This window comes from Aulonocara sp. 'chitande type north' Nkhata Bay, linkage group LG23 (genome assembly GCF_057382095.1).
Source record: "Aulonocara sp. 'chitande type north' Nkhata Bay isolate Kocher_YH1m ecotype deep benthic linkage group LG23, A_spYH_male_GT1.1, whole genome shotgun sequence".
Taxonomy (NCBI): Eukaryota; Metazoa; Chordata; class Actinopteri; order Cichliformes; family Cichlidae; genus Aulonocara; species Aulonocara sp. 'chitande type north' Nkhata Bay.
This window is the reverse complement of record NC_141365.1, coordinates 4,498,443-4,623,396: the sequence shown is the minus strand read 5'-3', so window position 1 is coordinate 4,623,396 and position 124,954 is coordinate 4,498,443. Positions and strand designations below refer to the sequence as shown.

At 40.5% G+C, this 124,954-nt stretch overlaps 10 protein-coding genes and 1 long non-coding RNA gene across 21 annotated transcripts in view; 7 read left to right on the top strand and 4 right to left on the bottom strand.

Annotated features, from left to right (window-relative positions):
* Nucleotides 1–4,495: 4,495 nt before the first annotated feature.
* On the bottom strand, nt 4,496–12,025 carry LOC147300975 (cytochrome P450 2J6-like). 2 transcript variants are annotated; one of them, XM_086284250.1, is made up of 9 exons: nt 11,717–12,025; nt 9,227–9,389; nt 8,982–9,131; nt 8,743–8,903; nt 7,353–7,529; nt 7,089–7,230; nt 6,657–6,844; nt 6,422–6,563; nt 4,496–6,216 (listed from the first exon to the last, which is right to left on the bottom strand). In XM_086284250.1, the coding sequence occupies exons 1-9, from the start codon at nt 11,918–11,920 to the stop codon at nt 6,038–6,040; spliced, it is 1,506 nt and encodes a 501-aa protein (XP_086140376.1). In that variant the 5' UTR covers nt 11,921–12,025; the 3' UTR covers nt 4,496–6,037. The 2 variants fall into 2 exon arrangements, with proteins under 2 accessions (XP_086140376.1, XP_086140377.1); XM_086284251.1 differs by lacking the exon at nt 11,717–12,025 and adding an exon at nt 11,093–11,600.
* Nucleotides 12,026–20,331: 8,306 nt separating this feature from the next.
* On the bottom strand, nt 20,332–24,636 carry LOC147300974 (cytochrome P450 2J6-like). The gene is made up of 9 exons (XM_086283818.1): nt 24,329–24,636; nt 24,079–24,241; nt 23,686–23,835; nt 23,443–23,603; nt 22,284–22,460; nt 22,020–22,161; nt 21,585–21,772; nt 21,350–21,491; nt 20,332–21,151 (listed from the first exon to the last, which is right to left on the bottom strand). Exons 1-9 carry the CDS (start codon nt 24,530–24,532, stop codon nt 20,973–20,975), a joined length of 1,506 nt encoding a protein of 501 aa, XP_086139944.1. The 5' UTR covers nt 24,533–24,636; the 3' UTR covers nt 20,332–20,972.
* Nucleotides 24,637–25,683: 1,047 nt separating this feature from the next.
* On the top strand, nt 25,684–28,789 carry uqcrh (ubiquinol-cytochrome c reductase hinge protein). Its single transcript, XM_086283819.1, has 4 exons — nt 25,684–25,842; nt 26,145–26,171; nt 26,507–26,668; nt 28,562–28,789. The coding sequence occupies exons 1-4, from the start codon at nt 25,801–25,803 to the stop codon at nt 28,592–28,594; spliced, it is 264 nt and encodes an 87-aa protein (XP_086139945.1). The 5' UTR covers nt 25,684–25,800; the 3' UTR covers nt 28,595–28,789.
* A 10,320-nt stretch (nt 28,790–39,109) lies between these two features.
* On the bottom strand, nt 39,110–42,574 carry LOC147300972 (uncharacterized). The gene is made up of 3 exons (XR_015127107.1): nt 42,041–42,574; nt 41,734–41,837; nt 39,110–39,975 (listed from the first exon to the last, which is right to left on the bottom strand). It is a non-coding gene; the product is annotated as an uncharacterized LOC147300972 (long non-coding RNA).
* On the top strand, nt 42,068–53,302 carry LOC147300971 (fatty-acid amide hydrolase 1-like). Of its 2 annotated transcripts, none has more exons than XM_086282221.1 (15): nt 42,068–42,537; nt 44,570–44,683; nt 44,852–44,992; nt 45,167–45,300; nt 45,708–45,914; nt 45,999–46,039; nt 47,889–48,013; nt 48,141–48,266; nt 48,372–48,469; nt 48,642–48,741; nt 48,862–48,905; nt 49,001–49,040; nt 49,116–49,224; nt 49,517–49,662; nt 52,257–53,299. In XM_086282221.1, exons 1-15 carry the CDS (start codon nt 42,289–42,291, stop codon nt 52,377–52,379), a joined length of 1,797 nt encoding a protein of 598 aa, XP_086138347.1. In that variant the 5' UTR covers nt 42,068–42,288; the 3' UTR covers nt 52,380–53,299. The 2 variants fall into 2 exon arrangements, with proteins under 2 accessions (XP_086138347.1, XP_086138348.1); XM_086282222.1 differs by lacking the exon at nt 42,068–42,537 and adding an exon at nt 42,945–43,133 and having other exon boundaries at nt 52,257–53,302.
* Nucleotides 53,303–54,763: 1,461 nt separating this feature from the next.
* Nucleotides 54,764–59,665, top strand: LOC147300970 (uncharacterized). Its single transcript, XM_086282220.1, has 6 exons — nt 54,764–54,956; nt 55,638–56,547; nt 56,816–56,912; nt 57,286–57,396; nt 57,845–58,011; nt 58,344–59,665. The coding sequence occupies exons 2-6, from the start codon at nt 55,640–55,642 to the stop codon at nt 59,389–59,391; spliced, it is 2,331 nt and encodes a 776-aa protein (XP_086138346.1). The 5' UTR covers nt 54,764–54,956; nt 55,638–55,639; the 3' UTR covers nt 59,392–59,665.
* Nucleotides 59,666–60,802: 1,137 nt separating this feature from the next.
* LOC147300969 (uncharacterized) lies at nt 60,803–65,884 on the bottom strand. Of its 8 annotated transcripts, XM_086282228.1 has the most exons (14): nt 65,640–65,884; nt 64,927–64,952; nt 64,532–64,617; nt 64,351–64,383; nt 64,165–64,254; nt 63,682–63,753; nt 63,485–63,573; nt 63,270–63,372; nt 62,903–63,005; nt 62,771–62,823; nt 62,584–62,662; nt 61,890–62,362; nt 61,497–61,690; nt 60,803–61,388 (listed from the first exon to the last, which is right to left on the bottom strand). In XM_086282228.1, exons 2-14 carry the CDS (start codon nt 64,931–64,933, stop codon nt 61,244–61,246), a joined length of 1,527 nt encoding a protein of 508 aa, XP_086138354.1. In that variant the 5' UTR covers nt 64,934–64,952; nt 65,640–65,884; the 3' UTR covers nt 60,803–61,243. The 8 variants fall into 8 exon arrangements, with proteins under 8 accessions (XP_086138354.1, XP_086138358.1, XP_086138353.1 ...); XM_086282232.1 differs by lacking the exon at nt 64,532–64,617; XM_086282227.1 differs by lacking the exon at nt 65,640–65,884 and having other exon boundaries at nt 64,927–65,047.
* A 1,652-nt stretch (nt 65,885–67,536) lies between these two features.
* On the top strand, nt 67,537–76,591 carry LOC147300968 (vitamin D3 hydroxylase-associated protein-like). Its single transcript, XM_086282223.1, has 15 exons — nt 67,537–67,833; nt 69,551–69,664; nt 70,247–70,387; nt 70,718–70,851; nt 70,989–71,195; nt 71,364–71,404; nt 71,517–71,641; nt 72,913–73,038; nt 73,119–73,216; nt 73,444–73,543; nt 73,636–73,679; nt 73,785–73,824; nt 73,900–74,008; nt 74,902–75,035; nt 76,126–76,591. The coding sequence occupies exons 1-15, from the start codon at nt 67,609–67,611 to the stop codon at nt 76,246–76,248; spliced, it is 1,761 nt and encodes a 586-aa protein (XP_086138349.1). The 5' UTR covers nt 67,537–67,608; the 3' UTR covers nt 76,249–76,591.
* A 728-nt stretch (nt 76,592–77,319) lies between these two features.
* Nucleotides 77,320–84,619, top strand: LOC147300967 (vitamin D3 hydroxylase-associated protein-like). The gene is made up of 15 exons (XM_086283827.1): nt 77,320–77,968; nt 79,545–79,658; nt 79,904–80,044; nt 80,188–80,321; nt 80,473–80,679; nt 80,777–80,817; nt 80,943–81,067; nt 81,302–81,427; nt 81,518–81,615; nt 81,850–81,949; nt 82,028–82,071; nt 82,174–82,213; nt 82,289–82,397; nt 83,218–83,363; nt 84,302–84,619. The coding sequence occupies exons 1-15, from the start codon at nt 77,744–77,746 to the stop codon at nt 84,422–84,424; spliced, it is 1,773 nt and encodes a 590-aa protein (XP_086139953.1). The 5' UTR covers nt 77,320–77,743; the 3' UTR covers nt 84,425–84,619.
* Nucleotides 84,620–91,089: 6,470 nt separating this feature from the next.
* LOC147300966 (vitamin D3 hydroxylase-associated protein-like) lies at nt 91,090–111,763 on the top strand. 2 transcript variants are annotated; one of them, XM_086283825.1, is made up of 15 exons: nt 91,090–91,539; nt 91,873–91,986; nt 92,332–92,472; nt 92,812–92,945; nt 93,097–93,303; nt 93,401–93,441; nt 93,567–93,691; nt 93,885–94,010; nt 96,179–96,276; nt 96,511–96,610; nt 96,689–96,732; nt 96,835–96,874; nt 96,950–97,058; nt 97,587–97,732; nt 109,926–111,763. In XM_086283825.1, exons 1-15 carry the CDS (start codon nt 91,360–91,362, stop codon nt 110,958–110,960), a joined length of 2,640 nt encoding a protein of 879 aa, XP_086139951.1. In that variant the 5' UTR covers nt 91,090–91,359; the 3' UTR covers nt 110,961–111,763. The 2 variants fall into 2 exon arrangements, with proteins under 2 accessions (XP_086139951.1, XP_086139952.1); XM_086283826.1 differs by lacking the exon at nt 109,926–111,763 and adding an exon at nt 108,299–108,783 and having other exon boundaries at nt 91,102–91,539.
* A 3,630-nt stretch (nt 111,764–115,393) lies between these two features.
* LOC147300965 (vitamin D3 hydroxylase-associated protein-like) overlaps nt 115,394–124,954 on the top strand; it is a 10,728-nt gene continuing 1,167 nt past the window's right edge. Inside the window, exons 1-15 of the mRNA XM_086281805.1 lie at nt 115,394–115,509; nt 117,690–117,927; nt 118,264–118,377; nt 118,723–118,863; nt 119,008–119,141; nt 119,293–119,499; nt 119,597–119,637; nt 119,763–119,887; nt 120,117–120,242; nt 120,333–120,430; nt 120,665–120,764; nt 120,843–120,886; nt 120,992–121,031; nt 121,107–121,215; nt 121,402–121,547. Coding sequence (XP_086137931.1) covers nt 117,748–117,927; nt 118,264–118,377; nt 118,723–118,863; nt 119,008–119,141; nt 119,293–119,499; nt 119,597–119,637; nt 119,763–119,887; nt 120,117–120,242; nt 120,333–120,430; nt 120,665–120,764; nt 120,843–120,886; nt 120,992–121,031; nt 121,107–121,215; nt 121,402–121,547 — 1,605 coding nt within the window. The 5' untranslated portion in view covers nt 115,394–115,509; nt 117,690–117,747. The remainder of the gene's footprint in view (nt 115,510–117,689; nt 117,928–118,263; nt 118,378–118,722; nt 118,864–119,007; nt 119,142–119,292; nt 119,500–119,596; nt 119,638–119,762; nt 119,888–120,116; nt 120,243–120,332; nt 120,431–120,664; nt 120,765–120,842; nt 120,887–120,991; nt 121,032–121,106; nt 121,216–121,401; nt 121,548–124,954) is intronic.

Genomic DNA, 124,954 nt, shown 5'->3' with positions numbered 1-124,954 from the left:
CAGATTTTTACAGACAGTTTCATTAACTTTATAATTTGCTTTATAATAAGCAATTTCTTGATGCATGTAAATTATGGGTTAGTATTTCCATTCTAAGTAGAATAAATTATCTTTACCAAGTCAATAAACACAATTCATGATGTGAAACTGGAATTTAACATTACAAAAAAACAAAAAAGAATGGTGCATTTTCTCTTTTTTAGCACTTTAATTGGAACTTTAATACCTGATGTTCTTTTTAGATCAGGCCAGTCATCACCACTGTGCCATGTAGACTCATTTTGGTGAGTTTGATCATTTGGCTTAGTTCAGGACAGACTACCTCTTTCCAATCTGCTACACTGATATCTGGAATACCCATTCTCTCTGTTTGGAAGTTAAAATAGCAAGTTCTTAATATAATATGCAGTCATGAGCAACAGACTTGTGAAATCCTGGGAAATATCAGATCCAATCACAGAAAAAAGACTGAAACCATCGTGCAAATACAGTTACGCTAAATGAATACTGAGTTGGGAGAAACGTTTTGTTGCTCGTCCAAGTGACTTCTTCAGTCACTTGGATAAGTGACAAAACTGAAAATGCTTCTTCCAGATAAACAGAATCAACTTTTGGGATTACCTGGATGACTGAGGATGCATCAAGACACGAATACTGAGGTTCTACAGTAAAGCAGAGAAAACAAATTGTGTATGCAGGAGGCAATTTCAGTCTTTGTGGGATCACTTCTTGGAAGTTCCATAATTCCTAAATAAAATGACCTATAATATTTGAAAAATGGATCCTAAAAATATTTATTCCCATTTACAGCAGGAATTATAATTGGTTGTACGGTGTGACTAAAGTAGGATGAAGTGTAAAGTTGCAAAATATAATCATCAGACATATCGTGTATAGTTTCAAACACCATCTTATTACTTCAACTTAAAAGATCTGGCATAACCCATCTTTGTCAGGGTTTTCTTTCTATATGAGATCCTATTGTACATTAGGATCCACAGTCATGATTTTGGTGTGATGATCATGTAAAGAGGCTAGATGCTGTCATGCTGCTACAGCATCTGTTATTTCATAAGTGGACCATAATATCCTTACAGAAAATGGATCGATTAATGTTACTTGAAGGCTTTCTTTCCTCTCTCCACTGGTTTTGGCAAGAGTTTAAATTACCAGCTATCTGACTGATAGTGTTTGTTTGCTTGGGTTTGCTGGTGATCGACATATGGCTCACTCAGTCCCCTGACAAGTACACTTAGGTCAGTAAGTTTTTGGATATTGACACTACAATGTCCTCTGCACATCACCACAGTAGTGCTGGGTGATATGACGATATATATCTTGTGGACGATAGAAAAGTGTCTATCGTGCCATTTGTCTTCTATCGTTTCTAACCTAATTTTATAAATTATGACATAAAATATATCATTAACCCTTTAAAACTGGTCGGAGCAGGCACGCTCCGTTTTGCCTAACTATTTTTAAATCCCTGTAGAACTGGAACCACGTAAGCTAGCGCAATCATTTTTTTTGCATATTAAACCGGAGGAGTTGTACTTACGTCTTATGCCATTAGCTTGTCCTAGGTCACGGGTTACTTGCACATATAGCTTTGCAAAAATTGCATAAAAAAATGCTTGCAGCAACAAAAACATAATATTCCAGAAACACGCTTTGCTGATCCGATCAGCTGTTCATAACACTTCCTACGTTGGAATATAGGTCAGCGCGAACTATCGCATGTCCGCCATTATCTGCCCGAAACCGGAAGTGACGTCGTTTGCGCGGAAAATGTAATTTTTTTACCTTCAGGGCCTTATAAGCCTATGCTGGTGTTTTTAAAAGTTATGTTTGACTTCATGCTTTTCTGTATCGTTTCTGGGATGCTTAGAACTCAAATCACACTGTTGGAAATAGTTTATTTTGATGCACATGCTTTTTCATTGCAGCAAGCTGGGAAAAGTCTTGAGTTTGCATTGAGCCTGGGGGCTTGTGTGTATACAACATGTATACATCAAAAAGGCTCAGCTTCAGCCTTCAAGATTAACCAGTAACAAGATGGCTACACGTTGCACGCAACAAACATACTTAGCTTCAGTTGGAGCAGGTAGATTTACTTAAAGATGAAAATAAACACCACCGATGTCAAACATCAAAGCTATACTACACATGGACTCTTTTTCCTGTGTTCTCAATAAATCTAATACAGTTTTTAAGAAGTGAATTGGAGTCAATTGGAGACAAATAACCTTGAGCATGTTCCTAATTCATTCATTCATAATAAATTAGTACTTACTTTGTATGTTTATAATTATGTTCTGTTTACCAGAACAAATACTAGCGTATTTGTACTACTACTATAATACTACTACTAACTCAGGTGAGTTCAGTTAACTGGTGAGTGTTAAATTGAATGGCATTCATCAGCTTGTGTCTTTCTAGAGCTTTTTCTTATTGACCGCTCTTCCACTAAAAGCAAAATTCCTCCATTGATACTCACATTCATACTGTGCCTTTTACTCTGTGCTGTCTGCTAGCATACTATTAGCAGCAGACAGCTGAGGACACAAAAGCCTCGCGCTCCATGAATTACAGTCTGGTTTTTGATTTAACTAAGAGAGCTTTGAGAATTTGCACTAAAGTGCAGATAACAAAGAAGGTACCAGAATGATGACTTAGTTTTGTCCGATGTATTGAGGACAGTGTGTTTTAGAGAGTTAGTATTTTAATTTACATTGTGTTATAAAATCCAGTTAAATTAGTACAAGCTAAGAAAAAAACAAGCTGAAGTTGGAGGTACAGCAGACGTTTTGTTGTTGTTGTTGATTTTCACGATGCTCAATAGCGGAAAGTAAAAATAACATTGGCTTACGCATAATATTTATGTACTCCTTCACTGTTTTTCTTGTATATCACTTGTACAAGATTACATTTTTGCATTTTAGATGCAAATATTTTATCTTTTTTTTAATCTTTTTTTTCTTTTGATCATTTTTGTTTGATATTTTTGATGGGACTCTTATCTACTCTCATCCAAAGATGGGTGTACCATGAGGAGTAGTGTGTATCAGTTCAGTCCAGCTCCAGGTGCTATAAAAAACTATTATTAATTGCAGTTATATCTTTAATGACCTGGATTTCTTGTTACTGTGTAATATAGATGAAAATCTACCCCCAGTCTTAGACAGGCAAATAAAAAAGTGTACTAATGAATACAACACACCTGCCCCTGATGGAAGAAGTTCAATCTTCACAATGCAAAATATATTCTCCTACAAAGTCCTTCTCCAAGATGATCCTGGAAACAATAACTGCATCCAGCCTACAGTTCTATCAAACCACAATTATTGCTTAACTTCACAATAATTTAACTTTATTGGTCTCTGACCAGTTAATGAGCTCTAAAAGATATGACGCTTTAGGGGCATAGCAAATATTACCAGAGAGCAGGAGAACCAGAGATCTGAAGAGGTATAATGATGACTGCACAGATGACCAGATATCAAGGCAAACTGTCTTTAAAGAAAGGACCATACCATAAACTCCTCTGTATACCAAAGTAAGGAATTCTGCTCAACAGGTAAAGCTTGGCTGAAGCTGGGTTTGAAAACAGGACAGTGATCCTGACCACAGCAGCAAATCTACGACAGAATGTTTGAAAAAGTAAATGCATGAAACGCTGTGTTTATGCACAGGACTTAAGAAACCTGTGCATAAACAAAGGCCTTCCAACTTTAAACACTGTAAATTATATATAAGAAATGATTCCTCAGATAAAATGACTATGTTACTGCTGCTAAAGATGGTTCTACAAGTTCCTGAATGATAGGTTACGCTTAGTTTTTCACAGGTCTGCAGCAAATTCACTGAAAATGTTCTTTTTCACACAACTGTATATATACAAACCGAAATATTTAGAAGAGTAGGGTACAAAAATACATAAACATTATAAACTAGGAAGAACAGTTGTGCAAAGTCTGTGAACATAATGTGCAAAGTACACAGCTCAGTATTATAGTAATATCACACTTTCAAACATTCTGTTCTCATTTCCAGGGGTACTGGTCCTGATGGGCTACAGCTCCTGGTACAGAGGAGTTTATGTCCATGGTGAAAGGTTCATCTCTAGTACTTCTTACCCACCACATGGTCCTGGCGTTGTACAGGTTTTGAATTGTAGGCAGAAGGCAACTAATGACAAGCAAGGTATGCAGAAGAGCATCTGTGAACACACAGCATGGTGAACCTTGAAGTGGATCGGCTACAGTAGTAGTTAAGAACAGAAAACCAAGACTCCAACTTCCATGGGCTCACCAAAATTAAATGCAAGTGTGTGCTGTATGTAGTTTTATGTGTTAGATGTAGTCTGCTATGACAAGGACAACTGTATTAAAGAGCAGCAGACTACTGAAATCCCAGGAAAGACAGGATCTGATTACAGAAAATACTGAATCTATACAACAAATACAGCAAGTCAAAGTAAATACTACATCTCATCTAGGTCAAGTAAGCAGAATTTTATTGGAGGAATAAACAACACTCCTATCACGCAGTGAGTAAAATTTCCATTTTAATATAACTTAGGAACTACAGTATGTACAACAGTAGTGATGCACACAGACTGTTTGACAGAGTCTTGAAAACCTATGGACAATTTAGAATCACCAGTTCACCTAACCCCACTAATTGCATGTTTTTGGACTGTGAGAGGAAGCAGGAGCTCCTGGACAGAACCCACACAAAGACTCTGAGAACATGCAGCTAACCACTGTGCATGCTGCCGTATTTAGCTACCAATTTGGTTCCTATTTAATTTTTATACTTTTTGTTTTCTGGTTTTGCTTTTAGGCCATTAAAGGACACCCAATCTACCCGTTTGTCCTCTCTTTAGCTGCATAATAAAAGTCCATCAAAAAGAAAAAGGTAAAGAAAAAAGGATAGGGATGGGTATCATTTAGGTTTTATCCGATACCAGTACCAAACCGGTACTTTTGAAACGGTGCCGGTGCTTAAACAGTGCTCGAACCAGTGCTTAAAGAATGAAAAACACAAACTTTGTCCAAAAACCTCTCATGTTTAGCTGTTTCCCTCTTTTTCTTTGGTCATTTTAGCCTTTTTGGCCAGGGTGAAGGGAGCATCTGCCATCAAACAAGAAGACAGCCGCATGTAACTACGACGGTGTTTGCTAGTTCACCTTACATGCATTAATGTAATAACGTGGTTAGCCCACTCAATGTAAATTACACACGAACAACATTAAGCTACTCACGCAGAGAAGAACGGCTGCTGCTGCCATCATCATCCGTCATCATTTCTGCTACACTGGCAGGGCGAGGGGCCAGGACTCTCCTCTTCGGGTTCTTGGGGGATGTTGCTAACTCCAGGTCTGATAACAGGCACCACACCCGCAGTAGATGTGCTCGGTGTGAGGGCTTGCAGCAAGCTATCAAATATGGTGCATTTCTTGGCTTTAAAAACCCCCCGCTATGCGTCGCCAGGTGTTTCATCAGATTCGAGGTGTTACCTCCTTTGACAGTATCACAGTATCAGCTTAAAGCACTTGTTGCTGCTGAGTTTGCATCTTTTGCTGTGAAGTACAGCCAGACTTTGACTGCTTCGCCTTGGGCATTTTTAATCTGTAGCTCTGCTCTAAAAGAACGTACGTACCTGGGCCCGCCTACTACGATTGCAAAGGTAAAATGATTGGCTAGAATCCAAAGTGTATGACATCTCAGTAAAAAAAAAAGCACCGGAATAAAGCGCCGAAATGTGCGCTGCTTTTCGGTCTGGTTACTACCGTTTATGCCAGAACCGGTACTCATCCCTAAAAAAGGACTGACATAAAAAAATGGACCAAAACCAAAGACTGTATGGAGACAATGACGTTGATGTAACTAACAAAAACAACTAAAGGAAATAATGCACTTATTATTAAAGAAAGCAGAGAAATTTCACTGGTGCGTAGTGAAATTCAGATCAAAATATGCAATCAACTATTAAACTTGTCATATTCTCTAAACTCTGAACTATATCAGAGTTTCTAATGACGTGGGGTTACGCAGATTTCATAATTCTTCGGTGTCAGAGTGAGCCCAAAGCGGTAGTCCATATCAGGCTTCACCCCGGCAGGCATGGAGAATGTGAAGTGCTGCATGAAGGAGGTGAAGAAGAGGAAAAGCTCCATCTTGGCCAGGTTCTCTCCAAGACACACCCGCTTACCTGAGACAAGACACTGACAGTAGTCCTAGATTTCCTTTGGATGACTGTGCACAGATCAGTTACTGATTCAATAGAATTACTTAGGATCTCTTTTTGTCCTTCACCAGCCATCTCTTAAACAGCACATTTTACAGTGCATGTTTGGAGAGGCTGCTGAAAAATCTTGCACAGACATTAATAAAATATCTACAGAGTCGTTCCTTACCAAGAGAGAAAGGCAGAAAAGCTGCTCGTTTCACAAACTTGCACTCCTCATTCAGAAAGTGATTTGGATTGAAGGTGTGAGGCGTCTCCCACTCTTTCTTGTCAAACAGCACAGATGTCAAATTGGGAATTACTATAACTCCCTGGCAATTGGAATAATGGTAAATAAAACACACAAAATGAAATATGACATAAACCATGTTTGTCTTTTACTGAAAATTGGTTTGAGCAATGACCTTTGGGACTGTGTAGCCCCCCAGCTCGACATCTCTGTTGGTGACATGCGGCACGCCAAGAGGAGCTATGTTTCCAATCCTCTGGATCTCATGGATAACAGCATCAGTGTAAGGCAGGTTTGCACGGTCCTCCATTGAAGGCTGTCTGGACTCTCCAATCTCTCTGTCTATCTCAGCCTGTACCTTTTCTGTGCAAAAGACAAAAGAAAAAAGTATTTCAGCAATGAAATTTACAGCGTAGTGCAACAGCGCTGATTATTAAAGAGATTTGTGCACCATTGCACAATACATTATACATCTAAAAAGCTGAGTATAACCTGGAAATAGTAAAGTTTACACTTAAATTATGACCAGAATGTTCCTTTAGTGCCACACATGTCCAGATTATTTAATAAAAACAGAGAGATTTCCAGGCCTGGTCAATACTCTTACCCTGAATCTCAGGATATTTTGCCATGTAGAGGAAAGCCCAGCGCAGGGTGGTGGATGTGGTTTCAGATCCAGCCACAAAAAGATCCAAAACACAAATAACCAGATTTTCCTCATCAAAAGTGTTGTCGTCCTGCCCCTTATTCTGAAAATACATGCAAACACACATTTTAAAACATTGGAAATGATTTAAAAAAGTGCCTTTATTGGCAGTGTTACCGGAAATATATGGCAAGTTATGATGGCAAATTAAGTCTAATCTCCTACCATTTGAATCTCACTGAGGTAACAATCAATGTAGTCACGTGTTTCTGAGGGATCCCAGGTCTTCTTGTGCTCATTTAGCTCTACCCATATGAAATCCTTCACTTCATTCCACATCTGCTTGACACTCTGATGTGGACCTGGTAAACGTCTCATCAGGACAGGAAATGCATTGTAGAGCTACAAACAGAAACAGATTGGAACAATACATTCACGTTAGTGCAAATGCCATGCCTCAGTCTAAATAAACTGTCTGAAAACCAGACAGACAGAACCAGTCAAAAGTTTGGTTAATACTACAGAAGGAGGCTCAGGGAGGGGCAGCCATCTACCGTAACCGGTTGGGGGTCTAAACTAAAGCAACCTGTTTATGTCCAGTGTTGGGCAAGTTACTTTGAAAAAGTAATTGATTATAGTTACTAGTTACTACTTCAAAAAAGTAACTGAGTTACAAGATTCTAAAAGTAATTAATTACTTGAAAAGCAACTATTGCGTTACTTTAAAAAAAAAAAAGGTTTAACCCTCTGGGGTCCAGGGTATAACTGGCCATTAAACTACTTTTGATTTGACGTCTACATTTCACCTTTAACCTCCTAGGACCTGGTGTCCACCTATGTGGACATCACATTTTGGGTTATTTAGACCAAAATATTCAATTTTGCTCTACAAGAGCCTGATATCTGTAGATTCTGTAGATTCTGTGTAGATTCTGACAGGGTACCAAGTGGAAAATGTGCCCTAAGCTGTTAACTATGAAGCAATTTGGTTTTTGGCAAGTACGATATATATTGGTTTGTTGGCGCAGTGGCATTTTAAATGATATTTACCAAACAAAGTAAAACAGTGCTCAAGGGAAACAGGAGAGAAGTCTGCAGGATTATGAGTTTGATCATTGCTGTCAATGATTTTGCTGAATATAAAGCCCATAAGGTGAAGTTCTGATTGGGAAAATCGTTTGTCTTTGTGTTTTTGTAAATGACTGAAACACTGTTACAACTTATATGTCAAAAACATTCACTCGTACTGTAATATGTGTGTGTAATATGTCTAGAAGATGATCAGAATATCTCCAGACTCTGCCTTTATTTTGATCCCATACGCTCTTGGAAAGCATTGTGACTTCATCGCATGTTTTGTTTTGTTTGTCCAATTGTCCATTAACATAAACCATCTACAGTTACCTCCACACCTCTCTATGGTGACTGGTCTTAATTATGACAGACACTTACATAATCTTCAAGTAGTGAGAGTTCATTATTAATAAACTTTACATACCTGTGTCAAAAAAACATCATTCACTGACCTTACTATAAATTGTATCACAGTAACGAATACATTTCACAGTTGCGGCACATGAATTTAGGATGTGATCAGTATATTTAAATGCTGTACCTGTCCCCAAATGGAGCCTTCAATCTGGAGCGCTTTGTCAAACAGTTGCATCATTTTAATGAACTTCTCTTCACCGTACTCAAAGCGATGGCCGAACACCAGGGAGCAGATGATGTTGGAGACAGCATTGTTGAGAATAAGGTGTGGATCGAATGGCTTACCTCCAGAATAGACAAGAAACTTTTATGTAAACTGTGAATTTGTTCATTATAAAATCTCACTGTGTAATAAGCACGTACCTTTATAGCTTCTGATGTTTTTTGCACAATATGTAAATTCATCCAGGACCACAGATTCAAGTGACTTCTTGCCAAATCCAAACTGTCTAAGGGTCGAAAGTACAAAGCGTCTCTGCTGCTTCCAGAGGTTTCCACTACTGGTAAAGACACCTGACCAGAAATAGAGAGGGGAAAGCAAACAAAAAAGAACCTTAAAACTTTGAACTTTCAAGCTTTGGGTCTGTTTTGATCTATAGTAGTCTTACCTAGTCCATGTGCTATATCAGTCTGTAAAGGAAGGTCCGGGCGGTCCGCCAGGCTGTCTCCCTGCGTCACTAGAGCTTCTTTCAGAATATCAAACCCGTTTAAAACCACCATCCGTTCCTGTCCCATCCGTAGACTGTACACATTTCCATATCTCTCTGCTAACTGGTAAAGGATTTATCAAAGAAGATACACACAAGCAGTGTTGGGAAGGTTACTTTTAAAATGTATTCCATTACAGAATACAGAATACATGCCCCAAAATGTATTCTGTAACGTATTCCGTTACGTTACTCAATGACAGTAACGTATTCTGAATACTTTGGATTACTTAATATATTATCATGCTTTTTACAACAACGTGAATGTAGGGGAGACCGGGGATAGTTGTAACGTGGGTCAGTTGTAACACTTCCAATTTCTCCAATCAGGGCTAAGTTTCAAATGATGCCCAATTCAGTTCTGCTATCACATGTGAAAAATCAGCACATTTTGTCAAACACAGACAATTTAACATGAAAAAAAGTAATTTGTATGCCAAAAAGTAAGTTTTTCTACTTTATTTCAATGTTTAATAGCATTATCTGCTTTGCAGTTAAACTCATCAAATTTAAATTATGTTATTTGTATGTCTATGGGGATATATTCTGCGCAGGTCTTTAGTGCTAATGCTTTAGCCGTTGGCTGTAATGTTAGCTAGTTCATGGCTATAGGAGTCTGGGTCAGTTGTAACAGCAACAGTCTGGGTTAGTTGTAACAATAATGCAGATGTTGCAACTTACCACACTATTACTTTAACTTATATTAAACAAGTTGGGGCAACGACATCAGCAGAGAGAGGTTCACTGGTCGCTTTTGTATATGCGGTTAATGCCATTGGCAACACAATTCCTCCACTGTTTGTGTTCCCACACATACATTATGCAGACCACTGTGTCAGAGATGGACCAGTAGGAAGTACTGGTAGTGGAAATAAATCAGGATGGGTGCAAGAAACAGATTTCCTCATCTTTCTGAAGCACTTTGCAAACCACACCAAGGTAAGCCATGATAAAAAGTAATGGAATTGCGATGCTGGTGAACAACTACATTTTTTCAGCTTCATTGTTATGTTCAAAATTGGTGCAAGAGTTGTAGGTTATAATGCCCACTGAGCCAATGAGGCCAAACTCAAGGAAGACCAATCAAAATTAATGAAATATTCAGTTGCAGAAAATTCCATAATTTGTCTTTTTTGGGGGGTTGGAATATGTTCAAAAGCTAGATGTCTGCATTCTGTCACACACACACAGCTACATAAATGGCTCTAAGTGCATTCATGTGTTGAATAAACAAAGATTACATGTTAATATTTTGTCAGTACCCTTATTTCATTGTGTTACATTTCACCCCGGGATATGTTACAACTAACCCAGACTATGGGGTTAATTGTAACATTTCACTCTTTGTGTTTGAGGCCATACCATGCAATGGGTAATTGTGCTGCAGAGAAAATAGCTGCACTATTTAATAGCAGAGACATGTAAATACTTTGCATTACATTTTGAATCCACTACCTTAAACGAGCTCCAATTTACAGACAGAAATGTCAAAAATGTTACAACTATCCCCGGTCTCCCCTACTATTGCCGTGTGATTTATTACTATTACTGAAGGTCCGCGACTCCGAACTGTAGTAAAGGGACCTCTGACTAATACGGCGGGGTCCCTGTCGGCTCGTAGCCGAAAAATAGCTTTACTTTGTTGTGTGGGTCAACTTTTCTTGCGAAAGACAGAGAGAGGCGTTGAAAGACTGCTCCAACGGAACTTATTGTTTTCGGAGGAAAACACAAACACGGTGTACAGTCGAGTCTTAATAGCTTACTTACAACTGGGCTCGTCAGGCACTCTTCTTGGCTGAAGTGGTTATTATTATATTTACATGCTTCCAGCTCCCGGTTTTGCTCGATGACAACTCGTACCTTTCCACTCCCCTTTTTCTCCCTCCTCGCGCTCACAGACCCATAACGTGTATGGCAGTCCATTCTCCCTGCAGCACGGACTACACTGCCCATGATGCTACATTCTTTAGAGCTATGCTTGTAGCATTCTGCCTGTTAGCTTAGCACAACAACAACAACAACAACAACAACGAAAAGGCGCTCTCTCACCCAGGAAACACACAGTCGCAGAGAGAGAGAGCGTCGCCCTGTAACAACTGTAACGCTGCCGCCTGGAACAACAGAACGTAGCTGTCAAACAAACCCAAACAGTCCTGACCCGCGACAAAATGAAACAGGAAAGTACCGCAGTGTAATCCATTTATTTCAACAAAGTAACTGTTTTCTGAATACCACCTTTTTAAACGGTACCTGTAACGGAATACAGTTACTCATATTTTGTATTTTAAATACGTAACGGCGGTACATGTATTCCGTTACTCCCCAACACTGCACACAAGGCTTGAGATGAAAATATGAGTTAATAAGTAAAATTTTAAGATTCACAGGTACCTGTGTCATACTCTCATGGGCCCTGTTCTGATCTATAGTGAATAGGTTGCCCATAATTGGAAGACCCCGGGGTCCTGGAGGATAGCCTGCTGGCCGACGATTCTTAATATAGTCTGCAGTGATGATGAAAACTGCAGCGAAGAGCAGCAGACTCTTGAGATCCCAGGAAACATAGGTTCCAATTACAGAAATGATTGAATCCATTCTGTAAATACAGTCACTGTACGTGGGTACGATTTCTCCTGTAAGACAGATGACTCAGTCTGAGAGTAGGCAACAAGTGCTATCACTGCAGTGAGGGCAAAGCTCAGTATTACTATCACTTGGCAAAGCAAATAAAGTTTACTCTGAACTCTGGCCTTATTTCATGGAGAAAAAAGGATGTGAAAAACATTTTTAATCTAGGATGCTAAAATCAAGTATTGTTGCTCAACAGTAGAGAATCTTTTTGGCTTGAGGGTGGCTTGATTAGATTTAAGAAATAGAGATGAAAATGAATAAAAAAAAACACTTTTAAACCACTATCTTTGGGGCAACACTAACATACACAGAAAAAAAAAACTGCTCATTAGAATCTTGAAGATGAGTTTGTAGTTTTGCCATTTGACAGAGTGGAAGATGTGAGATTTTTGCTCTAAATCAGAATCAGAAAGGGTTTTATTGCCAAATGTTGAGCAGGTTTACAACATTAGGAAATTGCGGCGGTGCTTCAGTGCAAACATACTGTCATAAATTACGCTAAAATAGACATTAAAATAAAAATAAGAATTAAAAGTGCTAAGTAGATAGATAAGATAAGATAACCTTTATTAGTCCCACACGTGGGAAATTTGTTAGATATATACATGAGTGCAGTTGGTGATCAGTGCCAAACATGGAATGATGCAGTGAACACAGCGTAGGGTCATGTGTTAGTGGTGGGAACAAAAGCGAACAAAAGTAGGACAAGTACAAAAACAGTGGCTTTAAGAACATGGCCAAATTCATTTTCCTTAATGTTGCAACACTTTTCAGCACAAGGTGGTAGCATAGAGTATTAAAAGTAAAGTTCCAAATAGCAATGCATTAACATTTTGATTAATGTTGCAAATGAATCGATTGCACGATCTGTTATGTTAGGATAATATGCAAAATTCGTTGTTGTCCATAAAGAGCGACCCGGACTGATTAAAAGTGAGATAAAGCAATTTTAAACATCAACACAGAGTTTAAACGATGGGTATTAAAATACAGTGTCTTTGTAACGTCGACGTTGCTTTCACGTTAATCTAACTTGAAACTCATAAACACCGTCTGGATAACGAGACGCCGTCCCAACTCGGAAATCCGACCCTCGGGGGGAGTAGAGGATTGACTTCAAAATAAAATACAGGTCGTTTAAATAAAACAGTTGGAGCTTTGATCTGTGAGTCGAAGTGAAATGTTTTGCTTATCGAGCATTTTGTGTCCTGCCTCTGAAGTATAAAAAGGATCCCAAATTGTGTTGCCACCAAATAATCCGCTTGGATTCGAGGTGGCCTCTAAATAATATGTTAAACGTGCACTCTGTTTAAAATTTGCAATACGTATGTTCACCTTTCCCCAGGCAATGAGTCGACAAAGGTAACGAACTGAAGTTTAATTTTGAAAGTAAAGCAACTGGAAGTCTAGTGTGTGCCTTCGCTAGCCTATTGCCCAGTGCCTTTTGATTGCATAACGTCTCCAAAATCTGAGAAGAAGGCTTAGTTAGGTCCTGTTAGATCTCCAGGGGACCAACAGGCAAATGAGTTATTTGGGGCATTTGAGACAAATTGTGTGTTTTCAATAGAAACCTACATAGATAGTGCCACCTTTAATCCACTGAGTCTTTTTTGGGTATTCCAACCTGACATTTTCTGGCAAATAGTTTCTTTCTCTAACCACTACGTACACCTTTTCTTCAAGTCCTTGTTGATGCAAATATCAGTGCATTCAGGGGCACTGACACTGTCAAGATGACATACTGAAGTTCAAACTGTGTATCACAATGGATAGTAAAGGTTATTTAAGTCTATTTTTAGACAATGTTCCAAAAAGAGAAAATATCAACCTTCAAACACAGTAGTAGAGAGGACATGATTTAGCCACTGGACCTGGGCACGTCACAGTCCCTGAGTCTACCAAGAACTCCTCAAACATACCAAAGTAAGGCATTCTGTAAGTAAGACCTATGAAACAGGACAGTGATCCCAACCACAGCAGCAAAACTACAACAGAATGGTTGAAAAAGTAAATGCGTGAAATGCTGTGTTTATGCACAGGACTTAAGAATTCTGTGTATAAACAAATGCCTGCCAACCTCAGTGAACTAAACACTGTAAATGATTTCTCAGATGTTAATTAGTTACTACTGCTAAAGATGGTTCTACAAGTTCCTGAATGATAGGTTACGCTTAGTTTTTCACAGGTCTGCAGCAAATTCACTGAAAATGTTCTTTTTCACACAACTGTATATATACAAACCGAAATATTTAGAAGAGTAGGGTACAAAAATACATAAACATTATAAACTAGGAAGGACAGATGTGCAAAGTCTGTGAACATAATGTGCAAAGTACACAGCTCAGTGCAATGAATCCAGTGAGCAAACTTTTTAAATCTGGAGTAAATACGTTTAAGTGTGTGTTATGGTTATATCACACACACTCACATATTCAGTTCTTATTTCCAGGGGTACTGGTCCTGATGGGCTACAGCTCCTGGTACAGGGGAGTTTATGTCCATGGTGAAAGGTTCATCTCCAGTATTTCTTACCCACCACATGGTCCTGGCGTTGTACAGGTTTTGAATTGTAGGCAGAAGGCAACTAATGACAAGCAAGGTATGCAGAAGAGCATCTGTGAACACACAGCATGGTGAACCTTGAAGTGGATCGGCTACAGTAGTAGAAGACCACACCATGTGCCATTCCACTCAGCTAAGAACAGAAATCCAAGACTCCAACGTCAAGAGCAGCAGACTATTGAAATCCCAGGAAACAAATACAGCTGTGAGACTGAGCTACCAGCTGGGCAGCAGGCTGAAGTGAGGGTGAGATGGCTGTTATGAAGGGTGGAGAGGATGAAAATGTTACAGCCGGCTCAACAAATTCCAGGGGTCCAGAGGCAACTGAGACCTCCAGTTCGGTCTCTGGGGAAGCCCTGGGGAGAACCTCAGTCTCCATGCGGCCAGACTGAGCCAAAAAGTCATTCGGGTCTGTATGCTCGGAACTCCCTAGCTCCCAGCTTACAGTCTCAGAGGGAATATTTTCTGAGTCTTTGGAGGTACAGCAAACAGTTTCTATTTTCATGTTTACAGGAAGGGAATTTATAGCACCGGCAGAGTCCATTTTACTCACTGTGGCGTCCAGAGCCGCTGGTCCTGAGTCTTCGACCAGTACAGGAGTGAGTGTGGATGTAGTTGAACGCTGCTTGCGAGGACGCCTTCTCCTCCGTGAAGGCGGGGCCGGGTGTATGGAAACTGTCTTCTGCTGTTCATCTGGGTTTTGATTTTCAATGACATGATTAATAGACACAAATGAGTCGGGTTTACTCACTGCGGTGATGAGCGCTGTTGGTCCGTTGCCAGCTGACCGGGCTGAAACCGCAGGAGTGGGTTGAGGCGTAATGGGATGATGGTAGAGAGTGCGGCATGCCTTCCGTAACGGTGGATCAAACGATTGTGCCGCGAGCATCGACGGGAAAGCCCTCCGCCGACGCGTGAAAAACCAAGCGGCTAGAGTCTCTAGGAGAGCGGCCAAACTGTCCCTGCTCGGACCACCCAAGCCAAATAGTTCAAAACTCGAGCTCTCCCTTAACCTAGTGACCAGGTGCCTAAGTTTGTTAATGTCCAGAATGTTCGTGGTGAAGGTAGTGGATGTGAGGTGATGGTCAAGGAACACTACCTGTATGTGTCTCCTGTGTGGATCTACGGCCTGGACTACGCTCCGGCAATAATCCCATAGCTGCGCGAGCGATCTCTCCTCCGTGGCAACTCCTGAGTTTGCTGGGTCCATGGTGGTTGGCTGGCAGACCGTGGGGATGTGAGAAATGAGGACCCAAAATGCAGGACTTGACGCTAAAGGCAGTGCGTTTATTTACAGGGATGAAAATCCAAACAACAATAAATCCCCCGTGCGATCCCGACTCCCGTTCCGTGTCTTCTCCCTTATCCCATGCTCTGTCTCCGTTCCCTGTGTACTGTCCGTGTGCTGCCTCCTGGTCGCCACAATTCCTCCTGAGGAAACACGCATACAAAAGGCAACCGTGAGTACAAAACCTAACGGCAGACTTGCACTAACCTAGATTAGATTAGATTAGATAGAACTTTATTAATCCCTCGGGTGGGTTCCTCTGGGAAATTCGATTTCCAAAAAAGCACAGCACCGACAGAAGTTACAGAGTTACAGAATATTATATATATACACACACACACACACACATACACACACACACACACACACACATATATAATACAGAGACAATATAAATAAAATATACGAAGGGGATAAATAGAATAAATAGGAATAAAAAATAAAAATACAAGTGAATTGCACATTTAAAGTATTGAGGTCTATTGCACTGTTGACTATTTACAAAAGTATTACACAAAAGGTATTGCACAGTGAGGTGAAGAGGCACTACAGCTTAGTTGTTTCCCCCTCCTTTGTCCTCCTGTCTCCCCTCCCTCTCCCCTCCAGAGAGGAGTTAAACAGTCTGATGGCGTGTGGGACAAAGGAGTTTTTAAGTCTGTTAGTTCTTGTCTTTGGGAGAAGCAACCTGTCACTGAACAGACTCTTCTGGTTGTTAATGGCCGTGTGCAGAGGATGCCTAGCATTGTCCATAATGTCCATCAGTTTCTTTAATGTCCTTTTCTCTGCCACTGTCACCAGAGTGTCCAGCTTCATGCCGACCACAGAGCTAGCCCTCCTGATCAGTTTCTCCAGCCTGGATGAGTCCTTCTTTGCTGTGCTGCTCCCCCAGCACACCACAGCATAGAAAAGTACTCCAGCAACCACCGACTGGTAAAACATCCTCAGGAGCTTCCTGCAGATGTTAAAAGACCTCAGCCTCCTGAGGAAGTACAGTCGGCTTTGGGCTTTTTTATACAGGTGCTCTGTGTTGCATGACCAGTCCAGTTTATTGTCCACCCACAGCCCGAGGTACTTGTACTTGTTGACCACCTCCACCTCCTCCTCCTCTATCTGAACCGGCAGTGGACCTGCTCTAGACCTCCCGAAGTCCACAACCAGTTCCTTAGTCTTTGAGGTGTTGAGTTGCAGGTGGTTTGTGTGACTCCATGCGACAAAGTTCCTCACCAGACTTGCACAATACCACCTCTGTTCAAAGATGGCCATTCTTAACTTAACAATGTAGTGTATGCTGTAGAGTTTAGCGAGGAATGCTCAGACCTCTACATTGGAGAAACCAAACAGCCACTTCATAAACGCATGGCACAACATAGAAGAGCCACCTCCACAGGACAAGACTCGGCTGTCCATCTGCATCTAAAGGACAAAGGTCACTCTTTCAAGGATGCCACTGTTCACATTTTGGACAGAGAAGATGGTTTGAAAGAGGAGTGAAAGAAGCCATCTAATGATGATGATGTATACTTTATTGGTCCCCCCTGGGGAAATTCCTCTCTGCATTTAACCCATTCACTCAGTGAAGCAGTGGGCAGCCACTGGGCGCCCGGGGAGCAGTATATAAGGTCGGTACCTTGCTCAGAGGTACCTCAGGGTTGCCGTTGAATGGATTTGAACCCTAAACCTTCCGATCATGGGGTCACCACCCTACCTACTGAGATGTCCCTGCCCCCATCTATGTCCACTGTGAGCGACCACCTTTGAACAGAGGCGGTGACTTACGACACCAACTGTCTGCCATCTATAATCCAGTTTTGAGATCCCTGGGGGCATAGCTGGACTGGCCATCAGGCATACCGGGCATTTGCCCGGTATGCCTGATGGTGATTTTTCGTTTTTATGGGCCGACGTTTTTTTGTTTGTTTTTTTGTAACGTTATAAACAATGAAAGGTGGATTGGTCAATTGGTCATGATTGACTCTGGGCTGGAACAATTACAGCCGATAATGTTGAACTTTAAAGTTCCGTATTTAGGTGTAAAGGAACGCAATTTGCCCCAAACTTCAGCTAGAATGAAAAAAAAGACACAAAGCTGGAGTTATTCTGCGTCTTTACACTGCACTGCTGCCTGTTCTTCTCTCATTTTCTCCCCCTCCCTCTCCTGTTGCTACTTCAATCATGAAACTGATCAATGATCAGCTGATTGGCTTTTCTGTAGTAAGTCCCGTCTCTCTTGTTTGTTTATCGCCCACTTTGCACCAGAAAGAAGAAACCAGCGGACGTCGCGCTAAACAACAGCAGCACGTTTAAGCTTGATCAGCTGTTGTTAGAATTTATTTAACATTACTTTCTAGTATCAGCTGATGTTTGCTGGATCCACAGCCGTAAAGGGGCTGGTCATGATATCGGTTTGGTGAGAGGGAAACATGAAGATGAAACCAGGAGATGTCCTTACTGAATCATCAGAGCTGAATAGGTGATGGAGAAACAGGTTTACCTTTTAGGTGACATGAATGAGTTGAAGGGAAGTTATGAACTGTTTCTGAGAGACAAATAACACCAGGATCCTTTTCTACGTAGCTGACAGCTGGTAACTGTACAGGGGCGGGTCTAGCAAAGTTTTGCCAGGGGTGCAGGTAGGGCATTAACAGGGAGAGGGGGGCACAAGGAAATACTTTTCTTTCTTATTATTATTTAAAATCTCTCGCTTTTATTAAATAATTATCTGAATCTTACAACCAAAGTGATCATCTGATGTAAAATGTATAGAAATCCATTATTGTATTTAGTCAACATTAAGTGTCATGGTCTACGGTGGGTGGCTGGAGTTTCCATTAGGCTCCTGAACTGACCTGGGATCCGCCCCTGGGCAGGGCCAACTCCAGCTCCTGCACACCTGGAGCCTATTGCAGGCTATCAAGCCAGAGGGATTTAAACCACACATCGATGTTCACTCACTGCCAGTTCGTCATCAACCCATGTTGGTAACAGGTCTTGTGTCTCAAGTTCTCGCTGTGATTCATCTTACTAACTAAGACTCTTTTGTGCTACAGTCGCTGTACCCACCCTGGCTCACTCCACCTCCGGACTCGGAATATCTAGTGATCATTTTGGAAATCCCTCTGTGCCTCACCTGCCTGCCCTCCTGCCATCACACTCCATCTGGAGCCCCGGATCTCAGGTCAGCCTTTCCACGCCACTCAGCCTCCCCTGGATCTTCATCATCCCCCTCTCAAACACTCCAGGTCCCTAACTGCAAAGTAAGAATTGCTGCTCTTATACTGGCCACTTCTGAGCTGCCTCCACTACCTGCCTAACTTCTATATCCTCTCCCCTCAGTGTGACTGTTCCCCACTCAGCTCCGTTCCACTTCTCAGGCCTCGTTCCCTCGCCCTAGCCACGTTCCCCTGGGCACGCCACACCAAGGCTCCACGTCTCGTCATTTTCTGTCTTTGCCACGTTTCCCTTTGTTTTGTTCCCCTTGCACTTAACCGTAATAAACTATTAAATCATCTACCGTCTCCGCTCTGGGTTCCTGCACCTGGGTCCTATTCAGTACCGGCCATCCGTCGCCGTGACAGTAAGTCTAATATACCCTAGTAAGCTATAGTACTTTTTCCTTTGAGGAGGTACCATGTGTGCAGTCTGCAATTCTGTTGAAGAAAGATGTTGAATCTATTTAATTACTGTAGAAAAATAATTGGTTTCTGTGCATTTGTTTTACCCTGGCAAAAGATGAAAGTTGATTACGTCGATTAAGCATCATGAGGCGGAGGATTGGGGGTGGTTCCCTATTTTTTTGCTGGGAGTTGGCAACCCTGCTAGTTAGGTATATGTAATTATTGATCAGGTTGTTTGATATTTCCGGTAGGTACTGTTTAAAATACCAGAATTGGGAGGATGGTGTAGGTTTAAGTTTTTTAGATACATATACACCAACAAGATAGTGTACAACACTGTCACACCAGCATTTGTTTTCATAGGCTTTATGGCTTTTCCTATAATACCTGGTGGGCTGGTCTATCGTCAAAATGCCCAGGCTGATTTTTTTGTCCCAGTCCAGTCCTGCCTGGGGGGCCACTCCTACAGGGGTTAAATCTGGGACTCTCCACCATTTGATCCTAGAGTTGAAGAAGCTTCTCAGATGAGAGGTGAAACATCTTCAAGCAACTTAACGAAGTCCAGACGCTTTTCTTTCCAAGCTCCTTAGACCATTCATGAAAGACAAAAACTCTCCATTCATGTCCCACTTAAAATAGTGTTTGAGCTGAAGTCTAGGTGTTTATTTTGCAATAGGAATTTTACTGTCTCTGACTGTTCGAGTGGTTAATTTGATTGATAGATTTGTCCTTCAGATGTAACTAACAGTAATAACTAAAGGTAATAATGCACTTATTGTTAAAGAGGCAAGAGAAATTTCACTGGTGTGTAGTGAAATTCAAATCAAAACATGTGATCAACTATTTGTCACGGCGGGGTGCGCCGATGTGTGTGGAAACAGGACCCAAAAGCAGATGACGACGAGGAGTAGTAAGGTTTTAACGGAAAAGTGATCCTTTAATGATAACGGCAAGGAAAAACCAGGAAACCAAAGCAAACTGTCAAAACACTAAGAAACAAAACACTAAGAGGTACTAAGACCAAAAACTATAACTATAACTGTGGTGGAAACTAACAGGCTAAGGCTAAGGCTATAACTGTAACTCTGGTGAGATAAACAGACGACCCGACAATGGCATGCAGAAAACAAAGGGCTTAAATACATACAAGAGGTGATCAGGGGAAGTGGAGACACACGGGGGAACAGCTGACTGACATAAACCTAATGACAGGACCAGGAGAGGAAAGCTAAATACAATGAACAAAGAACACATGACACTGTCAGAATAAAACAGGAAAAACTAAAACTAAACATGACAACACAAACAGACCTAATACGTGATGAATAATACAAAACCCCAAAACATAGAAAACCCAGGAACAATAACCAATAACTGCCCAAACTAAAGGCAAATAGGAAATAACACAAAACCTAATCACATATCAAAAATGAGAAAAATACAAAAAGAACTCAGAGCGCTGGGTCGGAGACCCAGCCTGTGATACTATTAATCTTGTCATTTTTTTCCTTAAACCTTGAACTGGTAATAAGATCACAAGTGCTGGCAGTTTCTAATGACGTGGGGTTACGCAGATTTCATAATTCTTCGGTGTCAGAGTGAGCCCAAAGCGGTAGTCCATATCAGGCTTCACCCCGGCAGGCATGGAGAATGTGAAGTGCTGCATGAAGGAGGTGAAGAAGAGGAAAAGCTCCATCTTGGCCAGGTTCTCTCCAAGACACACCCGCTTACCTGAGACAAGACACTGACATTAGTCCTAGATTTCCTTTGGATGACTGTGCACAGATTAGTTGCCGATTTTATAGAAGGACCTACGATCCCTTTTTGTCCTTCACTAATCATCTCTTCAACAGCACAGTGTATACTTAAAGAGGCTGCTGAAAAATCTTGCACAGACATTAATAAAATATCTACAGAGTCGTTCCTTACCAAGAGAGAAAGGCAGAAAAGCTGCTCGTTTCACAAACTTGCACTCCTCATTCAGAAAGTGATTTGGATTGAAGGTGTGAGGCGTCTCCCACTCTTTCTTGTCAAACAGCACAGATGTCAAATTGGGAATTACTATAACTCCCTGGCAATTGGAATAATGGTAAATAAAACACACAAAATGAAATATGACATAAACCATGTTTGTCTTTTACTGAAAATTGGTTTGAGCAATGACCTTTGGGACTGTGTAGCCCCCCAGCTCGACATCTCTGTTGGTGACATGCGGCACGCCAAGAGGAGCTATGTTTCCAATCCTCTGGATCTCATGGATAACAGCATCAGTGTAAGGCAGGTTTGCACGGTCCTCCATTGAAGGCTGTCTGGACTCTCCAATCTCTCTGTCTATCTCAGCCTGTACCTTTTCTGTGCAAAAGACAAAAGAAAACAGTATTTCAGCAATGAAATTTACAGCGTAGTGCAACAGCGCTGATTATTAAAGAGATTTGTGCACCATTGCACAATACATTATACATCTAAAAAGCTGAGTATAACCTGGAAATAGTAAAGTTTACACTTAAGAAATTATGACCAGAATGTTCCTTTAGTGCCACACATGTCCAGATTATTTAATAAAAACAGAGAGCTTTCCAGGCCTGGTCAATACTCTTACCCTGAATCTCAGGATATTTTGCCATGTAGAGGAAAGCCCAGCGCAGGGTGGTGGATGTGGTTTCAGATCCAGCCACAAAAAGATCCAAAACACAAATAACCAGATTTTCCTCATCAAAAGTGTTGTCGTCCTGCCCCTTATTCTGAAAATACATGCAAACACACATTTTAAAACATTGGAAATGATTTAAAAAAGTGCCTTTATTGGCAGTGTTACCTGAATTACATGGCAATTTATAATGGCAAATTAAGCCTAATCTCCTACCATTTGAATCTCACTGAGGTAACAATCAATGTAGTCACGTGTTTCTGAGGGATCCCAGGTCTTCTTGTGCTCATTTAGCTCTACTCGTATGAAATCCTTCACTTCATTCCACATCTGCCCGACACTCTGATGTGGACCTGGTAAACGTCTCATCAGTACAGGAAATGCATTGTAGATCTACAAACGGAAACAGATTGGAACAATACATTCACGTTAGTGCAAATGCCATGCCTCAGTCTAAATAAACTACTGGAAAGTACAGCACCAGTCAAAAGTTTGGTTAATAATACAGAACCAGACTCAGGGAGGGGCAGCCAAAAAAGTGGACATATTATAAGAGTTTTATTAAGTCATATTTCCACTTTGTGATCCAAAGGTCCCAAAATTTTGTATGCTATACATTTTTCTTATGAATTGAATATTAACTGCAAACTCAAACTCAATCATTTTATAGGTTTCTGAATAAAATACATGTTTTTTCTTAAAGTTCTGATGGTGGAGAGACATGCTGGGAAAAAGATTACTTGTTCTTTCTAACCTTTTGTTGAAAATGTGTGCTAAGCTGTTAACCAAGCAACAATTTGGTTTTTGGCAACAGTGTTGCGGGATTTCTAATCATGCTTACCAAGCAAAATAAAACAGTGGTGGTCAAAAGAAAGAGGAAGAGACAAGACTCCAGGATGAATATAGCATCATGACTTTGGATTTGAGCATTGCTGTCAGTGATTTTGCTGAGTACAAAACCTAAAAGATAAAGTTCTGATTGGGGGAATCGTTTGTCTTTGTGTGTGTGTGTGTTTTTTTAAAGTGTTTTTCTTTATTGCTAGTGTAAAAATGTGTCCATCAATATAAAACCTCTATAGCTTCATCTATACAGTTTGGATATTCTCTCCTACTCTGCATGTCACTGCTCAGTGTTAATTTCCTGTTTGTTATCACCTCTTTTCTCGCCTAAAAGGTGACTATTTTTCTTTTACTGCGTCAGACACTTCAGTACGTATGCTTCTAGTAGTGAGGAGACTTAATATTAATAAACTTTACATACCTGTGTTGAAAAAGATCATTCACTGACATTTAAAAAAAACATTCCTGTAAGGAATAAATGGCAGAGCTGTGGCCCGTGAATTTAGGATGTGATCAGTATATTTAAATGCTGTACCTGTCCCCAAATGGAGCCTTCAATCTGGAATCCTTTATCAAACAGTTGCATCATTTTAATGAACTTCTCTTCACTGTACTCAAAGCGATGGCCAAACACCAGGGAGCAGATGATGTTGGAGACAGCATTGTTAAGGATGAGGTGTGGATCGAATGGCTTACCTCCAGAATAGAAGAGAAACTTTTATGTAAATTTATGTGAATCTGTTCATTCTAAAAGTCTTACCGTGAAATAAGCACGTACCTTTATAGCTTCTGATGTTTTTTGCACAATATGTAAATTCATCCAGGACCACAGATTCAAGTGACTTCTTGCCAAATCCAAACTGTCTAAGGGTCGAAAGTGCAAAGCGTCTCTGCTGCTTCCAGAGGTTTCCACTACTGGCAATGACACCTGATCAGAAAAAGAGCAGGGACAGCAAACTTCTCAACTATAAAAAAGAAGGTTGTGTTTTAGGACTATATAACCACTTCTCTATTCTTATCCCTAACTCCTTTCTTAAAGTTAAATTTGAAGCAACCAAACCGAGAGTCTTTGGGCAAACCAGAATAATACAACTGGTTCTGGGTAAGGCCAAAAACCTTAAAAGTTTAAACTATCAAACTTTGTATCTGTGTTGATCTTTAGTACCCTTACCTAGTCTGTGTGCTCTATCAATCTGTAAAGGAAGGTCCGGGCGGTCCGCCAGGCTGTCTCCCTGCGTCACTAGAGCTTCTTTCAGAATATCAAACCCGTTTAAAACCACCATCCGTTCCTGCCCCATCCGTAGACTGTACACATTTCCATATCTCTCTGCTAACTGGCAAAGGATTTATCAAAGAAGATACACACAAGGCTTGAGATGAAAATATGAGTTAATAAGTAAAATTTTAAGATTCACAGGTACCTGTGTCATACTCTCATGGGCCCTGTTCTGATCTATAGTGAATAGGTTGCCCATAATTGGAAGACCCCGGGGTCCTGGAGGATAGCCTGCTGGCCGACGATTCTTAATATAGTCTGCAGTGATGATGAAAACTGCAGCGAAGAGCAGCAGACTCTTGAGATCCCAGGAAACATAGGTTCCAATTACAGAAATGATTGAATCCATTCTGTAAATACAGTCACTGTACGTGGGTACGATTTCTCCTGTAAGACAGATGACTCAGTCTGAGAGTAGGCAACAAGTGCTATCACTGCAGTGAGGGCGAAGCTCAGTATTACTATCACTTGGTAAAGCAAATAAAGTTTACTCTGAACTCTGGCCTTATTTCATGGAGAAAAAAGGATGTGAAAAACATTTTTAATCTAGGTTGCTAAAATCAAGTATTGTTGCTCAACAGTAGAGAATCTTTTTGGCTTGAGGGTGGCTTGATTAGATTTAAGAAATAGCCAAACTTTAATACTTCAGTTCTTATTTTTACCACTTTAAAACTGCTATCTTTGGGGCAACACTAACATACACAGAAAAAAAAATGCTTATTGGAATCTTGAAAATGAGTTTGTAGTTTTGCCATTTGACAGAGTGGAAGATGTGAGATTTTTAAAGCCTTGCATGATCATAAAACGACATGTTTTCACAACCAACCATGGTCAAATCTGCGTTTCTTCAAGGCTGACTTTTAAATGTACCAAAACTAAAATCCTGTTTCCATTCCATGAGAACTTTGCTTGGTTTGTATTTGCCATTAAGCTTTCATTTCAGAAGAGTTCTGGGAAAGCCAGTGGTGTTCTTCTCACCTTATTTAACAAACTAACTCTATTTCATATTGTTGAAACAGGAAAGCAACTCAGATGACCCATTTGAAGCAAAAAACTCTAAAGGGAACAAAGGAAGAACAAAGTACTCAAAAAAGGGCTTTAAGAACGTGGCCAAATTCATAATGTAGTACCACTTCCTAACACACGATGGTAGTATAGAGTGTAACAATTTTTAAGTCGTCGTGCATTAAAAATTTGGCTCATGTTTCAAATAAATGAATTGCATTATCTGTTATATGGGTTTAAAAACAAATAAGTGGCTTTGTAATGTGCACCTTGCGTTCACATCTTAAAACTGATAAAACTCGGATATCCTACCCTCGGGGGAAGTAGATGATTAACTTCAAAATAAAACATATGTCATTTAAATAAATACTTGGAACTTTCAATGTAAAACGTCTGTGAGTCGAGGCGAAACTTTGGCATGTTTGCGTATCGAGCAAAAAAAAGGATTCCAAGTTCTGTTCCAAGTTCAGGCAATGATCGAAGAGCAGTTTGATTTTGAAAGTTAAGCAACCGGAAGTGTTTGCCTTCGTTAGCTTATTAGCTCGTATGACCTGGTGTGTCCTCCAATATCTGAGATTTGACAGCTAGCTGATTCAAGGATAAGACCAGATCATGGTTTTCGAGGAGAAAAGGATCACGAACGGAGAACCAGAGGTTCTTAGTATTTGTTACAGATACGAATTCGTAAGCTAGTGACGTTTGACGTTCAGCTTATAGGCTAATACACCGAGGCTAACTACGATGCATCCTTAGTTGACATTAGCATTAGCCAACCTCTCTATACATCTCTGTTCAGAATAAGATTAAAGGTTAATTAACGCAGTAGAATCAAATCGCAGTCAGTGATAATAATGACGGACTAACTGGTGAAGATGAATCGATACAAAAGCAATTGATAACAATTTCTCGAGGGTGGTGGTTTATTGGTGTTATTAATTTGGTCTTGTGTATTTCAGGAGGAGGAAGAAGAGGAAGAGATGGTGGTATGTTAATTAAATAACCTTAACAGAATCAAAGTATATATCCCATTATGACTGATGGTTTTATTTTGGTCTTTACTGAACAAAACCAATTTAAAAAAACAAAAAGTGATAATTTACTTTGTCATTTGATATTTGAAAAAAATGTGTGGCAGTTTTCCCGTATATAAAAAGAAAACAAAAACAAACCACCCACTTCATGGATTTTTTTTTTCTTTCCAAATGGACTTTCCTTTTTTCCTCAGCTATATGGCATTGCACTCATTTGGACACTGACACTGGCATATGTGTCTCTTATTGAAAGCCAGTTGCTTTGAGTGTTAAACTTTCTCCTTCAGGATCCTATTGAATCACTGCGGCAGAAGTGTGCGGAGACAGAACACTGCATTCACAACTGGGAACGTCTGGAGCAATGTGAGACCAGAGTTGGCTCCCGGTCTTCAACGGAGGAGGACTGTACCGAGGAGCTGTTTGACTTCCTACATGCTCGAGACCACTGTGTAAGTGTGCCGTTAGGCAGCTGTACCAGACAGAAAGACTAAAAAAAAAACACTGACAAAAGAGCAGGTGTTCTCAGTCCCTCGTTTCTTTATGTTTTGTTTTCAAAGAGTCGATGTCAAGTGGCTTTATTGTCACGTCAACCATGTGCTGTGGTACAGTACACAGTGAAGTGAGACAGCATTCCTCCAAGACCATGGTGCTATGTATAACATATAACAGACAATCAACAGAGGACTACATAAAGTGCAAGTGTACAAAAATTGCAAAATAAAGAAAACAAAACAAAAACGGTGCAATAGAAAAGTGCAACAATGACAGTGGGTTGTGCTAAAAGACTGAGCATTTTACAAACAGTAACTTAAAAAAGGCATGTGTGTATGAGATTTTGCAGATAAGTGCTTGATATAGAGTGTGTGTGTGTGTGTGTGTGTGTGTGTGTGTGTGTGTGTGTGTGTGTGTGTTCTGTTTTCGGTTTTATTTGTCATATGCAAGTTAGCACAGGGTCAACATTGCAATGAAATGTGTTTGATGAGCAGCAGTCACTCAGTAGCATGATACAGTAGGAGAAAATATAATAAAATAAAATAATAAAAAAAATAGTAAGGAGCAAAATATTAGAGAGACATGGTAAAAGAGAAAAGATGACTAAATATATATGTATCTATAAATATATGTACACTAGTGATTAAATAAGAAAATCTTGAAAAGAAATATGACGGGAGGGCAGATGGGATATTGCACAGGAATGAGCAGCAGAAAATTACAGTATTGCACTTTTAAATATAAATATCGATAACAATAAAGTGAAGTGACCAGTGCAGTTTAAACAGAGTACTTGTGAAGCTGCAGGGTAGCTTCTGAGTGCTGTGTTGTGTGTTTAAGTGTTGTGGTTGATGTGTCGTATGGCTTGGTAAAAACTGTTTTTAAGTCTTTTGTGTGTGTGTGTGTGTGTGTGTGTGTGTGTGTGTGTGTGTGTGTGTGTGTGTCAGTCCAGTCACTGAGTGTTCAGGAGTCTGAAAAATCAAAGTGAGGGTGTCAGAATCTTTCAAGTGATTTTGAGCAGTAGTTCTCAAAGCCCTTTCAGTAAGTATTGGGAGTTATTAAAAGTTACTTAAAGAAATTATAGAAAACCTTGCCTAACAGAGTTCAGGCTGTGTTGAATAATAAAGGTGGGCATACCTAAGTTTGACTTTGAAGTTTGTTAGAATTGTAAAAACTGTTCTTTTATCATAATAAATGCTAATAGCTGCTTAGGCTGTCTTATTATTTAATAGAAAATAAATAACAACCCCCAAAGTTGTTGTTACTTTAAGAATGCTCTTGGAGGAATTTTTAAATCTTTAGACAGTGTTTCCACCTCCACTGTCTGTCTCAAGAACTGCTGTTCTCCAGTTTCAAGTTGATCTATAACCAATTGTAGTTGATTGAGCAATCTGGATTGTGATAATAAACTAAACTAATAAATAGACCTGGCCTTTGGTTTTATGACTGAGCTCCATGTTTTGCTCTGTATGAGTGCAAACCTGAAAGTGAGTGGTATTATGATGTGTAAAGTAGGACTGCTTTTACTCTTGAAGACATTTTTGATCTCCTGAAGGCTTAGATAAATGTGACTGAAGGGAGATTTTTATCAGAAATCATAGAGCTAATCATCATTACATTTTTACTCAACATTTGCAAGCAAAGCTGCAGTCCCTCATACATGAAGTTAACTTTAGCTTACCATGGCAATATGACACACCTTTATCTGGCAGTTGCCAACATAAGAGCAACATATACAAGAAACTATCCATTTGTATGGCCTACATGTAAGAGCAGTAACTTAAGTGATATGAAATGTCTGTGTTGTTTGTTTGCACTGATGAATTATTTGTTGTATGTCTTCTCTACAGGTGGCACATAAATTGTTCCATTCTGTCAAATGAAGCTCTCAGTAACTGACCACTGGCTAATGGCTTTCTTCACATATTGTATCGTAAGAAGAACTTGGAGTAAAATACATCCATTTGTGGATCTACTGTATGTTGTAACTTGAAGTGTATACATTATCTGCTCATGTAAAAAAGTATTTAACATGTCTGAGTCAACATTTCATTAAAGATGATGACTTAAACATCTTACCATCTGCCCCATGGTGATTTTTTTTTTTTTTAAATATATATTTTTTTACAATATGATAAAATCTCTGCTTTTCTACAGTCACTGGTAAATACTTGCTGAAATGTTCTTTCAGCAAGCCAGCTCCGCCAACAAGTCAACTACTGATATCCCAACTATGATGGCCACATCAGTTCTGTTTTACACAAACAGTGGTGCCGCTGTTCTGACAAAACGTCCTACTTTGGCAAAACGTCCTGCTGTAAGTAGTTTATGCACATTTCTGCTGTCAGTAGGTATGACGGTTTGCCACTGAACTTTGCCCATCAGAGTATGCTTGTAGCTTATAATTATAAAGCCAGGACGGGTTGCCACTAAATTTTAGCCGTTAAAGTATGCTTGTAGGTCACATTCACAAAGGTAGGATGGTTTGCCACTTAATTTTAGCTGTTAAAGTATGCTTGTACGTCACATTTGAAAAGGTAGGACAGTTTGGCACTTAATTTTACGTTAGTAGCTTATATTTGCATAGGTATGACGGTTCGCCACTGAATTTCGTGTTGTGCGCATGCGTAGAAACAACGGGTAGGATTGTTTGTCAGGTAGGATGGATTCCCAGAACACCGCCGCAGCTCCATGCCATTCATACCACTTTTGAGAGCACAAGTACTTGCTGCTGTATTCTCCACCAGTTAGACAAAATCAAGGAGAAGTCAACCCCAGAAGCAAAGAAATCACTTTTTTTTTTTTTTTTTTTTTTTCTCCAGGTCTCTTTTTTTTTTCTTTTTTTTTCAAACTATTGCAGTAACTTTATCTGCATTGCCTTTGAATGTCTGAGCTTCTGTATTGTTATATCATCAAAATCCTGGTAAAAAATGTAATGAATCTACAGTACAGTAAAGGTTAATGATTAAACCTTCACTTAAAAAGCATCTCTAGACCCAGCAGTCTTAGCTAATTATAGGCCAATCTCCAACCTTCCTTTCATATCAAAAATCCTTGAAAGAGTAGTTGTCAAACAGCTAACAGATCATCTGCAGAGGAATGGTTTATTGGAAGAGTTTCAGTCAGGTTTCAGAGCTCATCACAGCACAGAAACAGCTTTAGTGAAGGTTACAAATGATCTTCTTATGGCCTCTGACAGTGGACTCATCTCTGTGCTTGTCCTGCTAGACCTCAGTGCAGCGTTTGATACTGTTGACTATAATCGATTAGAGCGATTAGAACATGCTGTAGGTATTACAGGTACTGCACTGCAGTGGTTTGTATCATATCTATCTAATAGACTCCAGTTTGTGCATGTAAATGGAGAGTCCTCTTCACACACTGAGGTTAATTATGGAGTTCCACAGGGTTCAGTGCTAGGACCAATTCTGTTTACATTATACATGCTTCCCTTAGGCAGCATCATTAGAAGACATAGCATACATTTACACTGCTATGCAGATGACACCCAGCTCTATCTGTCCATGAAGCCAGATAACACACACCAATTAGTTAAACTGCAGGAATGTCTTAAAGACATAAAGACCTGGATGGCCGCTAACTTTCTGCTTCTTAATTCAGATCAAACTGAGGTTATTGTACTCGGCCATGAAAATCTTAGAAATATGGTATCTAAGCAGATTCTTACTCTGGATGGCATTACCTTGGCCTCCAGTAACACTGTGAGGAACCTTGGAGTCATTTTTGACCAGGATATGTCCTTCAACGCACATATTAAACAAATATGTAAGACTGCGTTCTTCCATTTGCGCAACATCTCTAAAGTTAGAAATATCCTGTCTCAGAGTGACGCTGAAAAACTAGTTCATGCATTTATTACTTCCAGGCTGGACGACTGTAATTCATTATTATCAGGATGTCCAAAAAACTCCCTGAAAAGCCTTCAGCTGATCCAAAATGCTGCAGCAAGAGTCCTGACAGGGACTAGAAAGAGAGAGCAGATTTCTCCTGTTTTGGCTTCCTGTTAAATCCAGAATTCAAAATCCTGCTCCTCACATACAAGGTCTTAAATAATCAGGCCCCATCTTATCTTAATGACCTTGTAGTACCATATCACCCTATTAGAGCACTTTGCTCTCACTCTGCAGGCCTACTTGTTGTTCCTAGAGTATTTAAAAGTAGAATGGGAGGCAGAGCCTTCAGTTTTCAGGCCCCTCTTCTGTGGAACCAGCTTCCAGTTTGGATTCAGGAGACAGACACTATCTCTACTTTCAAGATTAGGCTTCAAACTTTCCTTTTTGCTAAAGCATATAGTTAGGGCTGGACCAGGTGACCCTGAATCCTCCCTTAGTTATGCTGCAATAGACGTAGGCTGCCGGGGATTCCCATGATGCATTGAGTTTTTCCTTTCCAGTCACCTTTCTCAGTCACTATGTGTTAACAGACCTTTCTGCATTGAATCATATCTGTTATTAACCTCTGTCTCTCTTCCACAGCATGTCTTTATCCTGTCTTCCTTCTCTCTCCCCAACCGGTTGCAGCAGTTGGCCCCGCCCCTCCCTGAGCCTGGTTCTGCCGGAGGTTTCTTCCTGTTAAAAGGGAGTTTTTCTTTCCCACTGTCGCCAAGTGCTTGCTATATAAATAAAATTGAATTGAATAATGATTGTACACTCGTGTCTTCAGCTTCTATATTACCTTATAAAAATGTAGATGCACATTGCTGCTTGAAATGGCAGCAAAACATATCTTGGGCCAGCAGATGCCGAGCAACTTTTGGTATCCAGCAGATAAGAAACATGTACTCATGTGGACATCTGCATGAACCCCCATGCTCACCAGCTGATGACAAAATTTATGTCACTTTGATCCACTCACACCATAGCAATGTCATATCCACCAAGGCAGTTATGGTGGAAGACTAATGTAAGACCTGAACCCAAAAGTATATTTTGAATAATTTGATTGGTTTGAAGAGAGGAAGCCTTAATGTGCTGATTGGATTAGATTCTTACTTGATTTTTTCCAGAAGGAAGGCAGCAACGGGTGTGACTTTTTAGAGTTCCTTAAGTAGGCAGAGACAGCGGGGGCTTGACAGGCAGGTGATTATGACTGGTAAATATTTAGTAATTCCTTTCCAAAGAACATGGACCATAAAAACCTGTCTTTGATGGTATGATGAGAATTAGGTGTGAAGGCTAAAGGGCAGGAACCCAAAAGACTACACCAGCAGGCGCAGACCAAGGCAAGGCACATGCTATCTTTGTTGTAAGTGATCACCACGGTGATTCTACTTCAGAATTAAAGTATCCGTGTACTTTAATGTGGTTTCAGCCACTGCAGTAGCACATCTGTCCTAGGCTTTGTAGATCTCATGGTTGGATGTTTCCTATTACTCTGTGCATATTGTTGAAGTCAGCCTTCTTATGTTTCCTTAAAAAGTGGAGTCATTTCTGAATTTTCTTAAGAAATGTGATAGTCATGTGATACCAGGGAACCTACAGTATAGCTGTTCGTCTGCTGCATTTCAGTTTCAATAATATAAAAATTTTTAAAGAATGTCCAATAGCCGGTGACCCACCAATGGTGTCAGAGAAGTTTTCTTTCTCAGCCAGCTGCATGTTTACTTCATGTCATCCCCCACATTCCCTGTCACGTTCAACTGCTTGTATTTGATTTTCCCTTAAGAAATCACTAGGGTGTATCAAAAATAATCTGAGTTAATGAGTATTATTGTTAAATATTTTTAATAAAATGCCATTTTCTCTGGAATGTTAATAACCATTCATTTACAAACACAACAAAAGTCTAACTTAACTTTAACAAAGTTTTTTGTTAGAAAAAAATCAAATTGTTACGTGCTTAAATTTACACAAAATGTCAGAGATCTGCACTGTCATGAACAAACATTGAAACCTAATTTTTCATGATTTATTGGGCCATTTTTGACTACTTTTGATTTTACATTTGTATCTCACCTTCAAATTGTTTTATTTATTTGTACAACCATTTAAAAATACTACTATAACTAAAATGAGAGAAGAATCAAGTGTCACAATAAGATGCCCCACAAGTAAAAAAGAAAATTACTTGTCTGCCACGAACACCACAGGCATAAACCTGCAGGCCTGACAGCAGGAGGTGTAACACTCCTCTGATTTTCCACCTGGAGACAGTGTTTACCAATCTGCCTGTGTGACATTCATTAGTACCCTCACTGACACACAAAACAGAGCAAGGAATACACTACACACTAAGTTCAACACAACACACTAACTATACACTCCACGCTAAATGTCACAAATCTCTCACATCTCAAAACTCGCTATCGATCTCTCTCTCTCTCTCGTTGCTGTCACTCCCAAAACTTCCCCTAAACAACCAAATCATGTGTTGCAATTTTTTTTATTGGTCGACATAGTACGTTTCCACCAATAGGAAAGAGGTGGCTTTTTACCTTTCTTTAATTTTTTTTTATTTTATTTTTTATTATAACTCTGGATTTTGTGGCCTGTCATTAAAATTTAGAAACTGATGTATACTTTGAAATCCGAACTTTCAACACGAGCTGAAATAGAGACTCAGCGTGACTGCAGCTTGTTGTTATGTCAGCTTAAATCAGTCATGTGATTTGGAGGTGCGGCGTGTCCTGTGACCCCAGACGATTAATGACACTCACCTTCATTCCATTTCCACAGTGTAACAACCAACCACCTGTGCCAAATCTGAAATAAGATAAGATAAGATAAGATAGAACTTTATTAATCCCTCGGGTGGGTTCCTCTGGGAAATTCGATTTCCAAAAAGCACAGCACCGACAGAGTTACAGAATATTATATATATATATACACACACACACATACACACACATATATAAATACAGAGACAAATATAAATAAAATATACGAAGGGGATAAATAGAATAAATAGGAATAAAAATAAAAATACAAGTGAATTGCACATTTCAAGTATTGAGTCTATTGCACCGTTGACTATTTACAAAAAGTATTGCACAAGGTATTGTACAGTGAGGTGAAGAGGCACTGCAGCTTAGTTGTTCCCCCCTCCTTTGTCCTCCTGTTTCCCCTCCCTCTCCCCTCCAGAGAGGAGTTAAACAGTCTGATGCGTGTGGGACAAAGGAGTTTTTAAGTCTGTTAGTTCTTGTCTTTGGGAGAAGCAACCTGTCACTGAACAGACTCTTCTGATTGTTTATGGCCGTGTGCAGAGGATGCCCAGCATTGTCCATAATGTCCATCAGTTTCTTTAATGTCCTTTTCTCTGCCACTGTCACCAGAGTGTCCAGCTTCATGCCGACCACAGAGCTAGCCCTCCTGATCAGTTTCTCCAGCCTGGATGAGTCCTTCTTTGCTGTGCTGCTCCCCCAGCACACCACAGCATAGAAAAGTACTCCAGCAACCACCGACTGGTAAAACATCCTCAGGAGCTTCCTGCAGATGTTAAAAGACCTCAGCCTCCTGAGGAAGTACAGTCGGCTTTGGGCTTTTTTATACAGGTGCTCTGTGTTGCATGACCAGTCCAGTTTATTGTCCACCCACAGCCCGAGGTACTTGTACTTGTTGACCACCTCCACCTCCTCCCCCTCTATCTGAACCGGCAGTGGACCTTCTCTGGACCTCCCGAAGTCCACAACCAGTTCCTTAGTCTTTGAGGTGTTGAGTTGCAGGTGGTTTGTGTGACTCCATGCAACAAAGTTCCTCACCAGGCTCCTGTACTCCTCTTCCTGATCATCCCAGATACACCCCATGATGGCCGTGTTATGATGCCCATGGTGCTGATTCAAATGTGCTCTGGCACAGTCACAGGCATCAGTTGCTACCAAAAAGTTTTAGAATTTATATTCAGTGTTACAATTTATATTCAGTTTTAATTGCTGCTAGGCTCAAAGTGTTAATGCCATCTTATTTTAATGAACAACACTGTCATATGCACAAAGAGGGTGGCACTAAGGAGGTAAGAGATCATTTTAGAGTGGCACATGCACCCCCATACCACCCCTCTAGATCCGCCAAAGACTCCAGGGTGTGTACAGGCTGTACAAACCCTGGGCCTGTTCCTGTTTACCTTCCCTGGATTCCTGAGTTTGGCAGTGTGGTGTGGTGCCAGCGGAGCGAGAGTGTGTTTGGGCAGAAGAGGAGTGTGGCGTGTGATCGTGACTGTGTGTACGGACCTCCCCCCCTCCTTCCCGTTGATCCCTGGAAATCTCGACCCGGCACTTTGTTTATATTTCACCTGGTGATTGTAAATAAACTTTTCTGCAGACTTCAAAGGAAACATGTTAACTTGAGTATATCCTGTAATAATGAGCTAACCAGCTGATAAATGGTGGAGTACACTACAAGCACTACAAGCTCAATTTAAACATGTTGTTTTTTGTCTATTTGCTAAAGGTTAAATGAAAGTTAAGCAATATTTAAAAAATAAGGTCACTAACATATCAAAACAGACATAAACTACGTGAGTGTTTGTGTGTATATTTTAGTTAATCAGTGGCAGTGAGCCGTCTGTGTTTCAATATCTCCGTTTGCAGACAGATATTAATCTTCTGAAAAAAGGTTTTGAGGAAGCTGGTGCCACCTATTTTAATTTTTTAAATATCATTAACATCCATCCATCCATTCGCTCCCGCTTTCAGGGTCGCGGGGGGCGCTGGAGCCTATCCCAGCTGTCATAGGGCGAGAGGCGGGGTACACCCTGGACAGGTCGCCAGTCTGTCGCAGGGCCAACACACAGGGACAGACAACCATTCGCACTCACATTCATTCGCACATTCACAATGTGGATTATCCAATTAACCTATCCCCACAAGCTGCATGTCTTTGGACGGTGGGAGGAAGCCAGAGTACCTCCAGGTACTCCGGAACCCACGCAAACACGGGGAGAACATGCAAACTCCACACAGAAAGACCCCGGCCTGATGTTGGAATTGAACTCAGGACCTTCTTGCTGTGCGGCAACAGTGCTAACCACCGTGCCACAGTGCTGCCCATTAACATACTGTGATATTTACCCGACAGTATATGTTTCAACAAAGAATTTTGGATGAAATTGTGTTAGAAAACAATAAATTTCTCTTTTTGGACTTTAAAGTACACTAATTGCCTGCTGACAGCTCCCTTCTGATAGGTAACATGTGTCCTAACAGCACTCACTGAATTACTTTGAAAATAAATACATTTTTTAATAATAATAAAAAAATGTATTTTCATTGATAATGATGTTCACTTTGTTCCTCATGAGCAATTACTGCATGTGGTAGTAAGTCTCAATGATTAACGTTGTATGCATATATGAATTAGTACATAGTGCATTTGCTTTAGTCACCTTGCTGTTGAATTGTGCTATATTAATAAACTTGCCTTTGTTTAGTTTCCCATTCATCATATAAATTCTTTGAGAGAAATCTTTTTTTTATTTGATCATAAATAAGTGATCAAATGATTGAGTTGATTTAGGACCGGCACTATCTTTCCTGCAAATCTCATTGTTTTAGAAAATTAGGAGCATAGGTGTAATCTGTGAGACCTCTGCTTCCTCTGCTCCATCCCCCCTTTTTTGTCCTAACAAGTAAAATAGTGACATTAACGAATATGTGAGTTCACAATCAGTTAATCTGGTTAAAATTCAAACGCCACAAAGGTATATTTGAATAATGAAAGTCAGTAAACCAAACTGAGTGGTCAAAGCTAAAACGGAGGTTATTTTGGAGTTTTCTGTTCCAAGTGCAACATTTGGGATTTTACTATGTGGCAAGAATTGGGTAGACCAAAGTACAATTGGTAAATTTTTAACTTTTTCCTTTAGCACACAAAAGCTAGTCACTGAAAATAAGTTATTTCATATTATTGTTTCTTTCACTGGGTTTCTCAGTTGGTTTATAACATAGAATGTATATGTTCATAACAGAGTTTTGGGCTGTTAATCACATAGCAGTGATTTTTGTTAGTGGTGTACTCACTCTGTATTGTATTCATTTTCTGATGTTGGTGGCTGCTGGTTAATGAGTAAATTTAAAAAAAAAAAAGCATTTTAGAGCAGCTCAAACTGTGAACATTAATAAGAAATAAGGAAACAACTAACACTGTGTTCTTTTTACGCCTTTGTTCTCGTAGAACATTCTCTTGCCATGGGTCCAGTAAGTAGATATGTCACTTACCTGACTTTTACCCTCTATAAATTGGATGAACTACTCATGAACTAATCATTACACAAAAGGTGTTAACAAAGATAAAAGTTCTACCCAGCAATGTGCAATAATTCCCTTCTGTTTTTCTTTTCCTTCATCTTGGTCATCAAGTTGGGCAGCACGCTAACGTCCTTACTCCACTATGCTCCACTATGCTCGTATGGGTCTGACCCTTTCACTCCTTAGATTTTTTTCCTGGCACAGCACAATCACACTTTGTAACCAGTTATAGCAATTTCTCATAGGTAATACAGCAACAAGCTTTATGAATATTCATGTGTGTAACCAATAAAAACAGCCTGCAGAGGGAAAGCAAGTTGAAGTGGGCTGGAGACAACTGCTTCCGTCTCGCGAGTGAAAATTTGAGCTCTGTGTGACCTCGTTCCTGGGTGAGCTTCTGTTTATCCAGCAGTATCAGGGGTAAAACTCTGACAGTCGCTCCCTTATGACCTTATGATATGTCACTGTGTGCCCTGACAGCACTCGCTTTTTGGCTCAAGCTTTATTTAGGAAGCAATCAATTTATTCATATAGCACTTTCAGACAACTCCCAGCTGAAAACAAGGTGCTGTACACTTGACATAAAAAACCCTATAAATTAATTTAAAATAAATAATAATGATAATGATAATCAAAATTCAATTAAAACAATAAAATCAGCACATTAGATTAAATTAAAGCAGTTTGATCCTGTTTGCCTATGTTTTCTGGGACATCAGTAAGGATGCTCTTCCTTAACTTCAGCTTGGCCTTCAATACCATCATCCCAGACATCCTTATAGCCAAGCCAACTTGGACTTCCAAAAACTTTCTCACAGACCGTTCACAATCAGTCGAGATTGGCAACCAGAGATCATACACCCTGAACATCCTGCCCTCTGGAAAAAGTTCAGATCCATCAGGTTCAAAACCAATAGACTAAATAACTGCTTCTTCCCATGCCAGCCCTGCCAGGGCTCTGCTAGGACCAAACACAATCACCTCTGTTTTGCTTGAATTACATTTTAAAAAGTTTAGGGCCATACATGTTTTAATATCTTCTAGACATGCCAGAAGCGGTTTAATGGAGAAAGCATCTTTCTGCTTCAGAGGCAGATAAATCTGGCAGTTTTTGGCAGTGGAGGGATAATCCATGCCTTTTAAGAATGGTTCCCAAGGGCTGTAAATGTAATGAAAAGGGCAGAGGCCTTAGAATTGCGAACCTCAAACTGAAGAGCAGCAGAAAAGGATTCATACACTAAAAAGTTAACACAGTTCTGACAGAAAGATAAGACCTAAACCAATTCAAAGCAGTACCATGAATGCCTGCAAGACAGGTTTCTTGGGTTGTACTAGGGTTGTACTACTGCATGCTTAAAATGAGCAGGGACTACACCAGATATCAAACTGCTGTTTATAATAGTAAGAACAGCCTGTCCTAGGCAATCTCCTTTAACAATCGTTGAGGGACAGTATCATTTGGAGAACCAGAGGGCTGAACACAGCATAAAAACCTGTGGTCACACAAGTTAAAATGTACAAAAACACATGTTACAAATTCCCACAGAAGAGAGCTTATCTCACCTCACACTCCCAATGACGTTTCAAGAGACCTCTTCCGATCACACAACAGAAGGCAGTCAATTGCATTTTGACCTGACCCGGAATTAAAACAGGACTACAACAGTTCAAAATCTGGACTACTTTAGAGCTTAACCAAGACAGAACCAGAATCAAAACTAGATGATAGTAGCACTGAAAATCATCATAGACCTGCACGACACTGACAACACCTCTTTATTGTGGTAACATGAGACTGTATCATTGAGGCCTGAGTTTTGCGAACCTATTGATGACATTTTCAGGGTCAATATTATTCAAGTATTGCTTTTCAATACATAATTTGTACCATATTATTTTTTAATTCTACCAAAGTACACTATTTAGATTCAGAAAAGTTTACATAACTATTTAGCCTTGTTGTGCAAACAAGCCTGCATAACTTAATAAATATAGAATTTGAAAAATAACAAACCTAAAAAGATACACTAGGGACTGGATACATGTTCTGATGAGTTTTGGCAAACAACCATTTGACTAACATGTCTGTCTCACCTGCTCTTGTTCCCTCTCTGTTCCTCTCTCTCCCTCTTTGTGCTGACAATCAAGCCAAACACCAACATCATCAAATATACAGTTTACATACTCTTCAGGTAAAAACACAAACACTTTTTAATTGTAAAACATCAAATCAGACTAAATGTTTATTTATTTTAGATTGATAAATATAAAAAACATATTTGTTAAATTTCAAAGTAAAGAGAGAAATTGTCTGTATTTTTTAATTGCAAATGGAACCCAAATTGTATTCAATTCAATTCAATTCAATTTTATTTATATAGCGCCAAATCACAACAAAAGTTGCCTCAAGGCGCTTCATAGAAACGGAGAAAAACCCAACAATCATATGACCCCCTATGAGCAAGCACTTTGGCGACAGTGGGAAGGAAAAACTCCCTTTTAACAGGAAGAAACCTCCAGCAGAACCAGGCTCAGGGAGGGGCGGGGCCATCTGCTGCGACTGGTTGGGGTGAGAAATTGAGCCACACTTATGGAGCTCCACAATTCTTTTCCTGGTGTCTTGCTTGATATCTCTTGATTTTCCCATGTCAAAGAAACGGGCTCTGTGTTTTGGGGTGTCTTATATGCATCCACGTGGACTCTACTAACCTATTAGAAGTTTCTTAAGCTCAGAATGGAATCGTCTGGAGTTTTCTTATTAATTAAAGACACAATAAACTTCGTGCATATATACTCCTAAATTTGATTCAATTCAATTCAACTCAATTCAATTTTATTTATATAGCGCCAAATCACAACAAAAGTCGCCTCAAGGCGCTTCATAGATAAAGAGAAAAAACCCAACAATCATATGACCCCCTATGAGCAGCACTTTGGCGACAGTGGGAAGGAAAAACTCCCTTTTAACAGGAAGAAACCTCCGGCAGAACCACACTCAGGGAGGGGCGGGGCCATCTGCTGCGACCGGTTGGGGTGAGAGAAGGAAGACAGGATAAAGACATGCTGTGGAAGAGAGACAGAGGTTAATAAAAGATATGATTCAATGCAGAGAGGTCTGTTAATACATAGTGAGTGAGAAAGGTGACTGGAAAGGAAAAACTCAATGCATCATGGGAATCCCCCGGCAGCCTACATCTATTGCAGCATAACTAAGGGAGGATTCAGGGTCACCTGGTCCAGCCCTAACTATATGCTTTAGCAAAAAGGAAAGTTTGAAGCCTAATCTTGAAAGTAGAGATAGTGTCTGTCTCCTGAATCCAAACTGGAAGCTGGTTCCACAGAAGAGGGGCCTGAAAACTGAAGGCTCTGCCTCCCATTCTACTTTTAAATACTCTAGGAACAACAAGTAGGCCTGCAGAGCGAGAGCGAAGTGCTCTAATAGGGTGATATGGTACTACAAGGTCATTAAGATAAGATGGGGCCTGATTATTTAAGACCTTGTATGTGAGGAGCAGGATTTTGATTTCAATTCTGGATTTAACAGGAAGCCAATGAAGGGAAGCCAAAACAGGAGAAATCTGCTCTCTTTCTAGTCCCTGTCAGGACTCTTGCTGCAGCATTTTGGATCAGCTGAAGGCTTTTCAGGGAGTTTTTTGGACATCCTGATAATAATGAATTACAGTCGTCCAGCCTGGAAGTAATAAATGCATGAACTAGTTTTTCAGCGTCACTCTGAGACAGGATATTTCTAACTTTAGAGATGTTGCGCAAATGGAAGAAAGCAGTCTTACATATTTGTTTAATATGTGTGTTGAAGGACATGTCCTGGTCAAAAATGACTCCAAGGTTCCTCACAGTGTTACTGGAGGCCAAGGTAATGCCATCCAGAGTAAGAATCTGGTTAGATACCATATTTCTAAGATTTTCAGGGCCGAGTACAATAACCTCAGTTTGATCTGAATTAAGAAGCAGAAAGTTAGCAGCCATCCAGGTCTTTATGTCTTTAAGACATTCCTGCAGTTTAACTAATTGGTGTGTGTCATCTGGCTTCATGGACAGATAGAGCTGGGTGTCATCTGCATAGCAGTGTAAATGTATGCTATGTCTTCTAATGATGCTGCCTAAGGGAAGCATGTATAATGTAAACAGAATTGGTCCTAGCACTGAACCCTGTGGAACTCCATAATTAACCTCAGTGTGTGAAGAGGACTCTCCATTTACATGCACAAACTGGAGTCTATTAGATAGATATGATACAAACCACTGCAGCACAGTACCTGTAATACCTACAGCATGTTCTAATCGCTCTAATAGGATATTATGGTCGACAGTATCGAACGCTGCACTGAGGTCTAGCAGGACAAGCACAGAGATGAGTCCACTGTCAGAGGCCATAAGAAGATCATTTGTAACCTTCACTAAAGCTGATTCTGTGCTGTGATGAGCTCTGAAACCTGACTGAAACTCTTCAAATAAACCTCTGCAGATGATCTGTTAGCTGTTTGACAACTACTCTTTCAAGGATGTTTGATATGAAAGGAAGGTTGATGAAAGTGCTAAAAAATAGACATCTCTCTCTCTCTCTCTTTACTCTGACATTTAACTAATTCAAAAAATATTTCAATATTTATTTATCTAAAACAAAAAAAATTACTAAATTGATGTTCAACAGTAAAAAAAATGTTTTATGTTTTTTTTCCCCCTAAAGTGTAAATATCTGGTTTAAACAGTGAATAGACTGCTGTGTATTGAAATTCCTCTTGTTTTGCATAGAAATATACTGAACAACATACAAAGCATAATATATAAAATAACATCTACCTGAGTTATTTCTTTGAAAGAAGCCCCTTATGTCCATTGTTGTGGTCATCAGTACATAACTGAAACCGATTTAGAGTGCTTTATTTAGCCGTGGAGGGTAACAACTGAAAATATGAAATAAACATACATGTAAGCTAAGACTGAAAAAAACAGCATTGTTGTTGTTCGGCTTTTCATTTCGCCATTTGTTGATTCACTCGAAGAGCAAGTAACGTAATATGGGTCAAGTGATCAGTTTGATATCAATCTTTTGTGATACACCGTCATATTTACATTATTTGTACAGTAGGAATATTTGCTTTGGTACCTGGTCAAACTTAAGCTCTCCTCTGTCTGCACTTCTACAGAAAACTCGCAGGCAGCAGCTTCTCCCCCCTCGCTCACGTGCGTAAGTGCTGTGCTCAGTCGGCGCGCTATGTGCCTCAAATATTGTGTCGTTTTTTATACAGTTGTCAGTCAGGCATCTAACTGTGAAATAAACTAGATTCCAAAAAACCCTGGGCTTCTGAAACAACCCGGGCTTAAGCCCAGTAAGCCTCCCTACCCGCTCCGCCGATGATTTACAGCCCCAGGACAAAGACGAAAACCACGCAGAACACTGAACCATTTATTAAGAGAGTGAAGATGGACAACTGGACAGCGGCTCTGCTCACTGGTGTTGCCTGCATTGTGGGATATCTGGTTGTGCGGGTGAAAAAGATCAACAGCCTCCGACAGGCAGAGGAAAAGATCAAGAGAGCCAGAAACAGGAGAGATGAGAGCTTGCAGCGGGCAGAGCAGGCGGTGCTCCGGTACAAACAGTCGGTGAGAGTTCAGAGCTTTAAACACTGAAATGTTTAACTTTTTCTTTAGATAGAAATCAAAACAAATTATGTGCTTTTAGTTCAGACCTGGCACTGGTGTCAAGCCAGCCTCCAATTCAAGCATTGCAGTCAAGCCAGCCTCCACTTTGTTTTACATTCCCTGTGTATTCAAAGTATTATGGCAAAAGATGTTGAAACCTGATTTCAAAATAACATGTCAATATTAAAGCCATCTCCTTTTGGATTTCAAAGTAAAAGCCCTGTGAATTTTCATTTTTGAACTTCTCTTTCAATGACTTCAGAATGCTCTTAACTCATTCACTGCCATTGACGTCTATAGACGTCAATTGAAAAACTTACGTTGACTGCCATTGACGTCTATAGACGTCAATTACGTTTTTCAATGGGAGGGGCTAGAATACAACCTCGGGCAGCTTGTCAGTGAACATCAGACTGCTTGAAATGTATTTTTCACAAAAAGCTCGTTTTCTCCCTTTTTGTGGTCAAAACAGGCATTTTTGGTGGAACCCACCTCTCTTCTACAGCTGATTACTAAAGAATGGAAAATGGTAGAAAATGAGTCTGTTCTTCATTTTGGTAGGTTCAGCGTTTATATGATCATAACACACAGTTTTCTGTGGCTCTTCAAAAATGAGTAAAAATGCTCAAAAACCCTGGCAGTGAATGAGTTAAAAGCAAAAGTCATATTTACAAAGACTAGTTGCATTTTATATCAACACTATCCAACCACAGAAATCTGAAATTGCCCATATTTGACTTACTCTTCTAACGATTTCAAAATGCTCTAAAAAGAAAAATTCTTGTTTCCACAGGATAATTTCACTCTGTATTTACAGTATAAAGCCCCACAGTGATACCATGTCAATATCAAGTCAGTCTGATTTTACTTTCCAAAGTAATTGAAATTGATATGGTAACATCGTGAGGTTGTATACTGTTGATCTAAGGTGAAATTATCCTGTGGAAACAGGATTTTTTCTATTTAGAGCATTTCAAAATCGTTACAAAAGTAAGTCATATACGGGCAACTTCAATGGGCCATTACCTGCCATGCTGGCAGGAGGGCTTTTAAACATGAGCATTAAAATAAAAGTTAAAAGCACACCAATAATATGCAGCTATTCTAGGTCGTTTGTTTGATTTTGGTCCATATTGACACAATAGCATTACCAGTTGCAGTTGATTTGTTGATTGCACATCAGTGATGTAAATCTCCTGTTCCACCACATCCTAAGGGTGCTCTGTCAGATTTAAATCTGGTAATTGTGGAGACCATTTGTTAGGGAAAATGTTCTAAAACACTTCTTCAGTAAAGACTCAGAGAAGAGAAACACACAGAACTTCTTGCTAGCAAGGGCAGCCTCCAAACTGAGACTCGCGCTGAGAAACTGCCCCGGTCTTTATTTTATACTTCAGTGTGTGTGTGTGTGTGTGTGTGTGTGTGTGTGTGTGTGTGTGTTGCTGATCAAAGGGTCATATAACATGAAAGCACAAAAGGTACATCCTTGGTCACAAAGACGGTAGTCTCCCCCACCCTAGATGGTTCACCCTAGATAACACGGTGAGGAAGTCCAGCAGTTAAAGCACTTAAACTAAAACAGACATAGCTACGTTAATCCTACCGTAAAACGATAAAACAAGGTACGAACTCTCATGCTCCCAGGACGTGGGGGTGCATTCCTGGAGTGCACACCAAGCCTGCAGCCTGTTAGAGATCACACATCCTGTCACTACACAATTAATTATATGCCTCTAAGCATACATGGTTAAATATTTCCTAATACAAATAACTACATGCAGTATTCTACCATATGCAAACTTATATCACTAAAAGATTATACTGACTACTAAATACAATTTTCCATTGACACCATTTAAGCACTGTGAATTGTCATTGTCACGTTTGACAGAGTTTGTAAAGAAGTGGAAAATCTCTACATTCATATGCTTTTATTTGTTTGCTGCAGCTTTTTTAATGACATAATGATTCTGTGTGGGTCTGTGTCTTCTAGCATCCGACAACCGACTCTGCTTTCATCCTGACACTCTCCCTGTCTGAGCTGACACAGCAGCTAAAGGAAGGCTCACTTACCCCCGAGGATGTGCTTTACTCTTACATGGAAAAGGTTCAGTATCCAACATGACACAAATCTTTCATAATAGCTCAAATACACCAAAAGGTTCAATGTTTCCAACAAGAGTTCAATATTTTACAGAGTGATTACAAAGATCAAGGTCCCTTCAAGGTAGATAAGTTAATCTCAAACTGTCTGTGCTTGTTTCCTTTCCAACAGACTCTGGCTGTAAACAAAAAGCTGAACTGCTGCACTGAAATTTTGCTGGAGAGTTTGGACCAGCTGACAACTGTTGGCTCCAACAAGGATGGTCTCTTGTATGGAGTTCCAGTTAGCATTAAAGAAAATCTTGCATTTAAGGTATTACAAAGGTTAAATATAGCAAATATCAATTGCAGGCCTTCTGGTCAGTATTTCTAACTAATTTCTATGTTATGTCTAACTTATAGCATTCCCAAGCATTATTATTCACATCTTTGAAGCACAATTATCATCTTTTTTCTTCTTTCTTTCTCTTTTTTTTCACAACACAAGAATCATGACTGTTCTTGTGGTGTGATCATTAACCTGGACCAGCCCGCTGAAAAGGACAGTGTGCTTGTTCAAGTCCTGAAGAAACAAGGAGCTATTCCCTTTGTGAAAACCAACTTGCCTCAAGGTCTTTTGAGGTAAATCTTTTATTGGTGATTGACATAAATCTAGAGCCAATTTAAAAATACCGGTGTCTGCCATTTCTGCCCGTCAGCCTCCTAGATGCACCTATGGCATAAATTTGAAAATCCGGGTAATTTTTAGAAAAGCTGACCTATGACCTTAAGGGCGAAGTCATTGAGATTCAAAGTCATCCAAGATTTTTAGAAGATACACCAATTCGAAATTCCTATGTCACCTCACTTAATTCTGGAGTTATCACATTCACAAACTTGGGTATCCACTCTGCCCACCTGGAGGGGTGATGACAATACCCCATCTGCCTTTTATGTCTGATGTGGTTAAAACTCAGTCAGTTGTGTTTGCTATTCCACATGTGCATAACATGCAAAGACTTCTCACCTTCTTGTCTGTTCAAATTCAGCTGTGACTGCAGTAATCCTATTTACGGGCAGACTGTGAACCCTCATAACCCCCAGAAGACCTCTGGAGGTTCAACTGGTGGGGAGGGGGCTCTCATCGGGGGAGGGGGCTCCCTGCTTGGTATAGGCACTGATCTAGGTGGCAGTATCCGTATTCCTGCATCCTTCTGTGGAATCTGTGGTTTCAAACCAACAGCGGGTCGGCTCAGGTGAGTCTCATTCAGTCAGTTTCCTGGAAAATTATTATACATTGCTGAAAAAAACTTTTATCTCACCTTTTGTGTAATGATTAGTTCACAGGGAGTTTGTCCAACTTATAGAGGGCAAAAGTCAGGTAAGTGACATATCTACTTAGTAGGGGTGCAACGATACACAAAATTCACGGTTCGGTTCGGTTCGATACTTTGGTGTCACGGTTCGATATTTTTTCGATACAAAAAAAATGTTCATGCCTTTTTAATTTGTCATTTATTAAAATTATAAATATATATTTTAACTCAAAAGTACAGTTTTTAAATTTAACCCTAACCCTAACCCTTGTGCATGTTTTTTATTTTGACAGCGAATGCGCACCTGCAGACCACTTATGTGCAGCCCTGGTTATTTAGCTCATCATATCACAGCCACAGAAATTCTTTTGTCCATGAAACCATAAAGCTGCACTTTCTTTTTGCCTTATAGTCTGATTTGTCATAACTTCTCCGTTTTGTGGTAAGCTTTTCTTTGGCTGTCACTTCTTCACCCTGACCTGTCTTATTTGGCTCAGCAGAACTGAAATATATATCCTGCTGCTCTTACACAGGCACTCACATAACGCTCAGCGATTCTCTGCGCGATCAACCTCTCACATGTTTAAGCTTGCTGCGGGAGATTTCACTTGTCATGTTTGCGTAGTAAGCTAACGATTGATAAGACGATGTCAGAGGAATTGGTGCACAAATTATCGTCACTCACCAATCAGTGCTGTCGCTCTCTATACACAGTTTGCGCGATTGCAAAGTGAAAGCAAAAAAACAAGCGCAAATTCAAACGCAGATTTCAATGTCACATATTGACAGTAGCTCACCGATGCCAATGACATAATTACCCAGCTACATTTCTGAAAGAATGCAAAAGCATTGACATATATTTTTCCTTCCTACGATAGGCCGACGGGCAGGGCAGAGATAGATTTTGGTAGCCCGACTGGAAAAATCGCTAGCCCCGGGACGTCGGGCTAGCGATATTGCGAGCCCTGTATCTGATTGAGGAATCACTCATCTTTGGAAAAGAGAGTTTATTACAGAGAAATGGCTCCTTCCAAAGTAAAAGCTATACTATACGCTTCTTCTGGGCTATATTCTCAGCAGCATATTAAACATATCAGGTCCCCATAAGGAGAATCATGTGCTAACGGCTGTCTAAATGACTCGGTTAAAGTTTGTAGCATACGCGCTTGTTGTTTTTGTCTGCTTCCACTTGTCTTTGCACTAGGATGATGTCGGCGTAAATGTGCAGTCATATTCGTTGTGTTCCCACTAGTGCTGTCAGGTTAATCTCGTTGAAATGACCTTAACGCCACAACACTGCAAATCTCCGTTAACGAGCTACCCCTGCATGGGGCTAGACGGCCAACACGTTAACGAGCTAACTGCGCTAACACACTAGTTCCCAGCCATGTAATTGAGCATTGCGTGGCACATCCAACATACTGTTTTACTTTAGTCCATGACTCGCTTACCTTCAGGGTCATACGTCACATGAAAACCAAAATAGTTCCAAAGGCCAGATCTGAATGAGGGTGGGGGAGGTTCAATTTGCCATGTTGCAAGGAGAGCTTAACTTCTGTCTCGCTAGCTTGCCCTGCGCTCTTCCTTCTGACGATGCTGTCTGTGTTGAGCGCTCAGTGGATCTGCGCTCAAAAGTGCAGCCTAGGCGGAGTAGTCGAACGCAGATTCACTGAGCGCTCAACACAGACAGCATCGTCAGAAGGAAAGCTGATAAAATAAATTACAAATTTTGTATTGTTCGATACATATGCGTACCGAACCGAAAGCACTGTATCGAACGGTTCAATATCGATACGAATATCGTTGCACCCCTACTACATATATACAGAGTCAAAATTGGGATACTGATAGACAGTCCTGGGAAAAAACAGTCAGGGAATTTTGTTTACTGCTTCTTGTTTCATGTTAAACTAGTGCTATCTTCACCTGGACCCATGGCAAGAGATGTGGACAGCCTGGCTCTGTGCATGCAGGCACTTCTTTGTGACCACATGTTTTCTTTGGACCCCACTGTTCCACCATTACCTTTTAACATGGAGGTGTGTCTTGTACTGTGGGATTCATGTCACTTGTTGATAATCCTTTGTTGTAATTGCCTGTGCATATATATGCATAAATGGTCTCATTTCATGTGAGCATTAAAAACAAAAAGTGATTCCCTCTTAGAGATACAGAACCACCAAACCTCTAAGGATTGGTTGTTTGGAAAACGATGGCTACATGCATCCATCTCCAAGCATGGCCCGAGGCGTTAGAGAGGTGAAAGCTCTGTTAGAGCAAGCAGGACACACAGTAAGACGTCACCACACACACACACACACACACAAAAACAAAAACAAAAACATATAACAATCATTTTCAAGTCATGTTTTTTAATGTTGGCTTTTGTTTCTCTAGTTGGTCCCTTACCATCCACTGAAGATGGATGAAATTTTCCCTGAACTAATGGTAAAGGGTTATTTAGCAGATGGAGGTACCAGCCTGTTAACCAAACTGTGAGTTTTTTCTTTTAACAGTTTAGTTAATAGGTTTTTAATACCTAGAGATGCTGCCATTGTCTTCTTGAGCACACGATGGTGTTGACTGGTTTTGAAACTATTCCATTAATTAGTTAAGTATCTCAAAATAGGCTTTTTTCTTATGTGCTAATGAGCCCTTTCTTTTTAGGAAGGGGGGACCCGAGGACCCTTGTCTGAAGGGACAGTTTCATCGTTACCGTCTTCCTAAGTGGTATAAGACAATCCATTCATTTCTGCTCAAATCTAAGGTAAGCCCTCCAATTCTGTGACAGACGCATACAAAAATAGTCAAATAGATGGTCTGTTTATTTAAATCACCGGATTGAGTGATTTAGCAGAATAATGCATACCTATCTATCTATCTGCAGTCTCCTCGTGTCTCTGCCAACATGAGGGCTCTTTGTGGAGTTCGGTGAGAAAGTATTCTTGAAATGTTTTATTTGTACTTCATCCTTTGTTAGATTTTCATATTATACATGTTCTAGGAATGATATGCTTCATTTTTAGATCTGTTCCTGAGCTGTGGAAGCAACATGCTGCTGTTGAGGTACTGTCAGCTGATGATGCATGGTCACGTATGAAAATCTGAAGATGAAATTGAGATTTCCTGTGTTTTCTTTAGGACTACATTCAAGAGACAATAGCACATTGGAGGAGCTGCAACATCGATGTACTGCTGTGCCCTGTGATTGGACCAGCCTACAACTTGTTTTACTGTAGCAAAATTCCAAGTATGATACACTCAGTACAAGTGACAACATAGTGTTCTGTTTATCACAGTTTGTCCAATTTCAGCCACAAAACACTTGCTGATAAACTCCCTGTTAGAGAATGGATTATTTTTTGTGATTTTGCATTGAATCACAGCACAACTTTGACTCTTTGATTGTAACTGCTTTTTTTAACATTACTTTGGCAAGAGCAGCCTGACAGCCTGGACAAATAAATTTCAATATTAATTATTATATTGAATATTAATAAATATTCTACATAATAATATATTTATATTTTCTGTTATTTCAGCTGCTATTAGTTACACAGTTGTCTACAATCTCCTTAACTTTCCTGCGGGTGTAGTCACTGTTTCCACAGTGACCGCAAAGGATGAGGAGGAACTCAAGCACTATAAGGGCTGTTATCAGGACATGTGGGACAAACTGTTCAAAGAGGTAGGCAACATGTACCAGTGAGATAAGACTGATTGAAAACATAGTCACTCGTCAGTTTATTTGGAATGCTACACAAAGATGTGATTAAAAACATACAGATTACCAAGTAGGGATGGGAATAGATAAGAATTTAGCGATTCCAATTGCAAATCAGTTCTCTGACCTCATTGGGTTCTCATTGGCTCCACTTTGAGAACCACCATTTCTAAGCAGCGTATCAAAGACATTACACTCATGCAAATTAATTGCATTGTGTGAGGTCAAATGTTTCTGCCTGTTTGAGGTGTATCAAAGTTGGTGTCATTACTCAAAAAAGAGAAAAAGAAAGAGGAAAGTAACACATGCCAGTGAGGGATGACTAATTGAACACATAGTGTAGTTTAAGCTACTGTGACAGCAGGTTTTCCTGCAGAAATAATCTTCTGGGAGACACAGATGTAAAGCTTAAACTATAGATAATTTATTATGGCTAGATGAGAGATATCATGTCTCCAATGTAGCACATGCTTGGAATACCTCACCCTGAAGGTGTCCAGAAGGCATCCTAATCAGATGCCCGAACCACCTCAACCGGCTCCTTTCAATGTAGAGAAGTGACAGATCTACTCTGGCTTCTCTCGGATGGCTGAACACCTCACACTACTTCTAAGGGAGAGTCCAGTAATCCTTTGGAGAAGGCTTGGATCTGCGATCTTGAACTTTCGGTCACAACCCAAAGCTCATGACCATACTCCTCCCTGACTCAAAGTAGGCACTCCGTCCTTTTCTGGCTGAAGACCACAGTCTCAGACTTGGAAGTGCAAATTCTTATACCCACCACTCCAGTTAGAGCTGGATACCACAACCTGATAAAGCCAACAGGAGCACATCATCTGTCAAAAGCAGAGATGAGATTGAAATGAGTCATGCAGGAGTTGTTTAACTACATCAGTCAAGTGAGGGTACCAACCGTCTCAACCAGTCAGTGAGAACTCTAACATACAGGCAGCAAGACTGTAACCACTGCCCATAAGTTTCATACATTACATTCCACCTCCTGCATGTGAGGGGCCTACAGGAGGGCTGCAAAGTAACTTAAATGTGAAAGTAAGGTTGAAGTGGACAGTCTTACTCTGTATCTGATTTATATGAATATGATAAATGAATGAATATTAGCAGATTATTTCAATTGTGCTGTTGTAGACACGGCCATCAGAGTCATGTTCCTATTACACCTCTGTGAAGATTAAAAAGGGTTTGTTACTGCAATTTAGACCTCTGGAAATATAAAAGAAAGAATATAAAGTACTAAATAGTTTTTGTTTTTCAAAATCAGCCATTCTCCATTTTGCCAATTTTTAATATATATATATATATATATATATATATATATATATATATATATATATATATATATATATATGAGCGAAAATTGAATAACAGCTCACGGCGGTCTTGAGTTCTCAGAATTTGCTCTTTGAGCTCACGGCTCTCCAACGGGAGATTGAGAGACCAGTGTCGGACTGCTAGAACGGCTTTGAAATTCACGTAAGTTGTTCGCACTAAAGGAAAAAAACACCATCATTTCATGTAGCTACCATTTCGGCAACAGCTGTGGTCTCAAGGCTGGAGCTGAACAAAACAAATTCTCCCGGATAACGGACGGTGTTTAGACTCTTCCTCCCCTATCCTACGCAAGGCCACTTGGGTTGGCTGGAAGACTGTTTACTTAGCCTGGCAGGGCAAAGGATACTCTCTCAGCTGAACTCTGGACATACACAGATATACATTCATCCCCGCTCCCCTTCCAAATGCCTTCAATGCTTATCCCCTCCCAATGCAGACGGTGGATCACAGGGAACCAGCGCATATGCTGCAGGCCTGGATGCGCTGTCTACAGTGGCTGTCTCTCACCTTTTATCCATCCCTGTTGCTTGTCATGTGTTTCTATGGTGTATTAAGAGTTTTTCATGTACTATGCGCTGAGGTGTTTTTTTTTCTGTTCTCAAACTGATCCCCCTGTTGGAGCTCAGTCTTGGGGGAGTTCTTTTTTCTCCTTGTCTTTCCTGATGTTGTGCATTTTTCCATTGTTCGGTCCCGGGTCGCTGCTCGTGTCGCTGACCGGCCAGCTACCCAGCCTGACCTGTCTCCCCAATGTGATGTTTGTCTATTGTATGTACGGTCGGCAAAGTCAGTCTCTTAATCTCCCCTTGGGGATAAATAAAGTCTTCTGAATCTGAATCTCGGTTGTGGGTAACTGCAACTGACAAATAAAGGCCATCTCATCTCATCTCATCTCATAAAGAATGTCCAATAATGGGCAACCCTCCAGTGCTTTCGGAAAGGTCATTGCCCAATTTGATCCATCCTACACAGAACCAAGAACTGAACCAGATCAGACTATTGTGACTCCAAAATTTGTCAGTGTTTTGTATCATTTCCTTGTGGTTCTGTCATTTATTGTCTCATCTTAGTCTTTTTGCAGGTCTTCTGGCCTTGCACTTATACATAATCTGTATCTGAAATTCCACAGTTTGTCAGTAGGTGAAGGCAAAAGACTGTGGTATGTTCAGCTGCTGAGCGTTAAGTGACAGGTGTGTTTTTTTTGTGTTCAGGCAGTGACTGGAGGCGAGGGTCTGCCTGTGGCGGTCCAGTGTGTTGCTCTGCCGTGGCAGGATGAACTCTGCCTGCGCCTCATGAAGGAAGTGGAACAACTGGTCAAACAGAGCAAGAAGTAAAGCTGCTTTCATTCTGAGTCTCACATGAAAGACTGCAGACTTCAGAGGAGACACGTTAACTTGATGTTAGGTTTTGTATTGTTGATTGCCAATTATGCTTAGAAATATTTAACCATATATGCTTAGAGGTGTGTAATCATTTGTAGATTGAAAGAATGTCTCATCCTAGGAGGTCTGTAACAACTCTGTGTAGCATGAAGAGGGGAGTGCGTTCACTCCTCTACAGAGTGTTCTGGCATAAGATCACACACCTCCTAGGAGAGGTCGTATCTTCTCTTGTTGATATATGGCAAACACACGTATATCTCATTAAGTATAAGAGCCTTTTGTTCAGATGGACCCGCTAGACTCCTGGCACCAGCTTTGGGGAGTCTTCACAGGGTCACATCTTGACCTCACACAGATCACACACACACACACACACACACACACACACACACACACACACACACAAAGGCAAGGTACTCTTTGTGTGTATGTAGACGTCATATGTTCATGAACCTATGCATATTCATGTAACCTCAATAAAAGAGTAGTGTTACGGGAGAACGGACGAGAGCAACTGGGGTCAAGCGAAGGAACGGCGTTTGTCCGGTTCTCTCCCGTGCACGAGAAACATGAAGAACTTTGCCTACTTCGTGTCTTGCTTGCTGTGTAATTATATTGTCCTCAACGTTCCAGCGAATAGGTTCAAGCTACAAACCTATCACTTGAGTTTTCCCCATAAATGCTATTTAAATGTGTCAAAGGGTTGAGCATCCTCTGCACTGCCAGTAGGGTTGACTGGGGTTGGTTGTCACACTGTTTCACTTGCATGCATTGTTGATGATTGAAACCCTTATATAGGATTGGTTGTCACGAGTTTTGGGCTTTGTTGTCACTTTGTTGTAATTATCAAGTGAGCTTCAGTAAAAAAAAAATGTACAAACAAAATGTAGAACTTTTTCAATTTTTTGGAATTGAATTTACAGCATGTAATAATGTAGCCAAAAAAACAACAGAAGAGAGCAGCTTCCACATTCCACGACTGTATTTTGAACTCATGTATTATTGATATTATTGAAAAAAAAACTTCCAGAACTTCCATATAGCTTTTAGAAGACAGGCTTTTTGTTCAAAACTTCCCAACAGGTAACCTGAGCAGTAGTGAGCAAGGCAGTTTAAACATGTGAGAATTAAAACTGACTCAACTGCTCCATGTTTTAAGTCTTGATGCACGCTAGATAATAAAGGTTTCTCCGTTTTAGGGTTGCTAGTCTTGATCTAGCAACCCTTTAACTTACTCAGCTACTCAAGTCAGTCATGACAAATGTATACCCCTTGATAAAAGTATGACCTCTATAAACATTTTTCAATTCAATTCAATTTTCAATTCAATTTTATTTATATAGCTCCAAATCACAACAACAGTCACCTCGAGGTGCTTTATATTGTACAGTAGATACAGAGAAAAACCCAACAATCATATGACCCCCTGTGAGCAAGCACTTTGGCGACAGTGGGAAGGAAAACTCCCTTTTAACAGGAAGAAACCTCCGGCAGAACCAGGCTGGCCCACTTTGCACCAGAAAGAGGTCGCACTAAACAACAGCAGCACGTTTAAGCTTGATCAGCTGTTGTTAGAATTTATTTAATATTAATTACTAGTATCAGCTGATGTTTGCTGGAGCCACAGCTGTAAAGCTGCTGGTCATGATGTTGGTTTGGATATGTGGTGAGCAGTGTTGGGACTAATGCGTTATTAAGTAACGCGTTACAGTAACTACGTTATTATTGTGGTAACGAGCACGGTAACTAGTTATTATGCCAAAACCAGGAAGGCGTTACTCGTTACTGGGATTTAAATAGGCTTGTTATTCGTTACTTCGTGTGGTGGCTATCGCAGAGCTTCCACAGATTCAATAACATTAGCAAGTGGTGGAAGCCAGCAGGTGGATGAAGGAAAAGGGAGGCAAGAGGAGAGACCCGAAGCGGCTGCTGGTCCGAGTGTCAGGTGAACTGACCTGCAGTCCATCTGGGTCAGATATGAACCAAGTTTAGGTGGAGTTTATGTTCGTTGTGTTGACTTTTTCGTACTGCGTACTAGCTAGCATGACAGAGTTTCTATACAGCTGGGTGGGTGCTATGTTACTGATGTTGAACTTTATTTTGTTCATAAGGCTAATTATTAGAGTTGCCAACCGTCCCGTAAAAAACGGAATCGTCTCGTATTCAGAGAAAATATCAAGCGTTTGGTATTGAGGTGAAAAGGAACAGTTTGTCCCGGACTTCAGCTACAATGAAAAAGACACAAAGCTGGAGTTATTCTGTGTTTACGCTGCACAGCTGCCTCTTCTTCTCTCATCCTCTCCCCCGGACGATCTGATTTCCTCGTGTCAGCATTGTTCCCACATCATCATAATTAATGTTGTTCCAGGTTCAACATTGCAAGTGACCAATCACCTTCTTGTGACGTCATTCCTTTGCGACTTCGAAATACCCGCCTTCGAGTATTTCGAAATACAAGTGAAGAAGCGAAAAACCGCCGCCTGTCCGCCGAATTTGAAGTCAATTTAGGATACTTTCCTTTAATAAACGGTAAGCATTATACATATGTTCCTCACTTGGCTTGCTGTTTGTTTGCTAGCGATAGGCTACTTGACGACAGCATTAGCTAACCAGTGTTCTCTAGACCAGCGTTCCCCAACTTTTTGGGTGTTTCGTGGCCCGGGGGTTGGGTCAGGCAAAATTGCAGTAGCTCCCCTGATCATTTTACAAACATAAGTGAAGAGAATCTGGACTAAAAGGCCTAGACTTATGGTTGTGTGCTGAATCTATGAATCAAACTATCACCTGGAAACATAATTAACTGGTCCATAGCTGTGAAACTGGACATGAGTTCTTGATTCTATGGAGATTAACAGTAATCCAGAAATTTACAAATTTGTCCCAGGGACATCGCGTAGATGTTGTCCCTGGGACATCGCGTAAATGTTGTCCCTGGGACATCGCGTAAATGTTGTCCCTGGAACATCATGTAGAAGTTGCCCTGGGACATCGTGTAGATGTTGTCCCTGGGACATCATGTTAAAGTTGCCAGAGACATACCATATGAAAGTTTAGCTTCTTTTAGCCCCTGTTTGTTTTATATTATTTTATATATATATATATTTTTTAATATTATATTTAATATTTACATTGTATTGCAAAAAACCCCACAACAAGTTAAAATGAATTAATGAATATTGACTAATTAAACCTTCGTTATTTTTCCACCAGAAATGGACGACATAATTAGAAGAAGTGTTCTGAATGACGAAAAAAAAAGAACTGGAAAAGACACACAACTTTGTGTGCATGTGTCACAATGCCAGGAGGACCCATTCAGTGTTGTGTTAGAAAAATTGAACTCATTAACCCTTCATGGACATTATAAATGTTTAAATGTTGCCTCAGGTAAAGACAGGAAAAGAGACTATTACAAATTCAACTGCATCAGAGCTGGGAAAAAAAGTCGAAACAGCTACAGAGCAGTGGGCTGTAAGGCCTATGTTTCATTTAAAGTACTCAAATGTTGGAAAGACCACACAGTCATCGTGCAGCGTACATATGATAAGCATGATGGGCATGATCCTTCGGACCCAAAAGACGCACATTTCAACAATATTTCCAGTGATTTGAGGAGGAAGATTGAGGAACTGCTTTCCCTTGGAACTAAGCCAGCCATCATACTAACCGAATGTCATAAATGGGCCAAAGAACATGGACACAGAGATCTTCACAACAGAGAGCATTTTGTCACACCACGTGACATTGACAGTGTTAGAACCTGCATGATGAGGAAGAAGCACTTTAACTGTGGAGACAGTCAAAGTGTACATACCTTACTTAATGGAAAACATCAAGAACATGTTCTCTTCTATCAACCATACACATCTGACCAAGAACTAATGATTGTTTTGCAGACACCTGTAATGAAATCAAACATGGAGAACTATGCAAAACAGTTAGTATTTGTTGACACCACGCACTGCGTTAACCAGTATTCATTTCCCTTATTCACACTTGTTGTAAGAGATGATCATGGGCATGGAGTCCCTGTGGCCTATGCTATTGTCAGCAACGAAAGTCAGAAAACCCTGGAAACTGTTCTAGGAATAGTTTGTGAGCATTTCCCAACTTCCCCGAGGTAAATAATACATTGACAGCTATTAATTTTGAAATAATTCCTTTTCAAAAAAGTTATAACATGCCAGAATCTAATGCTATAGCTGCAGCATGGGCTGCAAAAAACTTTCCTTTCCAGTTGTTAAAGTTATTCCTATAGGCTGTATGCAGTATTTTATATATCTACTTGTGAGTTGAAATGTTTAATTTGGCATTGAAGTGGTGCTTTGAGATAGCAAAAACATTTTCATACTGTTTAATCTCATTTAGTGTTTTCTTTTTTTCTGTAGAGCATTTATGGTTGACAAAGACTTTGCGGAAATAAATGCTTTGCAGAAGGTTTTTCCAGAGTCAGCTATCCTTCTATGCTGGTACCATGTCTTGCAGGTAAACCACATTGTTTTCTTTTCACGTTGTCTAAGATGCACCTGAAACACATTTTTACAACAGGGTCCTGTTGTCATGATTTGCCTCATTGTGATATTCACCTACTCAGGTTAATGAATATAAAGGGATAAAATGTTGAGTGACTATGTCCATCCATTTAAGACCACAGTGCACTCATCTTCTGGTGGCTGCTTCCCAAAGCTCTTTTTGACATTTAAAAATATGTTTGCCTGGTTGATTTCTGTAATGCACAGGTCCTCTTGTCCAGTGAGTGACAAAGTTATTTTTGGACGTCAGCTTTCTTTTATGCTTTTTGTACAGCTGCTCCTCTGTCTCTCTCTCCAGATTAACTTTTTTTCTCTTACATTCACAGGCTGTTAATCGATGGCTTTCAAAATCAGAGTCCGGGGTCCATGGGCTTTCTAACACCCAAAAGAGAAATGAAATCATTTCTTTCTTTTGTAAGCTGAAAGCTTGCACATCTGTAAGTGTAATTTGTCTATTTCACATTTTGATTTCTTGATTACACTAAGAGCATAATAACTTTCAGTTGCTAAAAAAAGTTACAGAGAGATACAAAATAGATTTTTGAAACAATTTCTAAAACTGGCTTCTTATCTTGCTTATCAAAACAAGTACTTAAGCTGTGCAGAACATCATCGTGTCACCCACTGTGCAGGAGAACTTGTGAGTGGGATTCTTTCACAGACAGATGCTGAAACCAAATATGCTTATAGGTTTAGTGTTCCTTCTTAGCCATTGTAAGGGAAGAAATAATTGCTTCTTAATACAAAAACACGACATATTATTAATAACTTAAAATTCTTAATGTTATTCAATAAAAGGAAAAGGGCTTCAATACATAATATTAAAGATTTCAATAGGTCTGTTAAATGGATTGAAATATATTCTGTTGCATCCAATTCTCTTAGGAGGACGACTTTAAAGCCACATCAGCAGAGTTCTGCCAGACATTTAAGCAATACCCTTTGGTGTGCCAGTATTTTCAGAAGCACTGGGAAGGCATTGGCCACATGTGGTGTGACTACGGCCGTCACTTCAGTCACGCTCGTTCTGAAACAAACAATGTGATTGAAAGGTATGATTTATTATTTTGACCTCATTCAATTGTATTGCTGAAAAAAAGATATTATGCTTTAATCCAAGAGGCTAAACTGAGTAGGTTCGTCATGTCATTGCCAGAACAGGTTTTAGGCAAATCCTTTAAATTCTAGCAGCGTTTTTTATGTTATCACAACAAAAAACAGAGTAGGTGGATTTGCCTAAATCAGCTAAACCGGCACAGAGCATTCCTTTATAAAAGACGTGTGCAATAGGTATTCCAATTTTTAAAAAAATAATACAGTCTTGATTAAAACTTTAAATTCCTTCAATTACAGTTACTAATCATTTCAAATAACTGTTTTTCAGATTTTTCCACCGCCTGAAATACCAGTTTTTATCTGGCTACAAGAATAGGCGTCTGGATGATCTGATTGAAGTGCTCCTAGGGAAGGCCGACGACTACTTCTCAGTCATAAAAACCCTGCAAGATGTGGGCCGCATGAAAAACAGGTTTGCTGACACCTTGTCTCAAGTTTCAGACTCTGCTTCAAGACTGATGGAAAGTGGTTGGGCTCTTAAAATTACAGTCAAGAACAGCCATGGAGTTAATGCATATCAAGTCCCATCTGAGTCAAGAGAAGACATGGTGTATGACGTCTGCCCTGTTGAGTCCTACTGCAACTGTACATATGGCTTACGAGGACTTCTTTGCAAGCATCTAGTGTTACTTGCAAAATTAGCAGAGGCTGACAATGACATCTATCCAAACATGGAAACAGACATTTCTACCTTGGCAAGAATTGCAGTGAAAGAAAGGCATTACTTTGTACACTGTGAGGACTTGAAAGTGATAAAAATGCCAAGTTTGTTTGGAAATCTGTGTTTTTTTGCATCGGCTGAAACACTTCAGTGCACTTGTTGTACGTTCTCTCACTATAACACATGTGCTTGCCTGAAGGTGGCTTGTAGCCATTTTAAACAAATGAAAAACTCTCTGAAAAGTCCTCTATCAACTTTGAATGACACTCCTGTAGTTGAAAGCACAGACAAAAAATGCACAGAAGATGCAGTTGGAAAACTAAATGCTGTTTTAGACACAGTTAAACAGTGGGCATTCATTCCAGAGGGTATTACTCCAATGATAGATGAACTGCATACAAATGTCTTAAAAACAAAACAAGTAGGCAAAAGTATATGCCAGTACGAAATAAAGACGACAGAGAATGCACGCAAAATTAGGCCATTGTATTCTAGCAAGAAACGTTCGGCCAGCATCGACATTCCAACAGTCTGTGAAAATGAATGTGAACAGTTGATAACCACTGAAAGAGAGACATCCTCTGGAGAAAATGAAAACCTTTTGGAATACAAAACAAAAAAGAGAAGAGTTAAAGCTAAGTATATGCATAAGTAGACTTTTGTGTGACATTTCAAAGGGACTGCATCCATTACTTCTGTTTATTGAAACCTAAAGCTGAATAGCTGTCTTAACTTTCTGCCAAGGAACAGTTGAAAAGAAATTGTTTGGTCTCTCAAGCAGTTGTTATTTATGTGTGTTATTCATTACTTTGGCTTGGTTGCTGTTTTTGATACAAATTCATCTGTGCCCATTGTAATATTTTCATATGTTACTATTTTTATATTGCTATGCATTATAAATAAAGGATTACTTATTACTATTAAAGGTCTGCATTTGTAATTGTTGGTATTATTTATAAAATATGCGCTCTTAAGTTTTTTGCTCCATAAAACGATACCTGTCACTTTTTGGACATAGAGTATCAGCTGTTGAGAATCCTGGCTCATACAAAATAGAAGTAAAAGGTTTCAACATCCAGCCTTTTTATGATTAAATATAAAGTGTAATAACAGAGTTATTGGGGTGTGATTTTGTTAATAGTTAGTCTTAAGTATAAGTTTAATAGTAATGAGTAAGAAAATATAGCCAGAATAATGGAATGAGACTAACACCTGACCTCACACTGAGATTTGGTATGAAGTGGCATGTTTGTGCTAATGCTGACATTGGGGCTCAGAGTTCCTCTGTGTGTATATATTTGTGAACGTTAACTTGGCTAATGTCCAAGGGTTTGACTGCTTTCCTGTTGGATTGTATCACAAAGAAAAGGGATAAGAGCACCAGTGGCCGTGCACACCCTCATCTCTCTCCTTCACCCGATCATTAGTGTTGGAAACCGGCATTAGCTCAGAGTAGATTAGACTTCAGTATAGTGCAAGTGATTTGATTTTATGATTATTTGATTCAGTTTTTTCTGTGTTCAAGCTCAATTACTTTAATAAAATATGTTGAATTCAAACAAATAAATAAACAAATAAACTGTGGACATTACCCTTTTAAACCTTTCTGAAACAAGACAGGTAAAAACCAGTGTATAAAAGTTTACATAGGTATAAATAGCTCTAACACTTTACTCCAGCCTGGCGTCCACACATGTGGACATCACATTTTGGGTTATTTAGACCAAAATACTAAATCTTGATCAACAAGTGCCTGATATACAGTTATGAGGACATTATACTGCAACTGTTCTATCGAAATTTCAAATTAATGTCCTCATATGTGGCTCTCATTTTTCTCAGAAACAAAAATTAGGTAAAAAAAACAAAACCTGGTAATTCTTTCTTTTTACATTCATCGGGTTCCAATCGGCCCAAATATCAAAGAGAAGTTAAAAATGCATGCCATGGAAGATTTCGGGTCTTAGGGGGTTAAAATGACCAGACCCCTCCGGCCTGTTTTCCAGGCCACTAAATTAAACCCAGTCAATTACCAATTGAACAGAATAAAAACCTACGAGGTCCACTAATAGTCCAAAAGTCCAAATCTTTAATAGAAAAGACAGGCAGAACTCAAACAAACAATAATCCAAACGAGGAGCATATATAAACACTGGAAAGTAAATAATTATAAGTTATTAAATCAGACTAATTAAATACAGTAAAACTAATAAGGGAAGACGAACACACGGGAAATAAAAATAACAGTGTAAACATACCAAAACTCAAAATAAAACAGGAAAGTTACTACAAACCGAGTGTGACACAATTACATTCATATTGAAACATATGTGATAATTTTCTTTCTTTGTAGCATTTTTAAGATATGTGTTAGAACAGTCATTATGCTGTTTGGATTAGGAACCAATCATTTTTGCCAAATAGTTAACACAAACTTAGAACAACAATGAACAATTTTCAAGATTCTGATTTACAGAACAAACAAAAGTCACAAAAGGTTTCATTATTTAAGAGACAAGATCAAGTTTTTCACACAGGAATGAAATGACAGAATCCAGTGCAGCGGGGCCAAAGGTGTGTGTCAGCAAACTGAAGGTTGAGGAATCAGTCAGCTCATGTTTAAGATTGTGTTGGATTTTGAGAAGAGTCTGTCTGTTATTAGAAAGTAAGATTAACAATGTTACACCAATAACCCAAATACGGGGAAATGACAAATAATACCAAAAAAGATACAACTTTCATATTGTTTTACTAACTTACTTTGTCATATCAGCACTTGAATGGTCGATGCCTTTACAGACCATGTCTGTTGTGACATCGCAGGCCAATCTTCCGGCAAACCCGAGGGCTAGCTCCCCAGCCTCCTCTTCACTCAGAACACTAAACACTGTTACTTTAGTTTTGGCCTTCTTAGGCCTGTCAAGAATCATTGCGGGCAGTTTGGCTTTACGGCCCTAAAAAAGAAAAAGTGCAAACACCAAAAGAGCAGAGAGAGACACACACACGCGCACAAAGTTAAATGCTTTTGTTTACATGGTGTAATTGTGTATATGTTGCAGCAAATGCACAATTTCCAGCCACATTGTCACTTCATTGATACGAGTAACCCGGATTTATTTCAGGTGACATCAAAATCACGAAATGTATATCTACCCCAATCAAACCTCTGAAAACATGAACTGACATGTTCTCTGCGTTGATTCTGCGCTTGATCTCGTCTTCTGTTATTGTGTAGGTTTTCTTTTTTGAGCTTGGTACAGATAAGCGACCATGCACTCTGTAAACTGTACTAGTTCCTTCTGAATCAGTTTGGAATTCTGTATCTGCATCGATCCTGTCAACATCATCAGCAGCAGCATTATCTGTACTCAGACTTGTGCCGTATACTTCTGTTTCTTTTTCTTTGTCTTCAGTCTGTGTACCTTCATCTCTGACTGTCAGTCTTCCTATCTCACTGTTACTTGTCGATTTGCTGCAGATGTTCTCTCCCTTAGGAACTTTTCCTTTGTCATTCGCTGCCTGATGCTTTCCCTGATGACATTCTTCACTGGCTACTTCTATTGCTCCTCCTGTATAGCCACCCACTATGCTGCACAACTCCTTTCCCTCTGCTGTGCTGCACTGTGCTGTTACATAAAGAAGAATGATATAAACAGCACTATATCAATTTAATTGTGAAGAGAAATCCCCACAATACGACACAGTTATGTCTAAAATAGTTTTGTGTAAAAAATGGATCTTGAAACGTCCACTTTAATTACACAGTCCTGGTGTGCAAAGGCAAAATTACGAAAAAAAAATTCACTTTAAACATTTTTGGACATTGTTTAGTTATATTGTGACTTACTCTCACAGAAGATACAGATGCCACAAACAGACTTTGAACAACGCATGTGCTTGTATGCACCACATTTCTGGCACTGCACCTGTGAATTAAAAAAAAAAAAAAGAAGAAGAAATAAACAAACAAAAAACAAATGAACAAAGTCCATTAAATAAACAATCTATATGGCTAAGGACATGTCATAGTGTACCCGGTCTTTGGCTGCAATCACACACCAGCACTGACTGCACTTCCTAGTTCGATCTGCAAAATATAATTTGTTTAAGTACAAGTTACATTTTCCAATGTTAGAGAAAAAGAAGGCAGCTAATTTTATCTGTACCTATTGAGGAAAATAAGTAGTGGCAAAGTCGGGACCTGAGCTTTGTGATTTCAGTGTTGTACTCCTCCACTTGTGTTTTACCGTCAATGAGAGATTGGGCAAACTAATAATTGACGAAGAAAAAAAAAAAAAAAAAAGAACAAAAAGAATTAGATTAACAAAGAAATGTTTGTTTGTTTTTAACCCCCCCCACCCCTCCCCCCCGAGAAAAAAAAAAACAGAGCAACCAAAGCGAAGCATTACTGCTGAAATGGTTCAATCTACAAAAAAAATTGAGATTTTACCATCCTGCCTCTAAGGCTTTAAAAACTGAATAGGCAAAAATGTAAACATTACTTATATAGGTTAAAGCTATAGTTTTCAGTACCATTATGACATGCACTCCACATGAGTTCCCATCCTGTTGATGTGGGTGGCTCACATGTGACAAGGTCCACTCTCCAGTGCAGCCTCTTGCTGAAGCAAATGAGCTGAGAGATCGCAGTTATTACAAATAAAAAGCATATAGAGAAATCAATAACCACGTTCGGTAATGATTTCAATTAAATTAAATATGTTATGTTAAATATGTTAATTAATTACCTCCAGTTTTTCAACACCGCACTTTTTCTGACCTCCGACTCGCCAAATGAATTCATATAGACTATGGTCCTCTTGGGTATGTCACAAAACTGTTTTGTAAAAAGATGGATATGGTAGGCTTGGGCCTTGAGCTTTCCTAATGAGGGACACTGAAAAGTATCATGCACTAGAGAGAGTGCAAAATCTGTGCAACTTACAAACAAGGTCCAGTGGCTGCCGTTTTCCAGACAGGCTCCAATCAATTTCTCATACATCTGAAAGATGTTTTTCTGGAAATAAAAAGAATGTGACAAGTATGTTTTTCTGTCAAGAATGACACTGCAAAACTGCAAAAGCTTGTCAGGTGAGACTTGTAATTAATTCTGCAGATACACAAACATATAGAAAGTGTCATTTTTGGTTTACATTAATTAATTTCTATAGTGTGTACAAAACAAATCAAGACCACAGACTCAACACGCACCACTAAATTTTTGGTGTTCTTTATCAGTTGGCCAAGACAGAAATGTTTTAATCTGTGTGCATTGCTTTTGAACAAGTCTTTACACAGAAAAGGTTTCAGAAAGGTATTTTTCAGGTTCTTCTGACAAGGCTTCAATTTTGGAAAATGCTGTTTGTTTATAGTGGCAACTTATAAACCCTTTGTGATAAGAACATAGTTACCACAGTCCAAGTCATACCTTCAAAAAGTATGCACTTTGTGCTCTTGTGGACCCATCCAAAATTTTTCCAGTGATTTGGCTTGGTATTGGATAAATGTGAGGGAAATTCTATAAAAATAACATAAATACACCTATGTTTTCAAATACATTACAAAAAACGTAAACATGCTATGTCATTATGATCAAACAAGCTTTTCAACATACCTCACACTGCAAATAGATTAGGCCATCTATTACCTTATAAAACAAATAAATAAATACATATAAATAAAAACAGAACTAAGGAACACGATTCATTAAGTAAATTGTACAATAAAGTGTATTTAAAGCAGAATTTAACATTAGTTTTATGACAACATAAAAGGATTTTTATGTCAAGAGGTACCTCATCTGAAATGTTAGTCTGGTCAAACAGGGATTTCAAACTTGAAATACCAATAGAGTTTGGTCCAGCTACTCCCACAAGGTAATCTGTGAGAAAGCATATGCTGTAGTCAACAGATATCATTTTCTTTTTGCATGCTGCAACCATCATCCATTTCAGTCTTCTAGGAGCTTTGTCTGGTTGTAGTTCTTTTTTCTCCTCCTCTCCCCTCATCTATTAATTAAATTGTTTTCTGACCTTCCTAACTGTTTCCGACCTGTCTTCCCAATGTGATGTTTAAGCAATATATGTATGGTCAGAAGGGGGTGAAATTTTCATTGCAGTTGTACGTGTAACATTGCATGTGATAATAAAAGGCTTGATTGGTTGATTATTCAACATGAGTTGACATTTACCTGACATTGTGAAGGAGTCACAGTTTCTGTAAGGGTGTAAGAACATAACATGTGGATTTGTTACACTTCTTTTTCACAAGTTAATAACAATCAATAATTTTCATTCCATTATTTACAAGCTATCACACGATGTCCCAGGGACAACATCTACACGATGTCCCTGGGACAACATTTACACGATGTCCCTGGGACAACATTTACACGATGTCCCAGGGACAACATTTACACGATGTCCCAGGGACAACATTTACATGATGTCCCAGGGACAACAATTACACGATGTCCCAGGGACAACATTTACACGATGTCCCAGGGCAACTTCTACATGATGTCCCAGGGACAACATTTACGCGATGTACCAGGACAAATTTGTAAATTTCTGGATTACTGTTAATCTCCATAGAATCAAGAACTCATGTCCAGTTTCACAGCTATGGACCAGTTAATTATGTTTCCAGGTGATAGTTTGATTCATAGATTCAGCACACAACCATAAGTCTAGGCCTTTTAGTCCAGATTCTCTTCACTTATGTTTGTAAAATGATCAGGGAAGCTACTGCAATTTTGCCTGACCCAACCCCCGGGCCACGAAACACCCAAAAAGTTGGGGAACGCTGGTCTAGAGAACACTGGTTAGCTAATGCTGTCGTCAAGTAGCCTATCGCTAGCAAACAAACAGCAAGCCAAGTGAGGAACATATGTATAATGCTTACCGTTTATTAAAGGAAAGTATCCTAAATTGACTTCAAATTCGGACGACAGGCGAATTGACTTCAAATTCGGCGGACAGGCGGCGGTTTTTCGCTTCTTCACTTGTATTTCGAAATAATCGAAGGCGGGTATTTCGAAGTCGCAAAGGAATGACGTCACAAGAAGGTGATTGGTCACTTGCAATGTTGAACCTGGAACAACATTAATTATGATGATGTGGGAACAATGCTGACACGAGGAAATCAGATCGTCCCTCTCCCCCTCCCTCTCCTGTTTCTACTTCAATCATGAAACTGATCAATGATCAGCTGATCGGCTTTTCTCTCTTGTTTATTTATCGCCCACTTTGCGCCAGAAAGAGGAAACCAGCGGATGTCGCGCTAAACAACAGCAGCACGTTTAAGCTTGATCAGCTGTTGTTAGAATTTATTTAATATTAATTTCTAGTATCAGCTGATGTTTGCTGGAGCCACAGCTGTAAAGCTGCTGGTCATGATGTCTACCTTTTAATAAATAATTATCTGAATCTTACAACCAAACTTTTTATCTGATGTAAAATGTATAGAAATCCATTATTGTATTCAGTAAATATTAAGTCTAGTATATGCCCTAGTAAGTTATGGTATTCTTTCCTTTGTTAAGATACCATCTGTGCAGTCTGCAATTCTGTTGAAGAAAGATGTTAAATCTATTTAATTACTGGAGAAAAATAATAGATGTCTGTGCATTTGTTTTATATGTGCATTAAATTAAAATCGGTTTTGTCAGTAAAGCATCTTGAGGCAGAGGGTGGGGGAGTGGTTCCCTATTTTTCTTTCTTTTCTTTTTTTGCTGGGAGTTGGCAACCCTATTAGTGAGGTATATGTAATTATAAATTAGGTTGTTTTATAGTTTTGCTAAGTACTGTTTAGAATACCAGAATAGGGAGGATGGTGTAGGTTTAAGTTTATTATAAAGGCTTTATGGCTTTTCCTATAATACCATGGTGGGCCGGTAACTAGTCAAAATGCCCGGGCTGATTTTTTGTCCCAGTCCAGCCCTGATCAGCTGTGTTGGATCAATGACACATCTAAAACCTGCAGGACACCGACCCTCGAGGCCTGGAGTCGCCCACTCCTGCTGTAGACATTAAAAAGTCCATAGGAGAGATGGTAGCTGATTAAACAAGTGTTATGAAATAATAATAAAATGCAAAGATTAGTGACAGTGCTTGAAACCATAAGGGAACAAAACTGTGAGAAACAAACTTTTCTCTGCCTGTGAATCATTCTTGCCTCTCTTCCTCCTTCCATCTCCTGATCTCATCTATCACTCTCCACTTGCTGTGAATCTGAGAACAAGGCACAATTTGCTATTACATTGATCTATTATTTAATTATCCACACTCTAAAACTCTTGCACCTATAATTCATAATAAAGTAATAATAGAAAAATGTTATAGAACCAAAACATTGCTGGTGTGTTTATGTCTGGCAAAAGGTGTGGCAAAGGGCTGGGAGACCTGAAGTACCACTCACAGCCTAATTGGATAGCACCACAAGCTTCATTGCCTGGGGGGTGTTTCATGTTTGTTTAATTGACTTGTATTAGTTGGTTATATGGCAGCCATTTTATTTTCCCCGTGTGTGTCATTTGGTTTAGCTAAACCAGTGTTTAAGTTCCCCCATTTCAGCAGGTCAGTTTATCTTATGTTTGTTTGAGGTTTTGTTAATTATTATCTTGAGTTTAGTCTATTGAGTTGACCTCTTTTATTGGTCTTCCTGTTTAAGTTTTGGCTTTGTTAAATATATCTTCATGTTTTTGGGTCAATAAAACCCCCTTTTTGAATTAAAACAGCTGTGTCCTTTATGCTTTACTGCTTGGTCCCTGACAACGATTTAGGCACAACAGCGCCCTCTTGATTAGCATACTTAAGCCTGACTAAGGCTGACCTGTGCCATTTAAAACTGGAGTTGCGGTGACAGGACAAAGATGCAAGCCTTGCAGAACATCCAGGATTTTCTCAAGGGAGTGAAGATGGACAGTCAGAGGGCGGCTCTGCTCACTGGTGTTGTCTGTGCAGTGGGATCTGTGGTTGTGTTGGTGAAAAAGATCAGCAGCCATCGAAAGGCAGAGGAAAAGATCAGGAGAGCCAAAAACAGGAGAGATGAGAGCTTGCAGCGGGGAGAGCAGGCGGTGCTCCGATACAAAGAGTCGGTGAGAGTTCAGCCTTAATTTAGGAGTTTTTTTGGGGAAAGTTTAACATTGAATTTTCTGCTTTTAGTTCGAACCTGACATAATTTATCAGATCACTGACAGCTTTTGTTGTCAGCAGGCTTACCTTGAGCAAAAAAAAATAAACTTAGCCGACAAACACAGCGATAATAACCTACTGCTATTTCTAGATTGTCTTTTGCATTTACACTCTGTGGAGAAGTTATTTGAGACACCTTGCTATTACTGGATTAGATTGCCTTTTCTTTTAAAGCCACCCCCCAAATTCTTCCTGGCAGAGATTCAACTAGTTGTTTTCTTAGAGTTTTGATCCAAATTGACACAAAAACATAACACAGTTTTGGTGAGTTGTTGGCTGTACATCCATAATGCAAATCTCCTATTCCAACACACTATAAAGGTCCTCTATTTGATTAGATTCTGGTGAATTTAGAGACCAGAATCAGAAGAAGAGTACAGTGAACTCAATAACACCAAGAAGAAGATTTGAACTTTGTTACATTAGTGCATAATCTTGCACTAATGTAGCAAAGCAGCCATCCGAAAACGAATACAATCAGGTATTTGTTTTTTTCTTTAGAAGTAAATATGGTTTTTCTGTTATTCTAAGGAAACCCTTGCAGAAGCTACTTTTCTGCCCGTGATGTCATTTATAAGCATAAGATAAGATAGAGATAAGATAGATAACTCTTTATTGTCATTGCACAGTCATACATAGTACAGTAGTACAATGAAATTGGAAAAACTGTCCTACGTCGGCACTACATATAACACAACACGACACGATATGACACATCACAACGTAACAAACAACACAACACAGTATATTAACTTAGTATAAAAAAGAAGAATAAGTGTATGTGTATTGCACACTGTTATTATTGCACATTAATTATTATTGCACCTTGTTATAAATATAAATATTATTGTTATTGTTTTAAACATTGTAACCTCCCCCTAAAAAGTCCAGGGAGGTATCCAGTCAGGTCAGCTATTTGCATTGATCAGGGCTATTGCCCTGTTGTAAAAGCTGTCCTTGAGTCTATTTGTTCGGGACCTCAGCAGCCTGAACCTCCTGCCAGACGGCAGCAGCTTAAACACCCGGTGTCCTGGGTGTGTGCAGTCCCGTAGGATGCTGCGTGCCCTCTTGAGGGCATAATAAGAAATACAGGAGCCTGTCGATGTTCTTGTCGAGAAGCCACTAAACTTTTGAGTATATGTATATCAACATCAACAAGGCATTTTCAAAACTTCAGTAGATCAGTAGCGTTTAAAATACTGAGATCGGAACATCTGGCACTGACAGTCATGCCACGTTTAGTCACATAAATCACGTTTCTTCACAATTTTGATGAATCTGAGCAGGTCATCTTGAACATGCTTCCATGCCTAAATGCAGTGAGTTACTCAAAATGCTTTTGAGCAATTCATCCCTCTGATAGGTCCATACAAAAGTCAGTGCTCAGTTTTCTTGAGCCTGTTCTGGTTCTATTCACATTGTTGTCTACACAATTTACGATGGGTTTTTCCTTCTATACATCTTCATTGCTGTTTATTTCATCATTAGCAAGCTGTCTTTTATTCAATTTGGTAGGGAGATGCAACACTGGCAAATAAAGAATCTTGATTCTGTAGATCCATACCGTTTTAGTTCTTTGTTGCAGCTTTTTTCTGACATGGTTCTTTGTGTGTCTTCTAGCATCCAACCACTGACTCTTCTTTCATCCTTGGCCTGTCTTTATCTGAAGTGACAAAGCAACTGAAGGAAGGCTCACTTACCCCTGAGGATGTGTTTTACTCTTACATGGAAAAAGTTCAGTGTTCAGCATGACGCAAAGGTTCACTGCCTAACACAGGAGTGGGCGACTCCAGGCCTCGAGGGTCGGTGTCCTGCAGGTTTTAGATGTGTCCTTGATCCAACACAGCTGATTCAAGAGGCTAAATGACTTCCTCAAAATGTCTTGTAGTTCTCCAGAGGCCTGGTATTGAACTAATCATGTGATTCAGGTGTGTTGACCCAGGGTGAGATCTGAAACCTGCCGGACACCTGCCCTCGAGACCTGGAGTTGCCCACCCCTGACCTAACATAACACAGAGCTTACATAATGGATAAAATAGAGCAAAAGATAATGTCTACACTAAATAATCAATTTCATTTTCCAGTCTTGTATCAGTGTTCTACTTTAGGTATACTCTCAGCTAACTAGGTATTTCTTATTACTTACACTTGTGTCTTTGCTACGGTTAAGGTTTATAGACATATTTATGAAAGCAAACCAGATTTATGTGCCAAAGAAATATTTGAGTTTCCAAAAAGACTTTGATATTCCACAGAGGGCTTACAAAGATTGATATGTTTGTCTGAATCTGTCTGTGCTTGTTTCCTTTCCAACAGACTCTGGCTGTAAACCAAAAGCTGAACTGCTGCACTGAAATTTTGCTGGAGAGTTTGGATCAGCTGACAACTGTTGGCTCCAACAAGGATGGTCTCTTGTACGGAGTTCCAGTTAGCATCAAAGAAAATATTGCATTTAAGGTATTTCCCATCTACGGAAGAGGATTAGGACCAACGAAAAAAAAGTGGGCACGTCTTTTTTCTTCTTCTTTTCCAGAATTCTGAGAAAAGTAGAAAAAAAAAAGACGTGCCCACTTTTTTTTCGTTGGTCCTAATCCTCTTCTGTACCCATCAGTATTAGTAAGTATGTTATAGAATAGAACAGAATGCTTTTATTGTCACTATACAGATGTACAGTGAGATACAGAGCGTCTCCTACTCAGTGTAAACAGGACTGAGTATAGTATTCTTGAGCATCATAGCTCAGGTATTTGATGTACAATTATTGTCTTTGTTTTAATCCAACACTAGAATCATGACTGTTCTTGTGGTGTGGTCATTAACCTGGACCAGCCCGCTGAAAAGGACAGTGTGCTTGTTCAAGTCCTGAAGAAACAAGGAGCTATTCCCTTTGTGAAAACCAACTTGCCTCAAGCTCTTTTGAGGTAAATCTTTTATCAGAGATTGACATAAATCTGGAGTACATTTAAATACTATGTGCACTTATTTAGTTGTCTTTGCCCATTACAAGTGTGCATAATATGCAAGGACTCATTACCCATATGTCTTTGGCCACATTCAGCTATGACTGCAGTAATCCTATCTACGGGCAGACTGTGAACCCTCATAACCCCCAGAAGACCTCTGGAGGTTCATCTGGTGGGGAGGGGGCTCTCATCGGGGGAGGGGGCTCCCTGCTTGGTATAGGCACTGATATAGGTGGCAGTATCCGTATTCCTGCATCCTTCTGTGGAATCTGTGGTTTCAAACCAACTGCAGGTCGGCTCAGGTGGGTCTCATTCAGTCAGTTTCCTGGAAATTTATTACACATTGCTGAGTTAATAATAATAATAATGGATACTTTATTGATCCCCATGGGGAAATTACTTGTTTTTCTCTGCATTTGACCCATTCACTAAGCATTTATGTTTGTTAACACCTTTTGTGTAATGATTAGTTTACAGGGAGTTCGTCCAATTTATCGAGGGCAAAAGACAGGTAAGTGACATATCTACTTACTAAACAAAGTAAAATGTGACGTAACATAACTGCTGTAATGTTCCACAGTCTGGGAATATGGTTCACTGCTTCTTGTTTTATATTAAACTAGTGTCGTCATCTCCTGGACCCATGGCAAGAGATGTGGACAGCCTGGCTCTGTGCATGCAGGCACTTCTTTGTGACCACATGTTTTCTTTGGACCCCACTGTTCCACCATTACCTTTTAACATGGAGGTGTGTCTGTTGATGACAATTTTTGTAATTGCCTCATACAGTGGCAGTATAACACCCTTGTAAGTGGACATCAGGCCCTTGTAGTATGTAGTATTTTGGTCTACACAACCCAAAATGTGATGTCCACATATGTGGACGCCAGGTGCTAGGAGGTTAACCTGAAAGTTGAAGGTGAAATGAAGACTGTTCAGGATTATTTTACTGGACTTTGACCAGATAGTTACTAAATGTTCAAACTTGTAAATTAATGAAATGGCTTATTGTCTTAACACACTTATTAAATGTATTAATGTCTTAGAATAAACAATACATTAACATTTATATTTAAAAACAAGTTAACTAAAGGCCATCTTTTCCTTTCTTCTTTGGCTCTCGGAGGAGGCAGGCGCACTTTTTCTCCTCAACCTTATCTTCCCTGCTTATGTCCTTGTCTAGTCTCGTGGGTTTTTTTGTATTTTCCCTGGAACACTCTCTTACAGTCTGTTCTCTAAAATCTAAAAGAGGAATTATGGATTGGATCAACTGGTCTCTGAATGCAATTGACACCCCTTTCTCAACGAGAAGTTTGGGCTCGGGTGAGCCTGAGTGCTGAAGATATCTACCTATTCGGAACCATGGTAACAGGGTTCTGGCTGATTGGAGCTGGCTTGGCCCTGAGTTATCGAAGAATTAAGGAAGCGGAACTGGCTGTTCAAACCCCCACAAGGCTGCCCGCTGGGATTGGAACGATGGGAGAGGCGTGAGTTTCTCAAAATGGTCTTATTGAGTCAGCACGGATAAGATCTTGGAGAGGCTACGGCTGCTGTGAATACTCAGAATAAGATCTCTGACTGCAGACTGGATACATCTCGGAAGGGCTAGCCCGGAATAACATCTCTGGGCGCAAATTGGATGACATCTCGGGAAGGCACACTGCCGTGAGTTCTCAGAATTGGCTCCTTGAGCACAAGAAATGACAACATCACAGAACGCAAGTATGGCGAAGCTCGCGGCTCTCCAACGGGAGATTGAGAGACCAGTGTTGGACTGTAGAACTGCTTTGAAATTCAAATGAGCTGTTCGCACTAAAGTAAAAACCACCATCACTTATGCGGATACCCCTTTGGCGCCAGCTGTTTACACAGCTGTTTTGGCTGTTTACTTAGCCTGGCAGGGCGAAGGACATTGTCTCAGCTGAACTATGGACATGCACACACATACATATACTGATACTGCAACTGACAAATAAAGGCTATCTCACCATCTCATCTCTCAAAATGATTCACCCTTAGATATACAGAAGCTCCAAACCTCTAAGGATTGGTTATTTGGAAAGCGATGGCTACACGCATCCATCTCCAAGCATGGCCCGAGGCGTCAGAGAGGTCAAAGCTCTGCTAGAGCAGGCGGGACACACAGTAAGACGTCACCACACACACTGATTGCGGTCAAGTGTGTTATGTGAGCCATATGTCTTTAATATTATTTATGTCTTTAGTTTGTCCCTTACTGTCCACTGAAGATGGATGAAATTGTCCCTGAGCTGTGGCTTAGGGGCTTATTGGCAGATGGAACTACCACCCTGCTACAAAAACTGTGAGTTGGATCTTTTTTTTTTTTAATAATTACTTAATATGTTCTTGTTAACTTACATCATCTAATAGCTAGAAATGTAATTTTTGTTTCAGCGCTAACCAGTGAACATCGCCATTCTGACATTATCTATAGGGCACATGGGCTTGTGCTTCTTTTTGGAACCATTACAGTAATTTCTCTGACCAGACTACTTTCCCATGTGCCAAGGATTCCTTTTTTAATTTTAGGGAGGGGGGACCTGTGGACCCTTGTCTGGAGCCACAAATATTTGTATACAGGCTTCCTAAGTGGTTGAAGAAAATAATTTCATTCTTCCTCAAACCTGTGGTGCGTTGTTTCGTCTTCTGACAGATGTATATGAATTCATACATCAGTTTGATCTTGACAGTTTATTCTGATGAAACTTTTTTTTACCCCAGTCTCCTCACACTTCTGCCAGAATGAGTGCTCTTTGTGGAGTTGGGTGAGAAAGTATCCTTGAAATTGTTCATTTGTGCTTGAATCTCAGTTTCTTTGTTACATTTCCATGTGCTAGGAATTATATCCAAACGTTCTGCTTCATTTTTAGATCTGTTCCAGAGCTGTGGAAGCAACATGCTGCTGTTGAGGTACTGTCAGCTGATGATGCATGGTCACATATGAAAGTCTGAAGGAGAAATTGAGATTTCCTGTGTTTTCTTTAGGACTACATTCAAGAGACAATAGCACATTGGAGGAGCTGCAACATTGATGTGCTGCTGTGTCCTGTGATTGGACCAGCCTACAACTTCTTATACTGTGGCAAAACCTCAGGTATGGTACACTGAGTACAATAAAACAGCATAGTCTGTGCGTCACTTTGTTCTCAACAAATTGTAATCTCAAGGTAAACTATAAGATGTTTAGTTTTAAACATAAGTCACAAATAAGATCAGAAATATTTTTAGGTGACTGTTAGTTTTCTAAAATGTACATGTTCCAGAGATTACAGCTTTCCTGTCATTTATTTTGGAAGAGCCATTTCTGAGAGATGCTAGTCTGTTACCCCTGAAGGATGTCACCTGACATACAAAAAAACATGATGCAGAAAGTAGTGTTGATTTTGGGATCTTTTTGTTTTTACAAGACATTCCCTCTTAGTATTCAGTGAAGTCCCGAGGAGAGCGGTGTACTAAGTTTATGGAGAGCATTCTGCTGTGGTTCAAACCTGACATGGACAAATTTTTGAAATTTTGAACTGGAGCTGACTTTGTTACATTTGCATTGAAATATACACTGGGAGGTGTTGTGATAAGAAAGGCAAAGACATTCCAAAGCCCTGCGATGCTGAATAGAAGGCATTTGTACAACTTGATGAAGGCTTTCATGGGAAAGTTGCAATTTCTTTCAAGCCAGATGGAGAGCAACATTCATCCAGAGCTGTTTTGTTTAAAGATTCACAAAGTTCCACTTATTAGTGCAGCCCTCCAAGGCAGTTGTAGTTTCACATGTAGCCCCTTGGGAAAATTTATTGCCCACCATTGCTATAGAGATTACTCAGTTAAGAGAATTACATGTAGATTAGAACATTAAGACAAATGGCAATGTGAATGCATTTTTATTAAAATTTCCAAATCATGAGTTGATGAAATGGCAACAAAATTTGTATTGGTTAAAGAAAGAATTCTCTTTCCGTATTCTTCATCATTCAATGTTTTTTTTTTCAGTCAATACCAATTACACATTTGTCTACAATATCCTAAACTTTCCTGCCGGTGTAGTCACTGTTTCTACAGTGACTGCAGAGGATGAGGAGGAATTCGAGCACTATCCCGACAAATTTGACAAGGTTTTAAAAGAGGTAAGTGAAACATACCAGTGAGGGAAGACTGGTGAAATATATGGAGCTGGATCTACTGTAAGACTAGGTTTTCATGCAGGCATAATCTCTCAGGAGACACGGATGTGAAGCCTAAACTATAGATGAATTTATTATAGAATAAATTTCTGGGGGGGTTTCAGTCACCTGCATCTTTCTGTCCTGGACCAGCCTGGCTTGTTAGTGGAAGTTAGGGCTCTTAGGTTTTCTAAAAGTGAGGTCATTTCTGAGCTTCTTTAACAGGATAGAACTGTGATGACCACGATAATGTTATGATGCCATAGAACTTACAGCTGTTGACCTGTTTCACTAATGTTAAATGTCCAATATGGGTGACCAATCAATAGTGTCAGTAAGAGATCAGTGGACCTTTTACTTGATGTCATTCCCCAAATCCTCTGTGTATTTCAAAATGGCAATTAAATTAATGCAACAGCTCTATATTGCAGCCCTGATAAGTAACATCATGTGAAACATTTGTGAGGCACGTAATTTTATTCTGAATGTTACCGATTGGGTAAGAGAATTTTTTTAAGTGTTTTCACAGTGTTGGTTGTTTATTCTAATAGTTGGATTGAGAAACCACAATGGGCACTCAAAAGCATCTCCACTAAATAACCAACAAATTAACAAACAGATGACCAAAACTTTGACAATATGTTTAAAGTTAAAAAGCCCTTAGACTGGGAACATTGAAACCAGCATTTTTTTTCTTGCATTTTATTAAAGAAAATGCTGTATAAGCGATAGGGAAATCAGCTGCCTTTACATGACTTTACATTATGGTTCCGGGAGCATTTATGTACTTAGAGATGTCCAGTGTGGTGGTGGTGGGTATAATGATTAAACAGACTCTTTAACACCAACATGTAAAAGGCCCATCCATACACAAAACCAAGAAATGAAACGTATCAGACTATTGTAACTAGAAATATTGTCACATTCCTTGTTGCCATGCAGATATACACACAATGTATTAGTAGTTTCAGAGTTTGTCAGTAGGTGGATGAAGGAGACTGTGGTGTGTCCAGCTGCCAAGCGTTAAGTGACAGGAGTGTGTTTTTGTGTTCAGGCAGTGACTGGTGGCGAGGGTCTACCTGTGGCGGTTCAGTGTGTTGCTCTGCCGTGGCAGGATGAGCTCTGCCTGCGCCTCATGAAGGAAGTGGAACAACTGGTCAAAGAAAGCAAGAAGTAAAGCTGCTTTCTTTCTCAGTCTCACAGGAGAGGCTGCAGACTTCAGAGGAGACATGTTAACTTGAGTATTTCCTGTAATAATGAGCAAATCGAGTCATAAATGGTGGATGAATCTTAGTAGTACAAGTACAGTCTATTCATTTTGTGTTTATTTTGGTCTTTGATTGTTTCCTAAAGGCTTTAGGAACTCTAACTCTTTCATTTTTCATCTTTCTTTCATACATTCATTTAATAAACCATGTGTTTTTTTTGTCTTGCTATCCCCATCTATGCTTTATATTTCTTTATATCCATAACAGCAAACATGCTAGATCTTGTTGAGAAAATAAAATGTGAAATCATTAGGGAAGTCTGCTTTATTTGTATAGACCAAAATAACCTCACAGACAATAAAAAGACCAAAAAGCATACTAAACAATATTACAAAAAAGTCACAAATTTATTCAAACGGTTACAAGTAAACAAACAAACAAACAAGCAAACTATGTGAAATACTTAAATATGTACACATACAATATATGCAGACATGAGAAGAATGAGACAAGAAAAGCAGTCAAATATCCAGACAGAACTATGCCAGAAGCTTTTTGAGGGTTACCAAAACTTTCTGAGGTACAGCTTGCAATCGGCCCACCATGGAAAAAAAGGACATTTCAAAGAAATTATTAGCCCAAAATGACCATAACATTCACTATATGTGTATTGTTCATCTGCTAATGACATTAAAACAAACCATTTATTTTTCTAATGTAGTGGTTTGACATTGATATTTATAAACGAATAAAATAAATAGTTCCTGTTTTATAAGCCGTATTACATTTGATTTGATCTTTCAAACCTGCCCCGAAGATCTCTGATTGGGGGGGGGGGGGGGGCGGCTTTGTTTTGGGGTTGTTGTTGATTTTTTTGTTGTTGTTGTTTTTTTGTTGTAAAATGTTTCATATATTAAACGGAATTATGACATGATCATCGTGACAATAATAAAGGTTGAAACTGTTGTTAATATAGTTATATATATAATAATGTCAAAAGTAACTAAACTCGAAACACTAATATCCGTTGTTCCGGAGGGAGAATAATTTCCGGGTCACGGAAAGCTAACAGCTGATGCGGTGCAGAAAGGGGAAAAGAGGCGAGTAAGCGGTCGGCTCTCCTTTATCCTAATATAAAAATGATAATAATCACTATAAAATACAGAACTTACGTGAAAATGTTTAGGTGATCGTTCTAAGGAGAAGTCTTAAATGGACTTCCTGTAATTAATTTGGATGCACACGCACTTCAACACATATTTGTTGTTTTTGTTTACTCTGTCATTCACAGAGTATTTGGAAGTACGCACGCGCAGTGAGTGAGCGTCATTGTTTTATTAAAGTAGGAGCTATTACTTGCTTAACGCGCCTATGTATTTTGCTCAAAGGTCAGCCTGTCCCATTTAAACAACCGTGTGTAAAGTCCACTTGTCATTTAGTCGAGTTTGCAGCAACAGGACAAAAATGCAAGCCTTGCAGAATATTGAACAGTTTATTAAGGGAGTGAAAATGGACAAGTGGGCAGTGGCTCTGCTCACTGGTGCTACCTGCGTTGTCGGATCCGTGGTTATGCTGGTGAAAAAGATCAGCAGCCACCGAGAGACGGAGGAAAAGATCAAGAGAGCCAGAAACAGGAGAGACGAGAGCTTGCAGCGGGCAGAGCAGGCGGTGCTCCGCTACAAAGAGTCGGTGAGAGTTCAGAGCCCTGGACTTTGAATTGTTTAAGTTAATCTTTGGAGATATTAGTTCAAACCTGGTGAACTATGGACAAACAATTTGGTAAATCCAAATTCAAATTTTATTTGTGACGTACACAGTCATACACAGTACGATATGCAGTGAAATGCTTGGACAACTGCTCGTGACCTAAAGAAAAGAAGAAAAGGCTCTGAATAAGATAGGAAATAAATATGAAAATTAAAAAGGGTAAATTTAACTAGGAAGGAATAAAATAAAATATAAAGATTAAAGTTAAAAATGAAATAACTGTACAACACAAATTAGACTGAAGGGTAAATTTAACTGGGAAAGAATAAGATAAAATATATAAATTAAAGTACCGGCAGTACCAAGAGTGACTGGGAAGATGATCTTAGTACTCTAGCAGGCGTGTATAATCTAAGTAGCTCAATGAGGTAGCTTGGAGCTATATTGTTAATAATTCGGAAGGTGAGCAGCAGGATTTTGAATTGAATGTGATACTTAACAGGAAGCCAGTGCAGGTCGGCAAGGACAGCGTTAATAGAGACACGCCCCCCACTACCAGTAAGGAGACGCGCAGCCGCTTTCTGAACAATTTGCAGTCTATGGAGAAGAGTAGAGTTAAGACCAAAGTAAAGGGAGCTGCAATAATCTAACCTAGATGTCACAAAGGCGTGACATAATGTTTGGCCTTGCTAATAAGACGCAGTTGATAGAAGCAAGATTTGACAAGAGCAGACACTTGTTTGTCGAATTTAAAAGAGCTATCCAAAAACACACCCAGGTCACTAACAGTGTCGGTGAGGAAACTATCAAAGGAACCCAAGGCATCACGGAGTTGGCCACGGGGGATACTACTGTCACGTGTAGAATCGTTTAGCCAACATCGGGAAATTATCTAGGGCGCTTCATTTTAACAGGGGCAACAGTATTGAGGATGGAGGAGCATGTGGAAAAAAGGGTGCTAGCAAAATCATCAACCATGGGAGATAGGGAACAGTCAGGAATGGAGGAGGCAAGTTTCAGGAAAGACAGAAAAATTCTACACAGTTGCAAAATTAATTATACGTGTAGGGCGTAAGAGAGCCTCAGGGTGAGGGTATTACTTAATTACATAAGTAATTAAGTATACAGAGGTGGAACACAGACAAAGGAAAAATCCTGGTTCAATGCTTTTTTTGTTTAATTTAATTAATTTTATTTTATTTATTTTTGAACCAGAAAAATCCCTTGAGATTAACATCAGTTTTTCAAGGATAAATTGGTCAAGAGGACAAACCCTTACATTGTTACAAGTTACAATTCAAATATAACATCAAAACACTTAATAAGTAGTTAGAGACAAAATAATACAAAAATATATGATCCAGCTTATAAATAGCAATAACAGTCTTCGGTTACATAAGTCTTTTTGAGTGTTATGAACTCTGTCAGGGAGAGCTTTAATGTGTTCTGAAGGTTGTTCCATGACTAGGATGCAAAATTAGAGGTGATACTAAGTCTTAAATTCTTGCTTTAAATGTTTTTTTGAAGTAATGATTCTGTGTGGGTCTGTGTCTCCTAGCATCTGACAACTGACTCTGCTTTCATCCTGACGCTCTCCCTGTCTGAGCTGACACAGCAGCTGAAGGAAGGCTCACTTACCCCTGAGGATGTGCTTTACTCTTATATGGAAAAGGTTCAGTATCCAACATGACACAAAGGTTCACTTAATATAACAAAACAAATCTTTCATAATAGCTCAAATACACCAAAAGCTAATTTTTAGAAGTAATCATTAGTAATCAAGTAACTATTTTAATTTTCAGGACTTGTCTCTCTTTTTTATTTTTGACAGGAATGTTCATCCCCTTGAAGCATGAAAACTTCTTTCAGGGGAAAACGTTTCTCTGAATCTGTCTGTGCTTGTTTCCTTTCCAACAGACTCTGGCTGTAAACAAAAAGCTGAACTGCTGCACTGAAATTTTGCTGGAGAGTTTGGACCAGCTGACAACTGTTGGCTCCAACAAGGATGGTCTCTTGTACGGAGTTCCAGTTAGCGTCAAAGAAAATATTACATTTAAGGTATTACAAAGGTTATGCAATGCAAATTTCAGTTACAGTTAAAGTATTTCCCATCAGTATTTATAAGTATGGTACAGTATTCTCGAGCATCATAGCTCAGGTATTTGATGTAACATTATCATCTTTGTTTTTTCCAACACTAGAATCATGACTGTTCTTGTGGTGTGGTCATTAACCTGGACCAGCCCGCTGAAAAGGACAGTGTGCTCGTTCAAGTCCTGAAGAAACAAGGAGCTATTCCCTTTGTGAGAACCAACTTGCCTCAAGCTCTTTTAAAGTACATCTTTTATCAGTTACTCACATAAAAATCTACAGCACATTTAAAACTGAGTGCATGTGTTAAGTTGCCTTTGTCCATTCCAAATGTGCAAATAATGAAAATATGAATGAAAATAATATGCAGAGACTCATTAACTCTCTGTTGACAGCTATGACTGCAGTAATCCTATCTACGGGCAGACTGTGAACCCTCATAACCCCCAGAAGACCTCTGGAGGTTCATCTGGTGGGGAGGGGGCTCTCATCGGGGGAGGGGGCTCTCTGCTTGGTATAGGCACTGATATAGGTGGCAGTATCCGTATTCCTGCATCCTTCTGTGGAATCTGTGGTTTCAAGCCAACTGCAGGTCGGCTCAGGTGGGTCTCATTCAGTCAGTTTCCTGGAAATTTATTACACATTGAGTTACACTGAGTTAAACTCTTGTCTTTGTTAACACTTTTGTGTAATGATTAGTTTACAGGGCCTTCGTCCAGTTTATCGAGGGCAAAAGTCGGGTAAGAAACATATGTACTTTACATATAAAGTAAATGTAGTTACATAACCACTGTATAGCAATATTTCACAGACACAAACTGTCTCAAATATTTGAGTCACTGCTTTATATTTCGTATGAAACTAGTGTCGTCATCTCCTGGACCCATGGCAAGAGATGTGGACAGCCTGGCTCTGTGCATGCAGGCACTTCTTTGTGACCACATGTTTTCTTTGGACCCCACTGTTCCACCGTTACCTTTTAACATGGAGGTGTGTCCTGTACTGTGAGGTTCATATAATCTGTTAATGATTATTCTTTTGGTTAAAAACTACAAATTAAGCGGATACATGGTTGTCCTAACGCTTCACTTTATATTACTCTTACCTCACCTGTTATTAATGTCCTGAGATACAGAACTAACTTTACAGGCTGTAATCTTAACCTTTGCAAACTGATTACGGTATGTTTAATTGACTGAGGAAGTAAAAAAGATTGACCCTTAGATATACAGAAGCTCCAGACCTCTAAGGATCGGTTATTTGGAAACCGATGGCTACACGCATCCATCTCCAAGCATGGCCCGAGGCGTCAGAGAGGTCAAAGCTCTGCTAGAGCAAGCAGGGCACACAGTAAGACGTCACCACACACACTATGATCACTGTCAAGCCACGTATGTGATATGAGTCATAGGTCCTTAGTGTTGATATTTGTGTCTTTAGCTCGTCCCTTACTGTCCACTGAAGATGGATCAAATTTTCCCTGAACTATTGATAAAGGGTTTTTTAGCAGATGGAGCTACCACCGTGCTACAAAAACTGTGAGTTGTTCCATTTAATAAGTCAGTTAGTACCATTTGTTTTCTAAACTTAAATCATCTAACATTTAGAGATTTTGTTTCTTTTTAGTTCTAACCACTAAACATCACCATGCTGCCATTGTCTTTATGAACAACATGGGGTTGTGGTTCTTTTTGAAACCATTACAGTAATTCTCAGTTCAGTGTCTCTGAACAGACTGTTTTCTCCTGTGCCAATGATCTCTTTCATTTTAGGGAAGGGGGACCTGTGGACCCTTGTCTGGAGCCTCAGGTTTTTCCTTGCGGCTTTCCCAAGTGGTTGAAGAAAACCATTTCATTCTTGCTCAAACCCGTGGTGAGTCCTTGGTTTAACAGTTAACTTCACAGTTCAGTCTGATAAAACATTTATAATGATGCTGATTTTTTTTGGCAGTTTCCTCGTGTTTCTGCCAACTTTGATGCTCTTTGTGGAGTTGGGTGAGAAAGTATCCTTGAAATTCTTCATTTGTGCTTGAATCGTTTCTTTGTTACATTTCCATGTGCTAGGAATTGTATCCAAACGTTCTGCTTCATTTTTAGATCTGTTCCTGAGCTGTGGAAGCAACATGCTGCTGTTGAGGTACTGTCAGCTGGTGATGCATGGTCACGTATGAAAGTCTGAAGGAGAAATTGAGATTTCCTGTGTTTTCTTTAGGACTACATTCAAGAGACAATAGCACATTGGAGGAGCTGCAACATTGATGTGCTGCTGTGTCCTGTGATTGGACCAGCCTACAACTTCTTATACTGTGGCAAACTTTCAAGTATGATTAACTCAGTATGACAGACAACTTAGTTTCTGTATTTATCACTTTGTTTTCAAAAAAATGTAATTACAGGACTTTAAAGATGTTTAAAGTGTGAAGCAAAAGTCACAAATTAGATCAGATATTGTTACTTTAATAGTTTCAGAAAATTACAAAGATATGTAAAATATAAAAGGCAAAAGATAACAGTAACTAATAAAAAACACTTTATTTTTCCAGTTTAATTTTTATTGTGTTTAGTACTTCTATTTGTAAATGAAGTTTAGCTAAAGTGTAATTCATGTTGTAGTGGATTCAGCGGGTTTCATCACTGGGGAACTGGATAGACATGATAAAAAAAAAGAATGACAGTGTACAAAACATGTCTGTGAACTCAGTCATCCAGGTCACTGTAGTCTAAGGAGCTTGGAAAGAAAAACGTCATTGCTGCTTGTGACTTACACCCGTTTTCACACCTTGGATGGTGTGATTAGGTATAGGATCAATGGGTGGTCCATGACCCTCTTGGGGACACTTCCATGGGGCTTAAAATCTGGGACTCTCCACCAGCTGCTCTTGGAACTGAAGAAGCTTCTCGAATGAGAGGTGAAACGTCTTCAAGAAACCTAAAGAAGTCCAGACACTTTTATTTCCAAGCTCCTTAGTGTACAAAACAGTTACACGTTATAATACAACTGAACTTTGAAAAGAGGAAAAAAAGAGACATTTCATCAAAGATGAGGACGACTCTCCAGACATTACTTGATTTAAAAAGTAACCTGGGTCTGGATATAGAGTAAGTAAGTAAGTAATTGTTTTGTCTTTTCTGCGTTTTAAGCTGCTGTTAGCTACACGATGCTCTACAATCTCCTTACCTTTCCTGCGGGTGTAGTCACTGTTTCCACAGTGACCACAAAGGATGAGGAAGAACTCAAGCACTATAAGGGCTGTTATCAGGACATGTGGGACAAACTCTTCAAAGAGGTAGGCAACATGTACCAGTGAGATAAGACTGAGTGAGAACATAGAGCCAGATTTACTAACACGTTGTGTCAGGACAAACTTTTGGCATGAAAAAAAATAGATTTTTCCAAAGCGAGTGCAGTAAGAAGACTTCAGTTAAGAAGTGGGGGCTCAGAGACTTTTGTAAATGATCCATTTGCACGTGTTTAATGTTTATATCCACGCTGTAGACTGCGTCACTATTTTCCTCTTCTGGCATATGAAGTGAAATCAGCTGATTGCAGCACATGTGCAAGTGGAACCATTGAGCAGGATCGATAGGCAAGCAGACTAACAATTCCAAGGTACAGAGCTACCAAGCCACTTAATGCTAAATTTGCTCAATAGCTTCAGAGATGACCTGGAGCCTCTAACCTAAAGGAGTCACACAATGCCAGCGGCAACAAAACTGCTTCCAGCTCTTCAGTTTCACAGCCTGTGCAATAGGGTTCAAAGGGAAACGGCCAAAAAATGGAGAAACAGGGAGGAGGACAGCACTGATCCTCAGAAGAATCAGACCTTTGATGGACATTAAAGCAATGTATTTATGTTGATAAACTTTAAAAATACATTTTTCCTTAATAAAGTTTTATCACACTCCACTTAAACAGTTATAATTCCAGGAGTGTAAACAGCACACGGTTTTCAGCACATCAGCTGTGCTCCAACAACCGTTACTTATTACTGGTGGATCTACACAAGTTCAGCTGCATGCACTTTGACAATACGTGAGATCACAGATGAACACATGTACACACATGACTTCCCCATGAATTCAGCAAATCCATTTTTTTTCTAGGTAAACACCTTTCAGCACTATTTGGGGATTGTGCTCTTTTGCCCTGTTTAGTAAATTACACATTTAGGCGGTGCGTTCAGCTGCTGAGCATTAAGTGACAGGAGTGTTTTTTTGTGTTCAGGCAGTGTCCGGTGGCGAGGGTCTACCTGTGGCGGTTCAGTGTGTTGCTCTGCCGTGGCAGGATGAGCTCTGCCTGCGCTTCATGAAGGAAGTGGAACAACTGGTCAAAGAAAGCAAGAAGTAAAGCTGCTTTCTTTGTCAGTCTCACAGGAGAGGCTGCAGACTTGAGAGGAGACATGTTAACTTGAGTATTTCCTGTAATAATGAGCTAATGGTGTCATAAATAGTGGAGTATTCTCTACACTACAAGCTTAATCTGGGCACTTTTTGTTTTTTGGCTGTTTGTTGAAGGTTAAATAAAAGGCAATTGTTAAAATTACACATTTTTTGTTCTTATTGTTGTAGGTCTTTTGTCGTATTACCATCCATTTCATGTAATAAAGTATGAAAAGGCACTAAAAGAACGAAAACTGGAATCATGTCAACAGTAGGCAAAGAGACAGTGCTAGTACATGTGTAAAAATGTTAAGAATTAGCATTAAATAATAAGTATGTAAAGTAATATTACTGTTTGTGCACATAATTCTACGATTTACATTGTATACATATACAAATTAGTACATACTACATTTGCTTTTGTTTACAACAACAACAACAATAACCTTTATTTATACAGCACATTTAAAACCAGTGGTGTACCAAAGTGCTTAACATACAAGAGGGTAAGATGAAGTAACAGGGAAGGATGAAGGCTTGTTACGACCCGTCTAGGGCCAGGCAATAACATGAGTGAGGCACTCGCTTCCCACCCCAAGACCCAAGCAGCCACAGGAAACAAATCCGTTCGTTATAATGTGATTTATTTACAAAGTGAAAAAAAGGAACAACAAAACGGAAGTGTCAACACTTCAGGGTGAGCCAAGGCCAAAATAATAAACAAAAACAAATCTACACAAATCCCGCTCCCCTGACCTTACCAAAACAAAGTCAAAAGTAAAGACAGAGTCTGACCTCCTTAACTAATTCAAAACAGGAAAAAACAGGTGATCAAAAGAAACGGCAGCTCACCCCTACCCACTCCACTTCCACAACTTTTAAGCCGCACTGTAGCCAGCGGCTGCCACAGTTACACTGCTGGGTCATGAGGAGAAACGCGAGGACCTCTCCTGCAGTAGCACTCCAGACTCCTTTTAATGGGCGGGTCCTCCAGCTGGAACCAGTCACGTCGGGGCGGTGTATCCACGCACCAATCGGAGCAGGGCCCTGGCACAGCTGAATTAACATAAAAAGGTACATCACCTGCACAAAACAAACACATGAACGTGCAAGTTCATAACAGGCTATGGCAAAGTACCAACATGCTAGCAGGTTAAATGGCATTAAAAACATAGAAGCAAAAGAAATGCATATAAAAGCATAAAAGAACAATATATGTAAAGGATAAAACAGTCAAAAATTTTAAAAATGATTAAAAGTAGTTAAGAATAGACCGGAGATAGAAATAAGCATTAAACTAACTAACAAGCATTAACTGGTAGAAAAAGGCAAGGCTAAATAGGTGGGCTTTTAACCGCGATTTGAAGGATTGAATGGAATCAGACTCACGGACAGCGATGGGGAGGTTATTCCATAGATTGGGTGCAGCCAAGGCAAACGCTCAGTCACCTCTAGTCTTCAGCCGGGATCTCGGCAGTACCAAGAGTGACTGGGAAGATGATCTTAGTACTCTAGCAGGGGTGTATAATCTAAGTAGCTCAATGAGGTAGCTTGGAGCTATATTGTTAATAGAGCTGGGCGATATAAGATTTTTTCATATCACGATATGCTTTTTCATTTCGGGCGATAACGATATATATCACGATATAAGCCAAATAACTATATTTATAGTTGTATCCATAATTTCTTGGAGCTAATTAATTTTACAGTGTTGAATGAAGTTTATTATTTATGTTCTTGTGCATATAGGCTAAGTTAGTACTGTGTTATGCTATTAATTACATAGCATATTGATTTTTTGTTAGTGGGTTAATCACTCTTTCTCACGCTCATGCTGGAGCGAGGAGAGCGGATCACCGGAGGCGATTCAAACCATCAATCCCGACAGTGATAATGGGCAACGTGAACGCGCTACAGAATAAGATTGATGAACTGTGCGCTCTGAACAACCACAGACTATACCGTGGGTGCAGCTTGTTTATCTTCACGGAGACGTGGCTAACCGAGCTAACGCCACAGGCTAACGTAGACCTATGCGGTTTCACATCCGTGAGAGCCGATAGGGACACGCAGGCCAGCGGAAAAAGCAGAGGTGGGGGACTCATTGTCTACGTCAGGGACGTGCAGAGAGGTTTAAAGGGGCGGGTGCTCAAAGTTAAAAAGGGGCACATTGAACCAGGCTGAATAACAACAACACACATTCATCAAGAATCTAATATGGGAAGGGCAGGGCTGTGTTGATCTGAGACTGTAGACATTAAAAAGTCCACAGGAGAGATGGTAGCTGATTAAACAAGTGTCATGAGATAATAACAAAATGCAAAGATTGGTGACAGCGCTTGGAACCATAAGGCAACAAAAAACTGTGACATAAACTCGGCTCTGCCTGTGAATCACTCTTTGCTTCTCTTCTTCCTTCCTTCCCATCATTTCATATATCACTCTCCACTTGCTGTCTATCTGAGAACAAGGCACAACTTGCTATTGCAATAAACTATAATCTAATTATCCACACCTAACAACTCTTGCACTTAATCTATAATAAAATGATGACAGAAAAATGTTATAGCACTGCCTTTAGTAGCCTCATACAGCTCCTACTGTTTCCTCCTCATGTCCTTGCCAGCCATGTCTGCACAATGTTATATCATGAGTAATATTTTTTTAAATCCAGCTAAATAAAACACACACATGCACACACAGTGACATTTTAGACCTTCTTCAGAATACTGTATATACTATGGGCATCATGGTGCTGATCCAGAATCCTTACATTATTATTTATTACTAGAGCTACAATAATAAAGCAATGAGGAGGGGGAAGTAATAAATATGAAATAATGTATTTATGATGATTCCATTTGTTTCACTATCCACTCTGTGCAGGGCAAAGCTTATTACATCTTTAAACTGTAGAGATACAATCATTTTACTGCTGTAAAATCCAACTTTTGTCTTATTTAAAATATAAATCTAATATAATCTGCTTCTTAATGTATGTTTTTTAAAATACAGCTTGTGTTTTTTAATATATTATAATTATAATAATTATTATGTGGACATGCATATTAGATCGTTTTTTAGTGAAATATAATCCCTCCAGAAAGGCAGGAAATGCCCAGAAACTTACTCTAAAACTAAATATGTTCTAAATACTTTAAAACTAAATATGTTCTAAATACTTTAAAACTAAATATGTTCCCTAAAACGGTGACAGAGCTACAGACCCATGACAGCCTTACACAGGTAGCCAGCAGCTATGACCAGCACTACCTGTGCAGTTAATAAAAGGACAGGTAATGTTTGTCGCGCTGTTGCACACACAGCACGCTCGTTTGTTTCAGTTCGTCAGTTGCAACAAGACAGCTTACCAACGTGTACGTAATAAGCTAATACTCCTGGGTGCTACACACTACAGTGTACGCTGTACACCTACTTACTGGTTTTGTCGCATCAGTCTGTGTCTCTGAGTTAACTTGTGTTTCTCCTACAGCTCCGGACCGCAAAAAATGCGCGTGCTCTTTGTGAGCTCGTTCCCGGCTCGTAACCAGCGCGTTCTGCCGTCGAGGGCGATCATTGGTTAATAGTGATCATGTGACTGATGCAAGCCAGATCCTTTTATTTAGCAAAACTGTGATTAATAGTTAAATATTATTGTTGAGGGGCACAGAAAGGACTCCGCACGCACACACACATAAAAAAATAAAGAAAAAATTTTTAAAAGTTGCCTCAACAAAAGGGCACTTTGGGCACTCATCAGGAAAGGGGCGGGTGCTCAAGCCCCTCTAGCCCCCCCTCTGCACGTCCCTGGTCTACGTTAACAACAGATACTGTAACCCTGGACACGTCTCCGTTAAAGTTTCGGTATGCCGTCCGGACCTGGAGCTGCTAGCTGTTAGCTTGCGGCCATATTATCTACCTCGGGAGTTCAGTCATGTGATCTGTGTGTGTGTTTACATCCCTCCGAGGGCTGACTCAACAGCTGCCTGTGAGAAAATACACACAGTCACAGCAAGACTTCAGACACAAAACCCCGAGGCTTTCATTATTATATCTGGAGACTTTAATCATGCCACACTGGATTCTACTCTGGCTGCTTTTCACCAGTTTGTGAATTGTCCCACAAGGAGCAACAAGACAATTGACCTACTGTATGCTAATGTGAGAGATGCATACAGAGCCACCCCCCTCCCCCCACTAGGGAAGTCAGACCACAACCTGGTTTACCTACAGCCACAATACACACCCCTCGTCCAAAGGCAGCCGGTCACAACGCGCTCCATCCGGAGATGGACCCCAGAAAAGGAGGATGCTCTGAGAGACTGCTATGACACCACAGACTGGGATGTGCTTCTGAGCCCACATGGTGAGGACATAGAGGGGGCGACACACTGTCTTACAGACTACCTCAACTTTTGTGTGGACACAGTCGCCCCTGCTAAGACGGTACGGTGTTATCCTAATAACAAACCGTGGGTAACACAGGAAGTCAAAGCTGTCCTCAACATTAAGAAGAAGGCTTTCAGGAGCAAAGTGAAGGAGGAGATGAAAGCAGCACAGCAGGAGGTGAAACGCTGCCTGAGGGAAGCAAAGGACACCTACAGGAGGAAGGTGGAGCAGAAGTTGGAGAGGAACAATATGAGGGAGGTCTGGAATGGTGTGAAAACCATCACAGGCCACAACACCAAGAAAAGTACAGTGGGGGGGACTGTGGAGAAGGCAAACGAAAGAAACAGGTTTTGACCAGCCCACAACCCCCACCCTCACCCTCACCTTTACTACAGAGTCCTCTCCCCACTCTCCTACCTCCCTCGCTTCCCCCCTTCCTGACACTATGACACCCCCCTCCTCCAATCCCTCTCTCAGCAGCAAGACATCTCCCCCCCCCCCCCCCCCCCCCCCCTCCCAAACATCTCCCAGTGTCACAGTGGATCAGGTCAGGAGACAACTGAGGAAGCTTCGCCCCAGAAAGGCAGCAGGCCCAGACAAGGTATGTCCTAGGATGCTAAAGGCATGTGCTGCTGAACTTGGGGAGCCGCTACAACGAGTCTTCAATCTCAGTCTGCGACTGGGGAGAGTGCCCGCCCTATGGAAGACATCCTGCATCGTCCCGGTCCCCAAAAGGAACCGGCCCAATGAGCTGAATGACTTCCGAACGGTGGCACTGACGTCACATCTTATGAAGACTCTAGAGCGGCTCTTCCTCAACCTCCTCCGACCACAGGTACAACATGCCCAGGACCCACTACAGTTTGCATACAAGGCGGATGTCGGAGTGGAGGATGCCATCCTGTACCTCCTGCACAGAGCCCACTCACACCTGGATGGGGGAAAAGGCACGGTCAGGATCCTGTTTCTTGACTTTTCCAGTGCCTTTAATACCATCCAGCCCTGTATGCTTCAGGAAAAACTGAACAGGATGGAGGTGGACCCCTGCCTGGTGGCTTGGATCTCCGACTACCTCACCGACAGACCACAGTACGTCAGGCTGAAGGACATCACGTCGGACACTGTGGTCAGCAGCACAGGAGCACCACAGGGAACTGTGCTGTCCCCTCTTCTCTTCACCCTGTACACCTCTGACTTCTGCTACAACTCTGAATTATGCCACATTCAGAAGTTTGCAGATGACACAGCCATCATGGGGTGTATCTGGGATGATCAGGAAGAGGAGTACAGGAGCCTGGTGAGGAACTTTGTTGCATGGAGTCACACAAACCACCTGCAACTCAACACCTCAAAGACTAAGGAACTGGTTGTGGACTTCGGGAGGTCTAGAGCAGGTCCACTGCCGGTTCAGATAGAGGGGGAGGAGGTGTAGGTGGTCAACACGTACAAGTACCTCGGGCTGTGGGTGGACAACAAACTGGATTGGTCATGCAACACAGAGCACCTGTATAAAAAAGCCCAAAGCCGACTGTACTTCCTCAGGAGGCTGAGGTCTTTTAACATCTGCAGGAAGCTCCTGAGGATGTTTTACCAGTCAGTGGTTGCTGGAGTACTTTTCTATGCTGTGGTGTGCTGGGGGAGCAGCACAGCAAAGGAGGACTCATCCAGGCTGGAGAAACTGATCAGGAAGGCTTGCTCTGTGGTCGGCATGAAGCTGGACACTCTGGTGACAGTGGCAGAGAAAAGGACATTAAAGAAACTGCTGGACATTATGAACAATGCTGGGCATCCTCTGCACACGGCCATTAACAACCAGAAGAGTCTGTTCAGTGACAGGTTGCTTCTCCCCAAGACAAGAACTAACAGACTTAAAAACTCCTTTGTCCCACACGCCATCAGACTGTTTAACTCCTCTCTGGAGGGGAGAGGGAGGGGAAACAGGGGGACAAGGGAGGGGGGAACAACTAAGCTGTAGTGCCTCTTCACTTCACTGTGCAATACCTTTTGTGCAATACTTTTGTTAATAGTCAATGGTGCAATAGACTCCATACTTGAAATGTGCAATTCACTTGTATTTTCATTTTTATTCCTATTTATCCCCTTCGTATATTTTATTTATATATGTCTCTGTATTTATATGTGTGTGTGTGTGTATATAATATTCTGTAACTGTAACTTCTGTCGGTGCTGTGCTTTTGGAAACCGAATTTCCCAGAGGAACCCACCCGAGGGATTAATAAAGTTTTATCTTATCTTATCTTATCTTATCTCTTATCATATTAGTTGTTGGTGGCTACTGGTTAATGAGTAACTAAAAAAGGCTTTTTGTCTGTCCTGAAGTTAATCAACCCTACATGCTCACCACGCCCACTTTAGTTCACAGCTAAAACAAGGCAAGCCTGTCGCATTTAAACAGCTGTGTGTTAGGATCATGTGGCATTTAAACCAATTTGCAGCCCCAGGACAAAGACGAAAATCACGCAGAACACTGAACCGTTTATTAAGAGAGTGAAGATGGACAACTGGACAGCGGCTCTGCTCACTGGTGTTGCCTGCATTGTGGGATACCTGGTTGTGCGGGTGAAAAAGATCAACAGCCTCCGACAGGCAGAGGAAAAGATACAGAGAGCCAGAAACAGGAGAGACGAGAGCTTGCAGCGGGCAGAGCAGGCGGTGCTCCGGTACAAACAGTCGGTGAGAGTTCAGAGCTTTGGGGATTTTTCTAGTTTCTCTTTATCGATAATCTCAGCTAATGATCTGCTTTTAGTTTAACCTGGCAGAGGTGTAGTTATTAAATACCAAAATACTGGCACTTTGCAATGTCTCCATGCTTGAGCATGAAAATGAAAGTTATGACTGTGCAAACCGTTTAAGTGCAGTGAACTCATTGCTGTGTTTGAGAAAGTTTGTAAAAAAAAAGTGGAAGGAAGAATCCTGAATCTGTACATGGATGTGGTTCCGTCTCTTTGTTGCAGCCTTTAAAAGAAATAATAACATAATGATTCTGTGTGGGTCTGTGTCTCCTAGCATCCGACAACTGACTCTGCTTTCATCCTGACGCTCTCCCTGTCTGAGCTGACACAGCAGCTGAACGAAGGTTTACTGCGCCCCGAGGATGTGCTTTACTCTTACATGGAAAAGGTTCAATATCCAGCATGACACAAATCTTTCATAATAGATCAAATACAGCAAAAGTCATTTTTAAACAAGTAATCATTTAAATTACTCAGACTTATCTTAATGTTGTTTATTTTTGACATTACTCCTACTTACAACTCACTGCTTTTTAGTTCTTTTTACACAGAATTGTCTTATTACAGTTAAAGTTTAGACACACTGGATAATAATATTCATATAAGCAACACAGACTGATGTGTCAAGTAATGTTTGTGTTTCCAACAAGAGTTTAATATTTTACAAAGATTAAAATCCCTTTAGGTGAATAAGTTAATCTCAAACTGTCTGTGCTTGTTTCCTTTCCAACAGACTCTGGCTGTAAACCAAAAGCTGAACTGCTGCACTGAAATTTTGCTGGAGAGTTTGGACCAGCTGACAACTGTTGGCTCCAACAAGGATGGTCTCTTGTACGGAGTTCCAGTTAGCGTCAAAGAAAATATTACATTTAAGGTATTACAAAGGTTATGCAATGCAAATTTCAGTTACAGTTAATAATAATAATAATGGATTGGATTTATATAGCGCTTTTCAAGGCACCCAAAGCGCTTTACAATTCCACTATTCATTCACTCTCACATTCACACACTGGTGGAAGCAAGCTACAGTTGTAGCCACAGATGCCCTGGGGGATCGAACTGGCGACCTTCCGGTTGCAGATGACCGTGGCTCAGGGGGTTGGGAGTATTGAAGTATTTCCCATCAGTATTTATAAGTATGATACAGTGTTCTCGAGCATCATAGCTCAGGTATTTGATGTAACATTATCATCTTTGTTTTTTCCAACACTAGAATCATGACTGTTCTTGTGGTGTGGTCATTAACCTGGACCAGCCTGCTGAAAAGGACAGTGTGCTCGTTCAAGTCCTGAAGAAACAAGGAGCTATTCCCTTTGTGAGAACCAACTTGCCTCAAGCTCTTTTAAAGTACATCTTTTATCAGTTACTCACATAAAAATCTACAGCACATTTAAAACTGAGTGCATGTGTTAAGTTGCCTTTGTCCATTCCAAATGTGCAAATAATGAAAATATGAATGAAAATAATATGCAGAGACTCATTAACTGTCTGTTGACAGCTATGACTGCAGTAATCCTATCTACGGGCAGACTGTGAACCCTCATAACCCCCAGAAGACCTCTGGAGGTTCATCTGGTGGGGAGGGGGCTCTCATTGGGGGAGGGGGCTCTCTGCTTGGTATAGGCACTGATATAGGTGGCAGTATCCGTATTCCTGCATCCTTCTGTGGAATCTGTGGTTTCAAACCAACTGCAGGTCGGCTCAGGTGGGTCTCATTCAGTCAGTTTCCTGGAAATTTATTACACATTGAGTTACACTGAGTTAAACTCTTGTCTTTGTTAACACTTTTGTGTAATGATTAGTTTACAGGGCCTGCGTCCAGTTTATCGAGGGCAAAAGTCGGGTAAGAAACATATGTACTTTACATATAAAGTAAATGTAGTTACATAACCACTGTATAGCAATATTTCACAGACACAAACTGTCTCAAATATTTGAGTCACTGCTTTATATTTCGTATGAAACTAGTGTCGTCATCTCCTGGACCCATGGCAAGAGATGTGGACAGCCTGGCTCTGTGCATGCAGGCACTTCTTTGTGACCACATGTTTTCTTTGGACCCCACTGTTCCACCATTACCTTTTAACATGGAGGTGTGTCCTGTACTGTGAGGTTCATATAATATGTTAATGATTATTCTTTTGGTTAAAAACTACAAATTAAACCGATACATAGTTGTCCTAATCCTTCACTTTATATTACGCTTTACAGGCTGTAATCTTAAACTTCGCAAAAACATCTGATTATATTTAATTGACTCAGGAAATGAAAATTCTTCACCCTTAGATATACAGAAGCTCCAGACCTCTAAGGATCGGTTATTTGGAAAGCAATGGCTACACGCATCCATCTCCAAGCATGGCCCGAGGCGTCAGAGAGGTCAAAGCTCTGCTAGAGCAAGCAGGGCACACAGTAAGACGTCACCACACACACTATGATCACTGTCAAGCCACGTATGTGATTTACGGCTGTGCGATATCACCAAAATCTCATATCCCAATATAGGACATTTTTCATCCTGATAACAATAGATATCACAAAACAGGGCATTTTCTGTAAATTCTGTAAATCTCGGGCAACTCGACTTGCGTGAAGTATTTTCAGCTTGGCGTTGTGTACCTGGAGTCGAGTACTTTGAGCCATGCATGAAGTTATACATTTTTAAACATAAGTTGTGACAGGGGCTCCAATTTCTATTTGTATGTATTTATTACATGGCGTGCTGCGGGGAAAAGCCTGTTCTAATGTTTGAGTCTAAAGTTTATTTTGAGCACCTGACGACTCTTTTTTGCTTCCCATCCATAAACTCGCTCCATACGCTTTCACATGATTCTTGTGTAGGTGGTAGAAGAAGTTTGTCGTGTTTGAGTCTGTGGTGGTGAGTGGTTTGCAGCGTAATTTGCATAGTACAGTTTTCCGCTCCGCGTCAGTCCTTTCATAACCAAACCATGTCCATGCTTCAGAGGTAATAAGGTCCTTGATTTATTTTGACTGGTCCTTCCATTTGGAGCTACCTGGTGTTGCCTCATTTTCACTGGCTAAGCTGGTATTCTCTGTGTCCCGATGAAAAAATATTGCTGTAAACAGTTTATTTTGCGACACCATGCCAAACGATAGCATATAATTTGAAATGATAGATGTTTTCATAAAGTCATCTGATATACACTGAACAAAAATATAAACGCAACACCTTTGTTACTGCTCCCATTCCCCATGGGATGGACGTAGAGACCTAAAATTCATTCCAGATACACAATATAACCATCCCTCCCAAACAGTGGTCACAAATCAGTCCAAATGTGTGGTAGTGGGCACATCTGCTATATTGAGATAATCCATCCCACCTCACAGGTGTGCCACATCAGGATGCTGATCTGACATCATGAGTAGTGCACAGGTGTACCTCAGACTGCCCACAACAAAAGGCCACCCTGGAATGTGCAGTTTTGTCTCACAGCAAAATCCCACAGATGCCACATGCAATGAGGGAGCGTGCAATTGGCATGCTGACAGCAGGAATGTCAACCAGATCTGTCGCCCGTGCATTGAATGTTCATTTCTCAACCATAAGCCGTCTCCACAGGCGTTTCAGAGAATATGGCAGCACATCCAACCGGCCTCACAACCGCAGACCTCGTGTAACCACACCAGCCCAGGACCTCCACATCCAGCAGGTTCACCTCCAAGATCGTCTGAGACCAGCCACCCAGACAGCTGCTGGAACAATTGGTTTGCACAACCAAACAATTTCTGCACAAACTGTCAGAAACCGTCTCAGGGACGCTCAACTGCATGCCCGTCGTCCTCATCGGGGTCTTGACCTGACTCCAGCTCGTCGCTGTAACAGACTTGTGTGGGCAAATGCTCACATTCGATGGCGTCTGGCACGTTGGAGAGGTGTGCGCTTCACGGATGAATCATGGTTCACATTGTTCAGGGCAGATGGCAGCTGAGAATGTCCCAGTTCTTGCATGGCCAGCATACTCACCGGACGTGTCACCCATTGAGCATGTTCGGGATGTGCTTGACCGGCGTATACGACAGCGTGTACCAGTTCCCACGAATATCCAACAACCTCGCACAGCCATTGAAGTGGAGTGGACCAACATTCCACAGGCCACAACTGACAATCTGATAGACTCCATGCGACGATGTGTTGCACTGCATGAGGTAAATGGTGGTCACACCAGATACTGACCGGTTCTGGGTCCCCAGACCCCCAATAGCGCAAAAAACTGCACATTCCAGGGTGGCCTTTTGTTGTGGGCAGTCTGAGGTACACCTGTGCACTACTCATGATGTCAGATCAGCATCCTGATGTGGCACACCTGTGAGGTGGGATGGATTATCTCAATATAGCAGATGTGCCCACTACCACACATTTGGACTGATTTGTGACCACTGTTTGGGAGGGATGGTTATATTGTGTATCTGGAATGAATTTTAGGTCTCTACGTCCATCCCATGGGGAATGGGAGCAGTAACAAAGGTGTTGCGTTTATATTTTTGTTGAGTGTATTTCGACATATCGCATAGCCCTACGAGTCATAGGTCATTAATCCTGTCATTTTTGCCTTTAGCTCGTCCCTTACTGTCCACTGAAGATGGATCAAATTATCCCTGAACTATTTTTAAAGGGTTTATTTGCAGATGGAGCTACCACCCTGCTACAAAAACTGTGAGTTGTTCCATTTAATAAGTCAGTTAGTACCATTTGTTTTCTAAACTTAAATCATCTAACATTTTGAGATTTTGTTTCTTTTTAGTTCTAACCACTAAACATCACCATGCTGCCATTGTCTTTACGAGCAACATGGGGTTGTGGTTCTTTTTGAAACCATTACAGTAATTCTCAGTTCAGTGTCTCTGAACAGACTGTTTTCTCCTGTGCCAATGATCTCTTTCATTTTAGGGAAGGGGGACCTGTGGACCCTTGTCTGGAGCCTCAGGTTTTTCCTTATGGCTTTCCCAAGTGGTTGAAGAAAACCATTTCATTCTTGCTCAAACCCGTGGTGAGTCCTTGGTTTAACAGTTAACTTCACAGTTCAGTCTGATAAAACATTTATAATGATGCTGATTTTTTTTGGCAGTTTCCTCGTCTTTCTGCCAACTTTGATGCTCTTTGTGGAGTTGGGTGAGAAAGTATCCTTGAAATTCTTCATTTGTGCTTGAATCGTTTCTTTGTTACATTTCCATGTGCTAGGAATTGTATCCAAACGTTCTGCTTCATTCTTAGATCTGTTCCTGAGCTGTGGAAGCAACATGCTGCTGTTGAGGTACTGTCAGCTGGTGATGCATGGTCACGTATGAAAGTCTGAAGGAGAAATTGAGATTTCCTGTGTTTTCTTTAGGACTACATTCAAGAGACAATAGCACATTGGAGGAGCTGCAACATTGATGTGCTGCTGTGTCCTGTGACTGGTCCAGCCTACAACTTCTTATACTGTGGCAAACTTTTAAGTATGGCTGATTATGATAGCTGTAAACTATAAAAGGCAAAAGATTGCAGGGACTAAGAAAACAACCGCTTTATTTTTCCAGTTTAATTTTTATTGTGTTTAGTACTTCTATTTGTAAATGAAGTTTAGCTAAAGGTGTAATTCATGTTGTAGTGGATTCAGAGAGTTTCCTCACTGGGGAACCGGATACATATAAGAAACAAAACAGTTACATGTTACAATACAAGAGTGTGACAGGACTTAAAAAAGTGAAGAAAAAGAGACATTTCATCAAAGATGAGGACGACTGCTTTTGTCTACTGCTGGGAAAACTGGGCATTACAGGACAGAGTGCAGCACAGTAAGAGTCATGAAACTGTCTCCAGACATAACTTGATTAAAAGGTAACCTGGATTACAACATCTGGATAAAGAGCAAAGCAAAGGCATTACTGCATTAACTAAATTATATTTAAATTAAACAATAATTGCATTTGTAAAGGCTAAGAATGGTGTTTATGTTTCTTTATTTTTGTTTTCTACACTTTCAGCTGCTGCCAGCTACACGATGCTCTACAATCTCCTTACCTTTCCTGCGGGTGTAGTCACTGTTTCCACAGTGACCACAAAGGATGAGGAGGAACTCAAGCACTATAAGGGCTGTTATCAGGACATGTGGGACAAACTCTTCAAAGAGGTAGGCAACATGTACCAGTGAGATAAGACTGAGTGAGAACATAGACCCAGATTTACTAACACGTTGTGTCAGGACAAAACTGGGTTTTAGCATTAAAAAGGCATAAAGTAGATTTTTGTAAAGAAAGTGCAGTAAGAGTAAAATTAGTGCTGCGTATCGATGTTGATTCAGTTTTATCGCAGACATCCAGAAATATTATAATTCTGATCATTTATCAGTACATATTCCTATTGTTATATCTATGTATAAAAACAAAGCTGACACATGTGAGACTTTATTAGAAGTGTAAGCATCACAGCAGATGCCTTTGTGTCAAAGTAACTGAGGATAAAATACAGAGAATGTGAATCAGATTTTCCTGGCCTGTCTTTTTATAGCAGATAAATGCCTTCAAAATATTGTGCAGTAGATTAAAAACTGTTGCAGTTGTTTCTGTTCTGGACGTTTTCACTGTAACTTAACGCTCGTTCTTTTCTGCAATTTAAAATAAAAGTAATGTTTATATCCACGTTGTAGACTGTGTCACTATTTTCGCCCTGCGGCATATGAATTGAAATCAGCTGATTGTATCTCATGTGCAAGTGCAACCGATAAGCAAGATCGATAGCTAATCAGACTAACCATTCCAAGGAACTGACTACCAAACCACTTAATGCTAAATTTATTCAATGAAGTCAGAGGTGACTTGTAACCTTCAAGCTAAACGAGTCACACAATGCCAGCGGCAACAAAACTGCTTCCAGCTCTTCAGTTTCACAGCCTGTGTGTAACACACGATACTTTACCACTACTGAATGTAGAGAAAGTTAGGATCTTAGGCTTATGGCCTCTAGGAATCGACTAAGGAGCGAATGACACACAGCTAAAAGAACAGTCAACATTTATTCAAAACAAAACCAAAAACAGTCATTCAACAGTTCACAACAGTTCCAATTGTCCATATTTGTCAGTCTGTGTATTCAGTTTTAGAGTTCAGAGTTCAGTGTTCAGAGTTCTTTTCAGTCTTTTCAGTTCAGGTGTGTGAGTGTGTGTGTATAGTGTTAATGTTAGTAGTACTACCCGGGTAGTGTATTGTTCTGAGATCTCATAAGCTTATCTGTCAAGAAGTAACGCAGTTGTCACTTCTAAGTAGGCTGGAAATCTTTCCTGCATCGCAGCTGGGGATCCGGAATCCTGGCTCGCAACTTTAGACTCCAACAAAAAAACCAACCTGCACAGGGCAGTGAACATATTTTACATGAATATCATATAACAACTTAATCAACACTAGTGACCAAATGTCTCTCACTCTTTGTATATAACGACTTAATGCAATCAATAATAAAATTAATCAAAGAACCTTAAAACAATTTCCACATCATACAAATTTAACTCAAATCTCATATTTTGTGAACAGCAGTCACATCAATCCAATGAATTGAGAGAATGTACATTACTGATGCACGAGGAAAGTGCAAAACGTGGTCGCAGTACTATTTAGCCAAAGACTGCTCATATTTATCATCTCATTACAATAAATAAAACTTACCTACTAGCTTCCAAAGAAATATTTCCGATTGGCTTAAAACATTCACAAGTGAAGAAATAAAAAGATAATACAGCACTTAAAAGGAACACATGAAATTTACATTATACTGAGCTAACGATTAGCTTGCTATGCTAGCGCAGTTAGTCAACTCACCGGAAATGAACAAAAAACACAAAAACAGAGGTACATCAGCATCAACAAAAAGTGTCCGCGTTTCCCAACAAGCGGAAAAGTAAAATCCAATTTGTGTCTTCACACACAATCCTTGTTCAAGAAAAAGGTTAAGGAAAAACTCTGTGAGTAGCTCCGACCAGCATACGTAGCCTTAGCGCTATTCTCCTTCTCTATAGTTCTCAACTCAAGTTCACAAGCACTAAACAATCTCATAGTGCCACCTACTGACATTCTTGGGGAACAGCAGTTCATTTTCATGAGGCAGATTTTAGGTGGGTTACATCCCTCCCCCCCTAAATGGGCATGCATCCCTGCATGACAGCAGTCACTTTAAATGGTTTTTACTCTACCAACACATGGGGAAGGGTTTGAGTCAAGGGCATGTGAAAAAACCTGATCAAGACTGTTTAAAAGAGAATGCATCACTAATGTTAAGGGATTTCCCAAGGTGTTGTAGGTTAGTCTGCTAGGTTCAGTCCTGTTCCTAGTTGACCGCCTGATTTCTCTTGTTTCTGGAGGTTTTTCATCTTTAGCAACTTCTGCCTCCAATCCATATCTATCACTCCCCTCTTTTCCATCCGACAACCCGGTTGTTTCAGTTTGGTACTGCTCCTGAGTTACGTCAATAACCTTTTCCAAAGGTTCAACATCATTTTCTGTAGCTGGATCTATATCAGCACATGAATCATGAACAGATGAATATTCCTCATTAACAATAACACCTGTTTCTTTCATTGGAGGGTCATTTCCAATGTCATTTCCACTAGAACCTTGAAGTGAACCATCGCCCTCATCCAGCTCCACGGGTGCAGAATGAAACTCCTTTACTGCAGGGTTTAGATCAGACTCGTCCCGGTCCACACTTTGTTCTGACACAGACTCAGTTGCTTTGGGGATTTCACTGACAGTAATGAAAGCCGGGTAATTGACTTCTTCGTAAACTACTGGAAAGTCATAATCCACAATGTCATTATCACCCAGATAATGATAGTCTCCTTCAACTTCAGAAAATGGATTCTCTTTGGAGGTGTCGCCTTTGGGTGTCTCTTTCTCTTGGCTTCCATGACTGGGTTCGATTGGCGCTGAGCATGACAGAAACCCACACGGTAACAGTAAGTCTCTATGCAGTGTCCTCTCAGGCCCATCTGACTTGAGTGGAGCAACAACATATACAGGAGAGTCATTGAGCTGTTTTACAACTTTGTAGACCGTCTGACTCCATCTGTCAGCTAGTTTGTGTTTCCCTCGTATTCCAACATTCTTGACAAGAACACGATCTCCAACCTCCAAGGTGGATTCTCTCACTTTTAGATCATATCTTGACTTATTGCGTAGGGCAGCTTTCTCGCTATGTTCCACAGCAAGTTTGTAACTTTCCTGTAGGCTTTCCCTGAGCTTCTTCACATATTCACTGTGAGTTACACTGTCCTGCCTACTCACATTAAGTCCAAAAGCCACATCAATTGGAAGATTTGGCTGTCTCCCAAACATGAGCTGATAGGGTGAATACCCAGTTGTGTCATTTTTTGTGCAATTGTAGGCGTGAGCCAATGGCTGCACATGATCACGCCATTTTAGTTTGTCGTCTTCTTGGAGTGTTCCAAGCATCCCTAGCAGTGTACGGTTAAACCGTTCTACTGGATTACCACGGGGATGATAGGGGGTTGTTCTTGATTTTTTTATGCCTAACATTTGGCATAAGTTTTTGATGACTGCAGATTCAAAATTACGGCCCTGATCACTATGCAACCGCTCTGGTATGCCATAGTGAATGATGAATTTGTCCCACAGGGCCTTGGCAACAGTCTTTTCCTTCTGGTCTGGAGTTGGCACTGCAACAGCAAACTTCGTAAAGTGATCCGTTATCACCAGAATATTCTTTGTTCCTCGGCTATCAGGTTCTAGAGACAAATAGTCCATGCACACCAACTCAAGTGGTCGACTGGTTTTAATATTTACCAGTGGGGCAGATTTCTCAGCTCTAGCCTTGCGGCGGATGCACCTTTCACATGTTCTGATTTTCATTTCAACATCTAGGAACATTCGGGGCCAAAAGAAACGTGTTCTCACAAGGTCAACAGTTCTTTCCAATCCCATGTGACCTACTGCATCATGAAGACTTTCAAGAGCTACTTCCCTGTACTCCTTCGGAAGCACTAGTTGAAAAAGAGTCTGGCCCTGGCTCACTCGTTTCCGGTACAAGACATTATCTATTAGGGACAACTGATCCTGTACTCTTAACATGAGTTGGACTTCCCTTTCCTCCTTTTGCCTAAGACGATAGGAAAGGCGTTTTCCTGTATGGACAAGGTCTATGACTCTGCTTATTATAGGGTCACGCCTTTGTTCTGCAGCCCAATCTTGTTGGGAGAGTTGAGGAAGAGTGCTAGTACCAGTCAGAATGTCGGCTTGAACAAACTCGTCAGGTATCGCACTTGCATCCACTGCCAAACACTCCACTGCAGCAGGTAAGTAGTGGCAGTAGTGGTAAGTAGTGTCAGGAGATATGTGTACTTGGTGCTTCTCGCATACAGCTTTTAGAGCATCCTTTGGAAATGTTGCACTATTTCCCTCTTCCGTAAACTTTGCAATGAATTGCTTTACTCTCTCATCCTCAGCAGTTGTACTGTCATCAGTTTCAACAGAAACATGCGGCCGTCTCGATAATCCATCCGCATCCTGATTTCTTTTTCCGGCTCTGTACTGTATGTTGAAATTGAAATTCGACAAAGCAGCAAGCCATCGATGTCCAGTTGCATCAAGTTTAGCAGATGTTAACACGTAGGTCAGGGGGTTATTGTCAGTCATGACAGTGAAGTCAGCTCCATACAAATAATCAGCAAACTTGTCAGTAACTGCCCACTTCAACGCAAGAAATTCAAGTTTGTGAGTGGGGTACCTTCTTTCACAGTTAGACAGCCCTCTGCTAGCATAGGCAATGACTCTTAACCGACCATCTTCTTCCTGGTATAGGGCTGCACCAAGTCCATGTGAACTGGCATCGGTGTGTAAAACATAGGCTTTTCTGGGGTCAGCAAACCCAAGCACTGGTGCAGATGTCAACTTCTCAATGAGGGTCGTGAAAGCTTCCTCACATGAGGGAGTCCATTTCTCATTAAAAGGACTGTTCAAGTCGCCGTTTGACGGTGATTTGTGGTGTTTCAGCTTCCTGGCAGGGACATAACCAGCTGTCAAATCATTCAATGGCCTAGCAATTTTAGAATAGTCTTTGACAAACCTGCGATAATAGCCAGTGAAGCCTAAAAATGACTTCAGTTCTGACAGGTTTGTGGGTCTGGGCCATGTGGTGAGGGCAGATATTTTATCAGGATCAGTCTTCACTCCCTGTTCTGAGACAATGTGTCCTAAATACCTCACTGACTTTTGGAAAAAGTGACATTTCTCAGGTGAAAGTTTGAGACCAAATTCTTTTAGTCTGTTCAGAACTCGCAGGAGCCTTTCTTCATGTTCCTCCAAAGTATTGGAGAACACTATAAGATCATCAAGAAAGACCAGTACTTCCTTGAGGTTCATGGAGCCCATGCATTTCTCCATAACTCTTTGAAAAGTGCTTGGAGCATTAGTGACTCCTTGGGGCATCCTGTTGAATTCCCAAAACCCCATGGGTGTGACAAAAGCCGTCTTGTGTTTATCCTCTTCTTCCACCTCTACCTGGTAATATCCAGACTTTAAATCCATAACAGAAAACCATTTGGATCCTGACAGAGCTGTAAATGCCTCTTCTATATTGGGCAAGGCATAAGCGTCTTTGATCGTCTGGTTGTTCAACTTTCTGTAATCCACACAAAGGCGGATCTGCCCATTTTTCTTTTTCACAACTACAATTGGTGAAGCAAATGGACTCTCGGACTCTCTAATAATGTTGCTGTTGCACAGCTGCTCCAAATGAAGGCGGACAGCTTCATAATCAGAGGGATGAATGGGCCTTGGCCTTTGTTTAAAAGGCGTTGGATCAGAGAGCCGAATCTTATGTCTCACCACTGTGGTGTGACCATAATCAAGTTCACCCCTAGCAAAAACATCAGACACGGAATTCAGCTTCTCGGCGATCCTGTCTTTCCACTCGTTTGACAGGGGTGAGTCACCAAAATCGAACTGGATTTTGTCACTTGGTTGTACTTCGTGGGTGGTGTAACACTGAGCATGTTTCTGCTCTGAACTTCCAGTTCGATTCATACATTCAGACCTCGCAGGAGAAACTGAAAGTGGGACAGATATCGCTGCCAAAGGACGGTGAGCTGGCAGAATGATATCATGCGTTGTCTCATTTTTTAGGAGAATGGGAACTTTGAAGGATGTCTGTCGTGGCTTTGACATTACATAGCTGGAAAATATCAAGCCACCTGGTAGGCTGGACTGGCTGTGGGGTTCGACTAGAAGAGTGGATCCAGGGCCTGCACAGACATTTCTGACACGACCATTTAAGGCTATTTTCTGACCAGCTGGAATTACTAAGTTGGTTTTACATTGTGACTTGACTGTCCCCACAAAACTATCAGTTTTTGTTTTACTTCTGTAGATAGCATGCAAATGTCTAATGAGAGGGGCGTAAGCACAATGCTCAGGAATGGTCATTTGCTCATTGAAGTCCTCATACAAGACGTCAAGGGCATTTGTACCAATGAGGACTGGAATTTCCGAATTTGCTCTGTGATCTGGGACAATTAAAGCTAGAATAGTTACAACTTTGTCCTTCCCCGTGAAACTCTGTGGGAAAGTGATGTCAACTTCAATGTACCCAAGATAAGGGACAATTTGGCCTGCAGCACCTTCAACCTCTAACAGATCATTTAATGGCAAAAGAGGATGAGAAGGTAAGTGGGTCAACTGAAATGATTTTGAAATTGTGGTAACCTGAGACCCTGAATCAATGAGGCAACCATGTGATAGTTCCCCAATCTTAACCTCTGCAAGAGATCTTGATCCAACTAATCTATTTGGAAGGTGATTCGGAATGGATTCAGCATGTTGTTGTTTACTTTGACATCTCTGTTCTGACTTGGGACTATTGTGAATGTTCTTGGTTCCCGTATGTCCCCTTACCGGAACCTGCTCCAGTTTAAAGCTTGACCCTGCTGCTGGGCTTTCCATTCTTCCTGTCTGGCTTTTAGTTCTTTGTACTTTTGATCAACCACAGCCTTGTTTATAGCATTTTCACAGTTCCTGGCTATGTGGCCGTCTTCACCGCACCTAAAACAGAACCAAGCCTTGGGCTCAGCTCTCACTTGGGTTCGTGGTGGAATTTGGTGTACCAGAGTTTCAATTACAGGTACGGGTGGCTCTTGTGTTGTTTCCATTGCTTTAACTTGTCGCTTTCTTTGCTTTTTAGATGGTTTTGTCATCAGTTGCAATTGCAGTTCTGCAACCTGCTTCTTTAGACTCTCAGTTTCAGAGATATAGGCCTGCAATACACTTGCACTTGGGTCAGTGTGATGTGGGAAGTCAGGGACAGAATGCATGTGTGCAATTGGTTTTATCTTGGTAGGCCCAAAATGACGTTGCATCCGGTCCAGCTTAGAAGCCCTTCTGTCCTCTTCAGTCCTCAGCTCTAGCAGAAGCTCTGCAAACTCAGGCGTGGTCTCTTTCTTTAGTTCCAGTTGCAGGACCAAGTTATGGTCCCAGCAACCCCGTTTGAACTGCTTTAGCAAATGTCGACTTGCATCTGCTGGAATCACACCATTCCTGCTTACAGCAGTGTTAAGGAGAGCTTGCAGCCTCTGTAGGTAATCAGAAGCTTTCTCACCTGGATTTTGATTTGTGTTCAGGAACCTTGCAAATATCTCCTCACCATCCTCCACAAGACCATATGCAGAATCTAACAGCCTGACATATTCTCGTGGATGTGCTGAATAACCAAGTTGCTTCACAACATCTGATGCTGGGGGAAGAAGACTCTCTAGTATTTTCCTCCGCTGAATGTCAACTGGAGTGCCATCATTGAACATTAGTTCAACATGTAAACACCACGTTTCAAAATCCACTTCTCCGGGGGGTTTTGGCACACGGCCTGAGAATGAGCGTAACCATTTGGATTGGCCATGTGTAGCGACAGAGTCATTTCTGATTACATGTTCCACTACTATACGCTGTATCTCTGGTGGGTTTGTTACTTCATCTGTCACCACTGGAAGTCTGGTTGGAGTAGTCTTTGGTTTAACAAATCTACAAGACTGAGATTTAGTTGAATGGGTGACTGGCTGGGATGTAAGGGGCCGTCTGTGGTTGTACTTTAACTTTGCTGTCTTTATCAAGGGTGTAGTACTGTGGTCAGAATAACTGTCAACACTTTCATCACTTGAGTCAGCCAAAACAGGGTCTGGAGTTTGATGGAGTGCTGGCATTTCAATGCGACTAGCCTGCCATTTTACATTCTTGTTGGTCACATTTTCAATCTCAAGGGGAAATTCTGACTCGTTATCCCCCATTGTAATCTCTGACTCAAACTCAGCAATAACAGTTTCCCCACAATCTGGTTGTGCATTTGGGACCCTCAGAATCCTTGTTACCACCCCATACTTCTCTAAGGAAGCAATAATATCAGCATCAGAATCGAAACTAGTAACTCCAGTAATACTGATGGACCGTTTAAAATCCACCCCGTAATTCTGTACCAAATCCATCTCTTTTCAATGTTGTCTTAGTTGAAAGCTTATCACAATAAATCACAATCTCAAAATTAACTATGCTATTGCAGAATGCTGTAATTTCAATATTAGCTGTGTCTTAATCGCTCCTGGCTGGCTCGCCACGAAAAGGTACTATGTAACACACGATACTTTACCACTACTGAATGTAGAGAAAGTTAGGATCTTAGGCTTATGGCCTCTAGGAATCGACTAAGGAGCGAATGACACACAGCTAAAAGAACAGTCAACATTTATTCAAAACAAAACCAAAAACAGTCATTCAACAGTTCACAACAGTTCCAATTGTCCATATTTGTCAGTCTGTGTATTCAGTTTTAGAGTTCAGAGTTCAGTGTTCAGAGTTCTTTTCAGTCTTTTCAGTTCAGGTGTGTGAGTGTGTGTGTATAGTGTTAATGTTAGTAGTACTACCCGGGTAGTGTATTGTTCTGAGATCTCATAAGCTTATCTGTCAAGAAGTAACGCAGTTGTCACTTCTAAGTAGGCTGGAAATCTTTCCTGCATCGCAGCTGGGGATCCGGAATCCTGGCTCGCAACTTTAGACTCCAACAAAAAAACCAACCTGCACAGGGCAGTGAACATATTTTACATGAATATCATATAACAACTTAATCAACACTAGTGACCAAATGTCTCTCACTCTTTGTATATAACGACTTAATGCAATCAATAATAAAATTAATCAAAGAACCTTAAAACAATTTCCACATCATACAAATTTAACTCAAATCTCATATTTTGTGAACAGCAGTCACATCAATCCAATGAATTGAGAGAATGTACATTACTGATGCACGAGGAAAGTGCAAAACGTGGTCGCAGTACTATTTAGCCAAAGACTGCTCATATTTATCATCTCATTACAATAAATAAAACTTACCTACTAGCTTCCAAAGAAATATTTCCGATTGGCTTAAAACATTCACAAGTGAAGAAATAAAAAGATAATACAGCACTTAAAAGGAACACATGAAATTTACATTATACTGAGCTAACGATTAGCTTGCTATGCTAGCGCAGTTAGTCAACTCACCGGAAATGAACAAAAAGCACAAAAACAGAGGTACATCAGCATCAACAAAAAGTGTCCGCGTTTCCCAACAAGCGGAAAAGTAAAATCCAATTTGTGTCTTCACACACAATCCTTGTTCAAGAAAAAGGTTAAGGAAAAACTCTGTGAGTAGCTCCGACCAGCATACGTAGCCTTAGCGCTATTCTCCTTCTCTATAGTTCTCAACTCAAGTTCACAAGCACTAAACAATCTCATAGTGCCACCTACTGACATTCTTGGGGAACAGCAGTTCATTTTCATGAGGCAGATTTTAGGTGGGTTACATCCGCAATAGGGTTCAAAGAGAAGCGGCCAAAAAATGGAGAAACAGGGAGGAGGACAGCACTGATCCTCAGAAGAATCAGACCTTTGAAGGACATCATACTAAACAATGTATTTATGTTGATAAAAGTTATTAAGTAAAAGTGTGCTTTTAAAGTTTTATTATACTCCACTTAAACAGTTATAATTCCAGGATCATGAACAGCACACGGTTTTCAGCACATCAGCTGTGCTCCAACACCATTACTTATTACTGGTGGGTCTACACAAATTCAGCTGCATGCACTTTGACAATACGTGAGATCACAGATGTACACGCGTACACATAAATCTGGTGTCTTAGGCTCAGTGTCAGGCTAGCTTTTCATGCAGCAACAACAAGTCAGGAGCCCCTGATGTAAAGTCTAAAATACAGATACATTTATTTTTTGTATACTTGTGAATGTGCGTCAGTGTACTTTAATGTGGTTTCAATCAGCTGCTGTAGCACATCTGTCTCGGGCTATGTAGAGCTCATCGTTTGATGTTCCCTATTACTCATCTGTGCATGTTGAAGTAATAATAAACATTACTTGCTTGAATCTAATTTTTCCCTTAGTATCAGTTTTATCTTGTAATAACTAAATTAAGAAATGCAATTTTTTTTCTGTGGAATGTTATTTAAAAATGTGATGTATTACTCTGGACATTCACTTCAATTCTATGTACTTAACATGACTTTACACAGAACCAAGAACTGAACCAGATCAGTCTATTGCGGCTCCAATATTTATAGAGTTTCTTTTTATCACAGTAGGTGGATGAAGGAGACTGTGGTGCGTTCAGCTGCTGAGCATTAAGTGACAGGAGTGTGTTTTTGTGTTCAGGCAGTGACTGGTGGTGAGGGTCTACCTGTGGCGGTTCAGTGTGTTGCTCTGCCGTGGCAGGATGAGCTCTGCCTGCGCTTCATGAAGGAAGTGGAACAACTGGTCAAAGAAAGCAAGAAGTAAAGCTGCTTTCTTTCTCAGTCTCACGGGAGAGGCTGCAGACTTGAGAGGAAACATGTTAACTTGAGTATTTCCTGTAATAATGAGCTAATGGTGTCATAAATGGAATATTCTCTGCACTACAAGCTTAATCTGGGCACTTTCTGGGGTTTTTTGGCTGTTTGCTAAAGGTTAAATAAAAATTAACTGGCAAAATTATGCATTTATGTTTTTTGTTCTTATATTTTAAAGGCGGGTCTTTTATATTGTCTTGCTATCACCATTGTTATCATGATCATTTATCCACTTTTAGGAACCTGCAGTCAAAACGCTTCATCTTTTGGTGTATTTATTAAAGCATTGGATGATCAAAAATCAGCACATACATGGATCTCTTCTGTTCAGAAAACTACAGTGTGTCCGAAAGTCTCCTTCTATTTCAATCGCATCGCTATCAGTGCAGTGTTAATTTCTGCCGATAAGTTCCACTTTGTTCTTACTGTTTGCTACGGTCCTGCCGTATCACGAGTCCGAGGAGCACTAGGCATGTTTTTCTCCATGAGTGCGGGGGAATAGCGATCTCCAGACGTGTGCGTTCCTGTGCAAATGTGAGTCAAAATCCCTCCAGTTCTACGAGTCCATTCCCACTTATAGCACGGGCTGTACTTTGACGTTAATTACAGGGGGTTTATGCTAGGAGATTTATCGAGATTGATAGAGGCATGTGACTTACCACCGTAGCATTTGTTGCGGGTTGGATCTGTGCACCGCAGTTGGGTTATTTAGCCACTAGAGGGCACTGAAGACCATGTAATTGCTGACCTTTCCTAATTTGGGGGCATTAGGTCTTTTCTGTTGCCTGAGATATGCAGATATTCTTGTTTCCTGCCTGTTCAAATGGGATTGTGGGACTTTCTTATGTCAGAGCATTCAGCTGATTATTTGTGTTACAGTTCATTATATTGGCATGATGTTGGGAAGTGACGATTGTTGTTTACATGTGAAAATTGTTTCTCCTTGTTTCTTGTTATTCAGAACCACACGTCTGTCCACCCCTCCCACATTCGTTAAGTATGCCTACTGTTGAGCTGCTGTTAACTTCCATTAAAGTATATCCGGACATCACTCTCTGTGCCCCACTCTCTGACCGGAGTTTAAGTCCTGAGGGAGCTATCATCCCAGCATCCCAGAAATAACTCTCTAACATACAGTCTGCAAGCAGTCAACTTCCAAAAGAGAGTAAACTATCTTAGCAGTTATAGAAAGATTTACATGAGAATGTGCATCTGTCTGATTGGTTGAAAGAATGACACAGGGAAAGAGCCGTGGTTAAGAATTGGCACTCCCTGATTTGTTCTCCTGATAGTCTTTCCACGTGGCAACAGTCATTGGCTTACAGTGAAAGATCTCACTTGACAGAGTGCCCCGTGTGAGAAAACACCTTACCTCAGTTGTTATCAGGGATGTTTTATTGTCATGCTGATATCAGCTTTAACCGACACAATAAATTCTCTCTTTCTTATTGCAGAGAACGCTGTTAACGCTGTTTGAGACGACCAGGCCCTCAGCTGCCACACCACTTCCACCCGCCCCCAGCACTGGCACACTAACACTCAGGGAGCACCAAGTGAGGTGTGTTCTAAGGTCAGTGAATCCCAGGAAGGCGGCAGGTCCTGATGGAATACATGGAAAGGTTCTCAGAGCATGTGCTGACGAACTGACCGGAGTCTTCACTAAAATCTTCAACCTTTCCTTGTCATCAAACACCGTCCCGCCCTGCATCAAAACCTCCACCATCATCCCCATCGCCAAGAAGACAGCTGTGGCCAGCCCAAACGACTACAGGCCTGTTGCACTTACGCCTGTAGTGATGAAGTGCTTTGAGAGGCTGGTCTGTCAGCACATCAGGGCCGGTCTGCCTCCCAGTCTGGACCCCCACCAATTTGCCTACAGGACAAATCGATCCACCGAGGACGCTATCACCATAGCGCTCCACACTGCGCTGAGTCACCTGGAGCACCGAGGAAGCTATGTGAGAATGCTCTTTCTGGACTTTAGCTCAGCATTCAATCATATCATCCCGGAGATCCTGGTCCAGAAACTGTCTCACCTGGGACTCTCCACCTCCATCTGCCTCTGGATCAAGGACTTCCTGACAAATAGACCACAGTCTGTCAGACTCGGCCCCCACCGGTCCAGCACCATCACACTCAGCACCGGGTCTCCACAAGGATGTGTTTTGAGTCCCCTCCTGTTTACGCTCTACACATCCGACTGCTCGTCTCCACGTCAGCGTCTCCACTTTCTGAGAGTGCTCAGGAGGAACAACCTGGAGGAGAGGCTGCTGGTGACATTTTACAGAGCCACCATAGAGAGCATCCTAACGTACGGCATAACAACATGGTATGCAGGGTGCTCAGCTGCGGACAGGAAAGTACTGCAGAGGGTCATTAACACAGCCCAGAAGATCACTGGCTGCTCTCTGCCCAGCCTGGAGGTCACTGCAAACTCTCGGTGGCAATATCATCAAGGACTACTCTCACCCCAGCAATCAACTGTTTGAACTATTACCGTCAGGCCGACAGTACAGGTCACATAAAACCAGGACAAACAGATTCAGGGATAGCTTCTTTCCCAGAGCTATCACCGTAGTAAATAAGCACAAAACAATTGAACCTGCTTAGCTATACCATACCGTCACTGCCATTATATTATGCTGCTATTCATACTGTCATTATATTAATGCTGCTATCCTGTATATATCATACTTACTATTGTTTGAGTACTTGCGATTGTTTTATTGTACTTTTTATATTTTACATTTATATTTATTATTGAATCTTGCACCAAGGGAGTGGCACTCCAATTTCGTTGTACTCTGTACAATGACAATAAAGGCTATTCTATTCTACAAAAAATATAGAAGTATAAAAGGACATCTTAACCATACATGAAAATATTTCTCCCTAACACCATCCATTTCATGTAATAAAGCATGAAAAGGCACTAAAAGCCTGAAAACTAGAAGCATGTCAATATTAGGCAAAGGGACAGTGCTAGTACAAGTTTGAAAATATTGAAAATTAACATTAAACGATAGGTATCGAAAATAATCTGCACAAAACACACCTATATCTCTTTGCTCTAAGCTGTCTGTAACATTCGTTTTATGTATTTTACTAAAGTCAAGTCAGTTGTATTTGTACAGGCTAAAGTCATGTGTGTTTAAATTGCTTCACAGCTAATGTTTAAAAAATAAGCTCACTAACATATAAAACAGAAACTCTGTGTGTGTGCGTGTGTGTGTGCGTGTGTGTATTTTAGTTAATGAATGGCAATGAGCAATCTGTGTTGCAACATCTATGTCCTGAATGTGCAGCAACTTATAGATACTAATCTTCAGAAAAAAGGTTTTGAGGTCAAGGTAGCTGGTGCAACCCAGTTTATTTTTTAAATATAGTTAGCATACCATGATATTCACCCAACAGCATATGTTTCAAATTATTTTGGATGGAATTATATTATAAAAATGATAAATTACTCTTTCTGGACTTTAAAGTGGGCTAATTTCCTGTTAACTGCTCCTTTCTGATAGTTAACATGTTCCCTGACAGCACTCACTGAATTACTTTGAACTGAAATTATTGTAAAATAATAATAAGAAACCCCCAACTTATTTTCATTGATGGTGATATGAGTTAGTACATTTGCTTTTGTGTCGTATGTCATTCATTATGTAAACTTTTGGGAAAATATTTTTTTAATTTCATCATAAATAAATAATGAAAATGTTGCATTCTGAGCAGAAGATGATACAAAACTGAGAAGGCTGACAGAAAGAGTTCTATTTGCCAGGCCTAATATGATGAACCACATCCCCTAAAATCAAGAGAGTCACAAGCTCAAACTGAGTAAAAACAACAGAGACAGAGAGGTCAGAGTCAGAAGCTGTATGAGAGCCCTGGTGGTGACATCCTTTACTATAAAAAAGCTCAGAAAATGATTGCACATATTAGCAGAAACTTCCAAACAGACATTCAATGGAGTATTAAGAACAGCCTCAATGGTTTTAAATAACACAAGTGGGTTATGACTGTTGGAAGAAATAATATTTGCAAAGTATTCCCTTTTTGCCTCTTTGGCAGTGTTCTAGTAGCAATTCCAGCAGTCTTAGAGTTTGAAATGATATCTAGAGCCACAGATTCCAAGATAGTTTGACAGCAAGAATAAGACCAGGAATTAAGGTCTTCTGTATCAGAGGAGACAAAGTCAGAAGGGCCACAGGGCTGATTAAAAGCAACAGAAAAATGCGTGGCAGTGGAGGGGTTAATAACCCGACAGTGCAGAGCGGCAGCGCGAGATTTAACTGCAGTATGTGTAAAAGCAACATTGAATAACACAGGCATATGATCTGAGAGCACAGAGTCACAGATCTCCAGGTTAGTGACAGGCAGACCACATGAAAGAACAAGGTCCAGTGTGTGTCCGTGCTCATGTGTAGGGCCAGGCACGGACTATACCAGGTTAAAAGAGTCAAAAGGCCCAAAAAGTCCTTTACCAGTGGTTTATCAGGACAACACACGTATATTAAAATTGCCAGCAATAAGAACATGATCATAGTTGGGCATAATCCCAGCTGGAAAAAATGGAAGTCGTTTATGAAGTTCTTGTTTTATTTCCATGCAATAGATGAGGCGCAGAAAACCGGGTTTGTGTGACTCACCTCAAGCGAGGTAAGTTCGAAGCTGGAGAATGAAGGCTTCAGAAAACACTGCTTACATTTGTCATCTTTTTTGTAAATAGCCGCTGTGCCTCCACCTCCGCCTGACGTCCGTGGCGAGTTAAAATAGCAGCAATCCACTGGTAGAAGTTCAGACAGAGCACTGGACTCGCCACCACTCAGCTACGTCTCAGTCACACACAGGAAATCCAGATCACGGGAACCGAAAAAGTCCAGAAGATCAAAAGTGTCGTTCAAAAGCGATCTGTCACTCACCAGGCCAATCCTGGCAGGAGCTGGAGCTGGAGCAGGAGCAGGAGCTGGAGCTGGAGCTGGAGCTGGAGCAGGAGCAGGAGCTGGAGCTGGAGCAGGAGCAGGAGCAGGAGCAGGAGCAGGAGCTGGAGCTGGAGCAGGAGCAGGAGCAGGAGCAGGAGCAGGAGCTGGAACTGGAGCAGGAGCAGGAGCTGGAGCTGGAGCAGGAGCAGGAGCAGGAGCAGGAGCTGGAACTGGAGCAGGAGCAGGAGCAGGAGCAGGAGCTGGAGCTGGAGCTGGAGCTGGAGCAGGAGCAGGAGCAGGAGCTGGAGCTGGAGCAGGAGCAGGAGCAGGAGCAGGAGCTGGAGCAGGAGCAGGAGCAGGAGCTGGAGCTGGAGCAGGAGCTGGAGCAGGAGCAGGAGCACGGGCTTCAGCAAGTCGAGAAATCCGACGCAGCGGCCTCAGGTTTCACGGCGGAGGTCATCAAAGCCGACCACGACTAAGCAGATGTTGCCCCCCTGGTGTGACAGGTGCCTGGGAGGGGTGCGATCCTAGATCCTGCAGCTTATAACGGTATACTTTCATTCACGAGTTCACAACAGTCTTATTTCTTCTACTGTGTTACCTATTAGTCATTTTGAGGACTAGTAACCCACCTGTATATTGAAATAAAGAGGCACAGATCATGAACTTGTTTACGTTTCAACTGCAGGATTTATTCTGCAGATTTGCCTCCCAGGGGGGTTTACGCTCCTCCCGGCCGCTATGCGCCACCTAGTGGTATTTTTTAGGTAATGCCATGGAAGATGTAAAGTGTAATTAGAAAATACTGATTTAACACTGAACGATATAACAAAGACCAAATTATAACTGGGGGGTTCCCTTTTTTCCTTGTATGAAGACATAAACTGAACTAACATCCCCATAAGCCTTTTTATCTCTTAACTTTTTAACTATTAGTGTAATCCAGATTTACCAGCCACACATTTCAACTTAAACACAGATGTTAACCTTTTACACAGACATCAAGCAGACATCAACAGGATCCAGAAAATGCCGAGACACAAACGATCTTGGGAACAATCCATGCGCTGGTCAGAAAACAGCAGAAAAATTCCTTCGGGAAACCTTTAGCTTCAACAGCCAATATCATTAATGTAAATTGCAATACAAAGTTATGTGAACGTAGTTTCAAAAGGATTACATCCAAGGCTTTTATTCGTTGTGAAGTTATTAAAGTTTAAATAACAGATACATATATAAAATAAAAAATATGAAATGTTGATTTGAAAACATTGAAAACATTAAATAACACCAGCTGCAGTAGTGGTGGTTTGTTGTTCAGGAGAACAGTTTCCAGTATGTTGGCTGATCAATTTTTTGCGTTTAAAAATAATCGTTACGCTGATTTAACGCTTTACAAGAAGTGTTTTTCATTATTATTTTGTATTCATATTTACATACACTTTTATATTGTTTATTGTGTTGTTGGACAAGAAATCTTTTAAGTCAACAGTGATACAAATTTAATGGGATTTAGTTGCATTTAATTTGTAAGTGTAGCCGGATGGGCTACTCGCCTTTCTTTTTCTCTCTCTCCCTCGCTCGCTCTACTGCGCTTGCTCTCGGCTGCGCCACTAGGTTAATTGGGAACCCACCTGCATATTGATTGCAGGGTGGCGCCAGTCCATATAAAGTTAAGCCTGTCACGGCTGGGGCGGCAGTCGTGTGGAGGGTGAGAAAGGAGGATCCAATAGCAGACAATGGCGGAGGTGCAAGTGGGTTTTATTTACAGTGCACAAAACCAAGGTGTGGGCAGAACCGAACATAAACCTAAACTGGGAAAACTAATACGAAATGGAGGACATAGAGCGAGGAGCAGAAAGACACGAAGAAACATGGAACAATGTAGACTACACAGGAGATTCACAGAGAAACACAGACGACACGACGAGAAGCACAGGCAGACACAAAATATAAATACACACACCAGGTAATCAGGAAACGGCACACAGGAGGGGACACAGCTGGAACTAATGGGCATAACGAGACACAGCCCTACAAAGTAAAACAGGACACACACAGACTGTTTTACAACACAAAACTCGGGGACCTGTACAGAGCACAGAGGGAGACACAGGTAGGGAAAAGAAACACGACAACTGTTGTGATATTTTGATACCACGGTAGCATTTACAGGGTATTGTTTTATTGTGATATTATACAGAAAAGAGTTACTCAATAAGGCCCATTTAATAGTTGTTTTTCTCTTTCTCTCTGACCCAAGAATTGATGTGTAAGACTCACAGGCTGGTACCCCAAGGTCGAAAACACCACAGAGACGAGACCACTTCCTTACTCCCATCCTCCCTTCTTTATCTCTTAGAAAAAGGCTCGTTAAAGGCCAGGTGGTTTGTTTCAGAATTCACTAATGAAAGAACTCTGTATTCTATGTCTAGGAGTGTATTTTGCTGGGATGATCATAAATTATAGCTGAACTGATAAACTACACAAAGGATACTTCTTTGCTCACAAGGCAGGAAGACGTTTCCTTATTTGGTCTGTACCGGTTTGAACTGAGAACTTGCTGACACACGAACCTTTTTTTCCTCTATATAAGCTGTTATGTACTAAATAAACCTTTGAGTCGATTGGGAAGGCAACCTAAAGCAGTCTGTTTTCTTGTTCTCCCAAGCTGCTCCCGAGCTCGTACTAACACGCTGAATGGCATACCTGAGTGTTACTTTGAATAATTAGGAATCTTAGAAGGAAAGGACAGAACTCTGCTTATCGCTCGTGCCTTGGAGGGAAAACCGGGATGGACATTTTTTCCTTCAACAACCAAACCCCACGAACTAATACAAAAACAGAATAAACTAGAAAATAATAATCATAAACTCAAAGCGCTGGGTCACCGACCCAGGACCATGACAAAGCCGGTGTTCTCCTGGTTTATTCCTCCCATCCGTTTGGCAAAAAGCAGCAGCCAATGCTGGCACACCACAACGGATTGATCAGCAAGCGAGTAGATCATATGACAGCTACAGCGCGGCAGTTTGTTTTATTCCGGCGTTGCGGAGAGAAGTGCTCCAGTTATCTCCACCAGTGAGAGTATAGCGCCTCCGGTCCTACTACTTTTATTAGCATTCACAATTACCGGAGGTTAAGGTTATATTCATCTGTTGTTATAGGGTTTGATTGCTGCCTTCACATCTCCCTGGCAAACTGCCCGACCTTAATCGGAAGAGTGAAACGCCTTCCCAGCTGCTGTTGTGAGGGCTCCTCCTCGGTGGAGCCTGCTGTCTTGTCTTGTCTCGTCGTGAAACTGTAGGCTTACCTTTTTCTGGTTCGCCTGGTTTTATTTTATTTTATTCTGGATTGTTGCTGGAGTTGTAGTTGACTCGTGGGGCGTACGCCTTCCAGTATTGTGTGCGCGCGCGCGCGTGATTTCTTTAATTAAAGTTGGTTTTAGTTTTTTATGATCTGTAGCGAGCCCGGAGGCTCGGTGTCCTTTTATTCTTTTAACGTATTTCTGTGTTTTATTTCGGTGAACGGAGGACGTGCCAGTGGCCCTGAGACCTCAGGTGGTGGGTCATTTTCGCACTTTCTTTTGTACAGCACCGGGTGGGCTGTAGTGATTTTCTTCTTGTGGTGCGTCGTTGTTGACAGTGTCCTAAAGTTTTAGGACACTGTCAACACGACGCTACATTTGATTTTCTAATATTTTATTTATTTTTGTTATAAATAAAACAGTTTTAATATTGGAGCCAATCTGCCTCGGTGTGCATCCTTGAATCTGTGCGGCCTCTCTTTATTCCTTTTATCTATTTTTCTTAAATATATATTTCCTGGGGGTGAAATTCCCCTATAGCGTTGTCATTTTATTATTCTTTTATAACTCCGCCGACCACTTGGTCACATAAGCAAAATGTTAAAACGTAAGTTACCACAAACTATTTTTTAATTTTGCTGAACAATAAATGTTTATGTCAGTTAACATTTAGTATTTCTCACTCAGAAAAATCAAGCTATTCTTACTGCTGTGTACTCACAATGAATAAGTTGCTCTAACTCAGCAATCTTAAGTAAGCTGTACTTTTCTTTAAGGCAGAGATTTTGCATAATTTATTTACATTCTGAGAACTAATTAGATTTTACATTTTGGAATGTGGCTTATTATTAAAATGAAAGGACATGTTGCTGTGCATGTAGATTAGGGAAGCTACGGTACACAACACGGCCACGCCTAAAACAAGACAAGCCTGTCGTCGTGTTTAAACATCTGACTGTTAGGTCCGCTTGGATTTTTGCATCTTGCAGCCACAGGGCAAAGACGAAAGCCACGCAGAACACTGAACTGTTTATTAAGAGAGTGAAGATGGACAACTGGACAGCGGCTCTGCTCACTGGTGTTGCCTGCATTGGGGGATACCTGGTTGTGCGGATGAAAAAGATCAACAGCCTCCGACAGGCAGAGGAAAAGATCAAGAGAGCCAGAAACAGGAGAGACGAGAGCTTGCAGCGGGCAGAGCAGGCGGTGCTCCGGTACAAACAGTCGGTGAGAGTTCAGAGCTTTGGGGATTTTTCTAGTTTCTCTTTATCGATAATCTCAGCTAATGATCTGCTTTTAGTTTAACCTGGCAGAGGTGTAGTTATTAAATACCAAAATACTGGCACTTTGCAATGTCTCCATGCTTGAGCATGAAAATGAAAGTTATGACTGTGCAAACCGTTTAAGTGCAGTGAACTCATTGCTGTGTTTGAGAAAGTTTGTAAAAAAAAAAAAGTGGAAGGAAGAATCCTGAATCTGTACATGGATGTGGTTCCGTCTCTTTGTTGCAGCCTTTAAAAGAAATAATAACATAATGATTCTGTGTGGGTCTGTGTCTCCTAGCATCCGACAACTGACTCTGCTTTCATCCTGACGCTCTCCCTGACTGAGCTGACACAGCAGCTGAACGAAGGTTTACTGCGCCCCGAGGATGTGCTTTACTCTTACATGGAAAAGGTTCAATATCCAGCATGACACAAATCTTTCATAATAGATCAAATACAGCAAAAGTCATTTTTTAAACAAGTAATCATTTAAATTACTCAGACTTTTCTTAATGTTGTTTATTTTTGACATTACTCCTACTTACAACTCACTGCTTTTTAGTTCTTTTTACACAGAATTGTCTTATTACAGTTAAAGTTTAGACACACTGGATAAAAATATTCATATAAGCAACACAGACTGATGTGTCAAGTAATGTTTGTGTTTCCAACAAGAGTTTAATATTTTACAAAGATTAAAATCCCTTTAGGTGAATAAGTTAATCTCAATCTGTCTGTGCTTGTTTCCTTTCAACAGACTCTGGCTGTAAACAAAAAGCTGAACTGCTGCACTGAAATTTTGCTGGAGAGTTTGGACCAGCTGACAACTGTTGGCTCCAACAAGGATGGTCTCTTGTACGGAGTTCCAGTTAGCATCAAAGAAAATATTACATTTAAGGTATTACAAAGGTTATGCAATGCAAATTTCAGTTACAGTTAAAGTATTTCCCATCAGTATTTATAAGTATGGTACAGTATTCTCGAGCATCATAGCTCAGGTATTTGATGTAACATTATCATCTTTGTTTTAATCCAACACTAGAATCATGACTGTTCTTGTGGTGTGGTCATTAACCTGGACCAGCCCGCTGAAAAGGACAGTGTGCTTGTTCAAGTCCTGAAGAAACAAGGAGCTATTCCCTTTGTGAGAACCAACTTGCCTCAAGCTCTTTTAAAGTACATCTTTTATCAGTTACTCACATAAAAATCTACAGCACATTTAAAACTGAGTGCATGTGTTAAGTTGCCTTTGTCCATTCCAAATGTGCAAATAATGAAAATATGAATGAAAATAATATGCAAAGACTCATTAACTGTCTGTTGACAGCTATGACTGCAGTAATCCTATCTTCGGGCAGACTGTGAACCCTCATAACCCCCAGAAGACCTCTGGAGGTTCATCTGGTGGGGAGGGGGCTCTCATCGGGGGAGGGGGCTCTCTGCTTGGTATAGGCACTGATATAGGTGGCAGTATCCGTATTCCTGCATCCTTCTGTGGAATCTGTGGTTTCAAACCAACTGCAGGTCGGCTCAGGTGGGTCTCATTCAGTCAGTTTCCTGGAAATTTATTATACATTGAGTTACACTGAGTTAAACTCTTGTCTTTGTTAACACTTTTGTGTAATGATTAGTTTACAGGGCCTTCGTCCAATTTATCGAGGGCAAAAGTCGGGTAAGAAACATATGTACTTTACATATAAAGTAAATGTAGTTACATAACCACTGTATAGCAATATTTCACAGACACAAACTGTCTCAAATATTTGAGTCACTGCTTTATATTTCGTATGAAACTAGTGCCGTCATCTCCTGGACCCATGGCAAGAGATGTGGACAGCCTGGCTCTGTGCATGCAGGCACTTCTTTGTGACCACATGTTTTCTTTGGACCCCACTGTTCCACCATTACCTTTTAACATGGAGGTGTGTCCTGTACTGTGAGGTTCATATAATCTGTTAATGATTATTCTTTTGGTTAAAAACTACAAATTAAGCGGATACATAGTTGTCCTAACGCTTCACTTTATATTACTCTTACCTCACCTGTTATTAATGTCCTGAGATACAGAATTAACTTTACAGGCTGTAATCTTAACCTTTGCAAACTGATTATGTTTAATGGACTGAGGAAGTAAAAAAGATTGACCCTTAGATATACAGAAGCTCCAGACCTCTAAGGATCGGTTATTTGGAAAGCGATGGCTACACGCATCCATCTCCAAGCATGGCCCGAGGCGTCAGAGAGGTCAAAGCTCTGCTAGAGCAAGCAGGACACACAGTAAGACGTCACCACACACACTATGATCACTGTCAAGCCACGTATGTGATATGAGTCATAGGTCCTCAGTGTTGATATTTGTGTCTTTAGCTCGTCCCTTACTGTCCACTGAAGATGGATCAAACTATCCCTGAGCTTTTGATAAAGGGTGTATTTGCAGATGGAGCTACCACCCTGCTACAAAAACTGTGAGTTGTTCCATTTAATAAGTCAGTTAGTACCATTTGTTTTCTAAACTTAAATCATTTAACATTTAGAGATTTTGTTTCTTTTTAGTTCTAACCACTAAACATCACCATGCTGCCATTGTCTTTACGAGCAACATGGGGTTGTGGTTCTTTTTGAAACCATTACAGTAATTCTCAGTTCAGTGTCTCTGAACAGACTGTTTTCTCCTGTGCCAATGATCTCTTTCATTTTAGGGAAGGGGGACCTGTGGACCCTTGTCTGGAGCCTCAGGTTTTTCCTTATGGCTTTCCCAAGTGGTTGAAGAAAACCATTTCATTCTTGCTCAAACCCGTGGTGAGTCCTTGGTTTAACAGTTAACTTCACAGTTCAGTCTGATAAAACATTTATAATGATGCTGATTTTTTTTGGCAGTTTCCTCGTGTTTCTGCCAACTTTGATGCTCTTTGTGGAGTTGGGTGAGAAAGTATCCTTGAAATTCTTCATTTGTGCTTGAATCTCAGTTTCTTTGTTACATTTCCATGTGCTAGGAATTGTATCCAAACATTCTGCTTCATTCTTAGATCTGTTCCAGAGCTGTGGAAGCAACATGCTGCTGTTGAGGTACTGTCAGCTGATGATGCATGGTCACGTATGAAAGTCTGAAGGAGAAATTGAGATTTCCTGTGTTTTCTTTAGGACTACATTCAAGAGACAATAGCACATTGGAGGAGCTGCAACATTGACGTGCTGCTGTGTCCTGTGACTGGACCAGCCTACAACTTCTTATACTGTGGCAAACTTTCAAGTATGATTCATTCAGTATGACAGACAACTTAGTTTCTGTATCTATTACTTTGTTTTTAAAATACTGTAATCTAAGGACTTTAAAGATGTTTAAAATGTGAACACTTTAAACATCAACATTCAACAACATTTTTAAAGGCTAAGAATGGTGTTTATGTTTCTTTATTTTTGTTTTCTACACCTTCAGCTGCTGTTAGCTACACGATACTCTACAATCTCCTTACCTTTCCTGCGGGTGTAGTCACTGTTTCCACAGTGACCAAAAAGGATGAGGAGGAACTCAAGCACTATAAGGGCTGTTATCAGGACATGTGGGACAAACTCTTCAAAGAGGTAGGCAACATGTACCAGTGAGATAAGACTGAGTGAGAACATAGAGCCAGATTTACTAACACGTTGTGTCAGGCCAGGCCATCCAGTACATTACTTAATTATTCCCAGGTGAAGCCAATTTGTTACACAACTCATTACATTACATTCGTATTTCTCCATAAAATTAGTGCTGCGTATTGATTTTGACTCCAGTCGATTCAGTTTTAACTCAGATCTCCAGAAATATTATAATTCTGATCATTCATCAGTACATATCCCTATTGTTATATTTGTATAAAAAAAAGCATCACAGCAGATGCCTTTGTGTCAAAGTAACTGAGGATAAAATACAGAGAATGTGAATCAGATTTTCCTGGCCTGTCTTTTTATAGCAGATAAATGCCTTCAAAATATTGTGCAGTAGATTAAAAACTGTTGCAGTTGTTTCTGTTCTGGAGGTTTTCACTGTAACTTAACGCTCGTTCTTTTCTGCAATTTAAACTGACTGTGTCACTATTTTCGCCCTGCAGCATATGAATTGAAATCAACTGATTGTATCTCATGTGCAAGTGCAACCGATAAGCAAGATCGATTGGCAAGCAGACTAACCATTCCAAGGAACTGACTACCAAACCACTCAATTAATGTTCCCTCTAAGCTGCGCACGTGCTCAATTGCGCACTGCTGGCACGATCTCTGCGCACAGAAAATCTGCGTTGCGCACAAAATAATTCTAACCTGAATTGAAATTAAAATGAATACTTTAACAATTCTGTTTTGCAGTGTTAGTCAGTGAGTGACTGGATGCTCCCGTATGGGATCAGAACGATGCCACCTTATCCCGTAGTCCAGCCAATGATGCGATTCATATTCGTATATACGCAGCTAATCAACGTGGTTGACAGGCTATGGCAGCGTCCTTATGTGCGACACCGGTCTTTTAGCTGGCAAAGCGGCTGATGTGGAGTGAAGCCATGTTAATGACAACATGTACAACCATTGGAGATGTGAGCAGGACAGACGGAGCAATTGACGGAAAAAGTGTGGACTTTATATCAGTTTTTAAATTGTGTTGATCGGCCACGTAAAACCAGAGTTATGATAAAAATATCTGCAATGTTTGGTTTTCTTCCTGTTTACATTTACTGCCCCAGGGCAGCTTGTAGCCACAGCTGCCCTGGGGCAGACTGACCGAGGCGAGGCTGCCATATTGCGCCGTCGGCCCCTCTGGCCAACACCAGTAGGCGGTAGGTGAAGTGTCTTGCCCAAGGACACAATGGCCGAGACTGTCCAAGGTTGCTGGCTCAAACCAGCAACCTTCCGATTACAAGACGAACTGCCAACTCTTTGAGCCACGATCGCCCTATTACTATATAATTAATTGCCCAGCATTGGTCATTATTTACTGTATTTTGCAGACAGAGTTACAGGACTCTCTCACAGACCACAGACTCATAATACAAGTCAGAGCTTTATAAAAAAAAAAAAAAAAAAAAGAAAGTTGTGTTTTTGAAATTGGAGTTCAAGTTATTTTTACTTCCAATAGTGTTAACATACTACACAGGTCAATGATTAGATTTTTTTTTTTTAACATTGTCATTGTAAGTGGGCTAAAGCACTTAATTAAAAGTAGTCTAACATAAATGTAAACGTTGTAATTGGATTATTTTAATAAACCATGTAACTTGGATGGATTCGATGCTGGTGTGACCACAGTGCACACGTCTGCTGTTGCTCACAGTGGTCCAAGGGACCGCTCAAGGAGTTTGCGTGTTCACTCAGACACGTGAAAAATTGAGGGAAAATTGCACTCAATGCTAAATTTATTCAATGAAGTCAGAGGTGACTTGTAACCTTCAAGCTAAACGAGTCACACAATGCCAGCGGCAACAAAACTGCTTTCAGGTCTTCAGTTTCACAGCCTGTGCAATAGGGTTCAAAGAGAAGCGGCCAAAAAATGGAGAAACAGGGAGGAGGACAGCACTGATCCTCAGAAGAATCAGACCTTTGATGGACATCATACTAAACAATGTATTTATGTTGATAAAATTTAACAAATACATTTTGAAACAGTTATAATTCCAGGATTGTAAACAGCACACGGTTTTCAGCACATCAGCTGTGCTCAAACACCATTACTTATTACTGGTGGATCTACACATATTCAGCTGCATGCACTTTGACAATACGTGAGATCACAGATGTACACGCGTACACATACAGGTCCTACTCAAAAAATTAGCATATTGTGATAAAGTTCATTATTTTCTGTAATGTACTGATAAACATTAGACTTTCATATATTTTAGATTCATTACACACAACTGAAGTAGTTCAAGCCTTTTGTTTTTATATTGATGATTTTGGCATACAGCTCATGAAAACCCAAAATTCCTATCTCAAAAAATTAGCATATCATGAAAAGGTTCTCTAAACGAGCTATTAACCTAATCATCTGAATTAACTCTAAACACCTGCAAAAGATTCCTGAGGCTTTTAAAAACTCCCAGCCTGGTTCATTACTCAAAACCGCAATCATGGGTAAGACTGCCGACCTGACTGCTGTCCAGAAGGCCATCATTCTGGACATCATTCCCTCAAGCAAGAGGGTAAGACACAGAAAGACATTCCTGAACGAATAGGCTGTTCCCAGAGTGCTGTATCGAGGCACCTCAGTGGGAAGTCTGTGGGAAGGAAAAAGTGTGGCAGAAAACGCTACACAACGAGAAGAGGTGAGGAAGATTGTGGAGAAGGACCAATTCCAGACCTTGGGGGACCTGCGGAAGCAGTGGACTGAGTCTGGAGTAGAAACATCCAGAGCCACCGTGTACAGGCGTGTGCAGGAAATGGGCTACAGGTGCCGCATTCTCCAGGTCAAGCCACTTTTGAACCAGAAACAGCGTCAGAAGTGCCTGACCTGGGCTACAGAGAAGCAGCACTGGACTGTTGCTCAGTGGTCCAAAGTACTGTTTTGTTTTTTTTTGTTTTTTGTTTTTTTGGATGAAAGCAACTTTTGCATGTCATTCGGAAAGCAAGGTGCCAGAGTCTGGAGGAAGACTGGGGCGAGGGAAATGCCTGAAGTTTTTTCATTTTTCAGCACAACCTGGCACCTGCTCACAGTGCCAAAACCACTGGTAAATGGTTTACTGACTATGGTATTACTGTGCTCAATTGGCCTGCCAACTCTCTCTCCTGACCTGAACCCCATAGAGAATCTGTGGGATATTGTGAAGAGAAAGTTGAGAGACGCAAGAGCCAACACTCTGGATGAGCTTAAGGCCGCTATCGAAGCATCCTGAGCCTCCATAACACCTCAACAGTGTCACAGGCTGATTGCCTCATGCCACGCCGCATTGAAGCAGTCATCTATGCAAAAGGATTCCCGACCAAGTATTGAGTGCATAACTGAACATAATTATTTGAAGGTA

Excerpts from the sequence above, each read along its gene's own strand:
- LOC147300975 (XM_086284250.1), bottom strand. The coding sequence starts at position 11,920 with ATGGATTCAATCATTTCTGTAATTGGAACCTATGTTTCCTGGGATCTC. Across the intron at positions 8,904-8,981 it reads AAACATCAGAAGCTATAAAG|GTAAGCCATTCGATCCACAC; the intron begins GTACGTGCTTAT and ends TCTATTCTGGAG. Across the intron at positions 6,845-7,088 it reads AAAATATCCTGAGATTCAGG|AAAAGGTACAGGCTGAGATA; the intron begins GTAAGAGTATTG and ends TCTTTTGCACAG.
- LOC147300974 (XM_086283818.1), bottom strand. The coding sequence starts at position 24,532 with ATGGATTCAATCATTTCTGTAATTGGAACCTATGTTTCCTGGGATCTC. Across the intron at positions 22,461-23,442 it reads AAGGCTCCATTTGGGGACAG|ATCTACAATGCATTTCCTGT; the intron begins GTACAGCATTTA and ends TTCCGTTTGTAG. Across the intron at positions 21,152-21,349 it reads TTTTCTGCCTTTCTCTCTTG|GTAAGCGGGTGTGTCTTGGA; the intron begins GTAAGGAACGAC and ends GTCTTGTCTCAG.
- LOC147300970 (XM_086282220.1), top strand. The coding sequence starts at position 55,640 with ATGGACGACATAATTAGAAGAAGTGTTCTGAATGACGAAAAAAAAAGA. Across the intron at positions 56,913-57,285 it reads GCTGGTACCATGTCTTGCAG|GCTGTTAATCGATGGCTTTC; the intron begins GTAAACCACATT and ends TTACATTCACAG. Across the intron at positions 58,012-58,343 it reads ACAAACAATGTGATTGAAAG|ATTTTTCCACCGCCTGAAAT; the intron begins GTATGATTTATT and ends ACTGTTTTTCAG.
- LOC147300969 (XM_086282225.1), bottom strand. The coding sequence starts at position 64,744 with ATGAGGGGAGAGGAGGAGAAAAAAGAACTACAACCAGACAAAGCTCCT. Across the intron at positions 64,384-64,531 it reads AGACTAACATTTCAGATGAG|GTAATAGATGGCCTAATCTA; the intron begins GTACCTCTTGAC and ends TTGTTTTATAAG. Across the intron at positions 64,255-64,350 it reads TAATCTATTTGCAGTGTGAG|AATTTCCCTCACATTTATCC; the intron begins GTATGTTGAAAA and ends TTATTTTTATAG.
- uqcrh (XM_086283819.1), top strand. The coding sequence starts at position 25,801 with ATGGTTTTCGAGGAGAAAAGGATCACGAACGGAGAACCAGAG. Across the intron at positions 25,843-26,144 it reads TCACGAACGGAGAACCAGAG|GAGGAGGAAGAAGAGGAAGA; the intron begins GTTCTTAGTATT and ends TGTGTATTTCAG. Across the intron at positions 26,669-28,561 it reads TACATGCTCGAGACCACTGT|GTGGCACATAAATTGTTCCA; the intron begins GTAAGTGTGCCG and ends TCTTCTCTACAG.
- LOC147300968 (XM_086282223.1), top strand. The coding sequence starts at position 67,609 with ATGCAAGCCTTGCAGAACATCCAGGATTTTCTCAAGGGAGTGAAGATG. Across the intron at positions 71,405-71,516 it reads TTATCGAGGGCAAAAGACAG|TGTCGTCATCTCCTGGACCC; the intron begins GTAAGTGACATA and ends ATATTAAACTAG. Across the intron at positions 73,825-73,899 it reads AGCAACATGCTGCTGTTGAG|GACTACATTCAAGAGACAAT; the intron begins GTACTGTCAGCT and ends TGTTTTCTTTAG.
- LOC147300966 (XM_086283825.1), top strand. The coding sequence starts at position 91,360 with ATGGACAACTGGACAGCGGCTCTGCTCACTGGTGTTGCCTGCATTGTG. Across the intron at positions 96,611-96,688 it reads CATTCTTGCTCAAACCCGTG|TTTCCTCGTCTTTCTGCCAA; the intron begins GTGAGTCCTTGG and ends TTTTTTTGGCAG. Across the intron at positions 96,733-96,834 it reads GATGCTCTTTGTGGAGTTGG|ATCTGTTCCTGAGCTGTGGA; the intron begins GTGAGAAAGTAT and ends CTTCATTCTTAG.
- LOC147300971 (XM_086282221.1), top strand. The coding sequence starts at position 42,289 with ATGATTTACAGCCCCAGGACAAAGACGAAAACCACGCAGAACACTGAA. Across the intron at positions 45,301-45,707 it reads TTGCCTCAAGGTCTTTTGAG|CTGTGACTGCAGTAATCCTA; the intron begins GTAAATCTTTTA and ends GTTCAAATTCAG. Across the intron at positions 48,014-48,140 it reads CATTACCTTTTAACATGGAG|AGATACAGAACCACCAAACC; the intron begins GTGTGTCTTGTA and ends ATTCCCTCTTAG.
- LOC147300967 (XM_086283827.1), top strand. The coding sequence starts at position 77,744 with ATGCAAGCCTTGCAGAATATTGAACAGTTTATTAAGGGAGTGAAAATG. Across the intron at positions 81,616-81,849 it reads ACCACCGTGCTACAAAAACT|GGAAGGGGGACCTGTGGACC; the intron begins GTGAGTTGTTCC and ends CTTTCATTTTAG. Across the intron at positions 82,398-83,217 it reads ATACTGTGGCAAACTTTCAA|CTGCTGTTAGCTACACGATG; the intron begins GTATGATTAACT and ends CTGCGTTTTAAG.